The 141176-nt window shown below is 39.5% G+C and overlaps 12 protein-coding genes and 1 long non-coding RNA gene across 27 annotated transcripts; 9 read left to right on the top strand and 4 right to left on the bottom strand.

Moving 5' to 3' along the window:
• Positions 1-5824: 5824 nt before the first annotated feature.
• Positions 5825-8684, top strand: LOC116251274 (uncharacterized). Of its 2 annotated transcripts, none has more exons than XR_007572935.1 (3): positions 5825-6622; positions 6912-7096; positions 7874-8684. It is a non-coding gene; the product is annotated as an uncharacterized LOC116251274 (long non-coding RNA). The 2 variants fall into 2 exon arrangements; XR_004171647.2 differs by having other exon boundaries at positions 6802-7096.
• A 14110-nt stretch (positions 8685-22794) lies between these two features.
• LOC116250855 (putative multidrug resistance protein) lies at positions 22795-30963 on the top strand. Of its 2 annotated transcripts, none has more exons than XM_031624819.2 (7): positions 22795-23072; positions 23312-23366; positions 23601-23779; positions 25027-25484; positions 26690-27230; positions 28216-29097; positions 29341-30963. In XM_031624819.2, exons 1-7 carry the CDS (start codon positions 22821-22823, stop codon positions 30706-30708), a joined length of 3735 nt encoding a protein of 1244 aa, XP_031480679.1. In that variant the 5' UTR covers positions 22795-22820; the 3' UTR covers positions 30709-30963. The 2 variants fall into 2 exon arrangements, with proteins under 2 accessions (XP_031480679.1, XP_031480680.1); XM_031624820.2 differs by having other exon boundaries at positions 23000-23072; positions 23558-23779.
• A 7579-nt stretch (positions 30964-38542) lies between these two features.
• On the bottom strand, positions 38543-40505 carry LOC116249924 (zinc finger AN1 domain-containing stress-associated protein 12). Its single transcript, XM_031623238.2, has 2 exons — positions 40114-40505; positions 38543-39277 (listed from the first exon to the last, which is right to left on the bottom strand). Exons 1-2 carry the CDS (start codon positions 40216-40218, stop codon positions 38762-38764), a joined length of 621 nt encoding a protein of 206 aa, XP_031479098.1. The 5' UTR covers positions 40219-40505; the 3' UTR covers positions 38543-38761.
• Positions 40506-48053: 7548 nt separating this feature from the next.
• Positions 48054-50505, top strand: LOC116251500 (U-box domain-containing protein 38-like). Its single transcript, XM_031625814.2, has one exon. It carries the CDS (start codon positions 48587-48589, stop codon positions 50381-50383), a length of 1797 nt encoding a protein of 598 aa, XP_031481674.1. The 5' UTR covers positions 48054-48586; the 3' UTR covers positions 50384-50505.
• Positions 50506-51233: 728 nt separating this feature from the next.
• LOC116251645 (peroxidase 31) lies at positions 51234-69528 on the bottom strand. Of its 2 annotated transcripts, none has more exons than XM_050076782.1 (2): positions 68537-69528; positions 51234-53958 (listed from the first exon to the last, which is right to left on the bottom strand). In XM_050076782.1, exons 1-2 carry the CDS (start codon positions 68933-68935, stop codon positions 53380-53382), a joined length of 978 nt encoding a protein of 325 aa, XP_049932739.1. In that variant the 5' UTR covers positions 68936-69528; the 3' UTR covers positions 51234-53379. The 2 variants fall into 2 exon arrangements, with proteins under 2 accessions (XP_049932739.1, XP_031481886.1); XM_031626026.2 differs by lacking the exon at positions 51234-53958 and adding an exon at positions 66247-67159 and having other exon boundaries at positions 68537-69505.
• Positions 60882-63027, top strand: LOC116251674 (U-box domain-containing protein 38-like). The gene has a single exon (XM_031626066.2). It carries the CDS (start codon positions 61100-61102, stop codon positions 62894-62896), a length of 1797 nt encoding a protein of 598 aa, XP_031481926.1. The 5' UTR covers positions 60882-61099; the 3' UTR covers positions 62897-63027.
• Positions 69529-74208: 4680 nt separating the features above from the next.
• Positions 74209-85126, top strand: LOC116250116 (alpha-mannosidase I MNS5). Of its 3 annotated transcripts, XM_031623534.2 has the most exons (16): positions 74209-74482; positions 76178-76220; positions 76333-76398; positions 76501-76562; positions 77005-77104; positions 77298-77480; positions 78069-78117; positions 78202-78222; positions 78322-78381; positions 78673-78793; positions 81620-81701; positions 81788-81873; positions 82715-82815; positions 83035-83176; positions 83379-83529; positions 84434-85126. In XM_031623534.2, the coding sequence occupies exons 1-16, from the start codon at positions 74334-74336 to the stop codon at positions 84656-84658; spliced, it is 1641 nt and encodes a 546-aa protein (XP_031479394.1). In that variant the 5' UTR covers positions 74209-74333; the 3' UTR covers positions 84659-85126. The 3 variants fall into 3 exon arrangements, with proteins under 3 accessions (XP_031479394.1, XP_049932647.1, XP_031479395.1); XM_050076690.1 differs by having other exon boundaries at positions 74211-74482; positions 78202-78381; positions 84434-85125; XM_031623535.2 differs by having other exon boundaries at positions 74377-74482; positions 76178-76248; positions 78202-78381; positions 84434-85125.
• A 114-nt stretch (positions 85127-85240) lies between these two features.
• Positions 85241-89042, bottom strand: LOC116250117 (senescence-associated carboxylesterase 101-like). The gene is made up of 4 exons (XM_031623536.2): positions 88747-89042; positions 88334-88664; positions 86432-87028; positions 85241-86213 (listed from the first exon to the last, which is right to left on the bottom strand). The coding sequence occupies exons 1-4, from the start codon at positions 88776-88778 to the stop codon at positions 85440-85442; spliced, it is 1734 nt and encodes a 577-aa protein (XP_031479396.1). The 5' UTR covers positions 88779-89042; the 3' UTR covers positions 85241-85439.
• Positions 89043-95858: 6816 nt separating this feature from the next.
• Positions 95859-101340, bottom strand: LOC116250505 (sugar transporter ERD6-like 6). Of its 3 annotated transcripts, none has more exons than XM_031624156.2 (19): positions 100942-101337; positions 100214-100742; positions 100065-100127; positions 99890-99979; positions 99712-99771; positions 99563-99628; positions 99420-99485; positions 99269-99344; positions 98876-98940; positions 98442-98534; positions 98163-98243; positions 97979-98063; positions 97451-97497; positions 97270-97332; positions 97141-97200; positions 96982-97047; positions 96821-96880; positions 96311-96425; positions 95859-96215 (listed from the first exon to the last, which is right to left on the bottom strand). In XM_031624156.2, exons 2-19 carry the CDS (start codon positions 100421-100423, stop codon positions 96103-96105), a joined length of 1479 nt encoding a protein of 492 aa, XP_031480016.1. In that variant the 5' UTR covers positions 100424-100742; positions 100942-101337; the 3' UTR covers positions 95859-96102. The 3 variants fall into 3 exon arrangements, with proteins under 3 accessions (XP_031480016.1, XP_031480017.1, XP_031480021.1); XM_031624157.2 differs by having other exon boundaries at positions 101063-101337; XM_031624161.2 differs by lacking the exon at positions 96821-96880 and having other exon boundaries at positions 100942-101340.
• Positions 101341-109776: 8436 nt separating this feature from the next.
• Positions 109777-113016, top strand: LOC116251506 (transcription factor MYB1R1-like). 4 transcript variants are annotated; one of them, XR_007572991.1, is made up of 5 exons: positions 109777-110305; positions 110418-110626; positions 111210-111453; positions 111522-111663; positions 112778-113016. XR_007572991.1 is itself a non-coding variant. In XM_031625827.2 (4 exons), the coding sequence occupies exons 1-4, from the start codon at positions 110050-110052 to the stop codon at positions 111536-111538; spliced, it is 726 nt and encodes a 241-aa protein (XP_031481687.1). In that variant the 5' UTR covers positions 109777-110049; the 3' UTR covers positions 111539-112099. The 4 variants fall into 4 exon arrangements, 2 of the variants coding, with proteins under 2 accessions (XP_031481687.1, XP_031481686.1); XR_004171687.2 differs by having other exon boundaries at positions 111210-111663; XM_031625827.2 differs by lacking the exon at positions 112778-113016 and having other exon boundaries at positions 111522-112099.
• A 5312-nt stretch (positions 113017-118328) lies between these two features.
• Positions 118329-123727, top strand: LOC116250239 (pentatricopeptide repeat-containing protein At1g74850, chloroplastic). 4 transcript variants are annotated; one of them, XM_050076783.1, is made up of 5 exons: positions 118329-120025; positions 120116-120528; positions 122343-122639; positions 122981-123088; positions 123213-123727. In XM_050076783.1, exons 1-5 carry the CDS (start codon positions 118553-118555, stop codon positions 123547-123549), a joined length of 2628 nt encoding a protein of 875 aa, XP_049932740.1. In that variant the 5' UTR covers positions 118329-118552; the 3' UTR covers positions 123550-123727. The 4 variants fall into 4 exon arrangements, with proteins under 4 accessions (XP_049932740.1, XP_031479654.1, XP_031479653.1 ...); XM_031623794.2 differs by having other exon boundaries at positions 118331-120025; positions 123210-123727; XM_031623793.2 differs by having other exon boundaries at positions 118331-120025; positions 122343-122657.
• Positions 123728-123919: 192 nt separating this feature from the next.
• On the top strand, positions 123920-128268 carry LOC116250240 (pentatricopeptide repeat-containing protein At3g26782, mitochondrial-like). Its single transcript, XM_031623795.2, has one exon. It carries the CDS (start codon positions 124364-124366, stop codon positions 126665-126667), a length of 2304 nt encoding a protein of 767 aa, XP_031479655.1. The 5' UTR covers positions 123920-124363; the 3' UTR covers positions 126668-128268.
• Positions 128269-129347: 1079 nt separating this feature from the next.
• LOC116250911 (uncharacterized) lies at positions 129348-138679 on the top strand. 2 transcript variants are annotated; one of them, XM_031624899.2, is made up of 10 exons: positions 129348-129814; positions 132010-132274; positions 132358-132488; positions 132553-132619; positions 133809-133861; positions 136328-136382; positions 136463-136537; positions 137807-137924; positions 138023-138069; positions 138152-138679. In XM_031624899.2, exons 2-10 carry the CDS (start codon positions 132173-132175, stop codon positions 138254-138256), a joined length of 753 nt encoding a protein of 250 aa, XP_031480759.1. In that variant the 5' UTR covers positions 129348-129814; positions 132010-132172; the 3' UTR covers positions 138257-138679. The 2 variants fall into 2 exon arrangements, with proteins under 2 accessions (XP_031480759.1, XP_031480760.1); XM_031624900.2 differs by having other exon boundaries at positions 131974-132274.
• The last annotated feature ends 2497 nt before the right edge of the window (positions 138680-141176 follow it).

Genomic DNA, 141176 nt, shown 5'->3' with positions numbered 1-141176 from the left:
TAGATGGTTGATTGGTTGACACCAATGCATGATTAACTAGATGCATTGGTATAATGGTCAGTATTAAGAGGGTATGCGTAAGACAAGGAGAAAGTCAATGAAAAGCATGCAATACTAGACAAGTGCTACAATCTTTTCACCGATGATCACCGATGAGAGAGCCTCTAAATTTTCACCGATGAAAAATGCTACAATCTTTTCATGAAAAAGGCCATGATGTCCCTTGCTGTCATCTTGATGAATTTTATCTTGAAATATGATATAAGGTGCATGACAAAATTTTTTGGATATGATGTCCTTAAGATATGTTTGTTTCCTTGATCATGAAAGTAAGACAATATATTGGTTGAAATTAGTGGGCGATGTCCTAATTTGTAGTAAGAGGAGATTTAAATAGGGCTTTTTAGAAAAATAAATATTTACATATAGTTAAATCAAGGATCTGGGAACTACCCAACGATGTTGATGAGGCAATGTCTCGACAATGAAGCTCAAAAATGTCAATTACTTTCAATTAAAATGAGTGGCTAGCTGGTTGTCTTTGAAAAGTAGCGGATGCTGCATATGGAATCACATTCTTGACGAATAGTGATGAACAAACAAATTTGGGTTGAAATCGTTGGACATTGTTAACATTATTAAATGAGAGGTGATGCAAAAAAGTTTTTGAAAAATAGATTTGCATATAGATAAATCGAAATAGGAGGGAAGGGCTATGATGGATCCCGTTCAACAGCAGGGAAGCTGTCTCGTGATACCTGCATACTGTTTAAAGATTTTGATGATGCAATGTCCCCACTATTAAAAATGGCCATTGTTGTCATAGGCAAGTAGTGGATGCTGCATGTGGGAGGACATTCATAATGAAAAGTGATAAAAAGACGTGCTTTATTTGGGACTACTATTTATGTTTCATGATCTTGGCGAAGAGGATGACACACATAACTTCAGGAGCGTTCAAGAGAGAAAAAGACTAAAAGTAAATGTGGTGCAGATCCAATCATTGATCAGATAGGATCTCAAACAATTAACATGCACACAAACTTTAAGCAATAACCAGTTGTGCAGATCCAATCGTTGATCAGGTAGGATCTGGCAAAAAAAAAATCAAATCTGGTTCTCTGTCTTTAACGCAGATAAACACCATGATCTAAATATTCTATCCAAATTGACACAACTAGCAGTATCATAAATCCAATGATAAGATCACCACAATTAGCAAACAAGAACTCATATTAGACGTTAACTGCAACAACTAATAGAAATCCTCTAGACCTGACGTATATTTCATGAAGAAAATTTCAGATATAAAAAAAAACTGAACTAACATCGTCAACAACATGTGAGGGCTGCACTAGAGGACTTGTGAATAACTCACCCAATTTGGACTTGTTTGAAAGACTTCAGATCTTCCGTGACTTAGAAATCTTCTTTCAGCTCACCAATTGCAATCCATGATCATTGACAACAACAACTCAGAATAGAGAAGTATGCTCCCTGCTCCATAACTTTCAGCAGCAATCAGATCCCTGATCATCCACCAATGGCTACCTCCTTGCAGAAATCAGACATGTACCAAAAAAAAAAAAAAAAAGAAAGTAGAGAAGGAGGGAGAAAGAAGAAAAAGAAGTAGAAGACATGGTGGTGTCAGGCCAAGGCAGGTTTGTCAGCTCTGATACCATGTTACACAGGTCTGAAAGGGAATTGATCTTCATTCGCCCTAATCCCATATTAATGAGGATTAGGGGCAGCTAAACAGAATTATAATAAAGGTCCACAAAAGAAATGAAATAATAAGGATAACTCCTGTTTACACTCATTTGCTGATAATGAATTATGGCAAAGACTTCAACAAAGTGAATGTATGCTGGGTTCATCAATGCATTCAAATGTGGCAAATGATAGACCTGCTCAACTTCAATTAGATGATAATCCACTAGAGAGGCATGACATGCATAGTAGTTGTTTAACTAGTCATATGTTGTCGTTGAAACTGTGTAATTTTTAGGTTTTTGACTAGAGAATGGAGGTTCTTATCATCATTCATCAATAAAGCCAAACTAGGAAGGGGCAATAGCCTTATGATTTCACTAGAAAAAGCTTAGTAGGAGTAGGGTTATCTGCTGCAGGTAGTGGCAATCTATTGCTTACATCAAGAATAAACTATTTGTTTGGGAATAGGAACCTGTTAACTATAGATTAAGCTATTTTTACCTTTACTAGTAGCCTGTGGGTGTAAGTCTTCAGTTGAGTTCATGTGGAAAAATCTCAAATATCCTGTCTCCATGGTCACTGATGGTACATTTTTGCAGGTCTCACTGACAGGTACGTATGCAATAGATAGTGGCTGTGATCTTATACTTTCTCTACTTTGAATAATTTTGCAAATATTTGAGCTTTTTGTTCACTCCTTTCATATTTTATGTTGTTGCAGTAAAGCATGTTCACATTTAATAATTATTTCATTTATCAGGTGCCCTTACCATATAGTCAAAACAATGTCAAGGTTAGTTAAAGTGCATAAAGGAACAGAAAAATTACCATATAATCAACAAGATGTGAAAATTACTTAAAGTGCATAAAAGAACACGAAAAGTAATGCTTGGATGTTAACTGAAGTAAAAATGCTCATATTTAATATGTTAAGATAAAGATTTCGTTGCCATATGTAAATTAAATTTTGTTGTAAATTATAGCTGAAATATGTGACCCATTTTTTCCTAGATTGGTATTTTGTTTCCAATTTCAAGGATATAAATTGATGATGCAATAAAGTTTGCACTTCCTATAGCTTTTTTTTTTGGTTCCTTTCTGTTGACCCTTTTCCCTCTAAAATAAATACTTAGTGTTTACCTTGACCTTTATATTAAGGGTGGGCATCGGGCCGGGCCCGTGAGCCTGGCCCGGGCTCGGCCCGATAGCCCGGGTCTCGGCCCGGCCCTGGCCCCATTTGAAATTAAAAATTATTTTTTTAATTATAAAATAATTTTTTAAAATATAAAATGTATTTAATAATACTAAATATATATTTTTAAAACAAAAAAAATAAAAAAAATAAAATTTTAATGTAAGCAGGCCGGGCCGGCTGCGGCCCGGCTCGTTGCCGAGGCCTACTTTATATTTCTTGGTTTTGTCTATAGTTCTTGACAGACATAATAAGGACGTCATGTGTTCGTTCATGATTTATTTATTTGAATCCTACATGATTTTCCACAGGTTTGAACCCATATGTAATGGTGGATTTAATGGATTGTGTTCAACTTATATGTTAATTATGAAATGTACTACCACTTTGAGTGTGTCGGGGAGGTGCAACAGGTCTGCTTTTGTAGGCTGTGCTTCTTATTGTTGCTGTTGTTGTATACTGGATTGATTCATTTTCACGTCGAACTCCCATTTGAAGCTAGCTTTCTGGCTATGAGGCTAAAACTGGTTCGATTGTTTTGACTCAAATCACTGTCTATGTGTGAAGCTGAGATTTTCCCATTTTGCTATCGTTAAGCTTCCACAGGAAATCAAAGCTTGAGAGATTTTGGCAAATAGTGGCAATGTTTAAAGCCACTTTTGATGTGCTCTCTCTTCCCATCTTCCTCAGGTGATCCGGTATGCAGTAGTGTGTAAATGTGTTAACTGAATGTAAACTATTCTTTCGGATGTCATGTTTCTAATATTTCATTAATATGAAAATGTTCCAGGTAGTTCTTGCTTCTCCCCAGAGGGATAGACTGCAATCAAATGATTAGTCATTAGTGGCCTGAGTGATCAGTGACCTTCAATTCGTGTTATCTTTGAACCTGCTTCCTAGCCCTTTGTCTCATTAGGGATATTGGAAATCATGGACTGAAATAATATATCTGACCTAATAAATCTTCTAAGAAACTTGATGAACATGTAATTATTATATGTTCATGTCATAGTCACAATAAACACAAATTTTTTAATGCAATAAATAAAATAATCGTTTAAAATTGTAAAAAGTGCTTTTTTAATGTTAACATAAAAAAACACAAAAAATGTGTTTATTTGCGTTTTTTTTTCTTTTTATTCATTTGTTCATGTTTTTCTTAATGACAAACTGTTTTTTGTCATTTTCTAATTTTTATTTGCTGCAAATATACTTATTTTTTGATGTTTTTATTATTAGTTTTGTCATTTATTTTATTTTCCCTCATTTTTAGTTTTTTTTTTAAATTTTTTAAAAATTCACCATAGTTTTTCCATATTTTTCCTTTTTTCTCAAGCTCGCCGTATTATACCCAAGAAAAACCTTGTTGTTTAAAACACACCAAAGCTTTTGGTGACTATGGTTCATGTCATACAGCCTCTAACTGTATATACATGGTCTAAGTTGTACCATCATCAATTTCTTTGTCTGACCCAACATGGGTATGACTGTTTGATGTGTTGGATTCATAAATTTGTTTGGCTAGTCTACTCTTCCTTTCAATGTGTAAGATATGAATTTTGAAAGATGAGGGAATGACAGAAAAAGTTTGCAAATAGTGACATGAGAGTAGGTACTGCATGGTTACATTAGCTCTAATAGCAAATTGATGGGTCAACTGTAGTAAAAAACTGCGACTATGGATGTCAGTTTCAGTATCTTCAACATATCAATATGTACATATGCAAAGGTGCTACTGCTTGTCTCTTGCCAATGACAACAGGCCTGCTGTATTCTAGATTCTGTTCCAGTGTACCTGAATTGATTTTTAGATAATCTCGTTTATATCTGCTCTCTTGTACCTTGCAGGCAGACCTTTTAGAGTGTTGGTGCTATTCTGTTTCAACTTATAACATAAAGGCTCCCTTTTCTAGGAGCAACCAGGAATAGGTATGAGTGTTCATTCCATTTAATAGAGGAAGACATTGAAAACACAATGCAACACAGCCGGCATGGGTGATTCAATTTAAGTTGATCGGATTAAAATCCAATTCATAAAAAAAACTTTCTTGTTATTCGTTTTTTAAGAAAAATGTCCTTTCTACTGTCATTTAATTGTTAGTTGTTCATTTCGATCTAACAACTGTTGGATCTGACAATCTTAAAGAAATATATGCATTCACCGCAAAGCCAAACTTTTGGACACTCACAAGGCTCTGACTGTAATACCATTTAATGTAAAAAAAAATCATTTGAAAATAAAATACCAATTAGAGGTTAGCGTTAAACACATGAGTAGACCATCAAAAGCTGAGGTGAAAAGCTCAGTTATTGTGCTGCTTTTTTTTTTTTTATGAATTGCAAAGAAGAATGATAAATATTCCTTTTTTCACCACATTTACGAGCCTCTTGTTTCACGTTGAGATTAATAGGAACAAATTGATCCATCGGCTTCTTGTCCTCGCTACAAGAACTTCACTAGTCACTGACGTGGAAAAAGTGTCACAAAGAGCTTTACTAACGCCGCTTGTTGCAAGAAGAAAGATGAGTAGAGTGCTAGCATAAAAAAAAACTGCACGTGTCAGGGAATAGGCAGTTGCGACATAATATAATTTGATCTTACAATTTTCCCCAGGTTCTAGGAACTTGAATGTTGCTTGTATTGATTTGAGCGAAAAATTGTTTGCACTAATCCAGGTATTGCAATGATTGATAATAAGTCTTTTTAAAGTCTATCCGAAAACATGGACGTAGAACTATGTTCCTTCCTCTTTGTTACTGTTAGGTTTTAATTGGGCCACCTTTATGAGAATTACGATATATTCAAGTGGATGGTTGGAACACTGTGTTGGTGTTCTTGTTGCTAAACACCACTGAAGGGATCCTTGCATGGGCAAGGAAAAATAACTGGGGAAGCTCCTACTTGGTCTCACGGATGTTAGAAGCTGTCCCAAAGGCCCTTAACTTAATTAGCAGCATGTGAAACAGCAGTTTTCCAGAAATTATCAGCAGTGGTCTCTTGTAATCATTGATACAAAGAGTTGAGATGGTTTCAAAGAGTAAGCTTGTAACCGCATAATGAAATGATTCTCCTTTTTCATGATGAAATTTACTTTATCCAGTTCCCTCTTTATCCCTGGTTTATCTGGATAACCGGTTGCAGGAGAAGATTTACTTTATATAGGTCTGGTTGGGTTGCCTTTTATAACTCAATAGGAGAGGAAGGGAACGGACGGCGCCTTCTCCGGCTGACGGACGGCGGAATCCTGCGGAATTAATTTCCCACCTGCTGCACCGGGAAAAAGTCAGCAGTTTCTTCTGTAAGGGCTAGGGGACTATGGAACCTCTTTCTCTGGAGACAACACCAAAACCCAGTGATGTTGAAATCTTTTTTTGTTCTCCCATTCGATAGAAGGATTCGAAACAGAATTCGATCTTCAAGATTCTTAGTTCTAGGTTTCGATCTGCATGTAGTTAGATTGAGAGAGGAAAAACATGTGTGGGATTTTCGCGTACATCAACTACAATGTACCAAGGGGCAGAAGGTACATTCTTGAGACCCTTTTCAATGGACTCCGACGACAACATAGGGTTGTTATTCGTCCAGCATATCCATCGATGGCCATCCCGTCGACCCCAACTCTGAGAGCGGCTCCATATTCCCTGCAAATTATCAGGTTCCTCTAGTTTTCCGGCAAGAAGGTACCCCCAATCGTCTGGTGGAAGCCGTATACAGAGGTTTGTGATTAATGGGTATCTATAACTTTCGGTGTGTGATTGGAGTTTTCCCTTTTTCTGAACTTCGGTTTTCGAGTTGGGCTTGCTCCATTGCTTCCGTTTTACTGATCAATTTTCCCTATTCAGTTGTTATAATCGTCGGAGTGGAGATTCCTTTTACAGTTTATTTGTTGGTTCAGGAAGGATCTTGATAGACTGTCTTCTCCACACCTTTCTCTGTTGAATTGAGGGTCTTCTGCTACCGCTGACGGAATTTGATCATCTTGTTCTGTCAATTTCGTTCGCACAGAGATGGACTCTACAGGTTTGGACTTGCAGCAGGTACTACCCGGGCACGTCGAAATTGCTCACATACGTTGGGCAACTCACCGTTCGATATTGGCGATAAATAGCCATCCACAGTCATCTGGCGAAGGGCATGAATTCCTGGTCATTCACAATGGAGTCCACAATGGAGTCCCCACCAATTATCAGGTAAGCAGTACTTGCCAGAAAAGCAATTTATGAATGTTGCAAGTTTCTTGATCATTGGTTTCCTTTTATCCGCTTATATGCATTGGACTTTCTTGATGGGCATCCAAATGATTTGCATGAGGTCCACATTGTTTCGTATCCACTTATTTAAATGTATGGAGAACGTTGCAAACCACAAGCTAATAGCTGCCACGAAGGAATTGATCATTACATAAAGTATTATTTGAAAGCTAAAATGTCAGCCTGCATTCGTCGTTACTGAATAAGCACGTTTATTAGTTTCACTTGCTGACTGTGGCTATAGTTCAAGGCATTCTCATTACTGTTTTCAGAGGGCCGCTGCCAAGTGAAAATCTCCATAACAGGCTCATCAGAGCGACAAGTGCTTCGGACTTTTGGTCTTATAGAGAGCTTTAGAATTTGCTACCTTTATTGTTCTTATTGTTGTGGTTCTTCTTCGTCCTTGTCCTTTTTGCAAGAAAGAGATAAAATGCAAGATTATTGGTGACACACCGCCTATTTCAGTGAATAAGCGAGTTTCCTTCTTTTGATGCTACTGTATATTTTAATGGTTTCAGGGAATCATAATTAATCGGTCACTAGAATTTTCCTTGTATTTATAATTTTGTCATTTGGTGGCGTTTATGTCATTACTTAAGTTTGGATTGGATGTTGATATATGCGAAGCTTCTCCGAATTACGAATATGATTCATGAGCTTAAGTTCGTCGAGCCATCCATCTTAGCTTACTTGTATCTCTGCCTTGTACGTCATCAGGACCTGAAGGAGGCCTACTTCGACGTGGGTTCAAGTTGGAATCCGACACAGATACGGAAGTCATTCCAAAGTTAGCTAAGTTGGCTCGTGATACGCTGTTGGAGCATAAGGATGGAGATGGCCCAGGTGTTGCGTTTCCCTTAAAAATACTCTGCTGAGAATCCATACTACATTCGTACTGCTTTTGAAAAGTTGCTGTTCAGCATAATACTTCTTAATTGTTTAATTTGCTTGGAATGTTTAATTGTTTATTGCGTCAGCTTGCTGGCCAGTCACATTGAATTTATGGACGAACAGTCGAAGGTTTGTTGTTTTCTTTGTAATATTTTTCTTTGCATCTGCTATCATTGCTTTCTTCAGCCCAACGATAGCTTTATTCAATTCGACAGTATTAAGACCTGCTTATACCCCTCTCTAAATAATCTCATTTCTGCCTGATTAAACTTGACTAAGCCAACATTGATCAATGCAAAACCCCTTGCTTTTAACATGAAAGATCTGTTCTTCCTTTAGAGAAGCTATTCCCGATGGAGAACTGAACGGCCTTTAGCAGAAAAGAGGACATCCCGCCCCCAAGTTGGGTAGCCTTCAAAAATGTCTCTCAAGAAGAATGGCGTTGTACATGAGATGGTGCTTGTGAAGCTGGCAAAGTAGCTGATCTCCTGAGCTTCAGATGTTCAACCTTGGCTTCGTCAGATATCAAACTTAAGTAGGGCCAGGCACCTATATTTCTTGTTCACCTTGATATATCCTTACGAGATCAGAAGATAATCATACAACATTCAAACTGAAGTGCCTCGACAGATTTGGCTTCTTATTTAACCTTGTTTGGCACCAATTAATCATAATGGAGTGATTCGTTTTCTGAACAGGATGGTCTAGATTAATCCGGATCATGGCCTCATATCATTTGCCAAATCAGCCTATTGACTAATAGTCTAATACGGCCCTCTGTCAGACTCTATGTTCCTGACATAATATTTTTTTCTGTTCTTTACTCATCTTATCGCAGCCAATTCGGCAGATACAAGTTTTCAATACATGATAGAAACTAATATTTACAACATTTGAACACATCTCAGAGACGAGGGAGGCCAAAAATCGAAAGATTCTCTCATTCTGCAAATGTGAAATGTCAAGATCAATTTGAGTTTAAATGACACCTTACACATGGATATAATGTGTAGATCAATGGTGAGATGAGACCGCCTACCAGAATATTTGAAATTGGTACCGCAAGGGGATATCACAGACTCAGGAAAATTTTAGTTGGCTTGGTCAAGAGAATCGACATAAGAGCTGCAAAGCTAAATTATGTTCTGTGAAAGTTGGAAACTCAATGAATTAATGCAGGAAGTTAAAGGGAAAAGGAGATATTCGTAAGAGAAACAAGGGACAGGAGGCGGAGCCAGGGGCAGCAGCGGCCATAAAAATTTTGGTTTGGCCACCGTAAAACTTTTGGGAGAATATGGTGGCCCCTCTGAGAAATATTCAAAAATTCTATTTAGTGACGTTTTGCTTGATTTTTCCGCCCCATAAACCAAAATCCTGCCTTCGCCGCCCCTGACAAGGGAATTCATATTCTCAATCAACTGCCAGTTACAAATCAAGCTTATCTATATGCATATGAAAGTACTTGAATACAACAAAAATATTCAAGAAAAAAAAAACTTAAAATGAAACAAGATAAAATTTCGTCCAATGATATGGTGTGTGTGTCAATATACATATATATATATATATATATATATATATATATATATATATATATATATGTATTTGTTATAAAAACAATATTTTATAATTATTTTTTTTTTGTTATAACCGAGCCGACCCAAACCCGGCCCGATGCCCACCCTTGATTTCAAATAGATTGTTGGAGAAACAAAAAATCTCTTGAAGGCCGTCGGAGCGTAGGACTAAGCCTAGGCACTGCGCTGGGCCGGTGCCAGTTACCCGGTACCCAGCCCAACTCAGGCCCGGGCCCAGGGCCAGGAAAACGAGACTTGGGCTGGCCCGACTCGTTATCAGGCCGGCCCGAGTGGGCATTTTAAGCCTGAATCAAGCATGATAATGATTTTTTTAAATTTTTATTTAATATATATATATAAAATATATTATTTTATTACAATTAAATTTTTTTATGTATTATTTTATATTAAAAAATATTTTTTTTAATGTAATAGAGCTGGCCGATCACATGCAATGTGAAAGATAATATGGAAAGTCTAAAAGAAATGTGGAACGGCTGATCACATGCAAGCTCTAGCAGGCGCGGAACCTTTAGGTGTCTTTTTGTATAAGTTAAGCACATTGTACCAGCTGCGATTTACTTTTTATTTGCTGTTTCATAAGAATATTGCTTCATATCTAAGATCGAGGTGATCTTAAGATGTTAGATTTTGAAACTTTAATTCATTGTTTTCTAACAAAGATTCAAAATTCTACACTAAAAAGACACAAGAGTGACAAACCTTGAATCTTAAAATAAGATATCGATCACAAGTTAGACCTTCTCCCTCTGATTTCAGATCCATGAATTTGAGGCATAAGCTGGGTGATCTTTAATTCTTCAGTCTCATGAGCACAAGTTAGTTAGGACCATGAGCTTAATGTGGATCTCTTGTCGAATCTGAGAGCCAGATCTAATCCAACACATTAGGCCATTAATTAGAACACGTACAAAACGAAACTCTTGCGATGAATTAAATCCATATCCAAATATTCAAAATAGCCAATGGATAGTGACAACCCAACAGATTAAATTACGTAAAGTTTTAGTTACTTTATCGTGATGACTGATTGCATTCAGATGGCTCTTCAGTCCAAGTGAGAACATTGAAAATCTTCGTGGGTAGCTCTTTGTTTTGGGACAGAGATTTTTCTATCTGCGACTTAAGGTCATAAAACAAACTCCTTCTATACTGGACAAGGCCACATGTATTGAAATAAAAGGCACCCCAACTAAGAATTCTCTTACTTCATCATCAATCAAGTCATTGTTAGCAACCCGGTAAACCGCAGATTACAAACCTTGCATCTTAATAAAAATTCGAGAATCAATCCACACCGCCTTCCCTCTGATTTGAGATCCCATGAACTTGAGGCATAATGGTAACTGCAAATTTACAAATCACAACTTCACAGTTTCTTGGGACCATGAATGAAATGTGGATATCCTGTTACATCATACTCTTCGATCTATGATCAAGCCAGACCTAGTGAGACACATTGATCCATTTGGTTTAGAGTTAAAAGCATATACAACATGAAACTCTTGTTTCTTGCATTAAATTAAATCCAGATCCAATTACTCAAAATATATAGTCAATTGGCTGGAGGGGTACTCACATAGCAATACTCATAATTTTGTTTTTGGGGGTGGGGGTATGTATATACATATATAATATTTAAAAATACCAGTGTAAAAATAAATAAATTATAAGAAGCTGATGTGGGCAACTGCCCACACCAAACTACATGTAACTCTGCCACTGGTTCGAATTGTTTGCATGCATTATCTTGTTGAATAATTGCATTCTGACCATTCCGTCCTCGTGCGTCGACCATTGAAAATCTTAGTGGGTAGCTCTTAATTTTGGACAGACGAACTGGTGGAGTACTTAGGCATGCAGAATTACCAGGGGAAACGTACTTGAGCATTAAACTCAGATATAGTTTTCAACTTGAAGGTCATAAATCTAACTCCATCTGGCTACCACGCAAGCACGTGTTGAATGCAAAGGCAGAATTTTCTTGGTAGCCGCAATATCAGCTAATTTATGCAAATGACTGTAAAACATGGTAGAGTTTTCCAACGTGTTGTGCTGCCAATTAGAAACAGTCAAAATCGAGACGTTTTGGTGGAGAAACACTAGGTTTAATTTCCCTGAATTCCATTGTTCCGTGTTCCGATTTGATTTCCTTCCATATATACCTCACAAGGAGTATCTGCCTCAAGATCCCATTAGCCTTTCAGGAAAGCTTCATTGCTTTACCATGAGGAGCGAGGATCACGACCTCCATGACGAAAAAGGTCGATCACTCTTAGTGTTTGGATGCATTTGCTTGGCCTTCATCTTTCGGAGAGAATAATTGGCAAAAGGTGACTGTTTTACTTATAAATTGTTGGCAAACATGTGGAAGTTGTGAGAGAATCCAAGCATGTGTGGGGCTAACAAGCACCGGTTCTGATGAAACCTACCATCAGAAAAATTGTGATTGCAGTAGGATAATGATTCTCCTGAAACTTGAAAAAAGAAATTGATGGCGACCATTTTTGTTATAGTCCATTGAAATTCGTTACGAACCCAATTGCAATACAATTCAACAATTTCTGTGCATAGCACTCAAAATTGAGCTTCTTCATCCAGTACATATTGCATATCCGGTGGGCATCTGCCAAAAGCCAGCTTGCCCAATGAAAGGACAAAACTTTATAAAAAGATCCAAACAAAACGAACCGAAAGCCAGGTTCTTACTCCAGAAAGATGACCACGATGGCTTAAGAAAAGAAATACACGTTGAACATTAATTTCTAGAGTGCAAAATAGCGCACGATATTTGTGCAACTAGGCGGTCCAAGATCCCGGCCGAACTCAGGTATCATTTCTAGGGGATTACATATTTAATATTGCATGAGTGCAAAAAAATTAATGTTTTCATCACCATAAAGTTTAACGAATTAATTTAGGCCATTGCTTTTTAAAGAATATAGAAATACGAAAGCAGAGATTTTTGTCCCAGAGGGTTATTCTTGCCCCTTGGTTAAAAGCCAGGGTCGTCAACGAGCTTCAAATTAACTGTAGAGTCTGGAACTTTTTCCTTTTTCTGGCATCAAGAAAGCTGAGGTTAAGTAGCAGTATTGAAGAATGTTTTAATCCATGAACAACAGTGATTCATTCAAGAACTTTGGTGGCGACAAACTTGTGGGCATATATTCCTTTTGCTTTAACTCAACAAAAGACATATGATGCCAAATCATGACGGGCACATTTCAACCTACAATTTTAGTGTACATGGACGGCACACTACTATTTATGGCTGACTATGAAGGACTGGTTGATGAGCCAAATTCTATATGATCTTTTCTGATGTAGTTTCAACGATAAGCTTAGAAGGTCTATATTCAGCCAGCCATTTGATGTTGTTAGAAGCGGAAAGATCCATATTGCTAGATGCCGAATAATTGCCAGATGTTTAAAATTTAAAAATCGTTGTTAAATTACAAATAAATCGTTGCTGAAGCCACTGTAAACCATCACTAATATTAATGTAAGGAGTATTTCTTAACGACAAACTTTTGAGTTGTAGTCATCAGGCAACACACACACACACACACACATATATTCTACCATATGCTCGATGGCTAAAAAAGAAAAGTTTTATCACGAAAAAAACCATCACTTAGTATTACCAATGATTTATTATATGATAATGGTTCATGGATAGTCTTTTTAATAAAGAGATTGGTGCTTATAGTGATGAATATTTTTAACTATCTGGAAACATCCATTATATATATAGCTTTTAAGAGTCATTCTAGCCATTTAACAAGTGCTGCCCAATCCACGATGACGGACAGTTAAAAGAAAAAAAAAGGATAAAAAAGTGATGTGCATTCTTATCATTCAATTTACTTCACACATTTTTCTCATCATTTTCCTTTCAACCATTCATCTATGATGATCTAGATTAGATGACCGGTGACTCTGTTTAGGCAAAGTCATCATTCACTTCATATATATAACCACATTCATAAATATTATCCGTAAGAGAAACCAATTAACATGTAGTTGCTCGTTTAAATATAGGTCAAACGCTGAGCACCCGATTGCATGTCTTGCATGCTGTCAAACACGAGCTTGTCGAAGAGAAAAAAGAAACTACAGATGTCATTTGTCCCGACTGGAAACGTGATATAAATGACAAAGGAAGGAAAACAAGAAACGTGATCTTTCAAATTCTTATAATTCCAAGTTTCCAACGGCAGATGCCATCTCCGAGTCCAAGAGGTGGTGGATGCAGGCCTCATCACCTTCAGAGCATCTAGAAGCCCGTCGTTTCCGCCATGAAACTTGATAATTATGGAGCGCCGCCCTCGCCAAACTCTCAAGCTCTCCTGCAATCTTTCCTTTCAAAGAGGAAGGTGGTCCTCCCAAGTCCCAACCTTACCGGTCATTGTCTTTGGATCGGTATGTTTTCCTCGTGGCAATTCTCTCTCAAGGCTCTTTCTAAGCCGCCAGGTCAACGTGCAGGACCACCTTGCGCAAAGCAGCTCCGGCGGATGGCCGGCAGGTGTGCCCTCTGTTGTGTGAATCCAGGAAGATTCAGGCCACCTTTTGCTTATTTTCTTTCTTTTGGGCCCGCTGTTTTTTTTCTTTAGACAAAACACACACACGCACACACGCAATACATCTACTAAAATGAGTTCAATTACTCACTTTATGAGTGTTGCGAGCAAATGCTTCACAACAACAAAAGTACTAAATAGTAAATCAAGAGGAGAAGTGGTAGATATTATGGCACTGTTTGGTGGATACCATTTGACGTCTCTATCTACTTCTTTATATGTACATATACATAAACATATAAATACATAAAAAAATTGGAATCCTTTGACCATCTTGAGCTCTAGAGGCAGGAGGAATTTTTCTGTTTAAAACTAGACAGAAAAATCAATGAATCATAAATAAATAAAAGTTCCAAGTGATCAAAGCACTTAGCAGCTGAACACAACACAAATACGTTTCAAGTTATCAAATCACTCAGCAGCTAAGGACAAAATTTTCTGTTTTACATAAACAACAAAGAATTGCAGTCCTGCCGTTTCAACCAGAAAATCGCCTTTTCGAGTTTCTTTCGTTTTATATACATACAAACTTAATTGGATGCAGACAAATCTCTTTAATTTTCATGTTTCATTAATTTGCTTCCCACCTCCGCCGTTAATTGTGCTGATAAGTAATGATCTGTCTAGATCCCTCTCTTTCACTTCCACTGTCACGAATACTGCAGGGAAAAAAAATCAATGCACACACTCTCTTTGTCATGCATTCAGCTTCCCAACAAAAAGTTCCATTTCAATGTAAAATCATATCTTTATCTCCCTCTTTGGATCCCCACTTTCAGTTTTCATTGCTTTGCATGTTTATTAACGAAAATGAAAGGTCAATCTGTACTTTTTTTTCTTGTAAATTGGATTGATATTTGTTGTTGCTTAATTCTCTTCCAGTGAGGTATTTAAAAGTTAAAAGTAATTATGAATAGACAAGAACACTAGGAGAGAAAGAGAGAGAGAGAGATTGTGGATTATCGTTATTGATGGAGGAACAAGAAACAGAGCATGAGCATGAAGCCTAGAACAACATCCATCCTGCTGAAGGTGAGGTGCATGCAGTTAGAGGACCCAGAATTTTATGTTCTGGTAGTCTCCAATTGACCATAGTTCTTCATTGAATTCATGCTTAATTTTCTCACGAGAATTTCTATTTGCATCATAATTTCATTTTTCTTATTTTCATATATATTGTACTGATTTTTTTGTTGTTCATGGCAATGTGACGAAGAAAGAAGCTTTTGGCGAATTATATATTTACCACATCTACTCATTTGTGTTAATATAAGTACTCGGCGAATTATTTACCATATCTACTCATTTGTGTTTATAAAAGTACTAGATCCATATGCCGCATGTGTAGAACGCGTGAAAGAAAAAAAAAAACAATTTCCTAATCTTTCATGAGTTCCCACCACCAATCTGAATTTCGAGTTGTGCGAATTCCTGGCGTTACGTGAAAAAGAATCTCGGAGTCAATTAGCCATGGGAAGCACATGGTAGGGTAGCTTTGACCGAGCCTACTTTGACCGAACCCAATTTTCCGTGTCAAACTTACTGTCATTGATCCTGTTTTGAACCAACATACAACCATGCCAAACCTGACAAGATTGTGGACGTGAAAAAAAAAAAGAAAAAGAAGAAATGGTTCCAGCTAACGAGCAAGCTTTCAATCTTACTTGGGTACCTAGAAGGATCCAACAAATTTCACCAGAGAAATTGAAATACAGCATGAGCCAAACCTCACACGATGTGGTTCTGCTAGTTAAAAAAAAAAATTGCAGGGTTCAATTATAAGTGGTTGTATTTGATAGTGAAAGACTGAGGATTTAGAAAACCTTGTTTGATATCTTTTTTTTCCTCTCCCTCTCCCCTTTCATGGATTGATCTTTAGTTTTTTCCTGGTGGTTACTGCTCAACAACCATGGTGAGGATTCCCTTCAACAGTGAGTCTCTCTTTCTAGGTCAGGGGCGGAACCAGGGCAGGGCCCCCCGCAAGGGCCCTAGCCCCACATAAAAAAAATTTAAAAATTTATATGTAAATTTTAAAAATTTTCATTTGTCTTATATAAAAATTTTGAAAAATTATATTTTGGCTCATGTCAAGATTTAAAAACTTTAATTCACCCCCCTTCATAAAAAATTTCTAGCTATACCCATGTAGTAGGTCAAGGTTTGAAGTTTGAAACCCACAAGCGCATTATACCTGTGATGGTCCATCGTCAGGTCTGAAACCCTCAACAACTATCTATCTCTCTCCCTCTCTCATTACTGTAACTAGAGGACTTCTTGTCCCCAATTTTTGTATGTAGGGGACGTCTTGTCTCCCAATGTTGATATACATTTCCATTTTATCGGCTCTCTCCCTCTCTTTCTCTCCCTTTCTCTCTCTCTCTCTCTCTATATATATATATATATATATATATATGTACGTTTGGGTGGTGCTTCTTGCATCAATTTCCTCAAGAGTCACCAATCTGGGAGAGAGGGGGAGGGGTTCCGATTGCAAAGCCATGGATTTCAGAAGATTTGAAATCCCGGGGTGTGAGATCCGTTTGTTAAAACTAGATTTCGCCCAGCTTGGGATCTGAGATATTGGGCTATCAAATGCATCGTTATATGATTGTGTCACTAAAACAAATACACCCACGAGGGAAAATTGAAATCACAACAGCCAGCTGATTTCAAGTTGAAATGTTTTTTATGATAATCAAGATATATGGCTTTTTTAAAAGCTTTTAGACCACCAATTTTTCTGAAAGTTTTAGAAGATTATGAAAAGGTCATATGTGGAGTGAAGAGAGTGACTGAAATAATATTATATTTTTGGCGGACAGCCTGGTCATCGGCACTCCAAGGAAGAAGAGGGGAAAAGAAATTAAAGGTCTGTGCACGGGGGGAGTGAATATAGTCAGCATTGGCCCTCCACCATTTTCGTTGCCGGTAAAAGTCACCGACGGCCATGCACCAAAAAGGAATACTACTTTCTCTTGTGCGTCACCTCAAGACTCCGGCAGATTTAGTGATCCATTCAATCCCATTCACATGATTACCTACAATAACGATAAGATCAACCCACTGTTTCTTTGGAGTTGTTAAATTAAAGAAAAAAAAATACGTCGGTCATATCATCACTATGATCTCTCTCTCATCAGAAACGCACACATCCCAGTGGCTGAAGCAAACGTTTATTCACTTCTTGTTTTCGGTTATTTGTTATCTTTTAGTTTTGGAACTCTCTATCTTTCTCTGTAGATTTTTTTGGAACTTTAGTTTGAAAAAGTAAAAGCTGTTGATTAACAACAACTCATACCAGAACGCGGTCGAAGGCCAGGTGTTAATTCTCTTGTTATTTTTGTTCTTACGGGGAGTGTTTGCCCTTTTTTCGCCCAAGAGTATTTTGACCCTATAGTTCGATTTCATGTGATCATTGTTACTTTCGTTCTTATAGTGAGCGAAACCACTTTTTCTTGTTCAGGGGTATTTTGGTCATTTGAACACGCTCCAAGCAGTATGTTTCGATTTCATCCGACTCTTTATATCATATCTTTCCAACATGTTCTGATAGCAATTATATGCTGAAAAATTGAAAATGACCATAAGGGTAGCCCCCACAACCAGAGGGTTAGAACCAGTTAGTTATGAGGGTGGAGAGCCACAGCACTAGCTAGGAGAGGGATATCCCTTTCTCCCTAGCCACAGCTAGCACCTTCCCTTCTTTTTTTGCAGCCACTATTACCTTTGCGGGCCACCTCTCCCTGCAAAAGCAAACAATTACATCATCTGTGAAGTAGTCTGGATGCTCTGCATGTCCATGTCCATGGAGGTGCTAGCTAAGGGAAAGAAGCTTTGCCGGGGTTATAATGCACAGACATAAGCTCTTAGTCTAAAGTTGTCAGTGCCTTCATGCCTTCAACTCTATCTCTCCCTCTTTTTATCTATCTATCTTATATTTATACATAATGAGTGAATGATGGCTCTTGGCTATTCAACGTTATCCAGCTCACTCTATCAGAGTAAGGCCTACTAGTTGCATTTTTCTAGTTCAGTGGAATATAAAGCAGATAACTCACAAAAACAAAGAAAAAAAAATATGAATTAGAAAAAGCCAACACCTTTCTTCCTTGTTTTTTTCTTGACTGTTCATCATAATTGATCAGACTACCTGTATGCCATTCTTGCTTCCAAAAAAAAAAGTTCATATCAATTTTGGAATAGTGAAGATGAATCAGGAAATTGAGCGATTCTAGTTAACCAAAGTCACCATGAGATGAGATTTAGTGTGACTGTGCGTGAGTGAAAGCAAGGAGCCAAGGTGAGGTGAGTGCACGCTGTCCATTTCTTCTCCTACTAGACCTCTAGCTAGGAAGGGCCCATAGCCCGGAATCAAATGCATGAAAAGGATGGTTTCCCGCACAATGCACATCTCATGCATGCCGTGAAAGCACCAATGCTTTTTGATAAAGTGCATTTTTTTAAGTGGCAGGCCCTGATCGGGGAAACAATGAGGAGACTTTTCTTGAGATCCTGCAAAAGATAAATGGATGAAGCTGGATCTGCAGTAAGCTATGGCCTAAAGCTAGTGGAGTGCTGCATAAATAGCAGCTCTTAGCAGTACACTCTTGAATTATGCATCCCAACAAATGGAAAAAAGAAAGCCATACATGTTGTACCTCTTCCACTTCTTCATGAGAGAGTGGACGAGGGAGAGTGCACGGAATTTGGCTGTGGAATCAAGATTCCTGTGTGACTAAGACGGTTCAACGAACTCTGCGATCGATCCTGTCCCCTTCATATCTCGTCGACCAACTTCTCAATCGAGTGCGACTACTACAGTGTCATCCAACTAAGAAGCCATTCTTTGGACAAACATATGCGACCCACTTCAGATCTACCAACGGAAAAGAGCAGGCGTTACATGGCCATCGTATCCGCATCTCTTGAATGATCAGTTTTCCAAAAGGGATTGCTTCGTTTGGGTGTCATGAGAATCATTCTCTCGACTTTAGTTTTGGGCAGATGAAAATTGTTCAGAGAACCATTTCTACAGTGTTCTGCAGCATGAGTTGCACATGGAAAAGCTAGATTTTGATCGATCGATATCACATGATGGATGAACGTGATCCCTATCCTCAAGAGAATTCTCTTCCCATTTATAGTCACTAGCGAGCTTCCCTATTCGTCAAGTCATATTAAATCATAGATGAGACAGCAAACTCTTTCCTACATTATAGTACTCTCAACACAATTCTCACGCTATCATTTCTCAATAGAAAGCAGCTAAAGCCAAAAGAAGCAATAAATATACTTGTGATTCAACTTGGGTTCACGCTTTCACGAATGGCAGACATGGCACCTCACACTCCACCAATTAATCACCAGTGTGCATATACAGTAGTTCAAAGGTGAATTAAACCATGCGTAATTATGAGACTAGGAGAAGAAATGGGCATTCCTTTAGTACTTTCCTCAAACAGTTTACGAACAGGTAGCCTCGGGATATTAGCAAGAGAATGATTCGCAGCCTTGGCAAGTATAGGATCCTTGCGTGATGGTTTTGAGTTTCTTAACATGAGAGACTCTCTCTTCAGAAACTCACGAAGAAAGAAAGAAAAAGAACAATTAAGAAGCTACCCGTAAGGCTGTTGGTTATCAGATCGAGGCTGATGCTCGCTATTTCTGGTCGACCACTCACATGCCCACCACGGACCTGCGAGAGATATTTCTTCTTTTTTTTTTTTATTCTTTTTAAAAGGTATTTGTGTCGTTTTTCAATCAATTTTTTGCTTTTCCAATTTTATTCTTAAAAGGAGACTTTTTGAGCTTCTCTTTTTTCCAGTTTAGGGGCATTCAAGTCATTTGTCCACGAGCATTAACTTCAATGTGCGAGTGGCTGTTATTGAGAAATCGGTCACAAGGTTAGGCTCACAGTGGACAAATTTTAAAAAATTTTACTTATTATATATAAATTTTTTAAAAAATGATATTTAAGCCTTAATTAAAATTTAAAGACTTTAATTTGATAATCTTGGTAAACAATTTCTATCTCTGCCCCTGATTTTAAGGTACCGTTTCCATTAACACGCTTACAAAAACTGGTTTTATTGGTTTAGTGAAGACTAGTTTTTTTTTTTTTTTGTGGTTTCTTAATCAGTCTTAAAAAGCTGGCTTATGTGTTTGAGTAATAGGATTAAAATGTATTTTTTTGCAACTTATTTGGGGGTAACAGCTTCTTTCGCTCTCTTTTGGAAAAAATAAATTTTGGCAAAACTCATTTGTTTTATCATCCAAACCTTGTTAAAATCACATTTTAAAAGCAAAACCATTTTTTACCTTCAAAAATTGGCTTTGGGATGTCATCCAAATATGTTTGCCATAACTTTGGAATTTTAGACGGCAAGACTTAAACTAGCGTCGCCATAGTAGTTTATCTGTTTTTATTACAGAATCTCTCGTTTGCCTAGCCTAGATAGTAGATACCTGATCATGCCCTCATGTCCTCGCATCTGCTGTAAATATAGAAGATTAATCTAGAATACAAGACGCAAAATTACATCTCTTTTGGGAGTGTCACGTTTTTCTTTTGACACATACCTCCTGTCCTTTTAAGCAGTGGAAGAACCAGATATACATCAGGGAGCAATATGCTCACTCAACTTACTTAAATTCCTTATGTAACGTACAAAATTTATAGACCAGTTTCCAATATTCCAAAACTCTCCAACCTTTTTAAAGTACATGCATCTGTGCATATGGAACCCAACTCAAGTCCGACCAGGACCCATGTTGCACCTATTGGGACAAATCACAGGACTCATTTTATTGGGTACTCATCTGACCCACCGAATCGAGCCTCGTGGGTCCGAAAATGATTTCTGGGGACTGAACTTGATGCCTGCCCAGAAAAACTTTTAAGAAAGAAAAAGAAAACAAAAGAAAGAGACGATTTACACTCAGATCAGATTAAGCTGGACCCATAATTTAGTTATTCTTGAAGAACTGTTGTTTAGAAATATAGCTTTTGTTTTATTATTTTTTTTTTGAAAAGAGCCGGTTTGGCCAAGAGAGTTTGGTCAAAAAACTGGGGCGCTTGACTAAGTTTGGATGAGCAAGATGGATGATCATGAACGAAAGACGACACCAAATATTAATTAGTGACAATTTTAGTTTAAAATTGTCTTCAACCGCTTCTCAATAGAAAAATATATCATGGACTGCACGTATAAAATGGCACACCAAAAAAGTTTCCAAAACAGATGAATATGATTGCTCACACATACTCAAAATAAATTTATCATTAACTGGAAACATTTCAAGGCAGCAACAAATCTTTCCACGCCTGAACTTCTGAAACACATAAAATATGAGGTCAGGTAGGTTATTTCTTGCGCACGCACTCACGCACATACGAAAGATTAAATGTAATTTTTTGAAATTTCTAGCTGGACCACGAGCATTTTCAAGAGCTTAAACAAGTCAACAACTTAAAAAATTCGAATGCATGGGAAACCAGATCATATACGTTATATGCATGTTACATCTGAAGACAAAGATCGTAGGTATGAGCCCACGAAGCCGATCTTGCGGAACATATCCTACACAGTCGTTGTCACATATAGTTTATCCGCATAATCTTTTATGGTTCAACACGTAGACCTCATGGCAGCAGGTTTTACTGTGTCATCGATTGCGGTAGCTTTCGTATGCTCATAAAATTCAGGTGAAGTGACACGAGACATGCTATATATTGCACAATGCTTCTCAAATCAAACATTCTTTTTATGTTTGTCGAAATAAAAAAATATCAGTTAAAACAAAAGGGCAGTGCCAACATCTCCATAGTTCTTTGTGGCAATTTGAGCCTTCACATCAAGTTTGTCCTAGAGAGAGAGAGAGAGAGAGAGAATGAGGAAGTCACTGTACAAGGAAAAACTTTAGTGGGTATGTTTGATAGTTTGGGATATGAAATCTAAAAGCAAAAGACTCTATGGCTATGTTTTGATACCTTCGTTTTGAAATCCAAGGCTACCACAGATATCTTAAAACTGCGCATCTATAGCTCAATCTCTTCCAATTATAAACATTTGGCGTTATTTTCAATATGATTCGGATTTTAAGTTCGAAGTTGTGAAATCCATGTTTGTTTCAATGGTAGACTTGGTATTTATATCGAACAGAGATTTGAGATATGACTATGAGGCTAGCAAACATAAATTATAAGCCTCAAACACAGAAGCTGTGCATTTCCAATCCACATAAAAATAAAATCTGTGCATCGAATAGTTTCCAAACAGAGAATGCGTTTGTGAAATTTGTTTTGCAAAAAAAAAAAAAGAAACTCTGTGAACGAAATATTCTGCTGTCATTTATACAGGGAGAAAGAGAGAGCCGGAGAGAGAAACGCTTTTTTGACTTTATTGGCGTTTGCCATTTGCGACGCGTGTGAAGGCCTCTAAGCAAGTTGGTTTCCAAGAATTCGCTGACGTAAGGTATTCATTCAAGGGACACCCACCTTCTGGTTCTCTCTCCCTCCCCTTAAAATCTCTATATATAATACAGGCGGTGCTGGTTCTATGTACAGCAGGAGCTGAAGAGCTGTTACAAAAATCTATGGAGAGAAGCGTAAAGGGAGACGAAGAGGCCTCCAAAGGGAAGGGCAGTAGCAAAGGCATCATCTCCATATGGACCCTTTTCATGCACGCGGACGGTGCAGATATGTTTCTCATGGCCCTCGGCTTCATCGGTGCCGTGGGAGACGGCATCACCCTCCCTGTGATGCTGTTGATCATGAGCAAGTTCATGAACAACCTGGGCGATGGCCCTTCCAATGATTCCTCAGTCTTCGTCAGCAGAATCAACCAGGTACCCTTCACCGAACCCTCAGTTTCGCCTCATGGTTCCCTTCATTTCCTTGATCGTCCATGGCCGTTGGTTTTTTCTGCATCAATGGCTCCTGCATGTAACAGAAATCTAGTGCTACCCAATATCTATTACTTTTCGTTTTTTCCCCTTTTGGGTACTGCTATTAACCATTTCTTTGGATTCTGGGAAGGAGAAAAGTTCTGACGTCTATTCAATGATTTGTTTATTTTTCCATGTAGAATTGCCTGATGCTCCTGTACATGGCGTGCGGTTCTTGGGTCGCTTCTTTCCTCGGTAAGATACACAAAAAGTAATGCATTTGATGAAACCTATGCTGATGCCGCCAGTAAACAAGTATACCCACAGAGACTGCTTTTACGTTAGAGTTCTTTCATTTCATCGTCAATATTAAAACACAACAGCAATTTAGAGTTTTCTGGGTTTTGTTTATTCACGTCAATATTAAAAGAGAAAAGCATTTTTAGGGATTTGTTACTGAGATGCATAAGTTTTTGGTGATCATTAAAGAGGGCTTCTGCTGGACAAGAACCGGAGAGAGACAAGCGTCCAGAATGAGGGTCAGGTATCTGAAAGCAGTGCTAAGGCAAGACGTCGGATATTTTGATCTCAAGGTGTCGAGCTCATCGGAAGTTGTGAACAATGTTTCTAATGACAGTTTGGTGATCCAAGATGTCCTCAGGGAGAAGGTAATCTTCATTAACTTCTGGATTTGAAATCACATCACTGCTTATGTATACTGTTATTGACCATAATTTACAAGAACATATAAGTTTTTTTTTTTTTTAGAACACGGCAAATGTATGGTAGGTCCTACAAGAATACCTACATTTGGTTAAAGGGACTCCAGCCTGAAAAGGAGAAGGATATCGAAGTACAAAAATCAAGAAATTCGCCCCCCCCCCCCGTGAAGAAAGTAAAATGATCATGAAGTGGATTCCGTAAGAACCTAAATAAGAATGTGATCGAATGGTTTGTTTAAATGGTTAGAAGAAAGTGAAAAAGTTCATATCTTTCCTTTTCTGAACGATTTTTTTTTTTTTGGCAAACAAAAGAAGATCGTGTTTTTCGTTTTGGCACCGAAAACATTTTCTGAAACAGATCATATCCTAATTATGAGTGATCATTGAGATCTTATAATTGGCTTCCACGATTAACGATGGAGATGAGATAGATGGGGTTTTGTGGAGGAACTGGTCAATTCTGGGGCCATCAGCTCGATGGACCCATGTATGTGTAACCATTCCTCAATGCCCAAGAGGGGCCTACATATTCTGTAAAGAAAACGCAAACCTTAAAAAGCAACCAATCCCGCATCATGAACTTCCATGGCGAACAGAGAGGATCAGCAAATACACACATGCAGTAGATAAAGATCATATCTTTTAATGCAATCATAAAGTATTAGCTAATATTTTTCTTTTTTCTTCTTTGTTTGTGCTTCAATAGATTAGGCGCATTACTTTCTGTCTAGACTGCCTTTCCTGTGGAGAACTCATGGAAGAAAGCAAACTGAGAGAGACTCACAATTTTTTCTTCTTTTCCTTTTCCTTTTCCTTTTTGGTTAGTCCCCAAGATCAGTAAAAGTTAAAAGAAAAAGCAATGTCCACAAGCACAGTAGCAGGCTTTCAGTTGGTAAATCTCATGAATTTTTTTCTACTTTTAAAAGGAGTCCATCTTTTCTCTACCGGAGAGATGCCCTTGTGGATTCTGAATTTTGTGGTGTCCTGTCCACTGGGTGACATTACAAAAGGTACTTGCAGGTGGACCTGCAACATGAGCTTTAGACATACACGTCTGGCAGTGATGCACTGGAAGTGTGGGCTTTTTTGGTCAATGGCATACATTTCGTCCGGCGCCACCAATCTAGGGAGCACGCCTTCCTTCTTTTTTTCTTGTGTTACATTCTAATTTTTTGTCTTCCTGCAATGAACAGGTACCAAATCTGATAATGAATGTATCAACATTTATTGGGAGTTACATAACAGCATTTGTATTGCTATGGAGGTTGGCTTTGGTGGCGTTTCCTTCTGTGGTCGTCCTAATAATACCAGGATTGATGTATGGGAGGATCCTCATAGGGCTAGCAAGAAAAATGTTGGAGGAGTACAACAAGGCAGCAGTTATAGCAGAGCAAGCAATATCATCAATAAGGACCGTGTATTCCTTTGTGGGGGAGAGCAGAACCATGGCTGAGTTCTCTAAAGCACTGGACGGTTCGGTGAAGCTGGGGATTAGGCAGGGTTTCGCTAAGGGTCTCGCCATTGGAAGCAATGGCATAACATTCGCTATATGGTCTTTCATGGTTTGGTATGGCAGCAGATTAATCATGTATCATGGTGCTAATGGAGGGACGGTCTTTGCAGTTGGTGCCTCCATTGCGGTTGGTGGCCTGTAAGTCCTCTCCCTCTCTCTCTCCCCTTCCTTTTGCTATGTATATGTATATATATACTTAACTTCCAAAATTTGGTGCAATATTCTGAGCCATTAGTTCTTCCCATGTCTAAAAAAACACATACACATTATTGAAAATATCTGATGCGACAAGTTGATAGGCCAATTACAAATGTCCCAAAAAGACAGCCAATGTTAAGAGTGTAAATAATGAGTTTTTCTTCTGAAATCCATGTTGCTGCATGAGAAGAAAATGAAAAAAATGTACTTGATTTTCTAAAAGGGACCATTCTTATCTAGTGAATTCTGAGCGATATAGTACTGGTCATGTATCCTCCACCCACTCAGGGGTGGGCATCGGGCCGGGCAGGCCCCAGTAAGAACCGGGTTGGGCCGGTCTTGGGCCCGATACCTGAAACCCATTTCCAGGCTCAGCCCAACCCAGCCTGGTTTTTTGTAAGTGTAATCGGACTGAATTGGGCCCCTATCGAGTCGATCCGAGCCCGCCCATCGGGCCTGGGCCCGTACCAGGCTGGGTACCGAGCCCCCACCGGCGGCTCGGCCCGGTACCCGCCCCTACCTCCACCACTTGAAAAGTAGCAGGAACAATTGTTGGGACAACAACACACACATATATATAAACAATTGTTGGGAGAATTCAATTTTTTCCGTGTTTAGCTGAAAAAATAGTTCTTGGCATAAGATGTATGCCAAGAAAATGTTCTTGTATATCTTATGTGCAAGTGTATTTTTTTCAGTGTGGGCTTGTTTAATGACAGTAAACACACACATATATATATATATAATAAGATAATGAAAGCTGCTTTAGAGCACAAGTTGTTGCATATACAGCTGTATTTCCGTGCATGGAATGAGATCGGGGAAATAGCAAAAATACTTGGAATACATAATTGTTTAAAAAAACACGATTTGTTTGGGAAAAAAAAAGTAACGATCGTACTTAGAAAAATAAAAAATATTTTGTTGGCTTATACATTCTAAAACGGCAAAAGAAAAGAAAAAATCTCTTCACTAAGCACTAGCTTTAGCACCTAGTGATACCTAGATGCTAGTTTTAGTGTAAGATAGCCTTGCAACGTCTTTAGAGTACATAAGGTATCATCTCTGTGCCTTTTCCTTTCAACCTTTTGTTGTTCTTCCTTAATCTTGTGTTTATTTTTTTTCTTTTCTCTTTGTTGGCACAGGACCCTTGGCACAGCTCTTTCAAATATGAAGTACATCACCGAGGCATGTTCAGCAGGGGAAAGAATCATGGAGGTGATCAGCAGAATCCCAGAGATCGACTCAGACAACATGGGAGGAGAGGTTCTAGAGGATGTGAGGGGTGAGATTGAGTTCAAGAACGTGGAGTTTGCCTACCCATCAAGGCCAGGAACAACCATATTTGAGGATTTTTCCCTTAAGGTTCCGGCAGGCGAGACTCTTGCGCTAGTTGGCGGCAGTGGATCCGGCAAGTCCACCGTGATTTCGTTGCTCGAAAGGTTCTATGACCCACTGGGTGGGGATATCTTCCTCGATGGGGTGAGCATCAAGAAGCTGCAGCTCAAGTGGCTCAGATTACAGATGGCCTTGGTGAGCCAAGAACCAGCTCTGTTTGCGACCTCAATAAAAGAGAACATCCGGTTTGGCAAGGAAGACGCTACGGAAGAGGAAGTTGACGCCGCAGCCAGAGCTGCCAACGCCCACATTTTCATTTCTCAGTTGCCACAAGGATACGATACACAGGTAACAACCTTATCGACAATAATATATTTTTGCCCTATGCTCAAAGAAGAAAAACGAAGAATCATGTTCATGGGAAAACCTCCCCGAGATAAAATCTTGGAGTTCCTGGATTTTTTTCCTTTTTCCTTTTTAGTTGGGTGAAAACCGCGTTAGGCATAAAATTCTAATGGCCATCCCCTTATGCATCTAAGGTGTTGACTTGTTTCAACCTTTAGGTGGACCCAACCTTTATCTCAAAGATTATGCTTGCCACCAATTTCAGCTTAAAGAAATAATGAACTAGAGCATGATAACAACCACGAGATTTGAACTTCAAATTACTTATGTATGAATCACTTTTTACATGCAATGTTCAAACTTCGTGAGCTTTGTCATGCAATGGTGCCTTACTCTTTTGAATTGCGAATGATGGCAAGTGTGACACTAGAATTTAATGGTGTATTGTAGATATTCTTTTCAAACCTTGAAGCAAGCCACAATATTAGAGGAATAAGAGCATGATTTTGAAGTTTTACAAGAAGGTGGTTTTCCATAAATAAGCATTTATTTTTTTAAACTTCTAAACAAAACATTAGCAAAAGCAAACATTAATGGTATAGCAAAACTGATTTTGCTTCATAAGAAGATCTTTTCCAAATGTTATTATCTTAAAGTGCCATCCTTGTTTTTTTGGCATGAAATGGGATTCCATAGTCAAGTTGTCTGACAAATGCTACATCCAATAAAGTACATCGGGTAGGCGTGGACTATAATCGCCATTATGGTTGCACCCATTGTGGTCTGTCTTACGTACTTATTTTAAGATCCAACTGAGATAGATGAATATATGTTTGGGTCCCATTTGGACAGGTAGTGGACTAATCAATATATATTGTCATCATCTCTCTCTCGCTCTCATATGCACACACACACACATGCATGTATATCTCCAGACTTGTTGTAGTTATAGATAATAAAGAAAACTAATTGGCACATTATTGAATAGGTTGGGGAGAGGGGCATCCAAATGTCTGGTGGCCAGAAGCAGAGGATTGCCATCGCTAGAGCCATAATCAAGTCGCCAAAGATCCTTCTCCTAGATGAGGCAACCAGCGCATTAGACTCAGAATCAGAAAGGGTGGTTCAAGAGGCCCTGGATCAGGCAAGAGTAGGCCGGACGACCATCATCGTTGCTCATCGTCTTTCGACGATCCGTAATGCAGATACAATAGCAGTCGTTCAAGGAGGGCAAGTGATGGAAGTTGGATCACACGAATCGTTGATCCAGGATGAGAAAGGGCTGTATTCTTCACTAGTGAGATTGCAAAAGACAAAGGACAAGGAGGAAGGACAGAACTCGTTGGCTCAAGAGAACCTGATAGGTGCAACAAGTAGGAGTATGAGCGGTAGAATCCAAAGGTTGAGCAGGTCAAGCTCCATGGATTCAGCCGCATCGACGCAAACAGATATGGTTGTGAGCCCATCTGAGCCTGTTTCTGTGCCTTCATTCAAGAGGTTGTTGCTTATCAACAGATCAGAGTGGAAAGAGGCCCTCACCGGCTGCATTGCAGCCACTGCCTTTGGAGCCATACAGCCTACCTATGCCTTGGCGATGGGCAGCATGATATCGGTCTTCTTCCTCCCCAGCCACAGCGAGATCGAGAACAAAGTCCGAATTTATGCACTTATTTTTGTTTTCTTGGCCGTCTTCTCCTTCCTAGTCAATATAATTGAACACTACAATTTTGCTGCCATGGGCGAGGCTCTAACAAAACGAATTCGGGAGAGAATGCTCTCGAAGATTCTCACCTTCGAGGTTGGCTGGTTCGATGAGGACGAGAACTCTAGTGGAGTCATATGCTCTAGACTTGCCAAAGATGCCAATGTGGTACGCTCCAATTTTTCTATGTTTCACTTTCCAAAACAATGAAAAAAAGTGCGCGGAGTTCATGAACTTGGTCAAGGGTTCATGATATATAACATCATACTTCACGTACTAATTAATGAAGGCTTAAAAAAAAAAAATTCAACTCATGCACCTGCAAAGACTATGGATGAACAGATTCTATGAGAGTGCACTATAAGTTTGGCCTTTTTGCTCATAATTTTCGTTGGCCTTGAATTTTTGTAGGTGAGGTCCTTAGTCGGTGACAGAATCTCTCTCCTGGTTCAAACCGCCTCTGCCGTGGTCATAGCTTGTACCATGGGTCTGGTCATCGCGTGGAGGCTCGCCATCGTCATGATCGCAGTGCAGCCCATAATTATAATTTGCTACTATGCAAGGAGAGTTCTGCTGCAGAACATGTCGAAGAAGGCGATTCGATCACAAGACGAGAGCTGCAAGTTGGCTGCAGAGGCAGTGTCAAATCTTCGAACGGTGACAGCCTTCTCCTCACAAGCCAGGATTCTAAACATGTTCGAACTTGCACAAGAGGCACCTAACAGAGAAAGTGCAAGACAATCTTGGCACGCCGGGGTTGGCCTGGGCACATCCCAGAGTTTAATGGCTTGCACTTGGGCTCTTGACTTCTGGTATGGAGGCCGGCTCATTTCTGATGGCTACATCGGCGCCAAGCAGCTTCTTCAGACATTCTTTGTTCTAATAAGCACCGGTAGAGTCATAGCCGACGCCGGCAGCATGACCTCAGACCTAGCCAAGGGTGCAGACGCAGTGAGCACGGTGTTCTCGATCCTTGACAGGTACACCAAGATCGAACCCGATGATCCGGAGGGGTACAAGCCCGAAGCACTCAAAGGACAAATAGAGCTCAAGGATGTCGACTTTGCGTATCCATCCAGGCCAGACATTATGATATTCAAATCATTCTCTCTAAAGCTAGAAGTTGGCAAATCAACCGCATTGGTAGGACAAAGTGGGTCAGGGAAGTCGACGATCATCTGTTTGATAGAGAGATTCTACGACCCGATCAAAGGCGTGATAAGGATCGATGGCAGGGACATAAGATCATACAATCTGAGATCATTAAGGAAACACATAGCACTGGTTGGCCAAGAGCCGACCCTGTTTGCAGGGACAATAAGGGAGAACATAACGTATGGTAAGGAGAACGCGACGGAAGCAGAGATCGTGGACGCAGCCCGGGCAGCTAATGCTCACGAGTTTATTGGCTCGCTTAAGGATGGATACGAGACATGGTGCGGAGACAGAGGGGTTCAATTATCAGGGGGTCAAAAACAGAGAATAGCCATCGCAAGGGCCATCCTGAAGAACCCGGCCATCTTGCTTTTAGACGAAGCTACGAGTGCACTAGATAGCCAGTCAGAGAAGGCTGTACAAGAAGCACTGGACAGAGTCATGGTGGGTAGAACCAGCGTGGTGGTAGCGCATAGACTTGCCACCATCCAAAACTGTGACACCATTGCTGTATTGGAGAATGGAAGGGTGGTGGAGAAAGGCAGCCATGGTGCACTGTTAGCCAGGGGAGGGTCCTACTTTTCCCTCGTCAAACTGCAGAATAGAAGCAAAGGCAGCAAGTAGGTTCGGCCAGGCCAAAAGAGGAAGCCTGATTTGATAAACAGAGATGTCGTTGTCTTGGTTCATAGTGCCGGTACGGGATCCACTAAGAGTTTCTCTTCTCATTTTTCCTTTTTCCTTCAAAGGTGACACTGTCGGAGATGAATGAGGAGAGCACCATGGGAAGGGATGGGCGACCTATCTTTTCTACATGTTTTGATGTTTGTGATATGTATCTATTTAATTATTTGACATAATGAATCTCTCTCTCTTTTTCTCTCTCTCTCTTTTATCTCCAATGATGAATGAATTGTAGATGTGTAGCGCAACTAGTCGGGTTGGATAACTATAAGAACATGTCCTCTGTTTCAGGTTTGGAGTGTAGTATTTAATTATGTGTAGCGCAACCAGTCGGGTTTGGTGCATGGTATTTTGATGGTGTCGATGAATGTTGATGTGAAATCATGAATATCATTGTGAAGGCCAAGTGAACCGATTATTGTCTGCTGTGGGGATTTATGTCCAAGACTCAAAAGCAGCAACCGTAGATAGTCTCGTGAGGCACATGCCATCCACAATTGAGCAAGTTCACGATGATGTCGACTTCGTGGCAGGGGACAGACGTTGTTAAAGTTTGAACAGATGATATCCATTCAAGTTAGTGACACTCACGACACGTCCCTATCGGACGAGAGGGTAGCGTTTGTGGGCACTGCTGGTGTACATGTTTTCAACAGTGAAGGTCACGGCCGAATTCTCGGACAAAAGCAACTAAGGTTCTGAATGCCCTCTTCCCGTCAAGCCACTATTGTCCTGTTGCACCAAAATATTCTGATCTTCATAATTCAAGATCACAAAAGGTTGGTGCTGCGCATGCACCACTCCTCCATATATGCACCTTGACCCTTTGAACAAGGCCGCACGCTCATGAGGATCGCATCTGTTCAATAAAATAACTAAAACCTCCGACTCCAATCGTATCTGTTCTTGGTTAGTGCGAGAGAAAATCTCAGTTGGGTAATCTCAAATATTCCTTGACAAGCAGAACTCAACGCTAACGTGAATGGTTGGTGTCATGATCAATCGAGTATGCGATGATGAATTGAGTCACTGTCTGCGTGTAAGTCATGTTATATTACAACAGTGTTAACCAGTTAGTATAATCTCTCTCTCTCTCTCTCTCTCTCTCTCTCTCTCTCTCTATATATATATATATATATATATATATATATATATATATTTCATATTTTAGCTGTGTGCATTTGAACGGAATTGAATGCAATGGAATACCTATAAGCCTACCATGCACACAAAAAAGTAAAAATTAAAATAATTTTTAGATGACGTTTATGATATACGCACATCTGTGCATGGTCAAGTAGATTTTTATCATGGATTACTTTTAACAAAGTGATGGTAGTACTGGTTGAGGAAGCAACAAATCAATGAGAATCGTGGCTCGAATGTTGGTCTGATTCGAATTTCAAGTTTATGATGTCGAACGCTTCACCATGCTTAAGTATTCCATGCATCATGACGATAGGTTGGACATACATATCTGGTTTAATATTTACATATTATCCATCAAATATCTTTAAGCATTTCAAAATTTCCAGAAAAGGCGGCCGCTTTTGAAATGGAAAACATACCTGTAAAGTGCGTATAAGATGTATCCCATTAGAATAAATTGTTAAAATTAATGCAGTTTTTTCCTGATAAATTAGACATCGTCGTAGATTTTCAGAATCAGTAAGGCCACACACATTACAGTAAATTAACCACAAGTGTCATAGTCAACGTCTAATCATGCATTTTGATTCCTGCATCTTTTATAAAGATCACATCTGAATTGCCAAAATATGGTTTCTTAGTGTAGAATCCCCTAACCCATGCTTAAGTAGTAGGCGGTGGCTGTGTATCGACGTGTATGAAATGGGGCCTGTTGATTTTCAAGTTGGTTGTTTGGTTCAATGTGGAAGTTAATATTTAATTTTCTAATATTCCATCCTGCAACAATTTCATCAGAATATTTAAAGATCAAAATGCGAAATGGGAATAACTGCTTTATTTTATTGGCCCTGCTTAATTCAACGAGCATTAAGAAAAATTAAGTGTAGAATAACACATCAAGCGCATGTCATCAGATATGCTGTGGAACCAAATACTTTTCGTTTCTTAATGAAATTTCCATATTTGGTAAATCAGATATACTGAGGCCTACTCAGTGTTAAATGTCTAGAGTGGCTATGAATTTAGTCTCGTTTCCTTTTAGAACCTAATGATAAGAAGTAAAGAAGGAAAAGATGTAAGATTCCTACAAGTTGCGCCTTCTTTTTTAAAGCTCTTTCATGTCTTCATGTTTCTGGTTCCAGATTAATTCACAGATATTACCACTTTTTCCAATTTCCCTTTTCAATAGAGCAGGCGCAATTGCAGAGCTCTCTCATATTATATCAACATAGAGACCAACTAGATATCCAACTTTCGGTCTTTTCCAACTTGAAAATAATATGTTCATGTTCATGGTATTCATCACCACCTTTTCTTTTTCGAACAATGAGGAATCTGCAGAAAAGTGACTGGCAGTGATGGACTCTCTCTCTCTCTGAACATCGATCAAAGAAGTCATTTCGAAGATGCGCTTCCACAACTTACCATTATCTGTTTGGATCATGCCCATGGGTAAGCGGGACCGGTTATTCCCGTCAGTCAATAAAAGGCACTTTTGACAATGGTAGTGCTAAGAGCTTTCCCGCGTAAGGTGCTTCTTTGAAATCAATACCATTAATCTCTTTCAAGCAAATGGATTATGAAATGAGAGTCTAGGTGCCTAAAAACCTCCCTTTTACTCCTAGTTTCACTCTCTCTCTCTCTCTCTCTCTCTCTCTCTCTCTCTCTCTCTATATATATATATATATATATATATATATATATATATGGAAATTCACATGGAATGATGAGGATTACTTCTGAAATGTGAGGCAATCATAACAGCTACATAATATAAGATCACCTTTTTATTGAAACTATCATGAGCGACTTGCCTGTTCCATGTCCACGAACATAATAGTGCAAAGATATGCTTACTGTCAAAGGTGACAGCGGTGCCCAGAAGAATTTGAAATAGCAGCATCAAACCATGAGTAATTTTTTATTTGGTTATCCGATCGACCTTTCATTTAGAGCATATATATGGATATAAAGAGCACTTTCTTGATTAAAAACTCTCTCGCTTTCTCTCGATGTTGACTAAAAGCAAATCTCATGTATTAGCAAAACATGAACGTGTCACATGCACGCAGCACAGTGCAAGGAGATGATGTCCTTGAGTTCTAGAAGTAGGCCAAATATGAGGATCCATTAAGCACATTCTTTACTGAATTAAGAGAAAGACAGCCGATCGTATCAAATACAGATCTTCGTCTTCACGTAACTAAAATATGGTTGCCGAAAAATTTGCAGAAAATCAAATGAGAAGGCCGAAAAGATGCCCTCAAGTGCTCCATAATGGATTCAGTCTGATAGGTACAGGGATCTTCCAACAGGGCAAAAGGAACCAAGATTTGGATGCCTTGAGAAAGCGAGAGCGATTTATGTCATCAGCTCTACTTTTTCCCTTAATTTGTTGCAAATGAATTCATGTAAAAGTTGTAAGAGCTCGAAAAATAATATCATACAGAATCCTTTAAAGCGAGGCATAGGATCATGGCGCATCTTTAGATGCCTGTAAGTGGAGTTTGGCACTCAGCAAAGCTTAGAGAGATCTACGAGGAGGGAGAAACGGTGGCCCTCACCTTTTCATCTCAATTGGTATCAACAATAAGGTGCGCTTTGTGAATTTAATAGCAAGAACCGAAATGTCATCATACCCCAAATTGCTAATTCCAACACTTTGCACCGCCAATCACATGGAAGGATCTCTTGTTGGGGCCTAAGATCCCCGCAAAATACTTCCATGTGATTTGGTGGGGGTGGATGAAAGCAGTTGGGATCACCGTAAGAAGGTGACAGAAAAGCAGATGCCCTCAGAGCTTGCTTATCTCATAAAGATGTTGAAGTTGCTTGCATACGATATATACAGATATATACATATACATATATACATATATATATATATATATATACATATATATATATATATATATACACTAATTTAATGTAACTCATGTTTTAATTCAAGTTATTTTTGTAAAACAATTGATTTTTCTACTACCAAAATTTGGATTTGATAAATAGTTGTTCAATTTTTCATTATTAAAAGAAACATTGTTAATGTAGAAAAAATGAATAACTTAATATATGTTTCCCACTACATTACTCTTAAGATCACATCTATAAGGTTAGATTGCCAAAAAAAAAAAGAAAAAGAAAAGCTTTGGTCTAGTTTTTGTTTCTTACATAATTGGTCTGGTGTATATGTATATATTACCAAACCCACATTATCTTATATGGTAGGATCTTATATGCCATCAATTTTGAGGAGATCAGACAATGAAAATTAAATTGTCAATATTGAAGTCAAGTTGTTTTTGAAAAGTATTTAATACCCTTTAAATGAGTTACACAAAGTATTTCATTTAAGAAAACTCATTTGTTTCCTTTTTTGTCTCTCTTTCTCTTTTTCTCTCTTCTCCTTAAAAAATGGTTTTGGACTTTTGAAATAACAGCTTGACTTCTATATCTACAACTTAATCTCTATCATCAAATCTCTTTGAAATTGATGACCTATGTTATTCCCATCAAAATTTGGTTCATGAGGGTTTGGTAGCTACCTGTTTTCTTCTCTTTATATATATATATATATATATATATATAAACCATAATCGGACATGCAAAATGTGAATCCACAATTAGTCAAAAATTCCAGCTACAAGCTATTGATACTTTTTAAATGTTTGAGCACCACATTTGCTCTTAAATTAAATTACATTGTCCAGAAACACACACACACACACACACACACACTACAGTTATAAGTTAAAAGGAAAAAACCATTTCATTTATGAAAGATACACTTTTCGTAAGTATGTGTAGGTGGACAACTGAGATTAATATCCTGTGATCACACATACATATAATTTTAAAAATATTAACTAGTTAATTGGATTACTTAAGGTTGTTTCTGTTGAATCCAACCACAGTACACCAACCAAAAAGATGTGCTAGGATATGAAAACGATCAATTTGAAATGAAAAAAATTGCAGGAAGCTAATGGTTATATCATATTTTGAAAAATAAGTATATCTAACGGGTTTAAATTAACTTATCAGTTAGTAAAAAGAAAACAACATACTACACTTTTTATGTTGCTTCATTTACCAAAAATTACATTTCGACTCTTGTTAAAATTTTAAAGCTATAATTCAACCAAAAATTCTTAACTCCGCCCCTGTAGATACATATATGAGCAAAACTAATCATAGTACAAGTACAACAGGAATATAACCCGTTTTAGAACATTCAAATCATTTTTTTCCCCTCAAATTGCACAGAACGATGAGTACACCTAATGCAACATTCGTGATATACGATATGCGTTACCAATCATCTACCGCTATTTCTCCATCCTGGTGCTGCTCGGATGCCTACCTGTTATCTTTGCAACATCTATCCTGTAAGAACTTTTGGGGAAAAAACATATGTTTGCATCTTTATGTTACCTCGAGCCAAAAAAAAAAATCTTTTCTTTACCTGAACTAAAACAAGGTCCTCAAAGACCTACGGTTACATCTCTAAGTTGCCAAGCAGCCTTGCCCTGGTTGCTGCCATCACTCATTCATTCTCTATTATACATGAATATCGAACATAAGTAGAAATACAGCAGGCCCAAAGTCTCAAGAATATCAAAGGCAAAAATATATATATACGTGTAATTTAACAACTAGTTGTATTTAGAGTTGGCCACCGTTAGTATAAGGTTTCGTTGGAAGCATAAGCATCAAGAAATTATGGTTCCCTCTCGAACTCCTATAGTGGACAACAGAAATTGTTGAGAAAATGGGACACCCAGAAGATGCAATAACATTAAAAATCTAGAACATGTAGAAACTGTTCAGCATTTGGATGAGAAAAAGAATTCCAAGCAGCAAAAATTTGGAAGAGTGATCTATCTTGAGGAATGTCACGAAGTAACACCCAGAAGTAGTAGTCCACACCTATTACAGCACAGAAAAGGGAAGAATTGACTCCAAAGAAGAGAAACAAAATAAATGTTTCCACCTCACAGAGGGAAGATATTTTCAAGACTATAGAAGCTAGGCTTGGGGAAGGGAACCCGCTTTCCGCATATATCTTTACAGTGGTTCTCGAGATGTTCATTAGGAAAATGAAGGCGCAGCAGGAACTTACATCCACTTACATCACCCATCTATGAGGTGTGGATCTCTCATCCCCCAGTTTACAGATGATCTTGTCATATTATTATTTGTTGTAAGACTAGGCGGAAAGCTGTAGAAAAGATCTGCTGCATTTTGAAGCCATTCAAGCATGAGGTAGACATGTTAGTGAATCCAACGAAGTCCATTATTACTCCTTTTATCGGCACATTGTTACTCCTTTTATCCAACCTCTGCTTCCAAGTACTTAGATCTTCTCCTTTTTGTTGGCAATTTGGAGTTCTATGCCCGACTTTTGAACAAGGTTTTGAAAAAATTCAGAGGTTGGAAATCAGTCTGCCCGTCTTACGCAAGCCGTTTATGCCTCATAAAGCATGTCGCAACTGATCTTGTTGACTACTAGTCCAAGTCCTTGAGAGGCTGTTTCGCATTGTAAACATCTTGTGAGTGTTTTTAAGTTTGCCTTTAAAAAGTTTAATGAATCAAATAAAAAATTTTGAAGCATATTCATGGAACACTCACACTATATTCCTAATACCAAAATATTCCTAATACCAAATGGAGCTAACCAACATGATGATAGTTAACTTACTATAGAACCACCATGGAGGTTTTGTTGCTCGCGCTCAGCAGGAAAGATCGATGTTTCCTCTTTCCAGAGGGAGGGGCGAATATAATGGCAGTGATTCAAGGAAGCCAAGTCATGGATGGATCGCATGAGTCACTGATCAAGGATAAGATCAAGGATTTCCTCGCAATTCTTTTGTACATTCCAGTTTTTGTCATAAATATTTCTTTCTGACAAAAGTCGGAGGACATTCTATGCAAGGTTGTTGCAGAAAGCATGGTGATAGGCTATAAGATCTTTATAGATATTCACCCAGATGTCCACATTTTCTAGATGACAAAAAAAATAAGTGTCCTGTCGTAAGAATTTCCATTTTCCCAACTAGATAATTCTTTGCTAACTAGATGGAGTTAGAAGAAGTTTTTTCAAGCATATGAGGAACCAAAAAAAAATAAAAAACCATTATAATCAAGATTCGAAGTAGACAGAGTTCAATAACTATGACTTATAAATGTAAACAGAAACGCGAACTTCGCCTTTCGTGCTTGGCAAATGCAACTCACGTAAAAACAGGAGGTAGGCAGAAACATGCCGTGCTTCTTGCATTCTTTGCCTCTGACTCCCACGCCAGGGATATGAATCAAACATGCCAGTTGAATATTAGGTCGTGCTAAGAGGACGCAGACAGCTTTATACTTCTGCCCAATCACTGAAAACTGATGAGCCTAGAAGAAAATGCACATGAGAATTTTGATATTCGACTTCTGCAATTACAGTCTTAGATACTACTTTTCTAATGGGAAGTTACGTTCCATGCATCGCTTTGTGTTAGAGAGAAAGATTTCATGATAGTCGACTTCCGCAATTACATTCTTAGATACTATTTTTCAAATGGGAAGTTATGTCCCCATGCATCGGTTTGTGTTAAGAGAGAGAGAGAGAGAGAGGGGTAGGTAGAACCAAGTAAAAGATTCCTTCGGAACTATATAGTCTGTATTACAAGCAAAATCGATCCTTAATCGGCAATTGTAGCATCCACAAGCAACGCTGAATCTTGAACGACAAACAAAACAATAAAATCAGGCCAAGGCTAGATTATGGTTCAAGAGATGACCTTCAACTTGGCAATTTGACCAGAGCTTTTGCGGGTTAACAGACCACTCATCTATTATTCTATTTCACTTTTACAGAAGAAGAAGATGATGATGAAGAGGCAGAAGCTCTAGCACTAGAATGTTTATTGCTCTCAATCCCACATTCCTTTCCCGCCTTTGAAAAAAATGATGGCATCACAAGCTTGGATCTTGTAACATTCACACGTTTTCCTGATGTGCAACCATGGTCTGCAGGAAACCTATGCTTCAGACACGTCTTCTTCTCACATGTCCTACAAGTGATTGCATTAGAGAAGGTCAATATCTCCTTGCACCCTTTTATTGGACACCTGGGCTTCTGCTTCAGGCGAGGATCACACCTGCCCGAAGCCTTGTGTTTCTCCATCACCATCTTCAACAGTACTTCCATCTCTTGATTGCCATTACTTTGTCCACTAGCAGCAATGGTTTTCTTGTTCTCTTCCGTTATTTCAATGGATGTCGAACACACGTCACATATCACCACCTCTCTGCTCCTGCGCTCTGCTTTTGGGCAATTGTGGGATCCATAGGTCCTGTGCTCCAAACAGAAAACCTGTTGTACCAAATAGCATAATTATACCGTCACTTAGTGAACCAAATTCAGTGGCATAAGTTGTCAGATTCTCAAGAAATTCTTCATCAATTTGAGCCTTGGATGAATATTTAGGTACCTTCTCTTCCGTCATATAAAGAAATATGGGTTCAAGGGATAAATAGATCTTCTAAATGACTCAAGAATGAACTATAACATGGCCATGTTACTAAAAGGGCAAAACATACTTTGACTTATCACGGATGTGAAGTTCACAAACATTAATTTACATATAGCAATAAGAGGCCGCATTAGAACAGTGGCGATATAAGTTTGCAAGCTAGCCTTTCTAAAGCTTACGAACCAAAAACAGGGCCTGCAGTTCTGGGTGAAAAGATTTCCGAATTTGTCCAATTGAAGAAAACGAAAACCTCTGAAAGTTCCTCTGAGTAACAAAAAAGCAGGATATTGGTTTTCCCATGTAAGATATCTAAATTCATTCCACATCACATGATTGACTTTCATTTTTCTTGGCTAAGGCAAAAAATATATACACGAGTTCAAACAGTAACAGACCTCCAATCCGCAAAATGCTAAAGAGTGGATCCTTTTCAATCACCATGAAAGAATACACCCAAATTTAACTTTAAGGCCCACCATCCATCTACGACATGACAACCATGGGCCCATGCAAACTTGGTAAAAGGCCTCGCCCCCAAGCAATATGGGCGGGATTGGTTTGCAGAGACAGATTGCCTTTCATGCTAAGACCAACAAAAAACATCAAAACATAGACGGGTTTCTATGGCATCAGCCAACATGGAGAAGAATGATACCCAAAAGCAGGAAGCGCTTACCTTCTTGCATCCATCACATTTGAAAGGGAGGAAATCAAGTTGATGGCATTCATCGAACTGGCAGTGCCTGCCCAAATCAAGAAGATCGCTTCCTCTCTCCCCCATCTTCTGGTTTTCTCAATCTGTTCGGGAACAATCTCCAATCTTGATGAAAGAAGAAATATGGGATGAATTGATGCGTGGGGATGGTATTTATGCGTTGAAAAGAGGGAGCTTATTCTTGGGGAACAAGTCAATTGAGCCTTGAGTTTGCTTCTGCGACGCGGCTTTCTTCGAAATCTTACCCACGGGGCCGACCCGCTCGGGAAATTTCTAGAAAATGGCTGGTGTAAACGTGTTTGCCGCGGGGGAGGTTGGTAAGAGGAAAACGACGGCTCGACCAATTTCAGAAAACCGCACGGTTTGGTGGTGCTTTTCTGGAAGCGCGCCTCATTGGGGCTTAACCATCCATCCGGACACCTCTTACCCCATTAAAAAGAAACCTTCATCACACGAAGGCGATCTTCAACGTCGTATGGTCGTCGGAAAACAATTTGGCTGACGGCATCTTGCATAAGAGGAAAACAGATCTCTAGCAAAAGAATGATAGAATTTTTGCGACTTGAAGAACTCTTTTAATGAGAAAATTTAAGACAATGTTTAAGTATTTTGAATTTTTATATCTTTGATCTCCCCGACTGGTCTAAACGCGGGTGGTAATTAAGCAATGCTAATGATATTTTTTTTTTCATTAATACTTGCCAGTGTTCTTACTTTTGTTTTCCATGGATCTGAGATCCTGATATTATTTTACGGTATGGCTTTATCATGCATAGGTGAACTAGTTATATGTAGATCATATTTATGACTTTAGAATTTAAAATAATGAAACACTTTTCAAGTGTCACATGAATATCTCAGGCTTCACTCTCTACTTTTGCTACGTAATGGTCAAGTGCTCGTTGAGGCGCACTTGCGAGAGTCTGATCTTTTAGGGTGCGTCTGACAACTTTTGGATCTCAAATCCAAGGCTGATTTGAAATCCTTTGTAGATGGAGTCTACAAAATAGACAAACACTGGATTTCAGATCAGTGGAAAAATAAGGATTTGAGATTTAGAATTGACGTCCGATGGAAGAGGGCCTGACCTCAAACCTTCCAATCCAAGATCCTCGATGGTCTCAAATCAAGTAGATGTGAGAGCAAGGTTATCAAACTCAAAGGCTGTGAACTGAAGCTGTTAGGTTACTTTGGGTCCGGTCCCCTCCATGTGGAGGACCCTCTTCTCCATGGTAAATGTCAACAACCCTATTTATTGTTTGTTACTCTGGCTCCACCCCAACTAACTGAAAAAAAAAAAAAATTACATTACAAAAATTGAAAATTTTAGTTGCGTAATGTATTTTTTAGATTCGAGTTTAGTTTGACCATACCCATATAAATCTTTAGACCGTTTGGCCGGGCTCTAAAAAAAATCAAGGGCAAGGGAAAGGGGGCCCTCCTAGCTGGCCAACTTCTCTGCGCTCCCCAGAAAAGACATTAACCCTTGCATCCATTTTCTGAGTAAAGGCAAAAGGAAAACGAAGAAGAAAGAAAAGGAGTAGGTCCCCTTTAGAGAGAGATGCCTCCTCCACTATTGCAATCATCTGAACCTAAGAAAAAGAAAGTCACAGAGTGAAAAAAGTTTAATTTTTACTTGGGTTATATTATATGTGATCTTCATCAGCTCCTCAATGTCTCTTTGTTTTACAAAAAAAAAAAGGGAGAGAACTAACGAGTGATTTTGATTTTAAAATTGTCATTTCTGCATGATTAGATGATATTCTTCCAGTTTTTACGTTCTTATTTATTTGTTATTTCTCTCCCGTAGTGTTTTTGAGTTTGAATTGAAGAGTAAAAATTTTGTGTGCTCTTGTGTGATAAATCATTATTTTGTATGGAGCAGATTCAGATTCTGTGAGACTCTTTTCTATAGTTTTTACTTTTTTCATTTTAAAAAGAGTTTTACATAAGTTAAAAATAGAATGCGTCTCTGTCGCTCGTTTGGTTCTTTGTGTTTGTCGAGTTTTTTTTTTTTTTTTTCCTCTTGTGCATTTGAAGATGCAAATTTTGTGGAATTGAAAGGTTGCAGAAAAGTGTTCTTTTATAGAGTTTTTTTGTCATTGTCGTCATCAGCAAAATGTCAAATGCAAGGCAAAAGTATTCTTCTATATAATCTTTTTAGTCATTGTCGTCATCAGCAAAATGTCAACGTTCGATTTCTGTGGCGTTTCCCAGCAATTTACTTGCTGGCAAACTGCTATGATGCATATAAAATAGAAGAAAAAAAACTTCAGAGATTTGGTATTGGAAAACATATTGGTTTTCAGAAAAGATGAAAAAAGAAAAGAAACTGAAAGCGTCAAGAGAATGCAGTCAGTAAGCTTCTTAAAAGTCTGTGGACCTTGTTTTAGTGGCAACCGTGGCTTTCTCATACGATAAGGAAGAAACATTTCTTTGAAGTTCAATTGGGCTGTGGAGATTGTTTTGCTGGAGATCCATCTTAAACCAAACTGAGGCATTCTTAACAGTTACCGATCCTTCGTGAGTACAATAGAGAGGGATCCCAAGGAGGAGAGTTTTGCAATGTAAGTTGGGATCTCCAGAGACTCTTGCAGAAGTCTTTAAGCAAAGTGAATAAGATCATCTTCTCGCCTGTTTTTTTTTCTTTTTCTGCTTCCGTGCACTACTGCAGTTCTGATCCAAAACTTAAACTTCTTTTCTGGTAACAAAACATGTCCTACGATTAATACAGGTCAAGGTTTGTCGACGTTTCTGACAAAGGTTTTGTCCTTCTGATGCTTGGCCCTTCTGTCTGGCATGATGGGGACAAAAGCATGGGGAAGTTTCTGGCAGCCATTGACCTGTTAAACAAACTCGAGCGATGCTCAGCAGCATCGTTTTCTCCTTTTTCGAGATCACCGCCCAAAAGATTCCCCAACCTTGGGATAGAAAACGATAGACCCATTAGATCAGTTTCCATTTGTTTTCTGTAAATGATCATTCTCTAGCAATGTTATATATTGTTGTCGAGTTAGCTGACTTCGTTATGCTTGGCAGCTTAGCTAGAAGCCAGGGATTGCTTGGCAGCTTAGCTATAAGAGGTTCTAAGTTCGAATCTCATTGTCATTGTCACGTTTCTATCTTGAGAGTGTTCATCTTCTTGCATATGAAAATGCAAAACTTCAGGGAAAAGGGTCAGTAAAAGAAAATTATCATGTAATTTAATCCTATGCTATCATACCCAATTATATATATCGTCAGGTCGAAACTCCATTTCAAAAAATCCAATCCTAATTTGAATTGAAAGCCAGATCCGATTAGACCTGCACCCAGATGGTTGACATCCCTTGGTAAGACCAGATTGTAAAAGTCCCTTTAGTTGCAACACAATAAACGATCTAATATGTTAATGAGAGTGTAAACCCATTTAGCTTGAAAAAAAAAAAAAAACTAATAATCAAAGAACATTAGGGCTTGTTTGATATAACTAGAACGTAAGTTTAGAACCAATGCACATTTTTTAACAAATTGGAGATATTAAACAAAAGGGGTATTTTGTTTCAGGAATTAAGAAACTAAACCTGGAATTTTGATTTCATCTAGTTTGAAGAAGAAGAATTAGGTTCTAAAAGTTTCATTCTTGAATCAAAATTTCAAACTATGAACCCCCCTTAAGTGTTGTAACTCTTATTCTTGAAAACCGATGTGCAAGTTGAAACATTGTAGAAAATGTCTCCAGAATATACCAAATGCGGCTCTCATAAGTCTATTACTCGATATGAAAAACATTCTCTTGTTTTGTTCACTAATTAATTAAAGTACTCTACGCTCTACTATTCGAAAGTTAATAAAATTTGCACGAACTCGTATTCAACTGCCCGTTCTTTAACAAATGCTTATTTTTATTGTTAAGGTCGTGCTGTTAGCGTCCAGCGGACACCACCGTGCCAACGAAAACAAATTCTTCTCGGCCTTTCTAACTTCAAAGCAAGTCTAACTCGCCTTTGCCAAAAGCGACATAGCTGCTCTTTTTGAACGCTAATAAACAGCTTTTAGCCTATTGAAAAAAAAAACAAAAACATTTGGCAAGATGAAAATATATACCAAAATTTGTGGAATCTGAACAAGAGTTAAGAAAAAAGTGGGTTTGATCCTCCTATTTGTTCAGTCAAGAGATCCATGCATCAAGATCCTCAATGGTCCAATGAGAGCAAGAAATTTCAGAGCATCCAAAAGAACCATTTTCAAATATCATTTGATCAATTATGTGTAAATCAATATTGGATAAAGATGTTCAAGGAGGTTGGTATGACAGATCGGTAGGTGACCAGTCTTTATTTCGAGCTCGAGCTCTTATAACATCAATTGTCTGTCTTTGTTTCGAGCTCTTGTAATATCAATTGTCTATACTATAAAAAGAAAACAACAATATATATATGCAAGTTAAAATATAATAGAGAAGTCACCATGAGACATCAAAAGAAAGATGGGATGAGAAGTAAGGGACTTTGCCCTCATCGGGAAGCAACATTGGACAAAGTTTATCTATAAATAAGATCAATTTGTCTAGTCTTTAAGTTCGGCTTTGAGCGACATAAGAATGCCATTGGGAACTGTCATTTCTTAGTGAAGCTTGATCATTAAGCATAAATTATGACTCATCGGGAACGTTGTTGGCCCCAATAGAACTCATTAATTATAAATTGCATGCTGTCGGGGACAGCCAGGAATTCAAGTGAAGGGGAAAAAAGTATATAAATTTTTCATCCTCACGTGTAAATATCCACATTAAAGAAGTTAGCTGGGTGCTCCTCATGGCGTACACTCCAAGTTGGTATTATACTTGTTGAAGTTACTTATTTTTCAAGAATGTCTTCTCAAGAGTTCTCAGCCGTTAAATAATAATCATACTTATTATCAACTATGACAAAAGGGAACAACTTGTTTTATTTTATTTTTTAGACTACCGTATGTTTATGGGTGAAATAAATAAAATATGATGTGAATGATGCTTTCTGCGTCGAGCAATTAAATGGGAGCATCTTCCGATACAGAACGATTGGATGTAATAAGTTGGCAGTATTTGGTAATGGAGGAAACGCTTTCTTGTGTATTTTTACTTCCAAAAAGCTGAAGGCAAAAGGGTAATAATCATTCATTTCACAGGCGGGGTCAAGCAAGGTCCACCACGGTAGCTCCGCCGGATATCGTATATCCTAAGGCATCTTTGGATACTACATCAAGAAGTAAGACGTGTGAGATATCTATCTGAATCGTTCCAAAAAAGTTAGACATGAAAAACTTGTTTATGGCCGATCAAAAATCAGATCGGATTTAGATTTTAGAAAGAACGATTCGGATATACATAAATATCTGATTGAATTTGGATTCATATTTACATCGGATTTGATTTTAAATAAATGTTTTGTATCTAATGCTCTTGTATTTTGAAAATTGGCCACATTCTACTCAAATTTTGGATTTATATTTGAATGCTGAAATCAGATGAAATTCAGATTGTGAAATCAAATTTTGAATTTAGTTCGGCTATTAAATTCAGATCGCTTGTGCAAGAAGCAACGTGTGAGCGAGACGTTTGGTAGAGCTGTGGTTTGTGAATACGGCATGGTCCCGCCAGTTGCCTGTCATCGTCCAACTAATCTTTCGTACTCACCTCGCCTTTCATCGTCTTATACAACTGGTGAGGTGAGCCTTTGGATACTTTTGCTTGACCTTAGTAAAACCGATGAAGTTAGAGAAATTAAAATCTTTGGGGACCTTCATTTAAATATCACATAGCATGTTTCTAAAGAAATTTCTCAACATCGGGGAAAATAACTTGAAGTTGGAGAAATTAAAATCTTTGGGACCTTTCTTTGAATAACATATAACTTGTTTCTGAAGAAATTTCTCAATAACCAGGTAAAGTAACTTAGAAGCTTTTTCAAGCAAGAGATAATTAGAACAGTGCACATTTTACACAGTGTTTCATAAATCTATCTCAAAATATTAAAATAGATTAAAAAACACTTTGATATTCTAGATGGATTCATAGGACACTGACATGATGTTTCTCATGGTAGGTTGTCCCTTAAGAGGTCGTTTGAATGCATTGAAATGTCACGGAACAGAACGGACACGTTTTGTTTAGGCGAAATCGACGCAAGCATCAGACAGAGATCGAACGATCAGGACACGCAAGACAGAGAAGAATGGGTATAAAAGGCTGGTGCGTTCCAATATGAAACAGTGCTTAGAAGACGCAATTTAATATTCTACTTCAAGCAAAAACAAAACCTTAGATTTCTAGTGTCACTCAAACAAAGGCTTTGAGGGCTGAGACTGACCCACTTTTGGATCCTTAACTCTTAAGTCTCTGACTGCCTCATATAAAAATCATAAACAAAGAAGGACACAGAATAAGAAGGCCGCCAAAAGAAAAGAAAGAGCTGCTTTCTTCTTGCCACCCATGTTATTGGCCCCATGAAATATATAACGAAGAGGCAAAAGTTAAAGTTGGCTTTCGAATGTTGATAAACAAAGAGAATCAAGGAATTTCACAAGTTCTGTGGGTCAATAATTCCTGATCAAAGGTGGATGGCAACTGGAGCTGCTTTTTCCTTTATATCTGCATGCATCCAATCATGGGGCCCAACCTCCCCCCTCTTTGAAGTTCAGTCAATTTTACTATCATTGTCATAGTAAAACCCCAATTAATCAAACAAAAGCCTCATCTTTTTCATGTTTCTTGCGTATATGTGCAGTCTCATCTGTGTCTGTGAGCATTATGTGGAGCACAAGGATCCACGTCTATGATTCCAAGACACTGCTTCTATGCAGTCCGCCATAGCTACGAGACAAGCAGTCACAGTCCGACTGTCTTAAGCATCATTTATTGCAGAAGACAAAGAGTTGTTCTTACGCATGTGTTGGTTGCAAAACATATTTAAGGTGCAAAAGTTCCAAGAGTTTTTCTTTTCGTCTCCGTTTTCAAAAAGATATACACCTGTCTCCTCGCCTCACCTCTGTTTGGTGGTAGAAACACTTTGTGGGTGAGTGTTTTATAAATTTGATTTAAAAATTAAGGTAGATTCATAGAACACGTGTTTTAGTGCTACATGAATATGTCTCTAATCTTTGAGACAGATTTATAAAACATTCACATCGTGTTGTTATCAAATAACTACTCAAGTGCCATTAATCAGCCAGACAGACCAACAATTTCTATCATGTTTCAGAATAACTAACTCAATTTTTAGGATTGATTCACGGAACACTTTGAGTGTTCCAATTGCCAAACGGACCCTCAATTGACTGCTAAGAGTTGCGAGAATCAAATGCAAACACATAACATGACAGCCAGGATTTTTGTCTTGGGACCCAGCCAATATATTTTTTAAAAAAATTCTTACAAGGATTTGAACATGTTTTTTAAAAATATGAGGCCGGTCTTACTTGGCTCCATCCGTGAGAGAAAGGTACGTAGATTCCGATGGAGGAGCTGGATTTGACCCAGTCCAGAAGCTGATGTGAGTCAAGATAATGCATGGGCCCAAATGAATCGTCAAACTTTTTCTTCCAAGACTTGGAACATTGAACATTGTTCTTGCGGGGAAACCTGCAATTCCTGATTACAAAAAAAAGGAGGTAGTAAGGGTACAAGGCATTGATTGATATCAATTATGATGTCTTCTCCTCTGTAAACTCACGTCATCCTCTTCTTTAAAGCGCATGACATCATCTCCACGAAATTAAAGTGGGAAAATTTAAATCAGGATAATAAATACCCTTTCTATTCAGAAAAGAAAAAGAACAGTATTTTCTCTGCTGTAATAATCCGAACGTTGTTCCATGATAAATTCATCATCATGGTAAAGAGAACCCGAGCTTCAATCAAGCCATTGTCTGCATAAAAAAAAAAGAAGGAAAAATTGTAAAGAAAATCAGCTGAGACATTGACTGAATAAGAAAAAAGAAGGAAAAATTGTAAAGAAAATCAGTTGAGAATTTAAAATTCAGTAGAGTTGTATTTTGAAAGCGAAATCGGAATCATCCAATGTGCTGAAAAACTGCGTTTAATGAGTCAAAAGTTTTTTATTTGATTTCAGCAAGTGTTAATTTTTTTTTTTAAATTTCTGCGGTGAGAGAATGAAAGGAATGACAATCCCGAAATATCCTAATAAACAATTGGTGGAAGTGAAACACATTCATGTGCAGGACATCTAAAAGATCGATTTGGCGTTTGGAAAGTGGCCCCGTCTTCTCTCTCCCTATCTCTCTGTAGTCGCTTGACTCGCTTCTTCTCTGGCCGAAGGCTTCTTCTGATGTCTCCTCCCACCTAAGACAGAGAGAGAGAGAGAGAGAGAGAGAGAGAGAGAGAGAGACCACAGGCCCATTCTGGTTCATTCGATCGCTGGATATCTTGTCCACAGTGAGGGAGAGGAGGAAGGAAATGGGCAGCGGCAAAAACCGGTGGAGGATATCCTTCCACTTCCGTCAGCAACGCCAGAAAGCACCACCGCTCGAGTTCCTCTGCCCCATCTCCAACGCTCCCATGGCAGACCCCGTCATCGTTCCCTCCGGCCAGACCTTCGAGCGCCGATGCATCGAGGCCCTCCTTGCCTTACCTCCCAACCACCACCAACAACAACTCTTCCCGTCAACAGCCACCACCACCACCTCCACCCCAACTCTAATCCCCAATATCGCCCTCAAGACGGCCATCGCCAACTGGTGCCGCGACTCCGGCTTACCGCTGCCAGACCCGCCGGACCCCGAGACGGCCGCTGCTCTCGCGCACAATTTTGTAGAAACATCCCCAACGACGGAGGACGCTTCCCGCGTCCCGGACCCCTCCGCCGATCTCTGCTCCACCTCAGAAATGGAGTCCCGAATGGACTGCTCCGAGTCGGGGTCGAAATCGTACAGAAGCAGCGGCGATGCCTCTCTCACCGCCTCCGAAAGTGATCTGCACCTCGTCCCCATCGATTCACCGGACTCGATTTCCCGAAGTAATCTGACGCCCGACGACTCCATTGTAGGTCTATCCGACTCGGAACAGATCCTCAACCGAGTCCAGAGCGACCCGGCCGTGGAATTCTCCTACGCAGCAACGGAGGTGAACCGCCGGTTCGATCGATTCGACTCGTCAGACTCGGGCTTCACCTCATCGGCCCGTCCGCTCGAACTGGCCACGAGGCCTGCATGCCTGTCGGAGTCATTCGGCTCGGTTTCAATCTCGTGCGGTACTTCTGGTGAGTCGGATGGGCTGATCGCGAAGATGAGGTCCGGAATCGTCTCAGACCAGGAGGAGGCCGCCGTCGAGCTTCGAAACCTGACACGCGAGGACCGCGACGCGCGTCTGAGGATGTGCACGCGCGAGCTGCTCGCTTGCCTGGCGGCGTTAATGGCGTCGCGGTACGCCGGACTTCAAGTCAACGCCGTGGCCGCCTTCGTCAACCTGTCTCTGGAAAAGGTCAACAAGGTCAAGATCGTACGCTCGGGAACCGTCCCGGCATTGATCGACGTGCTCAAAGGAGGACACGTGGAGGCACAAGAGCACGCCGCCGGAGCCATCTTCAGCCTGGCTCTGGAGGACGAGAACAGGACGGCGCTGGGCGTGCTGGGCGCGGTCCAGCCGCTGCTCCACCTGCTCAGCTCCACCCTGGACGGCCGCGCCAGGCTGGACGCTGCAATGGCGCTTTACCACCTGTCGTTCGCGAGGGGCAACCGCACCAAGCTGATGCGCGCAGGCGCGCTGCCGAAGCTCATGGCGCTCGCTCGCGGCGACGAACCGAGCCTGGCGACTCGAGCCGTGCTCATCCTCTGCAACTTGGCAGCCGGCACGGAAGGCCGGGCCGCAATGCTTGACGCCAACGCGGTCGCAGCGCTCGTAGCCTTAATCGCCGAGAGCTGGCAAGGGACGGGGGACGAGAGGCACTTGGCAGCGATTCGGGAGCACAGCGTCGCGGCGCTCTGCCTGCTGGCGCGAGATACCTGGCGCTTCAAGGGCTTGGCACGGGAGGCCGGCGCGCTGGAGGTGCTGACGGTGGTGGCCGAGCGAGGGAGCGACCGGGCAAGAGAACGGGCGGGGAAGTTGCTGCTGCTGATGAAAGGCGCGGCGGCATCATCGGCTAGCAGAGATGCCGACGCCGCCGAGGATGACGGCTTCGACCTCACGGAGCAAGCTGCTCAAGCTCGTGCGCGCCACAAGCGTCTCATACTTGGGCCCAACTCCACAGAGTTTTGAGCCTTTATTCCTCCATCTTGCTATACATAAAAGCGTGTTCGTTTCTTTTTTTTTTTGTTTAATTCGGCAAATTGGGTACATGCTGTTATATAATATATGGCTGTCTTTATAATTTGCTTTTAGCAAGTTGAGTTGTGCCTTTTCCGCTTTACATTTTTGGGGAATCTAATATTAATGGTCTTTACACGAAAGCAAGCTTTGTGTTCCAAAAAAAAGAGTGCGGTCTGCATTTTCTGACCAACCTTGAAGGTAAGAGTATCATTTCTTCATTCACAGAATCACAATGGCCTTATATTTAATCAGCAAATGCGATTCCCTGGTTGTCTTGTGCACGTCGCCTTGTGTTTTAGACGTGATGTCCTTACCTGTCTTTCTCTTCACTTTTTTGTCACATTGCGAAAGAGTGAATGAATTGAAAAGAAGAGCTTAATTTTGCTCTGTACGCACCAACAAAGATTGAGGCTTGTGATTTCTTTGTTCTTCATTGTCAGCAGTAAGTTAATAGAAATGCATGTATAACGAGCCGAAAGCTCGACTCGGTAAAGCTCATGTCATTTGATTTATAATATTTTTCTTTCTTTTTTGCTTTTCAACAGTAACTTTGCAGTTTAAATTGCTTCAAGAAAATTATTCGCAAAATCATCATAGAATGAAATATTTTCCTCTGCTGACACAAACACCGTTTGCGTTTTTTAGTGGATGACGTCAGTTTGCGGAGATTTGAAACCTGTTAAGGGATGGCTTAGGTTTTGCTAGTCTAGGTACTTGGGTCCGTTTTGAGAAGAGTTGACATAGTTGGTATCAGCAAAAGGTGAAAGATCAGAGAAGAGAGTAATACAATAAGTAATAATGAAGCACATAGAAAAAAAAAATGCACATTCCAATTCATGTTAGCTACAGTAATGAATTTGAGTATCATGGGATCTATCAAGCCCAATGATAGCAGCCTTATCGCTTCATGGAAGGCCATCTTCATCAATCCATGGAAAGCAATGCAGATTGCTGGATTATCAATCAGTGCAAACAGAAACGACCTCACTCCCTTGTAGGTGCATATTCTCAACTGAAATCTTTCTCAGGGTTGGCAACTAAGAACCAAAGCGTTTTCCTTCTGTAGGTATGCCATGCCCTGTGGCCATTTTCAGACATTACCTTCTTTGACAGTTCTCCAGCACTTAGCCCCCCGTCACTCGTCCTGCACAAGAAAAGCAAACACCGAGGGAACTCAGCGCCTACTAAGAAAGGGTTCAGTTCTTTCACATGTTGCCTTCTGCAACAGGGAATTCGGCTTAGATATCATAACTATTTCCATTGCACAAAACTTCACACTCTCCAAACGATTATCCTGAACCATCTCATCCACAATATCCATCCTTTAGCTCGAGGGTTCACTTCCTCGACCACTCCGTGATCCTCATCCCTTTCTTCCTGAACTCCCTACAAAGAATTGGTTACCATCCCTCGGCCCTTGAACTCCTCTAAAGGCATCACTTTGTGGAATGATCTGATTGGGAGCTTCACCATCTTGACTTCTCTCCACCTGTCAGCAGAGAATTGATGGGCCGGTGAAGTTCGGTTGTCAGTTCAATTTCGTAGGTGCTAATCTTCTGAATTGTAAACTTGACACTGTAGCTGACAGGTGTAAGGTTTCTGAATTGTTCACATTGACCCTCTGTAACAAGGATGAGTTTGTAGGTTTCAAATGAAGTGGAGTTTCAACTGCAAGCCTAGAGTTTCTCGTTCCTTCATGAGCGTTTCCGAAAGGATTGACACCCACTAAAGAACCAAACCAGCCGCCACACTCGAGAAAACATCTTGATTCCGCAGCTCCACAAGGAGGTCCGGAAACTGAATCCAGACAAGAACCCTATGGGAATTGACAAGCCTTAATGGTATTCCTGGCTTCCATCTGTTGGCTATTAGGGTTCTTCCCATTACTTCAGGGGTTCTCCAAACCACGGACTGCGACGCCCCTTCGACAGGGTTACGATTAAGAAATAAACCAATCTAGCAACCGTAAACAGCAGAGAAAACATCGATGACTATAAAGAACGAAGTTGTAGATCATGCTTGAACAGCCATAACCTCTGGTGAAACATGCAACTTTCGTCCATTGTAATGTCACCAGCGTCATCTTCAAGCTCGATACCAGAATATGAATTCGGTGCTTTTCACCATCCAGTGAAACCATGATCCCTAATTCCACCACTGAATCTTCCACAGGACGACAGGTGACATCCCCAATAGACCCACCCATGATACTGCATTCTCCCAAACCTTTGGTTAAATCTGACATGCCGCATGCAGAGGCAAATTCATGGGGACTTTGAGCCTTTGAGGAATGGTGACGAAAACAAGGTAGGTTACGACAAGAAGGCAAAATAGGTACAGTGAAAAAGGAAAAGTGCTACTACAGCCAGATAAGAAACAAAAGACCTTCTGGCTGATAACATGCGAGGAGGCGTGAACGGGTTTCACATAAGCAAGAAGCATCACAAAGTACTCAATGCAGGCACCGCCACCGACACTCTTAATAGAAGCCACAGCAGCTGAATTGAAAGGAAGAGAAAGAGAAAGAGAAAGAGAGAGATGGGAGCCACCAGAAACAGAACCAACAGAATTTGAAGTAACAGATCAGAAGCAGCAATGTGTGAACCGCCATGCTTTTATTACATATTTGAGCCCCGATCTAAACCATCAAAGTTCTTAAATATAACACTAAGGACCCAGGAAACACCCATCAAGAACATATAGTAGATGAATCGAATGAGCAGCTAGCAGAACCAAAAATGACTTCGGAAAAGAATGGAGAGGCAACAATGGCAGGGTATATGTCACTCTATCACAGGCTTACGCCACCACTGATGGCCATTAGGTGGAGAGAAGAAGGCAATCCATACAGAAACAGATCTACTAACTAAATCTTCCTTTGAAAAAGTTAGTACCATCGCAAGCCAGCGTCCATATCTCCTGTTTTCGTCATGCCCATAGCATGTTCATGAATTGAATTCATCGCATCTTCTTCGGATTTCTCCCTGCCTCCCAACCTTTACTTCCACCATGCTCAGTTTATCAATTGCTTTAACAAAGGCATCGAAGAACGCGGTTTGATTTGAAGCGAATAAACGCACGAATCCTCTGGTTCGAGGGTCCGAGTAGAGCGCCTGATCAGAAGCCAGCAAGCCGAGGCCCTTAGGAAGGTTTTGGTAGAACTCATTGTCGAACTTGTTGGGGGTCATTATATCGTTAAACGCAGATATAGTAGGATTCTTGATGTAATTTGCGCATGCCTTCTGTAGTCCTTGGGCATACTGTGGGTTCATTGAGGGATCAACAGTTGAGCCATGGCTGAAGTTGTACAACCTCTTAACAAATTCTTTGCAATGGGAAAAGCCAATGGTGTGGGCACCAACAAGCGCTGTCATTTCTCCAATGGAAAATCCCTTCGACGAAAAGAGAGACGCCAGCTCTGTAACCGGCATTGTTGGAAGAGGCAGATTGCCAGGTACCCGAGAAGCTTGAGAAATAAGGCCATCCTTCCTGCCTAGCTTTACCGTGTAGTAAGGCCCTCCAACCTGCAACACGAGTACCATGAGGAAGAGAAGGACAACAAGCGGAAAACCTTTCCAGTAGGAATAAAAAAGGATCACCTGACATTTACAATTTCAAAGAACAGATAAGAACGCAAATTTTAAATTTGAGATGCTGTTTAGGAACTAGACACGAGGCAGAGATGCAGAAAATGGGGAATTGATGTTGGAATTCCCGAAAATTCAATTCCTCGGGCTTCCAGCATTAGAGGATGCAGTAAGGATGAGAAGGAGAAAATATTTGCCACTATCTCCCCGTTTCAGTTATACTCGTGAGAATATAGTCGACATCTTCATCCTCCAATTTTTCACCTCCATTTTCAACTTCAACCCCCCCGTTTCAGTTGTGCTCGTCAGAATATAGTCGACACCTTCATCCTCCCATTTTTCACCTCCTTTTGATATTCAACCCCATCAATGCCTAATCTCGAGCTCCCGAGTAAAACCCAACAGGAAAATATTTGTATGGTTGTGTACAATGTGATATTGCATGAAAACAAGAACTTTTCTTTTTTCAAAAATCAAACGGCAGAGCAATGGAAAAAGATTCGAGCATTCCTTTTATTTTCCAGCTGACAGAATTCGCGATCCTTTGAAGCCCGTCGCGTAGAATACTTGACATACAATTTCAACTCCCTCATTTCAAAAATTGAGAGCTCAAACCAGAAAGCGGTTTCTCGAAACTACGGTCCAACAAACCAGCATATCAAATCACAATTATCTGCATTATCTAACAGTTCTTTTTCATTTAGGAATAGGACTTCCGATAAAGTTGCAGAATGGTCACCTAAAGTGCCACGCACGAAGAAGAACAAAAGCCTCATTTTCATAAACATCAAACTTTGACGAAGTTGAAAAGCAAAACGTGGGTTCCTCATGTTCCCCCATCTCAAAACGAACCTTTTTTTTTTTATCTAAACACGATTAAAGATCTACATGCATCCTCGTTTTCTCTTTTGCTTGTTCTGAAGTGAAGTTGAGCATATGCCAATAAAAAAATCTCATAATTATCATACTCTAAGAATCAACAGTAGAAAATCTAAAATGTGGAAAATTTGTCCCACTTGCAACAGATGGTAGCCTACCAACCGTCAGATTCCATATCTGGTTATGGTAACAAGAGTATCTTTCCTTCCTCTGTTCGTGATCTGTAACCTGGGGCAAGATAGAGGCTTGCGGATTATGCCAACAGGCAGAAAAATTGGGGAACTGAGGAAAGACATAATGCATCTAACTATTCCGAAAATGCATGGGCTGCTATTTAACCAAGTGCTCGCGACGAGGGAAAAGGGAATAGTCTAGCTCATGATCTCACTCAGCTACTGCTATGGTACTAGGGAATCCGTTTCATTACTAGTCTGACGAGATCGCGGGTGGCAATGGTGAGAATGTCAGCGCAAGAGACGACGCCGGGGCAGGTAAGCTCCAGCTCCATCTTGGACCGGACGATGGCGTCGAAGCCATCTCCTATCTTCATTCCTAGGATTCCTAATTATCGAAAAACACTTGAAATTATAAGGAACCATAGTGCTGTCAATAGGTGCATCAAAAGATTTGTAAAACGCCTTCTCTTGTTTTCTCATATGTACAGCATGGTTTATTAACTGAATTCAAAGAGGTGGGAACTTTATGAACATATCAAACAATGGACAGGTCACTCTTTTGGAAAAGGGCTGGTTGAACAGCGTATATATGGAAGTAAGTTTTCCATTCACCCTATGAAGCACTTGGGCCGTCAGAACTCAATGCACATTGAAGACTGTGAATTGCACTTGTAAATTCATGAAGCTGTTAGGGTACTTTGGGTCTGGTCTCCTCCATGTGCAGGACCTATACTTCATGGTAGATGTCAACCACCCTATTTATTGTTAAATGTAGAAACACAGTCCTTCACCTCGAGACTATAGTATAACTGGTTGGGTTGGCGGCACAAAAATGATGTGTTACAAGTTCGATTCCCATAGTTGTTATACTCGTTGGCTATATGTGTTGAAGTATGATACCAAGTTGATGGTACATTATGTCCATCCAGACCCGGCACAGTCCCGAGGGCAAGGAAAAGGGTGCCCTTCTGGGTGGCTCTCGCACTCATTCAGAAAAGGTACAAACCCTTGCATCCATTTTCTGAGTAAAGGCAACAAGAAAAGCAGAGAAGAAAGACACGGTATAGGGCCCCTTTAGAGAGAGATGCCTCTTAACCTGAGAAAGAAAGTCACGGAGTGAAAAAGGTTTAATTTTTAATTGGGTTGTATGTGTTCTTGGTTTACCAAAAAAAAAAAAAAAAAGAACTAACGAGTGCTTTTGTTTTTAAAATTGTCATTTCTTTTCATTAGATTATATTCTTCCATTTTTACTTTCTTATTTATTTGTTATTTCTCTCCCATAGTGTTTTTGAGTTTGAATTGAAGAGTAAAAATTTTGTGTGCTCTCGTGTGATCATTCATTATTTTGTATGGAGCAGATTTTGTGAGGCTGTTTTCTATAGTTTTTACTTCTTTATTTTTAAAAAGAGTTTTACATAAGTTAAAAATTGGATGCCTCTCTGTCGCTCGTTTGGTTCTTTATGTTTATCGAGCTTTTTTTTCTCTTGTGCATGCAAATTTTGTGGAATTGAATGGTTGATAAGGGTTTACGTATATATATATATATATATATATATATATATATATGAGGCAGAAAAGTGTTCTTTTATAGGGTTTTTAGTCATTGTCGTCATCAGCAAAATGTCAAATGCAAGGCACAAGTATATAATCTTTTGTCATTGTCGTCATCAGCAAAATGTCAACATTCGATTTCTGTGGGTTGTCCCAGTAATTTACTTGCTGGCAAACTGCGATGATGCATATAAAATAGAAGAAAAAAACTTCAGAGGTTTGATGTCGGAGAACACATTGGTTTACAGAAAAGATGAAAAAGAAAAGAAACTGAAAGCGTCAAGAGAATACAGTCAGTCAGCTTCTTAAAAGTCTGTGGACCTTGTTTTAGTGGCAACCGTGGCTTTATCATACGATAAGAAAGAAACATTTCTTTGAAGTTCAATTGGGCTGTGGAGATTGTTTGCTGGAGATCTTTTTTAAACCAAATTGAGGCATTCTTAACAGTTACCGATCCTTCGTGAGTACAATAGAGAGGGATCCTGAGGAGGAGAGTTTTGCAATGTAAGTTGGGATCTCCAAGACTCTTGCACAAGTCTTTAAGCAAAGTGAATAAGATCATCTTCTCGCCTGTTTTTTTTTTCTTTTCCTGCTTCCGTGCGTTACTGCATTTCTGATCCAAAACGTAAACTTCTTATCTGCTAACAAAATATGTCCTACGATTAATACAGGTCAAGGTTTGTCGACGTTTCTGACAAACGTTTTGTCCTTCTGATGCTTGGCCCTTCTGTCTGGCATGATGGGGACAAAAGCATGGGGAAGTTTCTGGCAGCCCTTGACCTTTTAAACAAACTCGAGCGATGCTCAGCAAGCATCGTTTCCTCCTTTTTCGAGATCACTGCCCAAAAGATTCCCCAACCTTGGGATAGAAAACGATAGACCCATTAGATAGTTTCCTATTTGTTTTCTGTAAATGATCATTCATATATTGTTGTCGAGTTAGCTGACTTCGTTATACTGGGCAGCTTAGCTATAAGCCAATGATTGCTTACCAGAAAACAAGGCAACTCTTTAGAAGAGTTTTACACAAAAAAGCAGTTTCTCTTAGTAAACATTAAAAAAAAAGTTCATATCAACCATTAAAATTGTTTGGTGCTCATAAAAGAAGCGTTCAAGATCATGAAACAACGAAAGAGGTTAAAGAACTTCCACAAAAATAAGTTATATGACAGGTCAAAAACAAAGCTACTGCTGCCATTGCTTCTTTCTTCTTTCCAACATTGATAAGCCTTTGAAAGAGAAGAAGGCCCATCAACTGTAGTACTCCTCCTTAATTTTTAAAAACACTGTGCATTTGGCCGGCGCACAGTACGTCGCTTCTGTGATTCACCGACAAATTAATTTGGTACAGTCGGAGAAGATGAGATATGAACAACTACTCTGTCACATCCACCTTGTAAGTGTACAGTGAACAAGTAAATAAGTTAAGACCAACCCTAAGGCGGCTTTCGATGACCAGATAAAATATTTAGGGTGTATTGGACCAGTGAAATCACACCCACCCCCACATCCCCAAATCAAAACGTAAAGTTTAAGCTGAGAGTTTTCACTTTCTTGCATATGAAAAAGCAAAATTTTCAGGGAAAAGGGTCAGTAAAAGAAAATTATCATGTAATTTAATCATATGCTAACATACCCAATGATATATCTAGTCGGGTCAAAACTCGATTTCAAAAAATCCAATCCTAATATGAATTCAAAGCCAGATCCGATTAGACCTGTTCCGAGATGGTTGACATCCCTTGGTAAGACCACATTGTAAAAAGTCCTTTTAGTTTCAACACAATAAAGGATCTAATATGTTATATGCACGATTAATGAGAGTGTAAACCCATTTAGCTTAAAAGAAAGGGAAAAAGAAAACGATAATCAAAGAACATCAGGGCTCGGTTGATATAACTAGAATAATGTAATTTTAGAATCAAAATGCTCATTTAAAAAAAAAATGGATATATTAAACGAAAGGGGTATTTTGTTTCAGGAATTAGGAAAGTGAACCTAGAATTTTGATTTTATCTAGTTTGAGGAAGAATTACGGTTCTAAAAGTTTCATTTTTGAATCAAAATTCCAAACCATTAATCGCCTCTTAAGTGTTGTAATTCTTGTTCTTTATAGTTGAATACCGATGTGCAAGTTGAAACATTATAGGAAAAGTCTCTTGAATGTACCAAATGCGTGTCTGGTATATCTGTTAGGCAGTATGAAGAAATACTCTTGTTTTGTTCACTAATGAAGTATTGTATGCTCTAAACTCACAAAAAATGAAACGGGTTTGTGGAATACTTGTTACAATGTGTTATGAATTTGTCTCATTTTTTGGGGTAGGATCATGGGACAGTAACAAATATTACTGTTACTAAACACACCCCTCTTGGTTGTTGGGTAAACTTGAGAAAGTATGAATGAGAGCCCCAAAGCACCCATGCTGCATATGCATTATGTTATTCGATCCATACGTGCAGCATGAAATTCATTTTAACCAGTAAAAACGATCATCCCGCTGTGCGAGTTCTTCATTTGATTTTCAGCACACTTTTCATCAATACATCAGCAGTTGAGGCAATATTTAAGAATGAGTGAAAATTCATGTTGTAGAGCTATTCAGTCAGAGAGTGAACACATCTCATTTACTAACTTTGGGTGACAACTTGAGATTGAAAAAACATAAAGAAATAGTTTTAGTGCTGCGCCCCATAGGCTTCTGAACTCATTCCAAAATCAAACACTATTTTGTCACCTACGATAGCTTTATTTATTCAGTAAGCTCAACTTCTGAATACCATCAAGTTCATATGAGAAATTTCTTGATACTAAGCTTCAACTAGAGAATCTTAAAGTTTTTAGATGCACTGCTTATCCATTAGTAAGTCTTCAAAATAAATCAAAACTTGCTCCAAAGTCTCATGAGTGTGTTTTTCTTGAATTCCCAAAATGTTTTAAAGGCTACATGTGTTACAATCCCTTGAACGAGCATGTCACTATTTCAAGACATGTTATATTTGGTGAAAATACCTTTTTATACTCTAGAACACTACCACCCAATACTGCTCAAGAGACCATCAGTTGGTTAGCAAACGATCCCTCCCAACCCACCACCGTTTTAGTCTCCTCTCCCTCTTGCATAAGAATTCCCATGGCTGTCAGTCCCATGAGCAATCATGACAACCGTTTTTGTTTCTTGAGAAATATCAAGAGGAGGTGAAAGAATTTGCCAACGATTTTCTTGAGAAATGAGTATGTCAAAAATTTCAGGAAAACCTGGTAGTCTTGAATGTAGTTACCGTAGTGATGAAGACCTTATATTTAGTGGATAGTCCATTAAAAGTACATAAAACCAAATCAGTGTCAGAGACCTTATGATTAACAGCAACTAAAAAGTCATAAGAATTTGACATGATTTAAATAATCAGCCATCATCATATCTCCTTTCTTTACGTTTTATAAATTTCTTTAACTGAATGATTTGCAATTTAGATTGAAAAACATTATTGTTGTTCTAGAACACACCAAGTCTCATGTGCAGTTGAATATGAAATTAATTGTGGCAGAATATGTTCGAATACTGTAACCTTAGTCCAGCTTAAAGCTAACTGATCTGTTTGTTTCCATACTTCAAAATAGAGATTTACTATTGTTTGATATGCGTCAAGATACTAGGAGCAATAGTAAGGGTGCTGTTGACATACCTAAGTGGCCCTTGACTCTTCCTAACATTGGTAATTTGAGAACGCTATAACAAATAATTTGTTTGATCTAACTTACATTGGTAATTTGAGAACGCTATAACAAATAATTTGTTTGATCTAACTTGATGGATACTAACCTGAAAAACCCATTCCAAGTGGAGGAGAGCTAAGACTAACTGTTGTTGAATATGAGGAGTTTGGTGTTGCCATTGAACAAGGAATGGAGAATGAAATAACTGAACACTGTTTGTTGCTGTTGAGCAATCGTTCCAAAAAAAAGAAAAAAATCGATCGCTCCTTGTTGGGAGGTCCAAAAAAAAATATGAAAATGCGTTCTGGAAATTCTTGGATGTCCTAGATTCTAGTGCTCAACAGCCCAAACCACCGGGAAAACAACGCCGGTGGATAAGATCACCATGTTCTGTAGTTGGCTCCTTTGTTCTTCAGTGAGAGAAAGAAGAGGAAGCAAAAATTTAACGTGGTTAGACTTATAGTTTTGATCATCATCCACGGGGTCGATCTTTCTGATCCGTTTTTATCTCCTTCTCAACAGAAGCATCTCTAAAAGATCGAAAATAGTGATTGGCGTTTGGAAAGTGGCCCCGTCTCCTCTCTCTCTCTCTCTCTCTCTCTCTCTCTCTCTGTGGTCGCTTTTCTCTGGTGGAAGACTTCTCCTGATGTTTCCTCCCGCCTAAGAGAGAGAGAGAGAGAGAGAGACCACAGGGCCGTTCTCGTTCTATCGATCGCTGGAGATCTTGTCCACAGTGAGGGAGAGGAGGAGGGAAATGGGCAGCGGAAAAAACCGGTGGAGGATATCCTTCCACTTCCGTCAGCAACGCCAGAAAGCGCCACCGCTCGAGTTCCTGTGCCCCATCTCCAACGCTCCCATGGCAGACCCCGTCATCGTTCCCTCCGGCCAGACCTTCGAGCGCCGATGCATCGAGGCCCTCCTTGCCTTACCTCCCAACCACCACCAACAACAACTCTTCCCGTCAACAGCCACCACCACCACCTCCACCCCAACTCTAATCCCCAATATCGCCCTCAAGACGGCCATCGCCAACTGGTGCCGCGACTCCGGCTTACCGCTGCCAGACCCGCCGGACCCCGAGACGGCCGCTGCTCTCGCGCACAAGTTCGTAGAAACGTCCCCAACGACGGAGGACGCTTCCCGCGTCGCGGACCCCTCCGCCGATCTCTGTTCCACCTCAGAAATGGAGTGCCGAATGGACTGCTCCGACTCGGGGTCGAAATCGTACAGGAGCATCGACGGTGCCTCTCTCACCGCCTCCGAAAGTGACCTGCAACTCGTTCCCATCGATTCACCGGACTCGATTTCCCGAAGTAATCTGACGCCCGACGACTCCATTTTAGGTCTATCCGGCTCGGAACAGATCCTCAGCCGAGTCCAGAGCGACCCGGCCGTGGAATTCTCCTACGCAGCAACGGAGGTGAACCGCCGGTTCGATCGATTCGACTCGTCAGACTCGGGCTTCACCTCATCGGCCCGTCCGCTCGAACTGGCCACGAGGCCTGCATGCCTGTCGGAGTCATTCGGCTCTGTTTCAATCTCGTGCGGTACTTCTGGCGAGTCGGATGAGCTGATCGCGAAGATGAGGTCCGGAATCGTCTCAGACCAGGAGGAGGCCGCCGTCGAGCTTCGAAACCTGACACGCGAGGACCGGGACGCGCGTCTGAGAATGTGCACGCGCGAGCTGCTCGCTTGCCTGGCGGCGTTAATGGCGTCGCGGTACGCCGGACTTCAAGTCAACGCCGTGGCCGCCTTCGTCAACCTGTCTCTGGAGAAGGTCAACAAGGTCAAGATCGTACGCTCGGGAACCGTCCCGCCATTGATCGACGTGCTCAAAGGAGGACACGTGGAAGCACAGGGGCACGCCGTCGGAGCCATCTTCAGCCTGGCTCTGGAGGACGAGAACAGGACGGCGCTGGGCGTGCTGGGCGCGGTCCAGCCGCTGCTCCACCTGCTCAGCTCCACCCTGGACGGCCGCGCCAGGCTGGACGCTGCAATGGCGCTGTACCACCTGTCGTTCGCGAGGGGCAACCGCGCCAAGCTGATGCGCGCAGGCGCGCTGCCGAAGCTCATGGCGCTCGCTCGCGGCGACGAACCGAGCCTGGCGACTCGAGCCGTGCTCATCCTCTGCAACTTGGCAGCCGGCACGGAAGGCCGGGCCGCAATGCTTGACGCCAACGCAGTCGCAGCGCTCGTAGCCTTAATCGCCGAGAGCTGGCAAGGGACGGAGGACGAGAGGCACTTGGCAGCGATTCGGGAGCACAGCGTCGCGGCGCTCTGCCTGCTGGCGCGAGATACCTGGCGCTTCAAGGGCTTGGCACGGGAGGCCGGCGCGCTGGAGGTGCTGACGGTGGTGGCCGAGCGAGGGAGCGACCGGGCAAGAGAACGGGCGGGGAAGTTGCTGCTGCTGATGAAAGGCGCGGCGGCATCATCGGCTAGCAGAGATGCCGACGCCGCCGAGGATGACGGCTTCGACCTCACGGAGCAAGCTGCTCAAGCTCGTGCGCGCCACAAGCGTCTCATACTCGGGCCCAACTCCACGGAGTTTTGAGCTTTTTTTGACTTCCGACTTTCTTCCTCTCTCTTGCTATACATAAAAGGGTGTTCGTTTCTTCTTCTTTTTTGTTTGTTTAATTTGGCAAATTGGGTACATGCTGTTATAATATATGGCTGTCTTTATAATTTGCTTTTTAACAAGTTGAGATGTGCCTTTTCCGCTTTACAATTTTGGGGATCTAATCTTTAATGGCCCAAAAAGAATAGAGCGGTTTGCATTTTCTGACCAACCTTGGAGGTACGAGTATCATTTCTTCATTCACAAAATGGCGTTATGTTCAATCAGCAACTGTGGTTCCCTGGTTTTCTTGTGCACGTCGCCTTGTGTTTTAGACGTGATGTCCTTACCTGTCTTTCTCTTCACTTGGGTATTTAAGAAAGGAGAGGAACTCTGCTCCTACAGGACTTTTGGTTCGAGGTGTAAAAGTGAGTCTTGTGCGACATTCATCAGCATGACAGAGCTCTTTTTTGTCACATTGCGAAAGAGTGAATGAATTGAAAAGAAGAGCTTAATTTTGCTCTGTACGCACCAACAAAGATTGAGGCTTGTGATTTCTTTTTTCTTCATTGTCAGCAGTGAGTTAATAGAAATGCATGTATAAAGAGCCGAAAGCTCGACTCAGTAAAGCTCATATCATTTGATTTACAATATTTTTCTTTCTTTTTTGCTTTTCAACAGTAACTTTGCAGTAAATTGCTTCAAGAAAATTATTCACAAAATCATCATAGCATCAAAGTTTTTCTTCTGCTGACACAAACACCGTTTGCGTTTTTTAGTGGCTAATGTCAGTTTACGGAAATTTGAAACCTGTTGAACAGGCACCATGAAACGAATCAGAAAGATCCAAACAACAAAATTGCTTGCCAAAGACATAAAAAGTTTAGTTGAATAGGTAGCATACGCATTTTGTGATCAGAGTACACAAAAAAAAAGGAGTATAAAGCCCCACAGGGATGCCGAAGAAGTCATCCCTTCAACGAAAACAATATGAAAACCCCTAACTGATTAGAGAAAGCAAAACATACGCACCCAAGAACTCGATTCAATAGATAAAAATGAAGAACAATCCTACAAAAGTCAATCCATCTCGAAAGGATCACAAGTTGCTCACTTCGTAGTTGTCTTTCAATCAAATCTAGTCCAGGATCTCCCAGTTTGATGCAATATTAAACAACATCTTTCACAGACGACCTCACTCCCTTGTAGGTGCATGTTCTCAACTGAAATCTTTCTCAGGGTTGGCAACTAAGAACCAAAGCATCTTCCTTCCGTAGGTAGGCCATGCCCTGTGGCCATTTTCAGACATTACCTTCTTTGACAGCACTCCCCCGCCCCACTTAGCCCCCCGCCACTCATCCTGCACAAGAAAAGCAAACCCCGATGGAACTCAGGGCCTACTAAGAAAGGGTTCAGTTCTTTCACATGTTGTCTCCTCCAACAGGGAATTCGGCTTAGATATCATAACTATTTCCATTGCACAAAACATCACACTCTCCAAACGATTATCCTGAACCATCTCATCTACAATATCCTTCCTTTAGCTTGAGGGTTCACTTCCTCGGCCACTCCGTGATCCTCATCCCTTTCTTCCTGAACTCCCGACACAAAGAATTGGTTACCATCCCTGGGCCCTTGAAGTCCTCTAAAGGCATCAGTTTGTGGAATGATCTGAATTGGGAGCTTCACCATCTTGACTTCTCTCCACCTGCCAGCAGAGGCATTGCGCTCTCAAATTGATGGGCTGGTGAAAGTCTGGTTACCAGTTTGATTCCATAGGTGCTAATTTTCTAAATTACAAACAGTAAATGTGTGACATTTTAGTTGACCGGTATTAAGTTCTTTACTCAAGTTCCGAAGCAGCACTAGAATCTACTTGCACAATTCCCTTGATAGAAAATTGTGCATCATTCACGTTAACCCTCTCTAACAAGGATGAGTTTGTAACATCCATGACTATAAAGAACGAAGTTGTAGATCATATTTGAACAGCCATAACCTCTGGTGAAACATGCAACTTTCGTCCATTGTAATGTCACCAGCATCATCTTGTAGCTCGATACCAGAATATGAATTCGGCGCTTCTCACCATCCAGTGAAGCCATGATCCCTAAGTCCTCCACTGAATCTCCCAGAGGACGACAGGTGACTTCCCCAATAGACCCACCCATGATACTGCATTCTCCCAAACCTTTGGTTAAATCTGACATCCCCCATCCAGAGGCAAGATCTCGAGAAGATCCTCATTGAAGCTTCCCAACACAGTCCATACCCTTGCAGACTTCATACTGCGACAGACTTGAAGTGAGTTACTACTGCCTGTGCAGTAACAGTCATTCCATGAACTTGATGAAGCTCCCCACTAAACTCAAGCTTAAAGTAGAAGCAACAAAGTTGGGTTACTGTATTAATTATGTTGATGGCCCTGGTTCAAGCATAAGCTTCAAGCAAATCATGGGGTCCATTCTCATTGCAGTCCCTTGTACTGCAAAAGTCCCGCCAACTTTACCTGGCTAAAAATGGTAGACATTAATCGAACCTTAATCTCAAATTCTTCTACATTGTCATAAATATCATTTTCTGATTTTTTTTATTAGCAATGTTTTTCGAGCTCTTAGTCTAGAAGTTTGCTTTTCTTAAAAATCATCAGAGTTTAAAAACATATGAGTTTCCAACTATTTTTCTCTAAAGACTGACAAAAATTTGAAACAGCTATTAGAATGTCAGAACCTGAATAAATGGTTTTGCATGTAAAAGTTACTCCACATGGTGGATTTGTTTTCCTGCAAAATTATACTCAACCAGTTAAGTTGGCTGCGGCAGATCCACAGCTCAGGAAAAAAGACGAGGATCTTGGTAGGTGAATAATTCAATTTCCAGCCCATTCTGAATACAAACAAAAACCATGGTTTCACGGGGAACTCCTTCGCTGACTTATAGTTTCTCTGTCTCGAAGAGAAGAGGTACCGCGAAACAGGTCGACTGCCGCAAATTCATGGGGAGTTTGAGCCTTTGAGGAATGGTGACGAAAAAAAGTGGGTTACGACAAGAAGGCAAAACAGGTACAGTGAAAAAGGAAAAGTGCTACTACAGCGAGATAAGAAACAAAAGACCTTGTGGCTGATAACATGCGAGATAAGAAACAAAAGACCTTCTGGCTGATAACATGCGAGGAGACGTGAACGGGTTTCACATAAGCAAGAAGCATCACAAAGTACTCACTGCAGCACCGCCACCGACACTCTTAATAGAAGCCACAGCAGCTGAATTGAAAGGGAGAGAGAGAGAGGGAAGCCACCAGAAACAGAACCAACAGAATTTGAAGTAACAGATCAGAAGCAGCAATGTGTGAATCGCCATGCTTTTATTACATATTTGAGCCCCGATCTACACCATCAAAGTTCTTAAATATAACACTAAGGACCCAGAAAACACCCATCAAGAACATACAGTAGATGAATCGAATGAGCAGCTAACAGAACCCAAAATGACTTCAGAAAAGAATGGAGAGGCAACAATGCACTCTATCACAGGCTTAAGCCACCACTGATGGCCATTAGATGGAGAGAAGAAGGCAATCCATACAGAAACAGATCTACTAACTAAGTCTTCCTTTGAAAAAGTTAGTACCATCGCAAGCCAGCGTCCATATCTCCTGTTTTCGTCATGCCCATAGCATGTTCATGAATTGAATTCATCGCATCTTCTTCGGATTTCTCCCTGCCTCCCAACCTTTACCTCCACCATGCTCAGTTTATCAATTGCTTTAACAAAGGCATCGAAGAACGCGGTTTGATTTGAAGCGAATAAACGCACGAAGCCTCTGGTTCGAGGGTCCGAGTAGAGCGCCTGATCAGAAGCCAGCAAGCCGAGGCCCTTAGGAAGGTTTTGGTAGAACTCATTGTCGAACTTGTTGGGGGTCATTATATCGTTAAACGCAGATATAGTAGGATTCTTGATGTAATTTGCGCATGCCTTCTGTAGTCCTTGGGCATACTGTGGGTTCATTGAGGGATCAACAGTTGAGCCATGGCTGAAGTTGTACAACCTCTTGGCAAATTCTTTGCAATGGGAAAAGCCAATGGTGTGGGCACCAACAAGCGCTGTCATTTCTCCAATGGAAAATCCCTTCGACGAAAAGAGAGACGCCAGCTCTGTAACCGGCATTGTTGGAAGAGGCAGATTGCCAGGTACCCGAGAAGCTTGAGAAATAAGGCCATCCTTCCTGCCTAGCTTTACCGTGTAGTAAGGCCCTCCAACCTGCAACACGAGTACCATGAGGAAGAGAATGACAACAAGCGGAAAACCTTTCCAGTAGGAATTAAAAAGGATCACCTGACATTTACAATTTCAAAGAACAGATAATAACACAATTTTTAAATTTGAGATGCCGTTTAGGAACTAGACATGAGGCAGAGATGCAGAAAATGGGGAATTAGATGTTGGAATTCCCGAAAATTCAATTCCTCGGGCTTCCAGCATTAGAGGATGCAGTAAGGATGAGGAGAAAATATAAGCCACTATCTCCCCGTTTCAGTTATACTCGTCAGAATATAGTCGACACCTTCATCCTCCCATTTTTCACCTCCATTTTCATCTTCAAACCACCGCCCCCACCCCCCCGGTTTCAGTTATACTCGTGAGAAGTCGACACCTTCATCCTCCCATTTTTCACCTCCATTTTCATCTTCAACCCCATCAATGCCTAATCTCGAGCTCCTGAGTAAAACCTAACAGGAAAATATTTGTATGGTTGTGTACAATGTGATCTTGCATGAAAACAAGAACTTTTCTTTTTTCAAAAATCAAACGGCAGAGCAATGGAAAAAGATTCGACCATTCCTTTTATTTTCCACTGACAGAATTCGCTATCCTTTGAAGCCCGTCGCGTAGAATACTTGACATACAATTTCAACTCCCTCATTTCAAAAATTGAGAGCTCACACCAGAAAGCGGTTTCTCGAAACTACGGTCCAACAAACCAGCATATCAAATCACAAGTATCTGCATTATCTAACAGTTCTTTTTCATTTAGGAAAAGGACTTCCGATAAAGTTGCAGGATGGTCACCTAAAGTGCCACGCACGAAGAAGAACAAAAGCCTCATTTTCATAAACATCAAACTTTGACGAAGTTGAAAAGCAAAACGTGGGTTCCTCATGTTCCCCCATCTCAAAACGAACCTTTTTTTTTTTAATCTAAACACGATTAAAGATCTACATGCATCCTCGTTTTCTCTTTTGCTTGTTCTGAAGTGAAGTTGAGCAGATGCCAATAAAAAAATCTCATAATTATCATACTCTAAGAATCAACAGTAGAAAATCTAAAATGTGGAAAATTTGTCCCACTTACAACAGATGGTAGCCTACCAACCGTCAGATTCCGTATCTGGTTATGGTAACAAGAGTATCTTTTCTTCCTCTGTTGTGATCTGTAACCTGGGGCTAGATAGAGGCTTGCAGATTCTGCCAACAGGCAGAAAAATGGGGGAACTGAAGAAAGACATCATGCATCTAACTATTCCGAAAATGCATGGGCTGCTATTTAACCAAGTGCTCGCAACGAGGGAAAAGAGAATAGTCTAGCTCATGATCTCACTCAGCTACTGCTATGGTACTAGGGAATCCGTTTCATTACCAATCTGACAAGATCGCGGGTGGCAATGGTGAGAATATCAGCGCAAGAGACGACGCCGGGGCAAGTAAGCTCCAGCTCCATCTTGGACCGGACGATGGCGTCGAAGCCATCTCCGGGGAGAGAGAGGTTGATGTCCGCGTCGCGCTCGGCCTTGTTGAAAGGGGTGGATGTGATGAGGATGGACGCGTCGCAGCCCTGGACGAAGCAATCGTGGAAGAAGAGGCGAAGGGTGCCTCCGGCGGTGGTGGGATTGGTGATCTGCTTCTGAATGACAACATTCCGGATGATCTCCTCTACGCGTGGGCAGCTCTTCTGGTAGTAGTTGCTTGTGAGCATGCCGTCAGCAGAGAGGGAGGAGAGTGAGAGGAGGAAGAGCAGGAGGAGGGAGGGCACATCCATGGCCTCTTTTTTCTTTTTCTTCTTCTTCTTCTCTTCTTGAGAGGGAAGAGAGCCAACTTTTTCCCTCTCTTTTTGGGTTCTCAGTTGTAGTCCTGCTAGCCTACTGCCAGTGGAGCCTCTCTCTCTCTCCCCTTCGTACAAGAGACGCGAATGTAGTAGAAACACAATGCAGTAGAAAGAGAAACTGCAGTACTACTAGAAGAGAGAGAATGAGAGAGAGAGACCTCTATAAAAAATGGTCGAGAGAGAAACACAGTTGGGAGGGAAGAAAGAAAGTACTCTCTCTTAGATAGATGTGAAACTGGTAAAAATAGAGAAAAGGAACCTTAGAGAGAGACGAGTCAGACGACACTATCTTCAGAAGGACGTGTAAGAAAATGGTGAAAGAGAGCGAGGAAACAGAGCAGGGAGGAAGACAGAAAGGCCCAATGGGGTTTCTAGAGAGAGAAAGGAAAAAGAAAAGGTGAGAGGATCGTAGGATTTGGTCCGTGAAACGCTCCAGGTCGACTGCTACCAAGCTGAGAGTGTTTTCTTCTCGAGTACTTTCCCCATCCCAATTGTGGTGGGGCACATGGCTTGTGCCCTTGCCATCCTACAGCCCTCGCTTGTTCTCATCTTTGCCTTTGTCTCTGTCTTAAAACCCTCTTTCATTCAAATCTTTATTTAAATCTTATTTTCGATTCTTCATTTGGCTTGCGCTAAGATTGCTCACGATGCTGCCAACTGAGGCCAGGGTCCCGCGCGTGCCCTCCTTTTCCCCATGTTCTGTAATTAATGGATTGCTGGAACTCATCAATGGCTGCCTCCCCTGGCCCACTAGTCTCATCTTCACACCATCAACACTTTGTTTAATCTTTAGATTTAGGGTTTAAGAGTGCCCATCTCATCATCGAGGGGGGTTTAGGCCCTGGTTCTACGCAAGTCCACTATTTCACAAATCATTCATCTGATAATATTGAAAAGTGTGTTTAACGTCATATTATGAAGCTCTCACTTGTCTCTGTTAAAGATTTTTTAGTTTAGTTTGCATCGCTTTCAACCAACAATATCTGATGTCTAAGCAGCAATATTCACAGTTTCTGACTTGATAGCAAAAATACATGCACGAAATGTTCAATTCTTAAGACTTTATTCTTTTGAAACTTGGAGGCACAAGTTTGCTCAGCCAAGCAGATTCCACTTAATGGTCGCTCCAATTACCTTTCTTAAGCCAAAAAGTTTAAAAACAGAACCTAAAAGTTCCACCAACGATGGGCCCATTATTGTTTCTATGAAAATTTCAAAAGAGATGCATGGAGGTTTTTCTTAAAGTTTCTAAGGAGATGGTTTTTATTTCAAAAACTTCAGCAGGACAACATATGATATGAGGCCGGAGAAAGCGGGTCTCCTTTGCTTACGACGTTTCCTGCCGAGGGCTTCACAGCCATTAGATGCCAAAGAGGAAGCAGTAAAAAATTTGGGACTGGTTCGAACTACATTGGTGTAAGATTCCGAGATGAAAGTGAAGCCCTTGAATTCGCTTCCTATACTTTGTCTATATGTTATTCATTAATGGCTTCATGGTTGGATCTTGTCACACACTTCCACAAGTTTCCTAATGTTCATTTTCTGCTTCTGTTTTTTTCCTTGATAATGAAACGGAGAAATTCAATCCCAAACCCTCATGGGCAGCCATTAAATCTCGTAACTCTAACTTGGTCTTACAGAAGAAGAAATGCCCAAAAATTTGAATCGTGACCGCTCAATATCCCCTTCTTACCGCACCAATCCTTTGGCCTTCCTGCCAATTTCTCTCATTCTTCCAATGAACAAAAAGTTAAAAAAAAAAAAAAAAAAGGTACAAAAACTCCATTGCTACAGAAATGGCAACGATGGCAGGGCACGGTCATTAATTAAACTGTTGCAGCTTGGACGATTTACAGAAAACCAAAAGAAAAAACAGAAACAAAAACTTGAAGCAGGTAAGCTTTCTCAGATATGAACTCATCTTACCAATGAAGAAAGAGAGAGAGAGGTGTAGATAACGCGGAGTTGCAGAGCAGCTGGAGTTAAACGCGTCCAAAATTCACGGTGGCATCATGTGTCGACAGTGTACTTTGGTTTCCAGCCACGCTGAGAAACAAACTTCGAAGCATATAACTGTTCAGATTCTCTTCAGTGATCAGTGACGCATGACAGATTGAATTGTAAAAGAAAATGCATTTCTTTTCTGCTTCTGTTGTCTGCTAGAGAGATCCGACGGTCTACACTGAACTGCGCAACACCGGGGGACCGATAATCACATGCTCACGGTGGGATCTGTGATTCGTTTACCAACTGTTGATCGGTTCGCGTGCTCATGGTGGGATCTTTTAAGTTTGGTATTAATTTCTTATTGTCTAAGTTAAATTAAGTTCCTCAGAAGAATCCTATGATTGCATGATTGGCAAGAGAAAGCACTAAAAATGATGAATCGTAAATTCTTCCCGTAACGTGTGAATCTTTCAAACAAAATATTCAAGTCCTCTGATAAAATCAGTAGACTCGTTTCTCTTGAAATTTGAAAGCTTACGATCCTAATAAACTTTATATCGAAGATACCAACATGCAAATTGCAACACGACTTCATTGATATTTATGGCATGGAAAAGCAACACATTAAAATTTAAAATAAACAGTCTTTTTTTATTCTTTGGGTGTATCAGAAAATGTTTAATTGGAGTTCCAAATCCGAACGTGAACAGAAGACAGGAAAATGTAAAAGCATATTAGAACACAATTAAATCAGCAAAATTTCCTTTGCAAACAGAAACAACGCCCGATTTTCAATATGCTGTCACGCTTTAAATTAAACAGCATTTCCAAATAACTAATAACATAAATTCCAATATTTTGTCCGATGTACATGGCCTCAAACATTTCATGGCAACTTTGTTTCAATGGCTTTTCTTGGTTGCCTTCCTTGCCTTGAATCATGCGTCGTTTCCTCTGCATCATTTGGTTGCTTCATGGGTTTTGATTAATGGCTTGTCTTGTTCATCTAACTACCATCCAAATTTATGTCATCCACCCACTGAGAAAGGACGCAGGAAGCTCAAAGACATTAACTTTTAAAGAAAACTCTCTTAATAATTCAACCACCGTCTTGATTACTAATTCAGTGATAACACAAAATTAAACCTTAGATCTAGTGTGAGCTGGAGATAGATTAGTATCTACTCCATTTTCTGAATATCAACCACTTGTCAACTTTCTTTTTTCAGTTTTTATCTAACCTCTTATTGGAGCATTGTTTGATCCTTCAAACTTCTTGAAACAACTTAATTACATCTCACATATCTTTGTCCTTGGGGCAATGGCACAGCTGGTGAGGTAAAACTGAGGTGCAATAATTGCTGGTTGAACTTACATATCCTGTGCTTGGTGACCATATAGTGTGGAATGAAAGAAAAAATATGATGATCTCCAGATGGTTATTATAACTGATGGGAAAGGTATGGTAAGTTATCAGTCCTGTTTTAAGCTCTTGTAAAAAGAAAAAAATACATCAATATCACTTTAAGGCACTCAATGTAAGCATAGTATCCTAATTTCCGGCTATTAGATTCCAGGCTGATCCATGCATCTTGTAGAAGCTTCCTCTTTGACGTTGCTAGGCCTGTGAATAGGCGCGGCCGTCAGTTCGGGCTTAGTTCGGTTTCACCTGTTTAAAATAAAAAAAATTAATTTTAAAATATAAAATAAAAAATTTTAATATATTTTTTAATAATAAAATATATTTCATTAAAAAACTACTTACGCTGCATGTGGTTTCTTCAAGTAAACTAGGTTCGATTCGGGTGGGTTTTTTGGGTCAGAATCTGGACATGATAAATACCAAGTACTCGACCCGATACCCAACCCTACTGCCACAACCTCTCCCGAGTGAGATAAGCAGGAGAGGTTGGACGCCCCACCCTTGGACCTGAAATTCACCGATTTCAAATGTAGGGTTCGTTAATGCGGTGGATCTTTCAACAAGTCCTTGGTTAGATCTGATATTTATGGTCATCAAACCCAACCAAATTTTAAGTGCATGTTTGATGGTTGGGTTAAATTTTACGGGGAGGGTGAAATCTGTACGGACGTGTAAAATTTTACCTGCCCGTCTCACGACGTATCAAACAGGGTAAAATTTCAATCGTTTTACGTTAAAGCAAGTGGGTGAAATTTCACCCGCTCGACCCTTTCTTCTCTTGCTCTCCGCTCGGTCTTGAGAGCAATGCATGAAAAGGTGAAACCTTGGAAAACTTCAATTGGATGAAATACTTCTGGTTTCACTCTTAAAAAAAGAAAACAGTGTTTTAAGGGTATTTACTTTACAGTAATTGAGGGTGTTGCTAGGGTAAATAACGAGACTAGTTAAAGATTGGCTCATGAAGTCGAGTCATTTGCTTAACGAATCGAGTCAACTCGTTCAAATAATCCAATTTTAAGTCGAGGTGAGCTCAATCTCAAAGTTTCATTAGTCGAGCCCACCTCTAGGCTCTTTATTATTATTATTTATTACTATTTATGCATCTCGCTCCCGTTTCCCGTCCCCTTACAAGGTTGAGCGGACGTCCCATTAATGCAGTTTATTTCTTTCCAGGGAAGCAAAAAAGCGGCAATAAATTTGATGATTATTTACGGAAAGATTAAAAAAATATTTTCTTTGGTGTCAGATTTCATGCTTACGGCGTTTGATGACTGAACATCTACAATCCTTTTTATTGTTTACAACAGCAAAATGCTGATCCGGTGCTTTTTTTTTCCTATCTTTAATGAAAGTTACAGTAGTAACCAAATGAAAACACATTGAATAAATTTTATAGAAAATACCAATCACCACTCAACTTTTTTAAAGATTAACAAATAATTAGCACTCAATTTTATATAAAAGTTTTAAGACAACCATTAAATTGGATAGACAATTTACGAAATCATTCTTATTAATAAAAAAATTATGTGGACCGCTTTCCATGTTATGTTCTCGAGGAAGAGGATGCATTCTCGCACTTTTACAGATTTAGATTTTAGACAGATCCTTGATCCAAGATGGATCTGTTGGCCTTCTACAAGTTGCGGATCATGATACAAAGTGAGATCCATTCAAGTTCCGAAGCGGAGAGTTACTTCTCCTGTTCTCCATCGTCGGGTCCAATCACTGGAGGATGCTGACCGGGGCACTGGACATGTCCAAGCACCGGGCAGGGGCCAATGAACACACTCGTCCGAATCGATATCTGAAAATCTGACACGAATCGGAAAAAGCCAATCGAACTTGGATCCAAATTTCAGACGATTAAGAATGACAGCGCGACTTTCTTTCTTCCTTATCTGCTTCATACACATCTCCGAGACGAGCGCAATGAGAATTCTTTGCTAGCGTGATTCGGAAATGTCATCACCACCATTTTCTTGTAGATTCAGAAGATGGGTCGTCGTTTGGCTTGTGATCCTGGCCTCGCTTGCTGGGGCATCCGTCGCCCAAGCCAGCCGCCATGGTCTTGCCAAGAAGATGCGATTGAGGGAGGAGGTCAGACAGATGTGAGTTTTTTCTTTTTTTTAGATTTTTTTCTGTTGACGAGTCAATTTACAGGGTTTCTTGTATTTTTCTTATGGCGGTAGCTTGTACCTTTATCTGTTGGTATATGATTTTGTGATCCTTTCTATTTTTTTGACCTCTTGTGCCCTGTTGGACTCTTAACGATCTGTAGTTCTCAGATCAGCATGTTCGGTTAATTTAATGATTATCAGTATCCCGTGCTTCTTTTCTAAGGAATTACTCGTTTGAGTTTCTGCCATGTTGCTTCATGAATTTAAAACTTCTATTTGTGAAGATTTCGTTCCCCTTATTTCTGAATCCTGCCTTTTATATTAAGCATGAGCCGGATTGATGTGCCTTACGGTACAAAATGGCTTAAGATATTCGAGTATGAATCAATTGGAAGAAGAGAAGGAAAGTTATCTAGTCCTCTGATGACACCATTCAAAGCGAGTAAGGCGTTCTTAGTGTAGGTGACGATTAGGAGAAGCAATTAAGATGGCAAAGCTTTGGCATGCAGTAGACCTACCTACTTGAGCTTCAACCAGACTTTGGTCATAGGCGCATTCCTCCGCTTTTAGATAGTGGTCCTTGGCTTCCTCGAGTTCTAGCTTTTGGTTTGTCTTGCTCACACAACTCAACATTGATCACGTATTGTGAGGTCATTATGAAGGAGCATTTATGGCTCCATACTTGGTCAAATTAAAGGTCTTATTATCGGGATTCTAGACTTTCTAGCAAATGTCTTGCCATTTTATGTGATTCCAATTTCCTTCTGTGCATTCAGCTGTCCTGTATAATGAGAATGAAGAAGAATAAACTGATCCATATTTTGCTTGAGTTCATTTCCAAATGCACGAGGAACACTGAACGTTTCTTCCTGGTGAATATAATCTACAGTAATGTCCATCTGGTCTATGCTTCAACTCTGAAGGAATGACTGACCTTTGTCAGGGCGTCCAGCTTTCAAGCTTGGGAATAATGTATTGGATTTAGCTGCATTTTGGCTAGCCTTTCTTTTGATGTCTACATCTCAACTTGCTAGTTAATTACATTTCTAAATCAAGGTTATCTTTAGGAAATTTTTATAACATGGATATTGATGACCTTGTTTTTGGTTCAAAATAAAATTTCCTCACTTACCATAAGAATCTTATGGTAGCAGTATGAGTTTATTTACTTTAAGATAATAGTCATTTTCTGACTTCCAACATATGTCGATGATTTGCCAAGCTACTATAGGGCTGTTTTTTATTAAAATGTCTCAGCACGTTTTATCAAACTGTTGTGGAGTCATGGCTTTTGGTTCATGTATTTATGAAAATGAATTTGTAGGTTATTAGAAGTTGTTAGTCTTTAGATTAAGATCATATCTGTGCCTCCAGTTATACTCTCCACCACAACTACTCTATGTTGAAGAAAGCATGCAAATGTCTATTTGTTGACTATGTTTAATATTGGTTAAAAAAATCTTAGACATGAAGAAATTAGTATGCTAAATATTCACATTTGATAGTCGCAGTTATTGTTGAGAATTGAACAGCTTTCTTGTGAATCTGGATCTAACTGGGAAATGAAAACATACCATATATTTATGAGTTCCTGTAGCTCACAGCTATCGAGAGTTACTTGGATTTGTTCTCATTGTTTCTGAAATTGAAATGTGGTCTATCATCTAACATGATTCTTACTTGCAGGTTTTATCATGCGTATGACAATTATTTGATTCATGCATTTCCGGTTAGTTTATATTTCCTCATATATTATAGTAAGTGCTTCCTTGAATGACTTTATTTTTGTGCTTTAATTTTTGCATGGTATTCTGTATAATTTGTTGCTTATTGTTCTATAGCATGATGAATTGAAGCCTCTCACGAAAAGCTTTACAGACTCTCTTAGTGAGCTTGGAAATTTGAAGGTTTAACTGCTTTCCTCAAAAGTATTTTAATTTCATTAATTAAAAACTGCAGAGGAAAAGCATTGCTTCTCATGATGGTTAAATTATTTTTTTTGTCATTAGCTTGAGCATCTGCCTGAGAATTATGGTGGATCAGCATTGACTCTTATAGAGTCATTATCGAGGTATGCATACTGCTTAATCTTGTTGCTCATATTCATATCTGGATAATTAAGCGATCAGTTGAGGCCCGGAGGTTTCTTTTGCCACTCCTTTTTCATTTCTTGTTTCTGCTGCTCAAGATGGTTTAGATTGACCTTTTCCAGTTAATTGAACATTTAAATTGCTTCTCTGTTAAGTGTTCATTGTTGGGAATGAACTTTTTTAATATTCAACTTTGGACACTGACATACTTTTTGTGTCAAAAAGCTTGGGACGTCTCTGTATTTGACATTGTAGGAAAACACTATCATTTGGTTTTGATGATTCTGAGTAGCTGAATCAGTATTTAAGTTACTTTGAGCAGTCTTAATGTCCACGAAGAACTGCTTGTGGTTTTTCCAATTGGATTTGGAAGAGCATAATCATGAATGTTTATTCTGTTTTGCTCTCTGAATGCTGGTGCAGTCTTGTTGTATTGGGCAATTACACAGAATTTGAGAGAGCTATTCTATGGCTTGGCAAGCACATTGATTTTGATGTTGATGCTCGCATAAGTTTATTTGAGGTGTGTATACTGGTTCTCTTCTTGCTATGTTGTAATCAAATCTAGATAGATGTGAGAGATTAAGGCAGTTATTATCTCCATGCTCTTGTATAGTAGTTGGTGACATATGTGCTGATTCAATGTAAATAGGTACTTCACTGAGATTACTTTTTATTGATGATGAAATTTATCTTACCCAATGAGATTTCTGCAGTGCAACATACGAGTTCTTGGTGGACTTGTCTCTGCCCACATTCTTGCAACTGATTACATGGATAAGTTGGTCCAAAGAAATTACAATAACCAATTGTTACATCTGGCTGTTGATTTAGGGGAGCGTTTGCTGCCGGCATTCGATACTCCTACTGGGCTTCCATATGCATGGATTAATCTGAAGGTATGTGATATAATTGCATTGGCTTTCCACTTTGAATGGCTTTACTTGTGCATGTAACTTAAAGTTTGAATTCATGAGGGAGAAAAAAGTATTAATTGAGTATGATCGATGTGTTTTATGTTTCTTAACCAAAGAGGCCATTGATTAACAATTACATGAGATACCATGAAAAAATTTTGTATGTGAGGAATTGCCTGTGCTTTGTGCACATTCTCAACTTTGATCAATGATCATCAGCTCCAGAATCCAAAATTTTTGAACACGAAATATATATTCTTCTGCATCATATGTATACCGTTTTTATGATCTCTTTAGACTGCTTCATTTTCAATTTCTGTTACAATTGGTTAGTTCTGGACCTTCTGGTACATTATATACTTAGAAAAAAATTTTACTCTTTCTCTTGCATCAGGTAAGCCCTTTGTTAGACTTGTGCTGGCTCTTTAACTGTATACTTTGATTTAAATTATTATATTGTTTGCTTCTAGATACATAACAATAATTTTCCTATATAGTTTGAATTTTTGTCCACATTACTGTGAGCCACTGCTAGTGCTTTTAGCTGATCTGCAGTTCTCCTATTGGCAGCATGGAGTTATGGAGAATGAAACAACAGAAACAAGTACCTCTGGCTGTGGTGAGAAGCAAATTCCATCTTGTTACAACTTGAGAAGCATTTATTCATCTTACTCTTTTTTTTTGCTTAATTTGGACATTTTAGGATCTCTCATCCTTGAAATGGGTACGTTGTCAAGATTAACGGGTGACTCTAGATATGGGGCAGCTGCATTACGTGCTCTTCGTAAATTGTGGAGCATGAGGAGCTCTTTGAATCTTGTAGGAACTACATTAGATGTACTGACTGGAGAATGGATTGAATATTCAACTGGAATTGGGGCTGGTACAAGTATCTGCTGACTTCTCCTTTTCTTTTAATTCTTGGTTCATGGTTGACTTCATTATTCTTTTATGCCAATAACCACACAAACTTGTTTCATTTGGTAGCTTGTTTCATTCTGAAACTTCATCCTTTTAACCCATTGCCAAATTTCTACTCATATTCAGTGCCTTGTACTATTTCTTCTGAAAATTTTGCAGGTTGATTATTTTTCATCTATTGCCATAATACCTTCCATGGCTAAAATAGTTTAGCATTCTTCTTACTTTCTTAAGCATTAACAATATTTTGCAGGTGTTGATTCTTTCTATGAGTATCTTCTTAAAGCTCACATTCTTTTCGGGAGAGAGGAGCTCTGGGACATGTTCCTTTCTGCTTATGTTGCTGCTCAGAAGTACTTCCGTCATGGACCTTGGTGAAGTTCTGTCTGACAATTTGTTCCTATAGAGTGATAACTTTCGTTTTTGTTCCCTTATTTCCTTTTTATGGTTTGCTTTTCTGTTTTCCATGCATGGAATTCATGTTGTTATGTTACAAGAATTACTTACCTGTCTCTACATGACACTGGAACATGACTCCTAAAATTAGCAATTAAAAATTTAAAACCTTTAGACAACAATCTAAGTCATACGAACTCTTTAAAACAGCTGTCACACCTGAGGCAGCACGACTTAGGTGCAGGTGTTGTTGGAGTGTGGAGCCTGATCCATACTTGATATACTTCCCCAATTTATGCGGATCCATGTTTCCACTTTGTGGGTTTTGTCCTAATCCATGTTTATGAGGGGCAATTTCCTCTTGTATTCTGTATTCTTCTGTGTGGCAGCCATGCACGTCGGAGAACATTGTCTCCAAACCACGTAAATCTTTGTCTTCTTCCCCTTTCTCTTCTTCTGTTTGTCTCTTCTCTTGGTGCGTTAAGAGAGAGTGCGAGAGAGTCACGTTCCTAACAGGTGTGGCAACTGACAATTTGCTTTCTTGCCTGTTGAATCATCCACAAAATCATAGCTTGTTAGTTATTAATTTTGTTCTTTATGGAAAATTTTTGTATCCCATACACACACACACACATACACACACATCTGCTCTAAAGCAAATATAAGCACAAGTCAACCAACTCTCTTAACTCCCTCATTAAATGCTCAACAAAGAACACTTATGAGAGAGAGAGTGTTAGACATCAGACCTGACTCAGTTACATCCCAGGTCTTCTTACTTACATGTTCTGTTTTCTAATACTCATACCTGCTTACTGTTAATGTTGGGTGAACACAGCCAGGTAGGGTAGATTAGTCTTAACTCATAAGTTTGTATAAACCCTATCCATTCGGTATACTTTATTTTATATATATATATATATATATATATATATATATATAATTGGGGATTAAACCCTAATGAGAATGAGAATATACAGTTTTCTCTGGAAGCTGGGCTTCCCTAATTTGCTCAGAGTGCAGACAGTGAGAAATTAAGCTTATTAGCTGGAGGCTTACAGATAGACAGGGTTGTTTTAGTTGTCCAAAACAGTAATTGTCAGAATCCAATTCCCTAGGCCTATTTATCTACACACACACACACACACACACACACACACACACACACACACACACACACATATATATATATATATATATATATATATTTATATTTATATTGAAGATACCACAATTTTTATTGCCAGAACAATATAACCCATTTTTTTAAGAGAAAACCATGATGCTTTCGAAATATAACATGAAACAACTTTGCTGAGGCAAAAAGTAACTTTTTCTGATAAATACCCACAAAGCCTTATGTTACAATCTGAGACTATTTTTACTATATATAGATACACACACATCCCACAGCAGCACCTGAAACCCCACACACATATATAGACTGATATCCCACTCAAGTAATAATCAGTCAAAAGCATTAATAGCACCATTCCTATTGAAGCCTAACTGTCGTTAGTTGGTGTACTTGAGACAAAAAAGGAAAGGGTTAAAAAATTAACTTAAAGAGTATCATTTTCTCAAAATACTTATTGTGTTCATAAAATCACATGATTAGAGCAAGCATGCTTTCTGCACTACATAAGGAGTCTGGATGCCCCTGGTGCTGTTTCCATCTTCATAATCTTGTGCATAAGGAGCCTTGGAGGCCTAAGCATATATACAGGGCTAACATATTGTTGAATAGCCTGGAGAAAGTGCTGGTGCACCCTCTCATCTTGATTCTGTTCTTATGCATGAGGACCTCAAGCTGAGAACATTTTTTGTTGATTTTTTTTTTCTTTTTAGTCATCTATGTCTTTAGTATCCAATCTGGTTCCTTTTTTCTTTTTTGATGCATGCGGTTAAGGTTTCTTAAAAAGTAAAGAGTATGAGGATAAACAAGGCTGTTGTTTAAAATATGTATACAATGTACTAATCTTACTCTTGAGGTTTCTAATATGAGGCCAAGTGCATCTATCAACATATAAAATTATTGTCTCTTTAGGTTTGACTTCTCTTCAATTAGTTCCATTTTCCACAAGTTTGACTATGATCAGTAATCTGGGCTTTGATGTTTGTCACAATGTGTTCATCTATTACAACATCATGATAAAGGTGTTGTCACTGTAAATCAGGCCCAAGGTAGGCAAATACTTCAAGAATATCACTCTTGAATCTCTCACTAACTCAACAAGGCAATACACAAGAATCCTCTAACAAGAGGATAAGGAAAATATATTGATCTTCAGCCAAACAAGGCAAAATACTACAAGATGTGGCTTAACAAGCCATAACCTAAAAGGGACAACAGTCCCTTATTTATAATACAAGGGAAGAAGAGAGGAGGAGGGGAAATGGCTGTTGGGCCATTTCCAACGGCTAGAATTCTAGCCGTTGGAGAGAGGCCCAACAGCTAGTTCCCCTCTTAAATAATAATAAAGGTGTAAAAAGAAATAGAAAAATACATAAAAGTGTTAGAATAGTGTGTATTGGGAACCGGGTCTGGATATGGACCCGGTCCAGTTTGAGTTTCCTGATATATCCACTATTATGTTCTGTTTAAAACATAACTAAAGTGTTATATAAAGTCTGTTGTTTAGAAATCTTATGATAAATTTCTGGGATCGGTGTGTATCTGCTGGTAGTTGATAGTTGGTACGGGCTACTCATATTATTTCTGCTTCTCGTTGAGTGGTTTTTTCACCCTTTTCCATCTGTGAAACATCCACTTCCGCATATTAAACTATGGCACTTGTGTTCAGGTATCATGAAGCTGATATGAGGACAGGAAAGGCAACTTATTGGCAACTGACAAGCCTTCAAGCTTTTTGGCCTGGCGTTCAGGCTAGTAAAATGAACTTGATCTGTTTGATTAGTAATTTGCTGACTGAAGCCTCACTCATGACCTTCTTCTGCTTTATCGTAAACAGGTTCTTATTGGCGATGTTGCAGCTGCAAATTCGACACATCGTGAGTTTTTTCATGTGTGGGAGAAGTTTGGGGTACTCCCAGAAAGGTACACAAAAACTCAGGTTCTTAATTGTGCTTTAAGAAGACAGAGATATATTAGGATAGGTGCTGTTATAATATTTCAGTGCACTGTAATTTGGACATTTTAGGAATTTGTGATATTGCTGGGTTGTGTTTCGAATGGAGGAAGCATTATTCTGTTGCATATATATGGACATGGAGGCTCCAATATCAGGCACAAATGAAGCCATTTTATGAAAGCGTGCACGTGCACGTGCATGGACACATGGACGTCCTAATGCGAAGAATCCTGCGACTGGGATTATGTTTGAAATGGAGAATTGCTTTTTTCTAGCATACTGATACACACATTGGGCTCAAATACAACGACAATGAGGCAATTGTGTGTGCATGCATGTGCAGGTGTCCGTGGCTGCATCCGTTGTGCTTGTGTGTCTGTGCATGCCATGTGTATCTTTCTATCTGTTTCAACCTTCTGGCTGTGCATGACTGCATGTGTGCATATGTGAAATTTCATGAGGAATGCAGTTTGGCCATGTCAAATATTCTTATGTATGCAAGAATTGAGCTTGATAGGACTAATGAGAACATGTACAACAAAGGGTGAGGCATTTTTTCTATTAATTTCTGAAGGGGTCTTACTCTTGCTATATTCGAAAGCATGTACTTTAGATTAATGCCGGGAAATAAACTGTAGCATATTCAATGGCTGAGTTCTCTAATAGGAGTTTTAATTTGTGTCTCATAAAAATAAAATACAAATACGCATTTGTAGTGGATAGTTTACTTATTTCTTGTTTGGAAACCACCAATCTGTAGTCTCCAAGGGCACATCCATCTTTTTCTTAAGAATTGGTTACTTACAGGTACCTGCTGGACCGGGACATGTTGCATCCTACGGAGAAATACTACCCCCTGCGCCCAGAGCTGGCAGAGTCCACATTTTACCTTTACCAAGCTACCAAAGGTCTGTTCTTGGCTTCCATTCTCAAGAGTTTCTTTCCATGGTTGGTTTGCATTATTGTAACTTAACTCATTGATGGTACGACTGTACAACTTCTGAGTTCATTATCAGTGTTTAGAATTCTTATTACTGGCTTCTCGTTGAGCCACAGTTTATACTTTGTCTGCTTCAGAGACATCTCATGAAGACCCACAATCTTCTGTGTTCTTTCACTATGAGCAGATCCATGGTATATAGAAGTTGGCGAAACAATGCTTAGATCGCTTAATAGTTACACAAAAGTTGATGGAGGATATGCAAGTGTTAAGGATGTGACTTCTATGCAACTGGAAGATCATCAGCATAGCTTTTTCCTTGCTGAAATGTAAGCTAATAACATCAGCATGCAACATGTTTCTCCTTTTTTCTTCTTTTCCCAATGCCATGATTTTAAGAGTGCATCCTCCATGGTGTTGACAGCTGTCTCCTCTGCATCACTGTGCATACCCGTTCTCCCTGGTTTCCATGCTACAGGTTTTCCATTTGACATACAAAGTTACAGATTAATGAACTCCTCTCTTTTCTAGGTGCAAATACCTGTATCTTCTTTTCGATGACTCGTTCTTGACTGACCGAAATTACATATTTACTACTGAGGGTCACCCTCTACCTGTACGAAGTGCTTGGCATGAGTGGCTTCCTGAGATTTACTTGCCAACTGAGCTGGCTCCTCCTAAGGTGAAGTATCTTTCTAAAATTGCAGTTTGCTTCATGCATGATATATCTATTAATTTTAGTAATTTTTTAGTGGTTGACTTGTTAACAAAAATCTCATAAATTTATAGTTTGTACTATTGCCTGAAATTCTACTCGAGGAATTAGCTTGTTGATTAGTTTGAACAGGTGGTGTTCTGTCTAGCATGTTTTTTCTTACTTTTAATATGGATTTATTGTGAGATATTTGGTGCAATTCTTTCTTTTCAACTTTCTGTCTTCATGGACAATTGGCACCCATGACAAACAATGGCATGGGATCAAATTCTACCAAGACTAAAAACCCTGAGTTTGAACTAGGCAAGATCAGCCCATTTACCACCGCATTGCTTTGTCCTTTGCACAAGCAAGCATGATAAATTTTTTATTCTTAGACAAGCTTTTTCTCTGTTTATAAATATAAGTAGCTTTGAGTTGACCTCTTAAAACAGAGCTCTGAACTAGTCGATAGAGCTCTGAACTAGTCGATGTGTTGGCAACTTGGCAGAGTTTCCCAATATATAATGTATACGCTCCCTGCCATTATGTAGCTAGTGGAGAGTCATGTTATTCAAAAGACTTTTACATACAAGTGTCTTTAGGATCTTAGATGGTTTGAATCCTTGAAAAGCTGTTCTTTCTTAACCTCTTACAGACATGGCAACCATTTCGTGGTCAAAATATGCACATCTTTAATATGGTTTTTGTCAAAAAACAACGGATTCACGATCCATTTCTGAAGTCAGAGGCAACGTGTTACACAGCTTGCAGTGTTTATTAGTAGCTCTTTCTACTAGTAGTAACAGCAGTAGTGTCTGACAGTTTTCCAGGTGGAATAGCATAAAAGGAAATACCTTTCGATTTTAATCTTAGTTGCTTTCTGCTGTAGTGTACGAATCAAGGAGCATGTTTGAGTGCAATGTCACAGAAGCTTTGTCCAACAAATCTGGTTTCGCCAGGGAAGAATGAGGTGCCAGTGGAGAGTGTTTGCCATGTTCTTGACTTTCGACATGACCACAGGTGCGAAAGCAACAATGATTGTGGTATTGATTCCATTACCTGCAGAAAGAGAACCTGTAGCTCTGCAGGCTATTGTGGCTTATGGTTGCTATAAATTTAAAAGTTATGGCGATTCTTTCTCTATCACAAGCGTAGAAATCGGGTAAAGGAATGAACCTGGCATTCAGCTTAGCTCTGCAGGCTATTGTGGCTTATGGTTGCTATAAATTTAAAAGTTATGGCGATTCTTTCTCTATCACAAGCGTAGAAATCGGGTAAAGGAATGAACCTGGCATTCAGCTTTGATGCACTGATGGAAAATCAGTTCAGCTTATTTTCACTGTTGTGCAGAATGCTGGAACCATGGCATAGCTTCCGCGAAGTCTAACCTGTACAACTATGATGTTTTTTTTTCATTCACGGAGGAAGAGCCCACAACTGAGTTGCTTCATACGGAGAACTGTGTTCTTTGCTTCGTAGTGTCATATGAGGTCCTTCAGAACATAATATCTTGTGTATCAAATTCAATCCATGCATGAAATGCATTGACCAAATCTTTTTCTACGAAAAGCTTCTCTCTCTCTCTCTCTCTCTCTCTAGTCTGCCACCAAAAAGCTTATCAGAATAATTTGGAATTGGAAAAGACCATATCATATCACAACGAAAAGATGGTAATAACATTCTTGACAATTCTGAATAGGTGGAAGACTCAAACTGAATTTCTTTACTCAATAACTTGAGAACAGAAGCCTTGCTCAGAAAAGGAAAAACAAGAGCGTAGGATTCATACTACATTGAAAGTACAGGTCAGTGAAAAGAAACAAGTAGATATCAAACCCCCCTCACGTTGTGTGTGCATGCCCGCACATTATTTCAGCCAAGTTTTTGCTCGGTTCTCATTTGTAGCAGCGATAGTCCCCACTCTTCATGTAACTAGTGAATTCTGAGCTATGCTGCAGCTCGCTCTCGTACTGTTTCCACCATTTCATGAAAGTGCTGCGTTCGAAGAAGACTGTAGTGGACAACGCATGGTTGCCGATCAACTTCCAGACATAGCCTTCGAAGTTTTTCAGCTTATTCCTGAGACCATCCAGTTCCATATCACCTTGTTCTCGCCTCCCCTTCAACTCCTTCACCGTCAACGCAGCCTCCTCCACATGTGCCCAGAAGCACGAGTCCTCTGTCATGATCTTAGCTTTCTTCTCCTTCGGCTCTTCCTTCTTCGATTTCACTGAAGCCTCGTGCCATCTCTCCAGCGTTTCGTAGTGGGGAGCCCTTTTCTTGTTCACGTAGTCCCTGTTCCTGGGCTTCCTGTAGTAATCAGCAATGTCGAGCGGCTCGACCATGCGCCTGTACGTCGTGCCTGAGAAGAGAAACCTGTCTCGGAGCGGGACGTCGCTAGTTTGCGGGTTGTTTTCGGCCTCCTCTACCGTCTCCTTCCAGTACCTGTTGAGGACGTTCTTGAAATTGATGACATCATAGTCCCTCTCTGCGTTTCTCTCTTTGAAGCAGTCATAGTAGTCCATTTCCCCTTCCTCACACCTCTTCATGTACCACTCCAGCAATGCCATCTGCTTCTTCGCGTCATTGAACTTCTTGGAGGGATTTTGAGCACCTTTTCTTCTAATATCCACAACCCTCTCTCTGCATTCCATTTCAATCAGCAAATCCTGTTTCACATTAGAACACCTGTCATTGGAGGACCAAGCTTTACATCAAAACGATCTCCGTAAAACATATGAAATATGGGTTCTACATTACAAATTACTGGCGGCAAATAGGTCGACGGTCAATATGTTGGTTCGCTTCTCAACCATCAGCTAAGCTGAGCAAACTACTCAATCTCTTTAATCCATTATATAACTCAAAAATTTTAAGTTTTGGGTACCTTGTGCTGATGAGCCATTATTCCAAGTGCTTCTAGCTGCAGAGATAATCCTATTTGGATTGAGGAGTTGCCTCGCGGTTGAGCACTGCTTTTGTTCCTGATCTTCTCCTTGAGTTGCTGAAGCACGGCACCATAGTCATACGCCTGGACATGCAGGTCTGCAGGGTCCACATCCCTGATTTGCAGCAGATCAAGAACTGAATCGGGATGATCCACGCATGTGCAACCGACTTTGGAGCAGAGAAAATAGGTGCCAAAAGGCTTGAACTCTGCAGGTGCATCTGGAACCACCTGAGATGCTAGCCTTGGGACGACGAATGCACGGGCGACAATGTCGTCGTTTCCAACGACGTGCCAGAAGTGGGACTTCAGTTTCTCAACCTTGCTGATGGCTCTCTGCAGCCCGGCGTCTCCAATGAAAGGGGATCCATAAGTAATGCATATAGGGGTTATGAGGGCATCTTTGCTTTCACTCCGCTTCTTGAGGAGCCATAGAGCGAACAAGGCGGCAACTGAGCCCCCTAGGGAGCGACCCACCAGTATGAGCTGGGTTTGTTTCTTCTGGTCACCTGGTTTCTTGAGCTGTAGTTCCTTGAGCTGCAACAGATTTGAGCATTAGATGCCCTACCAGAAGCAAATGAATTTGGCTGGATAGATCGGGACATCTGAATTTTGTTGTGTTCATATAGTTCTTGAATATAACCGCATCAAGAAAGAGTTAAAGATTTGATTATACGTTTAGTAGGAAGGCTTGGTAATAACCTCGAGGAACTATTTGTTGGATCCAAACTTCAACAGCAACTCGATGCATCTTGAGGGGGCAATTCCACCACTATCGAAATTGGCATTGTTCGGTAAGACTTTAAGAAGGCATTTGATAAGAAGAAGATTGCATTCTTGAAACATATGCTTATAATATGCATGCATTGTGATTATATATGTTAATTTTTAGATCTATAACACTATGTTCCCTCTCCACTTAAAAGATTGCTTGTTCAAGCATCTCAGATCCTTCATTGGGTACGTTTATATATATATAATGTCAACTTGCCAAGCGCAGAATCTTGATGTCCTTCTGAAAGGTCCATCACCTACCGCAAGATTCTTTTCTAACCAGGAGGCGCAGCCCAATAAAGCATAAGAGGCTTTGAATAAAGGAGAGGGTTAGTAAAGAAACGAAAGGGAAAAGGATAGCTTCACTATGAAGGCGCGCCTGGAAAAAATTAACAGCTACCAGAGAACAAATCCTTTGGCATCCACGGACTAAAATTTTCAATTATTCTAATAAAACGAAGGGTTCTTGGAAATTTCCAACGTTTATATTCCCGCGTGCGGTTACAAATTTCATATACAAAGTCTTCAGATCTTTCTGAGTAGATTTAAAAAGCGACTTCTGGGATTTTATGTTCCAAATTATCTCCTATAAATATCTCTATAAAACATATCACTTACCTATTCTTCACAGTAACCGCATTACCGTTGCATTGAAAACGAAAAAGTGAATACATGAGCGGTAAATTTATTGGCGATTGAAATGATCAAGGTACAACAATTCCAAATCCCTGCATCGCAACTTTTTCATTAAAATTCTTACTAATCCTTTCGTATTGATGAAATTGGTAAGGACGAGCGACAATCTGATCGTATTAAACATTTATGGTGATCAAACAAACAAGCGTCGAGGATGAAACCCATATCAGAAAAACGAAAATGATAAAATAAAACTGGGGAACCGAAAACCGAAAGAAGAAATTGCGATCAATCCCCGTACTAATGTGCATAATTTTCCAATTCCATGTTCGTTCCCCTCACTCTTTCAAACTCCAGAAATGAAGGTAAATGCACGAAACGGGGAAGAGGAGGAGCAAGACAAAGAAGAATTGAAAGGGGTGAAGGATGAACCTGATCCGTGAGAGCGGGGTTGAGGAGGAGGTGGAGGAAGGCAGAGTGGGATGGGCGGTGGATGGAGATCCTGGTGTTGTCCTTGGTGGCGAGGAAGGCCAGCGGACTGCTGCTGCTCTTATCCAGCAGCTCGAGAGAGGGATCCAGCCAGCCTTGCGCCTCGTCCATAGTGGGGGCGGCGCTGCTGCTGAAGGCGACGATAGTGAACCTGCGGAAGGGTTTGACGGAGAAGGGCTGCCGCTGCTGCTGCAGCTCCGTCACGCAGCTCCACCCCTTCTGCAAAACGCCGGTCGACAGAATCAAGTTGGCCATTTCGTTTCCGCCACTGAACCTGCAGTTGTATGTAATGATATTAACACCCAGATACAGAAATTCGCATCAAAGAGAGAAAGAGGCAGAGAGAGAGAGGTTACAGCTGGGGAGCGGAAGAATTTGTTGCAGTCATGTCGGGAGAGACAGAGGAGAAAGCCTTGTGGTGGAGTCGAAAAACTTGAGAGAGGAACAGGGAGAGAGCTAAGGGACGTTAATTCTTCTGGTGGGGTTAGGAAGATTGAGGCAGGGGAGTCGCCATTACCCAACGTTGACTACAGGGAATGTGATGCTTCTTCCTCCCGAGTTCCTGAAAAGTTACAAGCTCTCCGTCACTTTCCCGTTTACTGCTTGGACTTTCATCGCCTTCATCAGTTACCACTGCATCAACAGTGCTCAAGGTCAATCTACTCGACAAAAACAGATGGTTAATTAGGATTTATTGTGTTCCATTTTTCCAAGATCAAACAGGATGCAGTCCTACATCTTAATGCCAAAGGAAATTGCATTCAAAGATGTGATTTAGATTAAACAAATACAAAAACAGATGGTCAATTAAGATGTATTCTGTTCCATTTTTCCAAGATCAAACAGGATGCTGTCCTTCATCTTAATGCCAAAGGTCATTGCATTCAATGATGTGATTTAGATTAAACAAATACAAGAACAGATGGTTAATTAAGATTTATTCTGTTCCATTTTTCCAAGATCAAACAGGATGCCGTCCTTAGTCTTAATGCCAAAGGCAATTGCATTCAATGATGTGATTTAGATTAAACAAATGCTCCAAAGTTTAGATTCGCTTCCCATTTGGTTGAACGGTGAAGGCAAAACTAAAATAAAAGGTCAGCTGCCGACTAGCTTGGCTGGACCAAAAGCAACTTCTGGGAGCCTTCACAATCCTCATACCGCGTCACGTAAAGATCCAAAGGAGCAAGCTGATAAAGATCCCAGCGTTCATATCTCATAATATCTATATGAAACTGGATCTAGATATGCATACGTTGACCTTGTAATATTTCGAGTGAATGAGAGACTAATGTCACTGTTTTGAGTGTAGGTAAAAGTCTTCTGCGTTCCCCGATTTAAGGCTGCTTTCAACGACTCGAGATGATGTCTTGGTTATGCTTTAATTTGTATTATATTAAGCTTGTCTTTTTTACTAAGTAAAATAAATTCTTATAATTATTTAAAAACAAATATCATGTCCATCTGTCAAACTCTTCAAAATATATTGTTATTTAAGAAGGTTAAAGAAAATCTGTACACGTATTTTAAAAATAAACTTTTTAAGACTTTGAGTTGTGAGGTGTGCTCGTGAACTGAGATTGGGCACAGGTTTATTTATTATGCGTTGTGAAGTTAACGTCAGCAGAACTAGAACTGCAATTGTAGGCCATGTTTGACAGAGTCAGATCGGATCTACATCTGCGATTGAGAGATTAATTCACCATTCAAACAAAACAGGAGATTTCAGATTCACCGTTTGTGTTGTAAAACCGTGAAGATGCTTCGTATCCCCGCTTCTTCGGATATTCTCAAATCTCCTGGATCGGATGTAAAGATGGCCATAAAATCAAGAAAGCCGTTTAGCTTACGATCTGCTACGAGAGTCAACACTAGATGAGAAACTTCGATGATCTGATCTCACTAATATTATTCCTTTCCATATGCTACATTTGGAATAACAGAATATGCAGGAATTCGTCTGTGTATTGTTGAATCAAAGCTTATCTACAAGTCTATTTGTTGGAAGTATTTATATCTAAACTTTTTAAGTTGTTCGACCAAATTGACCAAATTAGTCACTGGTTCAAATCCTAATTTTGTCTAAAACCAACAATGGAACGGCCTTGAAGGGGTGTAAGCCAATAGGCAGCTTGGCGCTGGTTCAAAAAGTAGTGATGTCTGAAGCCAATAGCGGCGCAAGCCAATAGGCAGCTGGTCACTGGTTCAAATCCTAATGATGACTAAAGCGAAATGGCCTAGTCTCTCCATTCGAGCTAGTTTTCTTCACTGTATTTATTTAAAAAAAAAAAAAAAAAAAAAACCTGACGCAAAAAAATATCACATTATCGGGCTTGAAGCTAAGACTCCAACGGATAAAATTGAGCTGCCCAAGCTCCGATCATGTTCAGCTCTATCCACAACGAACCAGCATTGGATAAATATTTCAGAGAGATAGAGAGAAGGAAGGACAACCTCTCACTGGCAGTGAAATTACGGAGTTACTAGACGAGCAATCTTATTGTTTATCTGGATCAATATAAGTCTGCTAATCCGTAAGAGCCGAATAAGGAAACCTTGATCTCAAGATAAAGATAAAAGTAGTAAAGCAATCTGACTTATCCTTTTCTCTCTGATTAGTATTTAAACTCTTCAGGTGCTGTCTTCTTCTTCACCGCACTGCGCCAAGAACTACAGCATCTGGCAGGAACTTCATCATGGTACCTCACCTCCCTCCCTCTCTTCAATCATACATGCGAAATGTTTCGTTGCTTTTGGCTGTTTTCTTTGCATTACGTTCTTGGTTAGCCTGGTGGTAACCACTTTTCTGGAAGCCGTTCTTAAAAACTAAGCAGGTGCCTGTTGAGGAGAAATTTTAGATTTGATGTTCTTCAATCGAGTTTTTTGCATTAACAAGATCTAGAAAACATGGTTATTAGGAGATTTTTTTTAAGCTCTTAATGGCAGATACATTCAGTGTTTACGCTTTGCCAAAACTTCTTCATATTTGCTGGTGTTTTCTAACTGTCTCTTACTTCCTAAACTCAGCCATCAAGAACGCATTAATAGATCTGCATGGGGAAGGAGAGGGATTTGGTTACAGATGACTTAAATAAAGTTCTGCAAAAGTACCGTGGTATAAATGAATATTCCAGTTTTCTTGTTTGTAAGAGCAGCTTAATTTGGTCGAAGGAGTTAGTTAGTTGCTCAGGGTATATTTTTTGTAGAAAAAAATTGATTCAGGGTGATAAGAATCTGAAAATAATTTATCACGGGAAATTCATGTGTCTGTTGTTTGATTACTTAGAATACAACATCCTGATTCCTAAGGTTTTTTTTTTATGATATTATTCAGAATGTTGTTACTTTATTGTTTTGGTAAGTTTGGAGTTCTTTTACGTCACAAGAAAACGGAATCGTAGCTCAATGTCACAATGTTGTGGCTAGAGAATCAGCGCATATATATAGCGGGAGCATTCTATCAAACAAAATGTAACGTAAATTTCTCAGTATGTTTATAGACTTTCAACAGACATTCTATTACTATGCATGCATTCAAGCTGGTCTTTTCCCAAAATGAATTCCTATATTATATTTTCAAAGCCAATATAGGATCCATGTGTCAAAAATTGGAAAGATACAGTGTTTAGGCAAATAAAAACTTATTCACAATTCTATTTGTGGGTACCCTTATAGACCAAAATTGACGACGTACGTATCATTCATATGGTTCGTTTCATAAAAATTAGAACTTGAAATATTAATGTTACGTCTACGTTTAAGTAAAAACTGTTTCCTTAAATTTAACTATATTAACTTATTATGTTTACATGAAATGTTGAAACATGAAAACTTTGCTGTTATATTTATTTTTTTCTACATAGAGTATGCACTTGATTATAAAAGTCATCAGTTTCAAACACCCCCCTTCCTTTTAAGTGATCTTTTGAAAAAATAATTGTGTGGAGATATCCATGCATAAGAAAAATATAGATTGACAATCAAATCATGTTTCTTGGGCATTTAAGATGAGTTTTTGAAACAAAAACACTCAGATCTAGGATTTCAAAACTTTAAAATACTTATGTGCACATTTAAAATTATCATTGTTTTCATAAATTCATAATATTTTGAAGGCTTCACGAAGATGGCATGCTTAAGTAGACTTTATAAAAGCGACTGAATACATTTCTCATGTATAGATTTTACTTATGCCAATGTCACATAAATCTGTCTTTCTCTGTGCTCATGTAAATGTCACGTAAAATTTTGGCATTGAACCTAGGCAGATGAATCAATAGAAGGACACCCTGATTTTTATGACAATCTGTAATGACCCAATAAGGAAAGCTTGATCTCCTGCTTTGAAGTTTCTTGGATTAATTGTCAGAAAACTAAAAGACAAAGTTTAGGAAAATAATCACTACACCATGACCTTCTCCTTGCTATCTAACGCAAGAACTCCATGTTGCTAGGTCACCTCTCTCCCCGTCTCTCTCTCTCTCTCTCTCTCTCTCTCTCTCTCTCTCTCTCTCTCTCCTCACCCCCTCCCTCAATGTTTCTTTTTTGCACTGTGGCAACTGGCAATACTTTTGCTTCATGCATGAGTTTCGTTATCATTGCCTCGTTCCTTTCTCGCAAAACTTTTACTTCATGCATGCGTTTCGTTGCCATTAGCTGTTTCCTTTACATTACTTTCTTGTGTTGCTGTTCAGAGCATGGGGAATATGAAGGTTGCAGAGAAGATGATCAACATTTTAGCAGATGGGTTTGATCGTCCAGCAGTTAACAACGGCACTTCCTTCGTGTCAAGAGGATGGTGGGCTAAGAGGCAGCACATGCCTGATCTGATCTTGGACGAGGAAGACCCTCAGCTTCACGATATCTACTACAGTAGAAGAGCAGTCGTTGGGGAATCGCTTGGCAGGCTGCATCTCATGGCGGTCATCGACAGATTGATTATGGCCCATAAGGCAGAGCTGCGTAGTTTCACCCTACGCTTATCCATAGAGGTAGGGAAATACAATGGGCTTGTCAAGACATGGCTTCGTCATGTTTGTCAAGTTAAAAAAGCCAGGAAGATTCACCTTGACCTGCAGCCGATTGAACCTTATGAAGATCGTGGCTCTCACCGTTTCCTTCGGTTGTCTCCTTACAGGCTGCAGTTTCGGCCTTCTGATTGCTCATATCTGGAGGTGATGGAATTGAAGGGTTGTTACTTTGAGTCTCTGCCGCAAGATGGAGAAGGCCTCTGCTGTTCCATGAGAAGTCTGAACCTCGGGCACATGGTACTGCCAGGGGTTCTCGTTTCTAGCATGGTTGGGGCTTGCCCAATGCTTGAGAGCTTGACTTTGGAGAACTGCTACGCGATAATGGAGCTCAAGATCTCTGCACCAAGACTTATCAAGTTGACCATTAAAGACTGTTACGATATAGCAGGGTTGGAGATCGAAGCACCAAATTTACAGCTCTTGGAGTTCCCTTGCTGTCGATTTCAGAAAGAAATAGATCCGTGCAAACTATTCCGAAGTTGTCCTTCCATAAGCTCCCTCCAAGCTTGTCCCTGCATCTTTACAGTATGTTCCATTGTCCATTTGCTTTCCCTCCATTGTTGTTCATGGTTGCAACGTCAACTTCTCATGTTCTAGCTAGCTAGTTGATTCTTTCAAGTGTTCTCAACTGACTACTTTCATTTTCGTGTAAAGGATTTAGGTAGTTGGAACGGCAAGTTTTACAAATTGGGGAAGCTTAAGCTTCAGACGTCGATAAAGAAAGAACACCAGCTAGATGTTGCTACTCTGCTGGATCGTTGCCCTCTACTCCGGAGCCTCATAATTGACAACAGTAAGTTTCCGAAAAGCTTCCAAATTTTTCTAATTTTAACAGCATAAATGGTGCACCAGATACACTCACGTCCTTGATCATTTCCCACTTTCAGGCGAGCAATTCTGCTCCTTCATCGTTGGTAATCAGAGCAACACCAAGGACGAATTAAAGCTTCCCCACCTTCAAAGAGTTAAGATCTCTCCATTCTTTGGCGCAACATGCGAATTAGAGTTGCTCGAATGTCTTCTTCGCAGAGCACCTCTACTAAGTTCCGTACGTGTTTCCATTGGACGAGGAAACAAAAACACAGTGGACTTCTACATGAAGATGGCATTATTTCTGCAACAAAAGTACTCACTACGCAAGACTGTGATACATGAAAATCTGGATTCCTGTTGGTTGGAGCTTCTTTAATCTGAAAGAGGGGTCTGACCAATGACATAGACTAGTACTGTAAGATATACGACGATTCTTTCAGCAGCGCAAGGTTTTTGTTAAGCGGATTTACCTAGATGGACACTGTTTTTAAGTGATTCATGTTGACTTGAATACGAGTTCGAGTAACTTAACTTCTAATATTTGTATATATTCAGGTCCGCGTTGATGTCATATTTCAGATTGAGTTTGGACATGGTTCAATGTTCTGATATTAGATGCCTACAAAATCGAATTACTTTTAAGTACTTGGATCATATGCTGTTTTTTTCACCGAAACAAAGTAACTGGATTCAGCTTCGAGTCAATGATTGGATAAATCTTAATAAAGTGATCCTAGCTACTTGCGTGTGCATTGAATTGAAGAAGGCCATGTGTTAAAAATTTGATAAAGTTCAGCTTCACTGGGAGTTGCCTAGAAAAAATCAGCATCAACAGGCTAGATGGACCAGCATCAAATGCCAATTTACAAATGGTCCGGCATTGAAGGAGTTTTCAGCTTTCAAAAAACACGTTGATTTGATTCCCGTATTTTGTTTGGTTCTGTTTCCAAGAGAATATAGTTTGAAGTCCCACAAATTTTATTCCCCATTTCCAGCAAATATACACAAATTTTGTCTAGACTTGCCTGAACTTAGGTCCATCTTACTGGGAGGAGAAAAACAGTGCCAAGGTGAATCTGCACAATGGCTTCTCACAGTCTGGTACTTTAAAGTTTAAATAGGTTTGCACCTGGTTCCAACTGACCAACGACACGAGAAATTAACCATTAAGGGATCCAACAAAGAATACATAACCAGATCAAACAATGCAGTCTACATAATTCTATAATGAAATTTTGTGTCACTCAATTGGAATTCAGCGCTTGAGCATTGAAATTTTATGAACGATGTCCACATCTATCCAATGTCTGACCTTATAGATCTGACCAAATTCCAGCTGGATCTCCTTCTTAACCTTTTATACGGATACTGAAAACATTGACGTACCACCAAATAAGGACATGGTTCGAGAAAGCGCACAAGCTGTGGACTCATTTGCATAGATTACAGCAGAGAGCTCACAACAAACAGAAAGCAAAGATTACAAAAAGCAAACACAGACCAGTACGTTACTGAATTTGTACGACAAATGCATGCAGATTCTAGATACTCTGCATCACTTCCCAGAGTAAAACACCTTTGGTAAGGATGCTGATAACATTGATATACCATGAAATAATGACACATAATGAGAAAATACACAAGCTGTGGATCTATTTGCACAGATTACAGCAGTGTTCACAATAAAGTGAATAAACAGAAACCAAGAAGATTATTGAAAAAGCTCATAAAAGAGGAAATGGCATGGATTGATTTCAAAGATGAAGATAAAGCCACAAATACGGATTGAAGCTGGCAGCTTCAATTATGTGGAAACTGAAAAAATAGGTAAGCCATCCAAAAGAAAATAATATTCCTCCAATCACACTGTTATCTGAATGAAGACTCTATTTCTTCCAGACTTCGTCCCTTTGTCTCCGGCACCAAAAATATCACAAACAGAACATTCAAGGCACTGATAACCATGTAAGCAGTAAAGGTCACTGCAGTGAGCAAATACAGTTCAGGTTAGGAATAAGTAAAAGCACTTCTGATGTATGTGTGTGTGTGTGTGTGTGAGAGAGAGAGAGAGAGAGACCTCCAGCATTCCAACTTAGGAGTAGGTCTGCAGTCATTGTAACTATCCATGCCATAAGCCAGTTGGCCATTGTTGCAATGCTTCCAGCAAGTCCCCTAATATTGATTGGCATAATCTGAAGACAAACAGACAAAGAAATGAAAGACATGCGGAATTGGAGAGGCAACCAGAAATACAATCTTATGTCTGACATAATCGCAACATTCTGAACACAATCAGAAATACAATGATATGTCTGAAATGTGAATAATTCATGAAAGTAATCAGTTTTTGTTGAAGTTTTAATTCATTGAGTTGATGGTTTATCTGGGTTCATGAAGTGATCCTTGCTTAGCATGGAACATCCCCCTCCTTGGGCACCATATGTTTAATATCCATCTGTTCTATGTGCCTTTGGCACTCATCTCTTCTTCCCATTTTCAATAAAACAAGATCTCTTTGGACAAAGATAAAGGTTTTTTACATAGCACACTAAAATTACTTGAAGCCAAACGTTTGATAAAGTGGTACCTCAGACATTATTAACCATGGAATTGGCCCCATGGCAAGGCAGAAGAAAACAACAAATGCCTGAAAAAATGAAATATACAAAATGACACCCCCATCATTCAAGTGAAAAATAAGAAGATCAGAAAAGACCACCTGTTAAAATATAAAAGCTGAACACTCACCATGAGACCAACCAAAGACAGAATGCTCATTGCACTATAATATCTTGAACTTTCTGCAATATATCCCTAGTTCAAAAAAATAAAAGGAAAACAGCAACCTTTATTCTAAGATATAAGATAATGCAAAATTGCATTTTATTAAATCAAATGCATGCAGACCTTCACATAAAATGCAACTGACACAAGTAGCAGGCTTCCTGTCATCCCGACAGTAGATATCTATACAAGAAACATGTGTTAGAATGTTAGGCAGAAGACTAGTTGTGAATAAGTTCATAAAGAACTCACTATTAGCAGCACTCTGCGGCCTGTTCTGTCCACTAACCACAATACGACAACCGCCATAATGACCTAGAGAAAGAAACTAAAAGAATTATCATAGACGAGACAAAAAGATCTTAACTGCAGATTACCTCAAACTTTTACTTTCAAATCAACTGAGGTTCTCAACAATGCTAGAAAATTTAACCTGGATAGCTCCAACTCCAATAGTTGCAACACTGCTAGATGAAATTCCTACAGAAAACGATTACAATTACTCAGTAGCCTATGCAATCACATTAATTATGCATTCTCAAGATACATGCACATAGCAAGTTTGTAACTAGCCATTTACATGTTAGTAGGATTTGAGTTTTTGAAAAGATACTTACATAGACAAGAACTCAATTACAAGAGCTTGTGTGTATGAGTCCTCTTCTATGCACGTAAAATAAATTTTACAGAAGGTAAGGCACAAATCGCAAGAATTGGGTCCTTTTTTGTATCACCTTATGCCCAACAAGCATTAAGATGTGCAACACAATCATTATGCATAATTTGTGCATCCCCAACCACAAGCACATTTGCTCGCATACAAGTATTGCAATTACAACAGAGGTGGAGAAGCAAAAGTCTCACTATTTGGAAAATTTTATCCAAAAGATGTCTACAAGCTCAGAGGACAAGGAACGTGTCTTTTCCAGCTAGGGTAAAAGGTTCATATATTACAGCTCACCAGCAGTTTCAAATATGCTTGTGGAGTAGAAAAGGATGCCATTTATTCCACATAACTGTTGTAACATCAACAATCCAGTACCAATCTGCAATTTCATAACTAGATGAGAATCATCTAGAACACAATCATGTCTCAGAAATGGAGGAGAAAATGGATATTGTGATATGTTATATAAGGTAACTACCATCAGTGGCTTAGAATATTTTCTCCGCCTGAGTTCAGCAAATCTAATAGTGGCTGTTCTGCTTGATGTACCTACAGTTCTCTGCTCAAAGTAATAAAGTGAAAAATACTAACATTTAAGAATAAAAATAAATCGCAACAGATTAGCCTGTATGCGGACCCATAAAAAGTTAAAAACAAAGATCTAGTATCCAAGAAGTTAACAAATCAAATTCTGCGTTTAACAAGGATGGAAAAATCAAGAAAAAAGTTGGATTGCATTGCTAGACTATCAGAGCACCTTTATATCATTAACTTCCATGGAAATATCAGTCTCAAATCCACGCAAAACTTGCAAGGAAAGCTCAAAATCTTCCATGAAGCCCTTTTTTGCCTGGGAATATAAACGAAAATGCATCAGAATCTATGTAAAAGCATGGGTTATTTTGAACTACCTTCATACAAAAAAGGCCTCTTCTCATATGAAAGGAGTCATTCTTTCTTACAGATGCTGGAAAAAATTCAGCACTGTAGGAACGTGTTTGAGGGCTTAAACATAATTAATGTTGATCCCCATTTTCATATGAAACAGTTACAACTCCTGTACCAAAGGGCACCAACAAAATGACATTCCTACATGGTCCTGGTTTGAAAGGAATCCCGCTTCCTGCAGGGCAGCAGGTCAATAACCGGTAGAAAGAAAACATTGACAATTGAGTGAAGACGTAAACTCACCAACCATCTAGGAGATTCGGGGATGAAGAATAAACCAGGAATCAATAATGTACAGGGCAAGATTCCTGTCAACCATCTCACACGTTCAGGTTGCTGAAGTGTTTCGGCAGTCTTGATAGTCATGAGAGGGCAGACAAAGATATAATAGAAATTTAAAATGATACATTTGATACTTCAAAGAATAATTTCACGAGAAGATTCCAGTTTCAAAAGCTGCTCGTCTTACTGCGTTTTTATTGTTTTGGAAGTCAATATTTTATATCACAAACTTTTTCCAATTAGTCTGGAACAAAAGTTTGCAAGAGAAACAATGGAGCTCAACATCAACTAAAAGAAATATTTCGTTGTTCAATGGGAAAAGACACTCAGGAATCAAGAACCTGGAAACCTCACCTAGCACTGCAAGTGTTCTCCACCGTAAAAACAAACCCAGAAGATAAGCGATCAGGATGCCGCTAGTGATACCTAACTGCACAACAATGCTCAAACCCATAAGTTTAAAATATTGGCCTCCAACAATTCAAAATTTTAATAGCAATATTACCTGATAGACAGATCCAAGGGCACCCCGCATATCCTGTGGAGATATCTCAGCTACGTATACAGGTACCTGCGTGGAGTATAGAAACAAGCATGACAACATAATTTTGATTATGCATCTTAAGAAAGAGGCTGAAAAGTTCATACAGAGTATGATATGACTCCTACTCCAAATCCCTCCAGCAGTCTACCCATATACAAGAATGACGAATCCTGCAGATGTATCGGGGAAGCATCATCAAATGGATTTGACATGGAGAATAATCCATCATTGAATCCAATTGATAGAGACTAACAGTGGCAAAGGATATGACCAGCCATCCAATTATGTTAGGAACTGAGGCGATCATGAGCGACTATGAAGAGACAGGAAAAAAAGTAAGCATCAGATACAAACTACCAAAACATGAACACAATCAGCACAAACTCCTGGCAGCAATCATAACGCGTAAAACAAGACCGACAATCTCTTACCCCTTTACGCCCAACATACTCTGCAATTTGACCACTTGTCATAGCCCCAATCATGGCACCAACGTTCGAAAGCGAGCCAAACAAGGAGAACTACCTTCCAACAGTCAAGTGAGATATTTCACTTCAAAATGGAAAATGTAAACCATAGATGGAAGAATGGAGTTCCTCCTTTTACCTCCGAGGTTGTCAAGCCAAGATCTTTAACGATTGCAGATTCAGTAGGCGACGTGAATCCCGACTGAATACAGAAGAAAAAATGATCCTTATTACAGATGAAAGGTTGCCGGTATAGATGAAAAAGGTTTTCTATTGATTGGCACCCACCGTTAAGCCATATTGAATTGGGCCCAAGGCCACAATCATTGTGCACAGGATGACGGAAATGGATCGATCCCTGAAGATGGCAGAGGAGCTAAGGCCTTCCGTCATGTTGAACCGCGTAGAGCTCAATCTATACCAGCTCCCAGTATGTAGGAATGGCTTCTTTAGATCACTGCTACTCCCACCATCCTCAACACCATTCCTAGAGCTCATGATGTTGTTGACTGATGATGGCAGTGACTGATGCAAGAACTAAGGTGCTTGTTTACAGCTTTGACGCTATAACCCAAGAACGAGGAATCAGTAATTAGGATAGGGAGCTAAACCACCCTATAAGCCACATCCAAAGGAGTAATGGAATTCCCCTCCAACTAATTTTAGCTCTTTCTTAAATACTAATATCCTTTAACCGCTTCCCCATCACAATGATCTGTAAGTACTTCCGCAAAGCCAAAAAGGAAAGAAGTACTACAACCAAATCATCTGCTGATAATCAATGGTCTTAACGAACCGCTCGCATCAGTACACTTTTCTGTAAGCATGAAGCGATAAATTAGAGAAATAGAGTCAGAACCACGCAGGCGGACACCGAGAAATCTTAAGCAACAAAACAAAATATAGAAGTATCTCCAAAGGAAAAATGACAACTGAACGAGGTTGCGGGAGCTAGGAACGGCCAATTACGAAGAGAAAGCAGAACAGGAGGAGCAATCCAGGAAAACCTAGTCTACCTGACTGATTCTTTCTTTTTCATTTCATAGCAGTTCTCCTTCAAGATAGAATTCTGGATCTGCACTCTTTTGTTCACTCCACATAGAGAGAGAGAGAGAGAGAGAGAGAGAGTACACCCACCAATTACCACATTAAATTCAGGAAGAGTATGGCTGCTGATCAGTGAGATTCTGTCACATCCGTCACGACCGCCCTTCAAATTTTACTTGAATGGTCGAATGTGGGTGCCATCCTACTAATCTATCTAGTTTTGAATAACTTGCTTGTCGCGTTACAATCGTAAACAAAAAATTTCCTCATCCAAATTCGCCAACTTAAGTCGAATTTAAAACACTGAAAACCCAAACATCCGTAAATAGAAGAACGAAACGATTAAAAATGACGGTTCAACTTGTGTTCAGACAACAAACAAAAATGGGGGAAAAAATAAGAGGCAAGCAAATAGATTGAAGAGACTCGCCTTCTCCATTGGCCCACATAGGAAGCAAACAAGCAGCACCTACGAGTCCCAAACAACTCGGCTTCCTGCTTTTCTTACCAAAAACGAGAAAAAAGGTATTCAAATAATAATTTAAAAAAGTAGCCTCCCCCGACAAGTTCTTATTTACTTTTGCCTTTAATTTTGCAAATACTTTTATTTAAGTTAGATCTTGAATATGAAGATCTTATATCTTAAAATTTTGAATTTTTTTTGTTTCGATCAAGAACCCCAAAATCTTTCCTTTGAGAAACACAAGAATCAGATCGTAATATACATCTCCAAATCCACAAAACTATGGTTGCGCATAGGGATGTCAATGGATAAATTTAAATTGGGTTTATAATTTACCACATTCGATTCATGGAACGTTTATATATTCAAATTCGCATAAGCAAAAAGAAAATTTTTTACCTGATCTTCAAATCCACAATCTGAATGCCATCCACATCCGACTTTTAGACTTCACAAGTGGCTTCAACTTTTAAATGCACATCCAAATCCAAACCGCATCATGATTAAGAATAAACTTCCTGCATGTATAGATGTTGAATAAGATATTTATTCAGAACTGATTCTGAATCCAATCGGACATTCCTTTGAGACGTAAGTTAAATTTGAGTCACATGTCCATTTCTTAAATATGAATTCAACTAGATTTCTTAATTGGATATCAAATCTTTTTCCACATGTGGTTTTTTTTTTTTTTAAAGCAATTTGATTGGATATTCCATCGACTGACATCCTAATGTCATCAACTCTTACGCCTAATGTTGCTAAAATTAAAAATTTTGATAAATAAAAGTATAGAGAGGAATCACAAAAAACCAAAAAATTATGTTTTTATTAATATTTACTTGAGGACAACTGCCTTTAGCGTAAAACCTCCAAAGTCACATCGTAATACTTCCAAGATTCTATCATATCATCATGCTTTTTAATAGACAGTGGTTGTTACTTGAAATTGTCACCTACCCCACCTCCTTATCATCATGCGTCATGCATGCGGTGTACCTATTTAAAAGCATTTATATTTGGAGAGGAGTTTATATTTGTTAAAAGTAAATATGAAATTTGTCAATGTAAAAATTTTTTAAAAAATTAAAAAGCTGGTGTGGTCAGTTGCCCACACCAGTCCACATGTAGCTACACCACTAGTGCCATGTATATCTTCCTCTTTAAATAATTATCTTCCAAATGATCAATCGCATTTGGTATGGTATTAACATAATTTTATCATTACATCTTTTTAAATTTTGATAAATTTATTTTAAGCAAGCTTAATTCAGCTTAGTCGGGAGATTAAAAGCCAATTAAGGCAGCGGACGAGCCAAAATTCATAAAGCGAGAGATACTAAACTAAAACAATTTTATATTTTTGAGGTCGTTTGGCAATATAAATAGTTCATTATTGTTTTATAAATTTAGTATGACACCGACAAACTGTTATAGTGTTTGAATGTATTTTAATTAAAATACCAAATATTCACACATGCCTAATTTATGGAAAACAAAACTTTTAGCTACAAATTAAATATCTGGCATTTTAATGTTAGGCATTTAAATACACATTAAATGTATACAAAATTAATATCTAAAATTATAAAATTTTGTCGGCTGGTATGGGCATTTGTGGCTCCACTAGTGGGTCAAAGAATGGGTTCGACGATAAATTTAACTAAATCGATTATATTTATTACGTATTAATGTTATGCGATAGAGTGATAAAGAGGTCAATCCATCATAATGAGCTTGAGGGTTTTTTATTTTTCTTGTCAATTTCACCTTAACTAAACAACTTAAACTTAAACCAAAAGTTAAGTGTATTATGTTTAACTTTTAATTTTCCTCTGGAAATTCAATTAAGAAAATCAGCCGTCGTTGTTTCTTAATTAGTTTTCGAAATATAATCTTCAAGTTAAACATATGACCATAGGGATTAAAAGGCAAATTTGTCATAAAATTTAATTTAAGTATCAAGCCGTTCGCTATTTTTTTTGTTGCTCAATATTTTTCATCTAAGGAAAATTTGTCCTTTGGTATCCAGAAAATTTAATTTAAGTATCAAACAGTTCGCCATAAACCATGGTTAATGCTAAAGTAGCGATGGTTTCTTTTAGCTACAGTTTTTTTAGTTTAAAAAATCTTACAACATCAGACATCTCAGATAAGATTGAATCATGCTATGTATATATACACAAATAAATGTGGGTATCGGGCTCCGCCGGGCAGGCCTGGCCTGGTAAGGTCGGCCCGATCGGGCCGATCAGCCCGCCCGATAGCCCGGGTTTCGGTTAGGGCCCCGCTCGACCCATTTAAAAATAAAAAATAATTTTTTAATTATAAAATAAATTTTTAAATATAAAATATATTTGTTAATAATAAATATATATTATTAAAACAAAAAAAATTTAAAAATATCTTTTAACCGAGCCGAGCGGACCCAGGCCGGCCTAACAGGCACGGGCCGGGCCGAACCAGGTTTTTTCGGCATGGACCCGGGCCGGCCTGACACCCAGGCCTATACACAAACAAATATTGTTGAATGTTACAGAATGGTTAAATATTTAAAATCCGTCATTAAAAATCTTAAGTTATGGAACATTAGCAACAATTTGTGATGTTTTTGATGATAACTTTAAATATTGAACCATCTAATAACTTATTAATTTATATATATATATATATATATATATATATATATATATATATATATATATATATAGAGAGAGAGAGAGAGAGAGAGAGAGAGAGAGAGAGAGAGAGAGAGATGGACCACAGACATGACAAGGGTTTTGACGACTACCATCCAGAGAGTTCATATTGACAAAGTGAACATTCTAGATTCGAGCAAGCCTGCATGATCTTTTACTATTGAAGCGCCTACTTCTTTGGACCTTTTCTGCTTCCCAGCTGGGCGGACCAAATCCAGAATCGTCTTCTCAATTTCACTTTACTTACGCCAACCAACCTCCACCGCTGACTGACTGTCCATCATTTTAGAATCATCCAAAAGGTTCCCTTTTAATATATTTATATATATATATATAAGGCCCCAAGTACCTAAATTAGATCTTCATGCTTAATTTTCTGTTAATCATCAACTTTACATTTTGATTAGTTCAGAAACATCCAATTTCATGAAAGTTCATGGACATTGGGAAGTTTCAGTTTAATTTCTGGATTTCTAGATATTCAAGAAATGCATGACATTTTTTCTATTCTTCCACACACTTAGGCCCATAAACTTTCAGTGGCGGAGTCAGAAATTTGGTTTAAGTTTTCAAGAGACAAAAAAGGGTTCATCTTCCATGCATTACCATGGGCATTTTGGCGGCTCCGCCACTGTCGTAAGCATCTGTTTGGCACTCTGCCGCCATCATAAACTACTAGCACGCCTGATTAATCCAACTTTGATTAGTCGATAACTAATTAACTTAAGTAATCCGACTCTAGGTTTCCATTGCTTTCCATCTTTTCAAATCTTTCAACATCATATACTTGCAGTTCACTCTTTTCACCACCACCAATCACCTGTACCCAAAGAATTTAGAACATTTCTAGGCCTCTCCTTTTTAACTGAAAAATATTCAGTAAGATACATAAGTTAGTAACGAAGATATATACGATCTCCAGTTACATCGCCGATAAGCACTGGCCGGATTGTATTTGTGGGGATGATCCGGTCGAAGAATAATTCCTTCCAACATGAATATCTTCGTTTTTAATTAGGTAACATTAATTGAAAAACGGAGCATATCTATATCATCATCCGCACATCTTTTTTTTTTTTTTTTGATGGAAAGGAAAAAAAAAAAAGACTATCTTCGACGGCACGTTTGCAGCCGACGGTTGGCAACACTTTCTCATGCAAGTGAATCTTTTTTATATTAATAAAAAAACGATAAATCATTGAAGTGGCTTTGACCTAATGGAGAAGTCCTTAGATTATTTGTCAACTTCAAAATCACATATGGCATAAAAGAATCAACATATATGTTCCTTCATTTTTATTCCTTCCCCACAGATGTAAATGGCACATGTAGTTGCAATAGATCATATATAAGGAATATTTAATTACTCATTTTTTCTTTCTCTCTCTTGCTCTCTTCTTAGAAAACAGTAGCTATTAGACCCTCCTTTTGCAATTTTAATAGTAAAAAAAAAAAAAGAAACAGTTCTTATAACATCAAAATTTTAGTTGTATAAAGATGAGACTTCTTACAAAAATGACTTGAATGATTTATATTAAATTAGTATGTATGAACACATTAAAAGGTTCATAAAACACATTTAAACAAGAATTTAAGAGGTCTGGTATATATATAATATAAACTTGAATAAAAGGGAAGAGAAAAGATCCGGCGTCATGGTGGGCGGCTAGTGATGCCATTCACTTACAAAAGGCATTTTATCTGCTCAAATCAAGCTTTCACTTTTGTGGACAATGAAATGACATGGGAAAGATGATTCAGAAAAAAAGATATATTCTCGTGCAGTCTCATTCATATCTGCAGGGCCGTCTACGTGAGCCCGCCCAGCCTTTCTTGTAGATTTCACGTGGAAAAACGGCAGCTGTTGATGTTCATAACATGAGGCGCCATGCGCTGGCCACGGCTTTTGATGGGGATCCGTGTATTTTCGTTCCTGGATTTTTTTTCGCCGTACAAAAAATGGGAGACAAATATTATGCTCTACATTATCCGGGGATTCCTCTTTTTTGTCCAAAAGAATCTCTCATAACTGAAGCAAGCCACTTCATCTTCCTATGAATACAGTACACATTTCTTCAACTTGAGTATTTGTCATTTAAGTAAATAGTACTCATTAAATCAAATTATAGATGGATTGTCTATGGAATCGTCAAGTTGACCAGCTATGCTACGCTCAATGTGATCGATTATGAGCCCAATGCGAATGGTTCACGACTGACCAACTTTTCTCCGACCGGAAAAGGTTGTGCCAAAGTTCAGTCATTCCGGCGATGAACAGGAACACGTTATAGGGTTGCCTTTGTTTCTACTTGCAACAAAGCAACTTTTGGTCGTCAATGAAATGAGACAGCAGCATCTTACGCACCAGCCTGCCTGTAACTATAGGCTTCCGTTCAGTTTCCTCGTCGGATTAGGCTTTGCAGGCCCACTGCGCACTCCGGCCGCCGGCTTCTAGACCATAGTTGCCACCAAGTAGTCCAAAACTACTGGTTTGATGATTTTTTCAATTCGTAGTGTGTTGAATCCGAGTCCGACCCGGCCTCTGATGCATTTTGTTATGCAAGATCTGAGTAACTCTACGCGTCCATTTGACAAACGGAACAGTGCCATGAATACAACCCGAAAGATTGATTTTATGAATCGTAGAACAGTTACAAGCCCTTCTATTTGCCAAAAACTCGAAACAATATGAGAAATGGGCTTGAGAAGCAGTTTGATCAGACCTGGATCTTATCTATAGTATAAAATTATAAATAAACACTAGATTTTACGGTTGTGTGAAAAAGAAGATTTGAGATCCTTGGAATTAAGGTCCAATCGGAGGGGGGACTGACTTTGAATTTTGCGGATCTGAGATTCTCAATGATCTCAAATCGCTTTGGATCTTAAATCCGAGGCCATCAAATGCCCCTTAAATTATTCAACAACATCAAGGAAATGAATGATAACATGCATGGTGAATAATTCTATGTAAGATGTGACAAAGCAACTCATGGAAAAGCCGGCAAATTGCTATGAACAACTAAAACTTGCAGAAAAACAAGAGCCACTCAATGTCAAAAGAGATTGAACTGGAATGTTAATTTCAAGTAAGTGATCACACCTTGTGGTAAAACCAAACGGGCCTTTAATTGAGGAACAAGGGAACCCATAAGAGCCAGAGGGTGTTTCACAAGAAGAATAATTGTGTTCTTGAACACGTTATTATACGTCCCAAGAACAGCAAATTCTTTTGTTCAAGGAAGATGATGTGATCATTCCAGTATTTGGTTGTTGGATTTAGAGACTACAGAAGAATAAATTGATGGTACTTATTGTTTCTATTACATCTAACATTATGAAGATATGATGCATCGCCATATTGCAACGTTCTTTTATATGGAAAGAACACTTTTGTCTCCTTTTCCACTACTATTTTCAGTATTATGACATACATATTATCAGGAGTAATTATTCTTCTTATTTTTATAATTCAGATTTCAAACATGAATCCGACTTACTAATCGAGCCGTGATCCGAGTTTTTTGTTTCGGGGGGCACCCAAATCCAGCAGGCACAAACCAATTCAGGAATTCAACTTTGGACCAGGTCCAAGATCTAGATCCAACTTAAGTAAACAAGCTAGGTCAATTGAGACAAAGGTAGAAAGAGGAAAAAACTAGAAAGAAGTATGTATATATTTATATATATATATATAGTCTTAATGGCATATGTGTTTTAGTAAAGATCTCACAAGAATCATGTAGATCCTCTTGAGGATTATCCTTTGCACTTTTATTTGCTCAAGGGCTTCAAGCAGAGGCACTTTAAGTTGCCTCCATGGGATTTATTTATATAAATGGAACAAGGCTGCACATGCAGCCAATTGCATCAAAGTGTGCTTTGAAAGAGAAGACAGTGAGCACACCAGATTCCCTTTTTCTAATAGCAAATTGTGGCACTTGCTCTGTGGATCCCTTGGTGAAGCTGTCAAAACCTAATAAAGAAAGCAGTAAAGAGAAGAAAAAAAATGTTTAATATATTCATAAGATGCACAATGTTGTCATAGTGCACATGCACAATGTACTGTCTGCTAGAGAACTCATAGTTGCCCACCTACCTACCAAAGAGTGGTCTGCCTTGAATTTCTGTTGGGTTGTGGAAGAGAACTTTTAGGGTTGGACTGGACTCAGTGGGTGCTTGATTCTGTGCCTGATATCATAGTCACAAATATCATCATATTCTTTGGAAAGAGAAATGAACATTTTTAAGATTTTTTTTTTTTTTTTTGCACATTTTTTGCTAAATAGAAGAGTTGTTAGATGTATTTCTATATGTTGATGTTCATGTTTCTACACATCACTTGTACCTTTTCCCTCATTTTTTTTTTGAGAAATGTGTCCGACTTGCTTAGATGTGGGTTGGTTCTTGCAAATAATAGTATAAGTAGTGTCTACAGGAGCCAGAAAAATTTGCTAGAGGGGCACTTGTTTAGAAATACTCAAATTTGATAGGGCATATATATATATATATATAAAAGAATAAATATTTAAGATTTTCATTTAAAAATAAAAAACTTTTAAGAGACAGCAACGTGGGTACGCCACCGTCTACAAGGAATCAAGTTAAATAAAAAACAAATGAAAGAGTGCATTTACAAGCTACTGATGAAAGAAATTAAAGAAAAGAACAGCTTGAACTTTTTGGGGTTGTTTGGCACCCATGAATTTGCCCGCAAAAATGGGACAGGTTCATGAAACACTGTAATAATCGTTCCATGAATCTGTTCCATTTCATGGGATAGATTCATAGTGTGTTACTGTCCTCAAATTCATCTATGGCATGATTGAGAAGCTTAGTTCAAAAGCAAATTAACCTACCTTGAGATGGCAAGTTTTTGGTTCAAGCCAGTGGTAATAAAACCAGAGATTGAATCGGATCGGCGAGGCTGCATGCAGATTAAGCTGAGTCGGTTATAATGAGTAACCAAAAACTACCATTGTATTTCTTCTTCTAAAAATATAAGGAGAAAAAATATGAAAAGTAATTAAAAATAAAACAACTTTTTATTAAAAATGATGAAAAATAGATGGTTTATAGGACTGAACAAAAGGGTTTACAACCAAACAGTGCCATGGTCGAGCTGACAACGGAAATTCTTTCAATTTTTGGTGTTTGTTCAAAGCAGTGTTGTAAATAACATTTTCTAGAAAAATAGATGAAAAATTATATAAAAATAATTAAAAGCTTAAATACTTAAAAAAAATTGTCGCTGGTTCAAAATTTAAGTCACTTATTAAGAAACTTCCAAGTACTTTCCGTTGGAAGTCTTTAAGTTGTGGTACATCCACATGCACATATGCTTCCTTCTGTACATGAAGGGAAATTCTTAAAATAAAATGTAAGAACTGATAAAAGTAAGAAGGAGGAAGAAAAAGCGCATAAACATAATGTGGGCATGCCATTAAGTAAGGCAATAAAAGGATCATCGCCACACATTGATTGGCAGCTTTCGTTATCCAACCATCAACCACCCACATAAGAAGAATGGGACTAAAATGAAAAAAGTTGGAAAAGAAAAAAAATCCAACATAAAAACAAAGAGATCCACTGAGATAAATTGCAGGGAAATTGAACAAGTTCACCAATATGCTCAAAAGAAAATACAACAGTAATACAAACCGAATATGCGAAGCCGACGGTGGAGGTCGACTCCTTCCTCCACCATTCCTTTTCCCTCATGCTCATAATATAGCCTTTCCGATCCCTGCAGCCAACTTGGGGAAAAGAAAAGGCAGGACAAAAGGAAGAAGCAGAGGAAGGAGCCACTCCCTCCCTCCCTCCCACCATCGTCATAAAAAGCTCTAGACCTCTCCCTCATTGTCTCTGCATTGTTTGCGTTGTGGCGGCTGCTGCTTCTACCACCACCGCCACCAATGTCTTCTCATAGTTGTTCGCAGTCTGGGAACGACGGGCACAACTCCCGAACATGCACCGAAAATGGGTTCATGCTCTTCGGGGTGCGCGTGGTGACCGACGGCTCTTTCCGCAAAAGTGTCAGCATGAGCAACCTATCGCAGTACGAGCACGCGGATCAGCCGCAGCAGCAGCAGAACGCGGACGCCACGGCCTCCGGCTACACATCCGATGATGTCGTCAACGCCTCCAACAGATCGCGGGAAAGAAAGAGAGGTAGAGATTCATCATGGCGTCTCTTTTTTCTCCTTTTCTGTGTCTAGATATATGTGGATGTTAATGGCATGAAACCGGACCGGTGTTTCGTGGGTATGATTTCGTATTGTAGGTGTACCTTGGACAGAAGAAGAGCACAGGCTCTTTCTTCTTGGGCTGCAGAGGGTTGGGAAGGGCGATTGGAGAGGAATTTCAAGGAACTTCGTCAAGACCAGAACCCCTACTCAGGTTGCTAGCCACGCACAGAAGTATTTCCTTCGCCGCAATAATCTTAGTCGGAGAAGACGGCGGTCTAGCCTTTTTGACATTACCACAGATACGGTGAGGACCTGCCGATGATCCCAATCATTTCTAACGTTTGCATTGTTCAAAAGTAGGTGAAAATCTGTTGGCTTGAATCTTAAACAAGGTGCTAAGAAAACCCACAATTTGCTTCTGGAAGAAAATGACTTCTGGGGTGAGCAAGGTTTTTCTCGTCAATGATTTGGTAGTTGATCGGATATTTTCGTTTAGTCTCCAAAATGACCTAGATTTGCGAGGACTATCTTAGAATAGCAAAGAGCATGCTTTTTTTTTTTTTTTCTTTTGGGATTAAAGTTTTGATGGAAAAACTAGAGATTCACCTTCATTTTGGTGATCCTGAGCTTTTAGCATGACAAAGACCATCTGATTATTACTGTTCCTGATTCCTGATGAGTTCCTGAAAATAGGCAGCCGAACCATAAAGCAATCCGGATATTGTTTATAATTATGGCCTTTGCAGATTGCAAGTTCCTTGTCTCTTTGAAGTTTGGTTGGTTAATTATGATGCAAATGTTGAATCCAGTACATACGACTTATTGTTCCCCAGTTTCACTTGTTAATTACTCCAAGGATGGTTGATGTCACATAACTTGTTTTGCAGTTTCTCTGTTCTCCTGTGGAAGAGGAAACTTGTGCTGAAAACACACCTAGTCAAAATCCAGCATCAAGTAGCTTGGATCTCTCCTTGGAGGCCTTACCAGTTTCTCCAGCCCCCATGGCGCTGGATGAAGAAGCTGGAAACACATCCAGCAAAGCGCCGGAAACCCTGGAAGCAAAGATTGTGAAGCCTGTCCCTGTGCTGGCAAGCGCACCGTTAGGAGCAGTCGATTCGGATCGTGGGCTCGGTATGTTACCATCACCATTGTCGGCGAAACTATCTGAGCAACATAATGCCAGACATTCTGCTTTTCAGGCAATGGCAAGCCTTAGGAGTGGAGATCTGGATAACAAAGGCAGTGTCATTACTGTGGCCTGAGAGGGATTACCCAAGGATGGAAGAGAGGAAAACAGAGGTCGCACTCTCCTTGTCTCCACAAGGTTCACTAGTAAATGGGGTATGCATTGCATTGTCTAGTTATTAATTCTTAAGTGTATCTCAATATTTATTTGTTGTTGTAAAAGATGTATGTAAATATCTCTGTATTGTGTGGCTTTGACTCTATGATATGCTCAAAGATAATAACATAGATTTTCAGATATTGCTCCTTTCATGCCAAGTTTTACTACATGGGAAGAATATTTGAGATCAGGGACCTACCTGTACTGGTTCTCTTATTAGTGCTTGTATGGCTGGGAAAGGAGAGGAGTAGCTTGTGGTTCTGGTTGTTTCTGTTTGTGTGTGTTCAACAGCTAGGGAAGCATGATTGTAACATGAACAGTGTATGTTTAACACTGCTTGGTTCACAAGGCCTAGCATGGTTAACATCCACTTTGGGTCGCAAATTTCATGTTCTAGTGCTAATGAATAAGAGTTAATATTTTAGAAGATGATTTATTTGGCGCATAAATTTCTTGTTCTAAGTGCTGAACAATGGCATTTTATATCTTGAGTCGTAAGTGTTTGGTTTTGCATAGGAAAAGTACGATTTTTATTTGTTTTATAATTGAGCCAACCTGAGATTTCGCTGAACACAGAAAACGTAGTTATTCATGTAAAGAAGCCAGATCATCAGAAAGGGTGAGGCTCAGACTGCCACGAACAAACAAAGCTTGAACACATTCTATTCTGCAAGTTCAGCTCATCTACTTTCCCATTTTTTGTTCTCATGCAAGCTGGGACTAGGCAGATTCCTACCAGATTATACCGAGTGATAAACCTAGATTTCCAACTTTTGACTTCCTCAACTTGAAGGTCTTAAATCGACCTTTTACCCAGATAAATGGAGTTCTTCAGTCGAGAGAGAGAGAGAGAGAGAGAGAGAGATTTTGCATGTACTGGTGGACCACATGATACATGACAGATTGTCTGAATGCAAGGAACCAAAAATAAACCATGTCCCATTGCAGGAGTACCCTGACTCCATTAAAGTTGATTGTGGACCAATTCTCCTTCTTCTGTGGTGCAAGATTTTCAGGCTCACTTTTGCCCTCTCCCTTAAAAGAAAATTGGCTGCATCTGCAGTTAACATACGTCCAAGTCATGATCAATGACCTTCTGCCCTTTTGCAGAATCTGCAGGCATCTTTGGTACGTCAACTCATGAGCCACAATATGGAATCCAATCACCTAATCCACATCCAATCGCCCAGAACAAGTTGCAGAAGCATTATATGTAACTCACACATGTGAGTCTGTCTGGCAAGATATGTTTATGCCAGCAACCCGTGAAATCTTTCTTGAATAATGTACAGATCATTACAGGATCATGTGCACTTGCTCCTAAATCAGATTTATTCTCTGTCATCTCATATCAAGCTGATTCCAAACCTTGGCATTGCTTGAAGTGCTATTATCAATAATTGCAGACAATTTGTCAAGACGTCGACAAAACGTTATCTCATCCTTACCCATCGTTTTCTTGTGAAAAGTTACTAGTACGGCTTCCCCCATAGGGCAATCTAAGAGCAGCTCATCAGTATCACCAAGTCGAAGGAGCATCGACAAGTTCAAATCCAACTACCGTGCATTATTTGCCGCAACAATACAGAAGCTGGCTATGCCTTCATCTAATGGGCAGCAATGCCTCAAAGTTTTGCAGCAGAAGATGAAAATGGGTTCTCCGTTTTTTCCAAGAACTTTTAGCCAAGTTTAATCTCAGACATTTGAAAGCTATTCTTCCCACAACTTTTCATGTTACTTATTTCTTTTCTATTTGGGTTCTCTTTCTTCTCTCCGCCTTCCCCTTCCCAAGGCAACTTTGCATTTCAAGCACATGGGGTTTGGAAGATCTGAAAATACTTTAAATGATAAAAGTACGATGTCATCGTCGACATTAACCAAGGAGAAAAAAAAAAATCAATGGTGACGTACCAAGTTGAGTATTCTAATAGAAATATGTAGTGCAGTTGAAAAAAATCTGAAACTGATCTCATGTTGGATCTTTACAACAAGAATCAGAAGTAAATTTCTTTCCTAGAGTCAGCTGCATTGTATTATGGCTTAGATGAAGTTTACAAGCGGACAAAATCCAAGGGGATGTCATTTCCACCAAATTGGATCGGATACGGTTCAAACATGACCAGCTTCTCCGGTTCAAATTTGAATCCATAATGAAATGGGTAGTGCCACTCTCCACTTGCCATTTTAAGTGCAAATACAAACATTGGGCCTTTTTTCCTTAGACTAACCTTGTTCTTAAATTTATCAAAATAAACTCTTCTTCAAACCGCAAAATGACCTATATAAGTGCCTTTGAGAGAAAGAACCGGTACCGATTAATTAAATTGAACATATAAGGATTAATCTGCAAACAATAAGTACATCTCGTGTTGGATTTTATAAATGTTAATAGTTGCCTAGTTGTCACAGTGAAGAGTCATTTAAAGATTGGGAGTTTTAATCTTTATTTCCATATCTTTAAGGAACTATGTCACATAGGTACGGATACGGATATGGAGAAGCAATATATAGGCACGGTATTTTTGCCAATCTTGTACATCGGTACGATGATAATTATATATTTTTAATTCAAAAAAATAAGAAAAATGATGTCATCACATAAAACAGCATATAACAACAACAATGGCAAGCTACATTACTTATAAGTTATAATCAAACTAATGAACATGTCCGAAACTCGACAAGGGCATCCGCAAAAAAAAATTAAAGAGATGACTCCTAATTGGGACAAAACAACATAATGAAACAAGGCAACAAACATGTGGATTGGAACCCTAAAAATCAAAACAAAACAAACAAAGAACCTAACAAACGAATCTAGTTCAACCGTAATAACACGAGAGTACTCAAAAAACAAACTGACGCTCGACAAAATTCATCCTCTCGTGCTGCTAATCAAAATCAACCAAAAAAAAAAAAAAGGAACCATTGAACACATCGAACAAGTCGAAGACAAAACAAAACAACACTCAATTGATTTGTCCAAGCTGTCAAACCCCACCCCAAAAAATTGGGGCAACCCTAAAAACAGCCAAATGAAAAAACTTGTCACCGCTGACTCGCTGCCGGTCGCCGTCCGTCGCCAGTCACTGCCCAAGCTCCCGCCGGACGTCCAGCTGAGCTGCCCAAGCTGTCAAAACCCTAACAATTGCAGCAACCCTAAAAACTGCCAAATGAAGAAACCTGACATCGCCGACGCGCTGTCCATTGCTAGTCGCCACCCATTGCCAGTGGCTGACCGAGCACTCGCCGGACATCCTTCGCCAGCTGCCCAAGCACCTGCCGGAAGACCAAAGAAGATCGAGAGGGAGAAGACAAGTCGAGCGTCACGGGTTACATTTTTACATTCTATTATAGTTTGAATCTGGTTCTGACCTGAAACCAGACCCAAACATACCACAACGTACCCATGTCCTTGTTTTGGCATACCAACATACCGGTATGGATACGCGGGTCATATGCACGTACCATGGTGACATAGTTAAGGAAGACATTGACTAAGACAAATTTGCAGGATGTAGCAACCACCATTGCTATTAGCTCACTAGATTTCCTCTGACAGGAGGGAAATTTTCTCTTGTTGACTTGTGATTGCTTGGATTGCCTGCCCGATTGACATTAGAATACCATAAGTTGCTTAGCTTCATCCACTTCCTCATGCGGCTTCCTTTGCTTTAGTTACCCGAAGGTCCTATGGCAGCTTCGAGGTGTGGAAGCCTTCGTTTATGCAGTTTACTGCATGCATGACGTCTGATCTGGTTACGTTATGAGGTAGATTAGTCCTTAAGGAAACTCACAAGATTAGTTCCACGTTGCTGGTGCATCTGCCTTTCATGGCAATCCTGCCACCACTTTGAGGCCTTTCAGACCTCCATTGTTAGATTTTATGATGTGTTCACTCAGTTATAATTGCTGTTTTGTATATAATTGTGTGAACAATGCCGCACACAGTTATGTATATGAGTAAGTGTCTACATCAAAGAGAGAAAATAATTGCTGGACTGAGAAAATTAAAGGGCCCGTGCTCAAATGATGCCACTTCCTATGTGCTGTAGTTTGTTGTTCAAAATCAACGCATTTATACCCCTTCGTTTACATTAGAATATCTCAAAAAGACGCATTTAGTTGTCCATTTAATTCCAACTTGTTCTTGTATTTTTCCTGAAGGAGAAGAAACGTTTACAGCCAAAAACTACAATAGAAATGTATATAGACCTTCTTTTGTTAATTTTTGTTAACGAAATTTTATCATCGAGATTGAAGCTGGGTGACTAATTAATCAGTCATGTCATTTAACAATGCAACGACGTTAGCGGTAGAGCAAAACAACTTAGGATCATTCATATGAAACATTATGGCTCAGGTAATATTTAATTAGTGTTTATTTTTCTGTCTACTATGCCCCATTTTGGTGTGGGGTTGTAACAACATATTCTAAGGCTTCATTATAAACTCTCTGTTGTTGTCGAACCATCACGATTGTATTTTGAAACCAAACGGAATTAAACCATTTGATGAAAAGTTTTCGAAGGCATGTGCAACTTCGTCTTTTTTTAGCATGTAAATCTTAGTGGTTTTTGATTTATTATCAATAAATGACAGAAAATATTTAAATCCAGCCTGAGACTCTATTGGGGCTAGCCCCAACGTTTGAGTGATTTAAGTCGTAAACTCCTGAACCTTTGACTTTCAGAATTTGGAAATGGTGTCTTCTACATACACGTAGCTAACCCACAAGCATCACATAAAACAAAAGAAGTAATATGAAACAAAAATCTGGTTCAAAGGATGGACTTATCTCAAGTCCTGTAATTTACTTTTTGTGAATATTTTCATTTTTTTGATCAATGCCATTCACATAATACAGTCCTCTTGATTTGTATAAACTATCAGTCATTCAGTTACTCTCGGGGTATACTTCTGAAACAAAACATAGAAACCAAAACGGGGCAATACAATCATGATCTTTCACAGATCTGCTTACTGAAAACAGGTCAGCAGGAAACTTGGGAACGCATAGCACTTCAGATATTTCAGAATTATTTAGAAATGAAAAGCACCACCTCTACTGACAGAAATGAAGGGTCTTATCAGCTATAACCGCTGCTTAAGGCTATCTTTCAAGGTCGAGGGCGTGCTGGTTGATCAGTGATGTGGTCAGTGGCGCCTGTATCGACCACCCACTTATGATTTTCAGCTTTAGATGCGAGGGCAGTGAGATTACCTGTTGCATTTAGCATCTTTGCTTGTCGCTGGATTGACATGGGTGGGTGAGTTGTCGCAGCAGCAGAGACATGTTCTGATTCGTCATTTACGAGTACTGATTTTTTTTCCTTTGGGAGTTTTGTTGTGTAGGTTCCGATGTTCACCTTTAGGTCGCTGGTTTTTTTCAGCTAGAGCATCTTAATCTCACCCTCATCTTGGAGCTTCCTGGTTCAGCGCCTCCCTTGATGTCCTTTGTGATGTCACCTATGAAAGCAGATTTTCCTGTGGTTTCTCTTACTTAGACGTTGTGTTAGATACATATGGGCCCTTCGTTCGAGCTTCCTCTCGTCGGATGATGGAGCAAACACGGTTAACGCTCAGAAGGGGAATGCCTATTAATTAAGATTTGTATACTTAACCTATCGAGTCATCCCCTAATCCAGTGAGAGTTCTAATGATTTTGTCCTCCTCATTACATTGCTTGGTAACTTCAGTCTAATGTTATATATATATATATATATATATCCTGTTGCAGTTGACAAAGAAGAGCCAGGTTCTGGTAAAGCAGGAGTATGTTATCATACCGTGCAAAAGACAGCAAAAACTCACTCCCAGTCCTTTTGTCTTCATAGAATACAAGATTTGCTTTGGTGCTTCAGAATGCCGTTTACATCGTGCTTCAATTTGAGTTTTGATGCGCTCCTTTGCCAGCATAAGAAAGTTAACGCAATGGGCATTCAAAACTTTTTACCATGAACTTTGTTAAGTGAATCTCATACATCTTAGGAGAGGTACACAGGTATAAGGTTAGGTTTCATAAATAGAAATTCAAGGAGGTCGGGATTGAGGTTGGCATACGCAATGGTCAATAAGGTAAAGGATAGAGAGCCCAGTGAGACTTAGCAATAAGTGGCCATGAAATAGCGATTCCTTCTTGGTTCATGCAACTAGGGATAAACAATTATTTGAGTAGCACAAGCTTGATTGAGCTCTCTACTCGTATAAGCTCGAGATATTCGAGCCGATCAACTCATTTATTAAACAATTTGAGTTCGGGCCGATAGGCTGAAGTCGTTGAGTTAAACTAGTTGAAATCAGTTTAGGTTGATTAGATTCACATTAGCTTTGTTCAAACTCGTTAACTGCACGTATATATTATCTTGTTTTACTTTTCAGTACACGAGTTGTCTTTGGTTTAATGAGGCGCTTTTGTCAGCCATGACAGCATGTATCATCTTTAATAACTGTTGCTTCTTCCTTGTTCTCTGCTGATCTCAAATTGGCCAGACTCGAGCATGTCTAGTCGCACCAGTTGATCACAAACTTAAACGATCAATCCCAATTGGTTGACGCATTCCCATTAGCTGATCCAATTTGTGTATGAATCTAAATCCAAGTCCTAGTTAGCTGGATCCAGTTAAGTTGGATTCTGCAATGCCAAATATTATCCGATCCGACACGTTCACTTCTCATCCACCGCGCGCCTGACACAGCGGAGCGAGTTCTTCTTCAAACGTCCAAATCTATCTCCTAGCAGAGGCACCAATCTGAAACAACAGTCTTTCTTCGCATTCTCTTCAGTTTGGTTCATCTGAATCCATTGTTCTTCTCGTTTCCATCGGCAAATGAACTCGAAGAAGTTAATTTCTCTTCTCTCGTCAACGCAAGGTTGAGATAGAAATGGCTCTCACCTCCATCTACAGCTTCATTCCTCAAGGTACACTCATAAAACCCTCCTTATCCCCCAATTCCTCACTTGGGTCTTCCTTTTTCCCAGCTTTTAGCAGAAACAAGAAATACCCATCTGAAAACTCTCCCTCTGAATGGGGTTTCTCAACCTCCAGAAGCCACGGTAGAAGTGGGTTATTTTCTCCTTTCATGGCCAGAGCAAGACCCAAGGAAGTGATATTGGGCAATCCTTCCGTTACTGTTGAAAAAGGAAAATATAGTTATGATGTGGAGACTTTGATAAATAAACTCAGCAGCCTGCCCCCTCGTGGTAGTATTGCTAGATGCCTTGATATTTTCAAAAACAAGCTCTCGTTGAACGATTTTGCATTGGTTTTTAAGGAGTTCGCACAAAGGGGTGACTGGCAAAGGTCCCTTAGATTGTTCAAGTACATGCAGAGGCAAATTTGGTGCAAGCCGAATGAGCACATCTATACCATAATGATAGGAATTCTGGGGAGGGAAGGGTTGCTAGAGAAGTGCTCTGAAGTTTTCGAAGAAATGCCCAACCATGGTGTTAGTTGGAGTGTTTTCTCTTTCACTGCGCTGATTAATGCTTACGGTCGCAACGGGCAGTACGAGACTTCGCTGCAGCTGCTGGCTCGAATGAAGAGGGAAAAAATTGCCCCTAGTTTGTTGACGTATAACACAGTGATCAATTCGTGCGCGAGGGGAGGCCTGGATTGGGAAGGATTGTTGGGATTGTTTGCACAGATGAGGCATGAGGGAATCCAGCCTGATCTTGTTACTTATAATACCCTGTTAAATGCTTGTGGTAGAAGAGGTCTTGGAGATGAGGCTGAGATGGTTTTCAGGACTATGAATGAGGCCGGAATCGTGCCGGATGTAACTACGCATACTTACCTTGTTGAGGCTTTTGGAAAATTGAACAAACTGGAGAAGGTTTCCGAGCTTCTCAGGGAAATGGAGTTGGCAGGAAATCTGCCTGATGTTTCTTCTTACAACGTATTGTTAGAAGCACATTCCCAATCGGGTTCTATCAATGAGGCCATGGGTGTCTTCAGACAGATGCAGAAGGTGGGCTGTGCTCCTAATGCATCGACGTATAGCATTTTGTTGAACTTGTATGGGAGGTATGGCCGGTATGATGAAGTTCGGGACCTGTTTCTTGAAATGAAGGTTAGCAGCACTGAGCCAGATGCTGCAACTTATAACATTCTGATAGATGTTTTTGGCGAAGGCGGTTACTTTAATGAGGTTGTTACATTGTTCCACGACATGGTGGAGGAGAAGGTAGACCCAAATATGGAGACATATGAAGGGCTAATTTTTGCTTGTGGAAAGGGTGGTCTTTATGAAGACGCAAGGAAAATCCTTTTGCATATGCAAAGCAATGGTATAGTACCTAGTGCGGGGGTTTATAATGGAGTAATAGAGGCATATGGGCAGGCAGCACTCTATGAGGTAATGAAGTTTTTCTTATTCATTTTTCTTTTCCCCTTCTTGTGTATCATTTGTTAAACGCTGGAGCTAACTCGTAGGAAATTTTATTAGGAAGCACTTGTTGCATTCAACACAATGCAAGAGGTTGGGAGTTTGCCAACCATCGAGACCTACAACTCCCTTATAGCAATGTTTGGTAGGGGAGGGCTTTACAGAGAAGCTCAAGCTATTGTTTCACATATGAACGAGTCAGAAATTCAGAGAAATGAAGACTCCTTCAATGGTCTTATAGAGAGTTTTACACAGAATGGGAAATATGAAAATGCTCTCACCACATATATGGAGATGCAGAGGGCTAGATGCACTCCAAATGAGCGATCTCTGGAGGCTATTTTGAATGTATACTGCTCAGCAGGTTTAGTGGAGGAAAGCAAAGAACAGTTCCTGGCGATAAAAGAGTCTGGAGTTATGCCTAGTGTCATCTCCTATTGTCAATTGGTATCAGTCTATGCAAAAAATGAAAGGTTAGGATTACTAACTATTTTCTTTTCCCACTCATTTTGATCAATATTTAGTTCAGACTTCAGAGTGCACAGCAAATATCTAAAAGTTATGTTGAGGGATGAAAATTTGTTATTAATTTGTTCCTAAGTTGAATGATATCCCTACAAACTATTCTCTTTGCGGAAGTTCTCTGACCTGACCCTGCTTCCACAGTTGCACCTTGCACATAGCCAGGCTACTTTTGACAGCTTTCTGCACCTGCACCATGTCCATCCTATTTCGTCACTTGGATACTGACACAAGTATTGCTACTTGATTGAGTGTTGCACGAAAAGGTAGACACTTTCACATGCACACAGACACACATATATATGAGAAATGTACACACACATAGTTTCCCCTAAGCTACTTTTTCAAATAGGTAGATGACAACTAGCATTCTATTTTTAAAAATGTAATTTTTCATGTTGCACATTGTGAGATGTCAAGTTTATTTGCACAACTCATAATCAATGCACGTAGTCTTGATATTTACTTGGTCCACATATTCCATGATCTGCATATGTATGCATTCTCCTCTTCTCATTTAACAAGAAAGCAGGAAACTAATTTTTTTGCCAAATAAAGAAAAAAAAGTCAGTCATTGTGAAGAGTCGAAGTGCTGCTGTCAATATCTAAAAGTGTTGGATACGGACTTTTCATCCTTAGAGAAGTGTCCATACAACATAGCTGCACCCTTGCACATATGAACATGTCACATAGCTGAGAGTAGATGGATTGAGAAGAATAACAAGAAAATAAAAAAATTTCACCGACACTACAATTTGAAGATATTGATCTTCACAATATAGTTGGTCTATCTGTGACAATAGTTTAGTGTGTGTTTACACCATACAAGAAGCGAAGAAGAAGTAAAATGCAAAGCAATAGACTTGTCATTAATCAACATAAGCGCTCATGATTAAATAGAATGATTTGTAGCGTTTTTAGTTTATTGAAGAGAATAGCTGAGGCAAAAGAGACAGACCACCATGTAGGTCTTGAGTTAAGTCGCTTCCTGTTGATTGTGATGGAAGATCACGACCAGATATGAGGACCCTAGCTTCAATCCTTTCTATATGATTGAAACTAGTTTCTTTACTAGTATATGAAGGTAAATTCTGTTGTTGGGAATTGGCATGTATCTTTTTCATGTGCATGATAAAACTGAAGGCCTCCTATTTAAGTATATATATTAAAAATATAATTCTCATGAGAAGTTTCTAGATTGTCATTTGTCATTTTTCAACCTCAAGTTGATGCTCGATTTTCTGTTTGTGAAATGAAAATGCCCATCGGTGACTAGAAGTATCGCTCACAACCTTATGGTGGTGGTCGTTATAACTTTTCATTTGCAAACGAAAGGTCCTTCCATTATTTCTGTCAGTGTCGCACTTGTTTCAACAAAGGTTGTGAACAGTATAAAGAACAGGAATATTTTGAAAAGTGCATATACAGCCACAATTTTGTTCCACATGTTTCTCCAAGGCAAGATTTTTAGCTGTTTTTTTAGTGAATATTTGTTGCTAGATATGGCTTCAGTTTCCTTATTGGTTGCAGCCTCCTTTTTCTTAGTTAATTGATGCGTTAACATCTGCAAGAAATTTCAACTGTTCCATTGAGCAGAACAGGTTGTATGCAAACTTAGCTATTCATTATCAGTGCAAAAAGGGGAAATCTCCTTGCTTTTACAGCATTTAGTATAATAGCACGTGACTGATGTACATTCTTTCATGATCGACTAAACCTTAAAACTGTCTCATTTTCTGTTGCATGTTTCATCTGAAAATTGTAGATGGACCGAAGCTTATGAAGTACTAGATGAAATGCGAACGTCGAGAGTGTCCAATGCTCATCAAGTAATTGGGACAATGATCAAGGGGGAATATGACGATGAATCTAATTGGCAGATGGTGGAGTATGTCTTTGCCAAAGTTAAATGTGAAGGCTGTGCTTACGGATTGAGATTTTATAATGCCCTTTTGGATGCATTGTGGTGGTTGGGTCAGAAAGCAAGGGCTGCAAGGGTTCTTCAGGAGGCAATTAAGCATGGGCTATACCCGGAGCTATTCCGTTGTACCAAGCTCCTTTGGTCGGTGGACGTCCACAGGTTTAGTTTATGTTTCGAGTATAATTATCTTGCTCGTGCCTTGTTTCTACTGTTGTATAAATGATCAGCTCTCCTAAAAATAGTTGGATATCTTGATAATATAACTTGGTTGTTGACTATATATATATATATATATATATATATATATTCAATAGGTTGTATCAGTAGATCAAACTTTACACGCACATGTCAATGTTCAACAAAAAACAGTCACAAAAATACATGCTGGTTACAACTTACATGTTAGAAATTCAATCCTTGGTGACTGGTTTGCCTTCGATTCTCTTTGACTGGTCTCTCAATGGTGTTGTTTCCTTGGTCAGGATGTCTATTGGTGGTTCGCTTACTGCAGTATCAGTGTGGTCGAATGACATATGCAACATGATGGTAAACGCAGAGGAGCTTCCTGAACTGGCGACTGTTGTGGTTGTGTAAGTTTCGGATGTTTGATTTTCCTCTATTGTTCCATAACATGAGTTGTGATTGATCTACCAGGCAATGAAATTTTGCTTTTTCTGTTTCTCCTTCATTCCTTTTCTCTTTTAATGACAGAAGAGGTGACATGGAGAAAACAGCCGACTCAAGAGTATTCCCTGTAGCCAATGCTGTGTATACCTACCTCAGAAATCAAACTTCATCGTGCTTCAGTTTTGCCCCATGGAGCAACGGCCGCATAGTCAGTCAGCAGTCTCAGTTTAAAAAGTTACTCTCATTATCCAAAAGACCAGAGGACCGAAGTACGAAAAAGGTCCTTATTCCACTGATTGACATTGATTTCCCTCGTCCGGGCACAAAAGCAATTGTTAGAGATTCAAAGAATGATTTGAAGTACCGGCAGAAACGTGATGCGGATGATAGAACTGAAACAGAGCTACTGGCTGCAGCCGCTTGAATGCTCATATTAGAGCACCACTGGTTGCCACTGTCAGTGATTTTTTGTCGCACCGATTTAGCATCCTTGTCATGCAATATTTGTAGAAGTGGGAGAGAAAATTGATGTAGGTCTTGAAGGTTGAAGAGCGCCTTCTGTGATTTGTTGGTGCAACAGATCGGTGGTCTTCTGATAGCAATACCAACGGTTGGATACATATAACAAATGGCAATACATGGTTATGTTGTTGCATTCTAAGGCTATTACATGCTTCACTCATATACAGAGGGAGACAGAGGGAGAGGGAGGGAGAGTTTAATTTGCCAATAGGAAACAAGAAATGTGCGGAATTTTCGATGGCCTTTTATCAAATGAAACATTCATGAACTTGATTACAGTAATCCCAAAAAAGATAAGATTTTACGAGTATTTGCACATAATCTTACATTGGATGGCATCACCTGATTGACCCCCCATATAGGGGTCAGTGGACTAGATCCAAGACCTAGACACAATTAAGTCAGAGTTAATTGCTCTTCAGGTCTTGGGTTTGGCCTGAATCATCTAGTGATAATCCTTGTCCTACGAACCAAGGATCCAATGCTAACACGTTTCAAGACCCAACCTGGATTCTGGTTCAAGCCTGATCCGGATCAAAATTAGTTGAGTCGAATTTAAGTCCAAATGAAGCTCCAATTAGATACAAGCCTCTGCGCATGATGGCGTCGGCTACCTGGTGGATACGCGCGGACGCACGAAACGGGTGGCTTGATTTTTAGCCGGATCACTTTTTTACCCTGTATTCTGTTCTTTCCGGAGCCCCAATTCTGCAAAAATGACAAAATGGTCCCCATACGTTACGAGAGGAAAGGCTGCCAAGATAACCGCCGTTTTCTGCCGGCTTTTTAGCTCAAAGGCAGCCAACTGCCCTCCATCTTCTTCCCGTACCAAAGATCAAAAGCACCAAGGAAAAAATGCGTTTCAATGGCACACCATCATCCGCAACAGTGCCATTAATGGCTCCCCACCTCAAGAAACCATTGCTCTTTTCCAGCAGATGTTCAGAGAAGGCGTCCTTCCTAATGCTTCCATATTGCCGCTCCTTCTCAAGGCCTGCGCTGCCCTTTCTGATCCGTATATTGGACAGCAAATCCATGGCTTCATTGCGCAGCTTGGGTTTGAGTCTGATACATTTGTTGTGACGGCATTGATGGACATGTATGGCAAATGCAGCCGTCTGGATGACGCGCAAGAAGTGCTCGATGGAATGCCCAGAAGAGATTTGGTTGCGTGGACGACCCTTATTTCTGCCTTCTCTCATAATGGTTGTCTTGCTGGTGCGTTCGCTATGTTTTCTCGGATGCAAATGGAAGGCATCCAGGCTGACCTCGTGACAGTTGCCAGCCTTCTTACTGCTTGCAGATCGTTGGATCATTTGCCCCAAGGTGCTTCAGTTCATTGTTTGAGTATTAAAGTTGGATTTGGAGGAGACATTTACATCAAAGTTACACTGGTAGACATGTACTCGAAATGTGGAAATCTAGAGGATGCCGTGAATGTTTTTAACCGGATCGACGAAAAGGATGTGGTTTCGTGGAATGCATTAATCGCAGGCTTCTCACGGAATGGAGAAGTGAAACAGGCTTTGGCTATGTTTGAGGCGATGAAGTCTGTCAAAACAGTGTTCCCTAACCGCATCACTCTGCTTATAGTTATACCATGCTGTGGAAATCTGGGTAGCTGTGAGACGGCAAAATGTGTGCATGGTTATGTGGTTAAGCAGAATTTCTCAAATGGAACCTATTTGGATGATGTGGCACTTGCCACTGCATTGGTAGATATGCATTCTAAGTGTGGCAATTTGGAGCTTGCTCATGCGGTATTCAACAGAATCAAGAGAAAAAATGTGGTCTCTTGGAGTGCTATGATCGGTGGTTATGAGCAGGCTTTGATGCCTGAGAAAGCTTTGCAGCTATTTCATGAGATGTTGGCAGTGGAAGGTGCAATAAGACCCAATGAGATCACCATGATGGGTGTTCTTTCAGCATGTTCACAGTTGGGGGCTTCACGTAAGGCAAAACTGTTGCATGGCTATGTAACAGAGATTGGTTTGGGATCAAATTCTCAGGTACAATCAGCGGTTATTGATATGTATGCCAAATGTGGTAACATAGAAATAGCTAGAGAAATTTTCTCCGAAATGATGGAGAAAAGTGTGGTCTCATGGAGTGCAATGATAGGGGCGGAGGGAATGCATGGAGGGGGAAGAAGAGCTCTTGAACTGTTCAAAGAAATGGTGCAACATGGTTTGCAGCCAAATGAAGTGACCTTTATTTCCTTGCTATCTGCTTGCAGCCATTCTGGTCTAGTGAACGAAGGATACAAAATTTTCCGTCAAATGGAGAAGGATTATGGCATTAAACCAGCATTAAAACACTATGGTTGCATGGTTGATATCCTTGGTCGTGCTGGCAGACTAGATGAAGCTTATCAACTTATCAAGAGCATGCCGATGGCAGCAGATGCTGGTGTATGGGGAAGCCTGCTTGGCGCTTGCCGTCTTTATGGAAATTGCAAGCTTGGCGAGCTTGTTGAAAAACAAATTCTGTTGTTAAATCCATACAGCATAGGCCATCGTGTGTTGCTAGCAAACATGTATGCTGCAGCAGGAAGATGGGATGATGTTGTGAGGACGAGAGTATCTCTGAAAGACCAAGGATTAAAAAAGGTAGCAGGCTGTAGTTTCATTGAGATTAAAAACAAAATTCATAAGTTCACTGTGGAAGATCGGACACATCCTGATGCAGAGAAGATTTTTAGGCAACTAACGACCTTGGACCTTTTACTAAAAGATGCCGGTTACGTGCCAAATACAGCAGTTGTAGCATACAATATAGATGAGAAACTAAAAGAACACATAATCATGTACCACAGTGAGAAACTGGCTATTGCTTTTGGGATTCTTAATACCAGAAGAGGAGAGAAGATTAGGATCTCAAAGAATCTGAGGATCTGTGACGATTGTCATACATATTCAAAGCTGATTTCAAAGGTTATGAAGCGTGAGCTTGTTATTAGAGATGCATACCGATTTCATCATTTCAAGGAAGGGTCTTGTTCTTGCAGAGACTACTGGTGACTTCTTACACTTGATATGGTCATCCTAATTCGGGATGTAGACTTGAATTTTCTGTGAAGTTTAAGATGCTGGGTCTTGGGCACTTTGAACGTAGGCCCTTCATGAAGTAAAATAGCTTCAGCGTACTGGACGGCACATTGTGGATGGACCTAACTTCCTGAAGGTGGTGCTCTAGAACTCAGACTGGAGATGTAACTGCCCATGCACTTGACCATTTCCATTGAGCAATGGCCTCTTGCCTGGATGCAGAATGCAAGTAAACGTGATGCTGTAGATGTCATCAGCGCCCAGTCCAAATATCAATCTTTATGGCTTTGTGACCAATTATATATCTGAAAGCTTCATGAAAATACTTTCGGGGATTCGGTATATGAAGATCCCAAGGAAGTGTGGCCTGGGATTTGACATGAGCAACTAGTTTCGTGTCCTGGATTTGGAACGCTGGATTACAGGCGCCAACGAGAGCCTGTTGATTCCTCTACATCGCCCTGCAGGTAATGCCTTTCTATGCGAGATAGATTAAAACAGGTTGGCAATCCGCTTGCCAATAGATTCTATGTTTGCCATTAGGAGGAGGAGAAACAACTTTCACAACCTTATAGGATGCAAAGTAGCCAAATGCGTGTGGGAATAGATTGAGAGAGTTTGGAGGAAGTAGAGTCCCATGGCAATCTCTTTACAAAGAATTTCAGATTTGGTGCTGGTGAAGCTCCAGCCAAAGGGGCTGCGAAGCTGCTGGTTTTCCACCTTCCACATTGTAGTATGGAAGCTGTGGTAGGCTAGATATCAGGTGGCGCATGGGCATAGAAATTCCATTTCAAGCATGCAGACCAGGAAAAGAATTTGGAGGACATGTCAGGATATGATCCAAGGTCTCTGAGTGGATGAAAGAGGTAGGAAGCTACTTGAGATTTAGAAAGCAACGGGCGCCATGTAATAACAGTTTAGAGCAGGTTTCCAGGGTGGAGGAAGAAGTGCAAATTGTTAACTAGTTGAGAACCGGAGACAGAATTGTAGGTGCAGTCTGGTGGGAGAGTAGCACAGATCAGTATAAGTTGGAACGTCTAACTAAGAGCATGGGGTGGGCGAGATGAAGTAGAATTGGGCTTATTGGGAAGGTGGCTGCAATTGAGAAACTGGAGTGAAGGGGCTGCAGGTGTCTCCTCTAATAACACAAACTGGTTCTAGAGGCATAATGGAAGAAAGAAGGCCGCTTCCAGCTAAATGGAGGCGCTCAGACTAATTATGCACAGAATTCAGGTCGGAAATATGCTACCATCAGTGAAAGCAGGAGAAGCCAAATGGGAGGGGATGATGGTGGCTGATCTGGAGTACTCCTAGTGCAATGAATTAGCAGTCTTCTTGTATTATTGATCTTCGCAGTGTTCTTTGGGGCAGTTAATGTGCAATGTTATCAGCCAATGTTACACATGTTATCAACCAATGTTAACATGCATGAACTTTGTACATGCGAAATTTAAAAACTCATTATCCACAACTATTCAGCATACGTTATGTCACCTAACGTACATAGTTCATATTGTTGATGATGGTCTATTGTAGGTTGTGATTGACTGTATGTTAGGTCTCATAATGTACTAGCCCTTAGACATCTGATTCGCTTATTGAATAGCTTATTTAATTTGCCATTAGTGACTGGCCATGCTTAGCAGGTCCTCTTTTGTAGTTATACCTTTTAAGAATACAATGTTCCTGTTTCAAGAATTGAAAACTCAAACAGTGGACCTAACTACACTGTTTTCCAAAAGAAAACATAAGTGCATGCCGTTGTCACGTCTCAGTGAACTCTTCCTTTGAACTGTATTAGGTTTCAAAGCAAGGTCTATGAACCTTGGAGATAGTGGGCATGGAGAAGGCCAGTAGCAAAGCGGTGGAAAAAGCTACTCACTGTTAATTAAAATTTTTAAAAAAGAACAAAATGTTAATGAGGAATAAGACATGAATGGACTGAATATTTAACGGATATCTGAAAAGGCACAAACTTTGTCTTGGCTATATTTTAAAATCTATTTATGAAAATTTCTTTTATTTTTATTTAGCTCATTCTTAAAAATAATTCAAAAAGAAAGATGATTTTATTTGTAGTAATGAAAAAAATCCAGTACCGTTTGAAAATATAGAGTAAGCATTTATTTCACTTTGGTTGGATGCTTTCAATAAGTTCCACCTTGAAACTATAATAGAGTGCAATTGAACATTTATTTTGAAGCTACCTTTTTATTTAAAAAAGCTGTTATTTTGGAATTATCTTTCTTTATAATCTAAAAAATGTTAAAAAGCTTTTTTGTCTCCAGATAAAACATAAGTTTTACATAAAAATAAGGGTTTCAAGTGGCACCTGTTATTGTTGTAGTCCTTCCTTTTTTCTGTTTCTCCAAGTAAACCACTTGGTCGAAGAAATCTCTTTAAAAGTCGCCCCCTTTAAAGATGGCTTTTGTTAAAAAAAAAAAAAGTTATATGAGACGATTTTTTAAGATTGTGAGCAAAATATGAACCTGAAAAAGGACAATTTCCTACACTTTAATTTATGAAAAAGTAAAAACTTAGGCAAAACTGGGTCGACAAACTTAAGGCCATGAAAAAGCACTGTAGCAAAAGAAAAAAAATTCAAATACCGGAAAATTTTTCCGGTTTATCAAACGCGAAAAAAAATAATTTACCCGTTGGTGCACGCTCGCATCGCAAGCAGGCCTCCCTCCTGCCGCTGCCGCCTCCCCTCATCGTCTCTCTCGCCCTCTCACTCTCCCTGCTCCCCTCGTCGCCTCTCAAGCCCTCTCACTCTCGCTCCCCTCGTCGTATATCCCTCCCTTTCACTCTCCTGCTCCCCTCGTCGTCCATCTCGCCCTCTCACTCTCTTCCTCCCCTCGTCGTCCGTCTCGTCCTCTCACTCTCTTCCTCCCCTCGTCGTCTCTCTCGCAAGAAACTCAAGAACAAGTCTTCGGTCTCTTCCTCTCTCGGTCGTGCAGCAAATCCGTGTGGGGAAACACGGATTTCGGCAATTTAAACCGATTCTGAAAGTATCTTGTGGCTCGCCCTGTTACCGCAGGTCAGGAAAGAGAAAAGGAAACAGAAAGAGAGAGGACGACGATCCCGGAGGGAAGGAAAATTGCGTGGCTTTCTCTGCAGGTGAGGGAAATTTTGAATTTTTTTTTCCCTGTTCGTCTTTGATTTTCCCTGTTGTGAATAATCTGGATTCATTTCCCTTTCCAAGCGAAAACCATTACTTGCTTTCCCAAAGTTTCCACTTCTGCTTCTATTACCTTAGTGTTTCGTTATCTGCAGTAGCGGAACGATTGCTTGTTTCTGAGCATCTTCTTAGTCGATTTGAACTAACCGACAAGAAATTTAGGGATAGGTTCGACGTTCTCTTGATCTTCTTGTCTTTCTGTCGATGATCTGCTTATCGTTTAGTCGTTTGCGCTTTTTTTCACACTTTGTCATTCTCTGGAGCTTTCTTTGAAAGGTTCACAAGAAAATTTCGATGGCTGCGAGAGATGGTCCATGTCCTCGAGCTCTTTCTGGAGTTCTCTGTTGCATACATCTGTTAGTTGCCTTGTAATTGTGATTTCTGTGTGTCTTTTTGCACAAAACGTCTGGAAGTACTTCTAATAGCTTAGTGCTCTTGTAGAGAGTTTAGAATCAGGTGTTTATGTAGTAACTGATGCTCGTTTCGGGGTTAGGATGATGGGTTATGCGGAGTATTTGGTGAAAGACAACCGGAATGTAGTAGAAGTAAGGAAAAGGTAACGATGCTTGGTTCCCTGTTATGATGACAGTGTATGTGGAGAATTTGGTAAGTAGACTACGTAATAGCAGCTCGATTGGCGGAGAGAGTGGGGAAAAGACAAACTCTGTTCCGGTCGTTATCTTGTACTTAGAAGCATCTGTATTGTGTTTTTTGTTGGCTGCGTTTATCCTCAACAATGTGATTGTATGATCTTCTCTATGTGATAGAAACTGGGTCTTTATTCAGTTCTTTTTAGGTTTGTACCTGTTCCTGATCTTTTAATACTCCCTCATAGATGTAATACTCCCTCATAGATGTACATTCTTTCCAGCAGAAAGAGTATTAAATGTAGCCTGATAAACAATCCAGTTGTTCATTGGTTGAGAGTTTAAAAAAGAAAAACATATATCTGCAATCTTCATTTCCAATAGCCCAAAAAGTTAGAAGCCCAAAAAGTTAGAACATTAGAAGCCCAAAAAGTTATACCTTTCACTGTTGGTTTCTAGAACTTTATAAAATCCTAGATGTAGAAATGAAAAATTATATTTTTGGTTATAATTTTCACGTACGTTCAAGGAATTGTGTTTTGCAAAAGGCAGATTTGATGATGACATCCGTGAGAATGAGTTACATCGTAAGTAGATACTGGTATATGATCTTTATTTTGTCTCTTTAGTCCATATTTCTAACAAAAGCAAACATGATATGTAGTTCCACTAGCTGTTAAAACAATTTCAATCTTCCTTTTTAGAGGAACGGGGCATTATGGAAAAAAATGACAGCAAAAATAATATGTCCATTTAGTTTATGCAAAAAGGATAACATGATATATTATCCATTTAGTAATTGCAAAATTAGCAACTAATTCTTATGTTTCTGCTAATATCATTGGATTTTTCTGTCGTCAATGTCATTAGTTACTGATTTCTACTTCAGCAATTGCTATGCCCTTATGCTTGTTGATAGGAAAATCTGCGTCAAAGTGGATATGGGCCAGTCACAAGATTATTATTGAGGGTTAACTGTGACTGGTGCACATTCTGGAAACAGCGATTCACATTAATTTGCCTGCATGGAAGATTAGGGTAGACTGCTTTGCTCTTTCTGTTGGGATGGGAAGGCTTAGGTGGGAGACTGAGAATGCTTTGATGTGCTCTTTGGTCTTCTTTCATTCATTTCTTGTAATCTTCATGAAATATTCTCCCTTGTCATCTTCCTATTGAACTAATTAATGACATAGTGGCCATGCTTTTGTGTTGCCTTCGTATGTCTGTTCCTGCACTCTTCCTCTTCAGCCTTCTCTTCATCAGCTTTTTTTCCTGCTTTACTTCTTTGCAATTATTGGTTCTATTATATTCTCAGCAACTATGTATTTCATGGAAATAAAAAGAAGGTTTGAAGCTTTTCATGTTCTGCAATTTTTTCTTCATTATGTAAATCTGGAAATATATTTCTTTTTCATCAAACTAAAAAATATATTTCTGAAAATATATTTCTCAATTATCACACACACATCAAAATGGAAATCAAAAAGATTTTTCTCATTCCTTTTTTCCAGGAAATAATATTTCCAGAAATATATTTCCAATTCCAGATTTCCAGGCCATCAAACGACCCCTAAAGCAATAGGAAAATATGCTATAAATTCTCTGGCTGAAGGAGTCGGAGCCCCATTCGTGCTGAGGACGGAGCAAGTTTTTGGGATTTTTGCATCCACCCGCGGGGACAGAGATAGAGAGATCAGGCACGCAATCACCATGTCGAAGAGAGACAGAGGGACGAGGCATACCATGACGTCCAACAACAACCTGAAACCGGAAAACCAGATGGACTCCGATCAGAGTTCTTCATCTGAAGAGGTTGGTTCCCTTTGTGTGATTGACCCAATGCTTTGCGTTGCTATAGCTTTCATGGTTTTTTCCTTTATTGTCGCTTGTTTCAGGAAGAGGTAGAGAGAGAGCTCGCGGATTTTAGCTTCGAGGAGCTTCACAGGGCTCGATCCAGCGGGTTCGTCTCCGTGAACTTGAAGAAGGATTCAACCCAAAATAAGCACGCAAGAGCGAACAAAAACAGGTATCTCTCTCTCTCTCTCTCTCTCTCTCTCTCTCACTCACTCACATTGGTAATCTGGAACTAGGCCGATGGAGGCTAGCAGCAAGAAGCCTGCGAAGAGGCTCAGACAAGTGATTGAGGTGCCCAAAAAGGTGCGTGTTCTCAAATGTTTTTTCGTGGGTACGTGTTTGTTTGGGCACAAGCTTACTTTATCTCTTCAACATTTTACCCTTAGACGGACCTACCACTTCAAATATGTGACTTGGTAGGATTTAGTGTGAGTGATGCTATAACATAGAGAAAAAACACCTTGATATTGGGAGGGGGATGTCATTGTGGAGACAGTGGCTTCTGGGTTGTGGACTCGTGACCCAAGCCTGATTAGTTACCATGAACTCCTAGGTATACGTGGACCTTATTCTGCAGAACAAATGATGTAAAATTGTTGATGGATGCATAATAACATGGTTAATTTTGGATATGGAAGTAGTTGGACAATCCAAGTTGGCCTTGGTGTTGCAGCCTTGCATGTTTCAAGCTCAAGTTAATCTACTTTGTTCTAGACAACTAGAACTTAATGGAGAGACACATTAGTCGGTGCTGCAACTTGCCCTTAGGAAAGTCAAAACTACTTCCAATTGATAATAAACACCCCTCTTGCAGTTAAACCATATTATCTGTCTTTTCCTATTCTCCATGTTGGCTTTTATTGTTGAGAAAGAATGAATATGTGAACTATGATGATTGAATATGTGCTTCATGTTGCCCTCTACTGCTAAGAAGAAATGAATGCATGAAATTTTATTATGAGGAATACATGCTCAAAGATCTCATTCTTGAAATTTTTATCCAAAAAGTAGTCACGGATCTGATGTTATAAGATACAGGTAGAAATGGAGATGGCTACTGTCAGCAGCCACAACAGCACATGGATAAGTATAGGATGCATTTTTACCTTTTCCTCGGTTGAGGGTTACCGCTACAAAGTGAAGTTGAGAATATATCATAATCTGAAAAGAGAATAATTTGGTGGAATAATTAAGCTATGGTCTGAGATACAACGTCTTGATTTAACCATTCCTCTTTGTGCCTACTAAAAATGATATATGAGCCAAAAAGGTTGTGAATATGTGTTGCTGAAGTGTTTCCCCCAGTAACATATTTCTTTGGGTACTGACTTATCTTTTGCTTATCTTATTATTTGTGGTAAAATAGTGAATTAGGCTTTTCATATAGCATGCTTGTATATTTTAACTTCATCCTTTGGGATTCTATAATGCTCCATATATCTTTCTAGATCTTTTTTCAGTGATATCAGGTTCTATATATTTTTTTTAACAGGAAGTGCGGGACCCACGGTTTGAATCTTTGTGTGGAGACCTTGATGTTGATGGGTATGCTCTAATACATTTTCCTTTTTACTTGTTCGAAACTGAAGCTATTCTGATCTTCTTATAGTTGCCAATAATGTCTGCTGACTGACGAAAATTAATGATGGAAAAAGGACCTTTAGGCTCACCAGGGTCTCAGGTCCCTTGGGCATGGTATTGGGTTGTCTCTATTTATTTATATGGCTGTCCAATTTGATTGCCTGTTCTTCTTTGCTTCTTGTAATGTTCTGAGCAAGAAGCTGTATCAACTGCACCTTGTGGCCAACAACCTTTTTTAGATTTATGATTGGCTTTAGCTGAGCGATGCTTAACTTGTTCTGATACTTTTTCTAGATGAATTTGACTTTGGTTGACTGTTGTAGTTGGAAAAAGGTTAAGAACTAGGAAATACCTTTCCTTTTTTTTTTTTTTACAAATAGACAAAAAAAACCTATTCAATGGTTCTATCATATTTTCTCAAGGTTGTTATTTCAAATTTACTGTGGTGCTATCACTTTCAAAAGTCCTTTTGGTACATGTTGTCTGTTCTGGTGATAAAGTTGAATTCCTGCTTCATGAATTCAAATTTTTGATCAAAAAATTGAAAGTTAATTGTGACGGTCTTTTCTGAAATGATGAAAATGGTCTTAGTTGCCAAACTAGGGAGTCAGAAGCGGGAACTGGTATACAGAACATAAATGAGAAATGAAGCACTAAAACCTTTTAAGAAAAAAGGTGCAAAAAAACTTCTTCAAAGTCAATTAAGTCTAGGGGGATCAAAAAGGAATTAAGTGGGGAGCTAAATGAAAACTGAATGGGGTGCAAACACAAAGTGAGTAGAAATTGAATCAGAAAATGTGTTAATGTTAAGTGGACGTGTTTGATTAAAATCATCGAAAAGATTATAATCTTAAAATTTCATCTATGGACTTAAACAACTGATTTTAAGCATCTACCAATCTGTGATGCATTGTATGGTAATAGCAACCTGGAAGTACAGTAGGATCTATTTTATTGCTATTTTAACTAATAGTGAATAACATATGAAGAAGCTCATAAAGTGTCAAATTTTGCATTCCACCTATGTCACATGGGTACGGGTACGGGTGCCGGTACGGGTACGGGGTACGGACCGTTTTTAAAAAACTTGGGTACGGGGGTACGGCCGTACACACATATATGTCAAAAAATTTCAAACATAATAACATATTCGCACATATATATATCAAAAATTACAAACAGAATAACATATTATCATATTCATAAATCATAAACCAATAGAAACAGGGATCATTCCAAATAGACAAATCCTCTCATGAAATGATATATCACAGCAATAATTAGGGAAGACGCAAATTTGAAAAATCTGCAATAGGAGACTCAAACATGTCTCATTGCCGAACACATTTATCAAGCCATATGTTTAGCTTGCAAGATGTCTTGCAAGATGTCCTGGAGGTTGGAACACAAAACGGCCCCTGGTATAGACACTATAATCAATTTGACTATTGTATTACCGAGCGGAGCAGCTGAAGCACAATCTCATTCTCTTACTGCAGATTAGAGCTTATCAGCTATAACATGGAAAGCAATAGGATTATAGGACAGTAAATGAGGTCAAATCTAAATATTCAGATTCTCTCATATAGTATTGAAATATAACGTGATTAAAAGAAATCTAGGCTGCCTTAGACAGTCTGCATCTACTTGGGCATGGAAAAAAGCAGAGAGAACCATCAGTACAGCAAGCAACAATTTTACGAATACAAAGAAAAGGAAAAAGAAGAAATGGTATAGAGAGAACCATTGGTCGACAACACTAGCAAATAGAACAGGGGTGGCCGTCGTCGTCGGTTGCCGCCGGCGGCAAAGGCAGGGGTGGAGCCGATGAAAATGAAAAGAAAAATGAAAAAAGCGAAAAAATACCGTGACAGTCGCTCCTGTCGTCGCCTCCTACCGTCTGCCGTCGCCGTTCCGCCCCTGCGTTCGCCGCCCCTGCCTTCACTGGCGCTTCCTTCGTCTCCGGACGTTGGTCGGTGAGAGGTAAGAGAGAAACCGAAACCCTTAACTTTCGTTTTAAGTTTTAAGGGTTTATGTGAGAGAAATGACTTAGGGGTGGCATGAAGAAGCTCAAGAAGAAATAGGGAGGAAAAATATTTGGATGCAATTGGATGGCATGGTGAAATTATAGTGTGAGAAAGTGTGATTGTTGTCATGTTTTGGGATCCAACTTCTGACCTAAGAACTGGGGAAATATGTATGAGTTCCTGTAGCAATGCTTCTAAAAACCTTGTATATATGTTTGCCTCTTAAATGTTCAAGTGATTTGCATTTAATATTGATGTAGTTGGAGTTACACTGTTATTATCTCTTGTATTTACCTTCATCCTGGGGTGACTCCTTGTCACCTTTACTTGTTTAACAAATATTAAATTCTGCATGGCAAGCCAATATTCTCATTTAAGTTCTCAACTTCTGGTGGTTGAACAGGTTCAGAAAACGTTATGGCTTCCTGTTTGAGGAGGAACTACCTAAGGAACGAGAGGTAGGTCATCTTAAGCATAGAAAAATATTTAAATTGCATTAGTATTTACGGGTATTGCTTACGAGTATGGTTATCCTCAGAAATTGCAAAAGATGCTGAAGAAGTCAAGGGACCCAAAGTCCGTTGAAGAATTGAAAGGACACATCTCGTGGATAGTAAGTATTAGGCTATCTGTAAAAGTCTTATCTAGTTTGTTAACGTAGCCAGAGGAAGGATTTGATAGTAACATCTCTCTGATGGCATCAGTTTTTTTATGCTTACAATGGTGCTATTTTTTTTCTTCTGATCCTGGTTTGTCTGACAGATTTGTTATCTTCCATTTGAATTGGACTATGCAAGTAAACATCACCTTGTACTTGAATGACTAAGTTATTTCTAGTAAGACTCTAAGATTGTCGTTAAATTCATATAAATGGGTCGGTTACTAGCTGTTGGGGCACCATCTGAATTGGTGCTTCTTTTAATCATGATGTCAAGTATCATAGAGAAATTATCGTTTTGTGAAGCAGAACCAAAAGAAAGAAAACAAATTCTTGGTTCTTCATGAGGGAACAGGAAAGGAAAGCTTGATATCAAATTGAATCAGGTATTCCTGAATGGATCTTGCACATGCTTTCCCATGATCGTTGGTCTGTGAGCTTATGCTCCTTTTCCAAATTTGGGTGCTTGGTGCTTCATAATCTACTATTTAGAGGCCATTTGCTCTTGTGTAGAATTGGACGTTGTTAACACAGCAACTGAATTAGTGCTGAAGTGGGTTAGTCATTAGTCATTACTCCAGTCTGACCAACTAGTAAGGAAAACACAGTTAATATTCCTGGACGTGTAAAGCAGCAAATGGCATTGTGAATATGAATTGAAATGTAAGATGGTGCAAAATCTAATACATATATTTTCTTATAGATTTTCGGCTAATACTGTACCCCTTCCTGAAAAGGGGCACCTGGTTGAATGCTTTTGTATATTTTGTCAACTCTTGCATGTATGAGCAACAGTTTTATCAGAGGATCTTCCTGCAAGGGATATCATATTCGAATGAATAGTGAATGTGAGACTGAGTTCTGTAAAACAAGTATTCTGGGGATACCTAATTTTGAGATTTTTTTTTTTTTTGCATGCTGTTATGATCATTGTCATATTTGCTTTTAAATCATAGCCGTAATAGTATACCTAATGGGAACATGGAATCAAACTAAATGCTAAAATGAGAACCTATCCACTTGTATACTATTTGCAATGGAAAAAGTGGCGCAACCCATGTCCTTAAGAGATGGATCTCCACCTGCGCACTGACCTTGAGAAATTCATTGTTTCTTGTCCTGTTCCTGCATGTGGTCTCAGGTTACTATCTTGTCGAAGTTATGGGCTTGGCTAAGTGTTTCTGCTCTGAAATTTCTCATGGTTTTGCATTCTGACTGCTTCAGGACAAGCAACTAAAAACTGGATCTGCAAAGAAACTTGATTCTAGAATACTAGCAGAACACAAGAAAAAGGAAAGGGAAGCTGTAAAACATGGAAAGCGTCCGTTTTACCTGAAAAAATGTCAGATCTCTCTTTCTCTCTCTCACACGCACACAACCATGTATGCACATGCACGCTTTTTTCACAATTTTGTTTTCTTAACGAACTTGACTCTGCAGCACAAGTGCGGGAGCAACGGCTGATAGAGAAATATAATGAACTCAAGGTATGTGGTTTCCCAACGTGCACAAAGTACAAATTCTCACTGTTGCTCTTTTTAATTGCCCTTTTCCTCTTCTGTTCTGCAGGCAAAGGGAAAGCTTGAGGCTTTCATGGCAAAGCGGCGGAGGAGAAATGCTTCCAAAGGACATCGGAATATGCCATATCGCCGGCTTGGTGATGGCGAACAGTAGCAGTCTGTTGAATAAAAGCATAGAGAGCTAGTGCTGTGCATGAAATTAAGGGATGTTGGAATTTGGAAGCTGCTGAGTGGCTGAAATGCTTTCTTTTGCTCTTATCGAGCTTAGGAGGGTGGCAGTTACCTATTGAAGTAAATTAAGACCACAGAAAAGTGATCATTCTGGCTGCCGGGAATTTGAGGAAGTTGAGAAGGGATGTGAGAAATTCCTGAAAAAGGTTGGAAAGGGGAGTAATCTATTTTGCAGGGAATACAGGATGTTACTCTTGGGCATGTTTTACCTGTAATTTGTTTCCTCCAAGGCTTTGGTGCCTTACAGGGGATCCCTGACTTTTCACGAATTAAACAGAATCATTAATTTCATCCTTGTCCAATGACTGAATGATGTTGAGTTAGATCAGTTGAAGGATTTTTGCAATTTTCTTGTGGGATTATATAATTATCCTCCAAAAATAAAGAAACAAAGGAGCTAATAGTGATAATCGAAGTAATTCCTGTTGATGACATAAATCTATTTTGTTAATCACATAATTGTTGCAGGCATGGGAACCATGTTGGATCGATCCATTACATGATTATGGTATTCATGAATTTTTGTTTGAGAAGAAACAGATGTCGGGGGTGAAGTTGTCAAATCAAAAGGTAGATAGATCTAGATGAAGGCGCTGATTGCATACAAAGAGAAAAAAGTTGTAAAAGAAGATGAAAGGGGTGCTTGCTGACAGTTCGTGTCCCCAGTGTATCTGAGCTTGTTTCTTCTCTCAACCAAAGGTGCATAAATCTGTTTACTGTTGCTCGCTCCTCATGTCTTTCTAGAATGATTTTTCTCTGGAATGTAGAAAAACGAACAGGAAGATTCAGCTTTTAAGTAACTCCAAGGACAGACTTGAGGGGACACCTGGTTCTGCTCTTCCAAGAGCAGCAAATCAAGCAATTTTTATCTTTTTTAATTTTAACATGGATGTTTGAACAAGAAAAAAATTTCTCTGAACTACCTCAATTTGTTTTGACTTTTACACGAAATACTACAATCTTTGCACAAGAAGAAAATTTTCTAATCAGATTCAACCCAATCTTGGATTTCCACTTTGATGGAGAGATCGACATTCTTGAAAGTAGGTTCCGTCCAGGAATGACTAATGTGAAACCCTACTCTATTCCCCATCTGTATCTTCACATGCACCCATACTTTCTTCCCTGTTACGACCTGTCTTTGGAGCTGTGCACTACCAGTTAGGACCAGAGCTTGGGACCAACTCGTAGTGACTTGAAGTCAATATCTAAAATCTGAACACCAAACTCGACCATATCAGAGCCTGACTCGGGCTAAGGATTCAGATTCGTTTTACGACTTCAACCTGATTCACCAAAACATGACTAAAATAAACTTATTAAACAAAAATATAATATGGCAATCATATTAGCAAATAACAATTATCAGATGCTGGGCCGATCAAGCTGGGCTGGCAATCATAATTCCAATTCTTGATTTTGATTTGATTCAACAAATTGTTGAATCATTTGGCTTTCTGATTACATTTAGAAAACAATTTCCGTAACATCAGTTCAAGTCACCTGATGTGTGTTACGTCAACCACAGCCAAACATGGAACTCTATTCATATATATCATGCAGCCATGGTTTTAAGTTGCCTCGAGCAATAAGACGTCAAGAAAATGCCACTTCCTACATATATAATGCTTCAAGGCCTTCGGATAAGGCATTTGCTCGCGATTTATGAATTTTATATTCTGGTACTTGAATCAGGCAGAAGATTTTTGTGAAAACGAAAATTCATTTTAATCGAAACAAAGAAAAATTGTAGAGAGCATATTTGCTGGCTGAAACCAATTTGAGACTAATTATAACAAAATATGGGAGATCCTGAAGCCAAATGACAGCCACCTGGACCGGTGCTTCACCGGCCTATCGACGTCTATGTGAAAGCCATTAGCCTTAGCAAAAATTCATTGAAAAAAACAGCATTCTATCCCATTGCTTTGATATACATGATGCTAGTGGTTACCTAATGAGGTGGTGCATTAGAATACACTCTCCAGCAGTGTCTTCGGATTACTAAGCTGTTGTATCTGGCATCATGCTTCTAAGGCCAAAACAAATGGAATTGGAAATCATCCAAGTAATCTCATTCCTATAATGTTGAATAGTACAGTCAAGCAACTTGCATGGAATACCAAGTTAGGTGCCAATTGCCAATAAATACCGATGTGAACACATCATACATCAAGGAAGTGATTTGTTCATTCACCAGGCATATTTTCTGAAAGCCAGTTTACAAGCTTATTCAATTAGAGAAGTGTGTATGCTTTTGCATTACTTTTCCACACAGACCTCGAAAATCACAAAGAAGACCAAATAGTCAAATTACCATACAAACAGATACTCCAAGGTGTGAATGTGAAATTGTTTCACATGAAAAAAGAAAAGACGAGACAAGAAACTGTCTCCTTGTGTAAGTCAAAGATGCCTATTTAAGATATAAAGTGTACCCAGTGGAGATGTACGAATACACGTTTTCCTAGGGACACAACAAAAAAAAACTGGTCCCAGATCTCTCATTCTTTTATGAACATCTTCTTTGAAATTCTGGGAGAAAAGCAAAGACGAAAACTTAAATAGCTTACACAAAAATTGAATCAATATCTGAACTCAGAACAGCGCCTTTAGAGAGGTTATGGGCATCCAACATGCTTCTTTATTGTCTTCCATTTTGGGAAGCATCCTTCTCAGTTTTCTGTGACAAACAGAGGATACAAGGAAAAGTATTTTTATTTTGAGTCCGTGGAAGGCCAAACTTAGCTTAATCCAAGAGATATTTATCTACCTCTGCATTATAGTAAGAATGAACTTTCCAAGCAGCAAAAAGCATAAGAAGCAAATCTTTAAATACACTG

This window comes from Nymphaea colorata, chromosome 3, assembly GCF_008831285.2.
Source record: "Nymphaea colorata isolate Beijing-Zhang1983 chromosome 3, ASM883128v2, whole genome shotgun sequence".
In the NCBI taxonomy this organism is placed as follows: Eukaryota; Viridiplantae; Streptophyta; class Magnoliopsida; order Nymphaeales; family Nymphaeaceae; genus Nymphaea; species Nymphaea colorata.
Note: the sequence above shows the minus strand (reverse complement) of the source record. Positions and strands in the feature narration are given on the sequence as shown.

Coding starts and splice junctions, on each gene's coding strand:
- LOC116250116 (XM_050076690.1), top strand. CDS start 74,334: ATGTCATCACCACCATTTTCTTGTAGATTCAGAAGATGGGTCGTCGTT. Junction 83,177..83,378: donor AGCTTTTTCCTTGCTGAAAT/GTAAGCTAATAA, acceptor TCTCTTTTCTAG/GTGCAAATACCTGTATCTTC. Junction 83,530..84,433: donor CTGAGCTGGCTCCTCCTAAG/GTGAAGTATCTT, acceptor TTTCTGCTGTAG/TGTACGAATCAAGGAGCATG.
- LOC116250911 (XM_031624899.2), top strand. CDS start 132,173: ATGTCGAAGAGAGACAGAGGGACGAGGCATACCATGACGTCCAACAAC. Junction 136,383..136,462: donor AACTACCTAAGGAACGAGAG/GTAGGTCATCTT, acceptor GGTTATCCTCAG/AAATTGCAAAAGATGCTGAA. Junction 136,538..137,806: donor AAGGACACATCTCGTGGATA/GTAAGTATTAGG, acceptor TGACTGCTTCAG/GACAAGCAACTAAAAACTGG.
- LOC116250855 (XM_031624819.2), top strand. CDS start 22,821: ATGGAGAGAAGCGTAAAGGGAGACGAAGAGGCCTCCAAAGGGAAGGGC. Junction 23,073..23,311: donor TCGTCAGCAGAATCAACCAG/GTACCCTTCACC, acceptor TTTTCCATGTAG/AATTGCCTGATGCTCCTGTA. Junction 27,231..28,215: donor CACAAGGATACGATACACAG/GTAACAACCTTA, acceptor ATTATTGAATAG/GTTGGGGAGAGGGGCATCCA.
- LOC116251645 (XM_050076782.1), bottom strand. CDS start 68,935: ATGGATGTGCCCTCCCTCCTCCTGCTCTTCCTCCTCTCACTCTCCTCC. Junction 53,959..68,536: donor CCCGCGATCTTGTCAGATTG/GTAATGAAACGG, acceptor CTCGTGTTGCAG/GTTGGAGGGCCTTACTACAC.
- LOC116251500 (XM_031625814.2), top strand. CDS start 48,587: ATGGGCAGCGGCAAAAACCGGTGGAGGATATCCTTCCACTTCCGTCAG.
- LOC116251674 (XM_031626066.2), top strand. CDS start 61,100: ATGGGCAGCGGAAAAAACCGGTGGAGGATATCCTTCCACTTCCGTCAG.
- LOC116250505 (XM_031624156.2), bottom strand. CDS start 100,423: ATGAGCTCTAGGAATGGTGTTGAGGATGGTGGGAGTAGCAGTGATCTA. Junction 97,498..97,978: donor AAGCATATTTGAAACTGCTG/GTGAGCTGTAAT, acceptor CGTTTTCTGTAG/GAATTTCATCTAGCAGTGTT. Junction 96,881..96,981: donor TGTCTTTGGTTGGTCTCATG/GTGAGTGTTCAG, acceptor TCATTTTTTCAG/GCATTTGTTGTTTTCTTCTG.
- LOC116250240 (XM_031623795.2), top strand. CDS start 124,364: ATGACAAAATGGTCCCCATACGTTACGAGAGGAAAGGCTGCCAAGATA.
- LOC116250239 (XM_031623792.2), top strand. CDS start 118,553: ATGGCTCTCACCTCCATCTACAGCTTCATTCCTCAAGGTACACTCATA. Junction 120,026..120,115: donor GGCAGGCAGCACTCTATGAG/GTAATGAAGTTT, acceptor AAATTTTATTAG/GAAGCACTTGTTGCATTCAA. Junction 122,658..122,980: donor TGGTCGGTGGACGTCCACAG/GTTTAGTTTATG, acceptor TTCCTTGGTCAG/GATGTCTATTGGTGGTTCGC.
- LOC116250117 (XM_031623536.2), bottom strand. CDS start 88,778: ATGACTGCAACAAATTCTTCCGCTCCCCAGCT. Junction 88,665..88,746: donor AATTCTTCCGCTCCCCAGCT/GTAACCTCTCTC, acceptor ATACAACTGCAG/GTTCAGTGGCGGAAACGAAA. Junction 86,214..86,431: donor TAATGGCTCATCAGCACAAG/GTACCCAAAACT, acceptor AATGTGAAACAG/GATTTGCTGATTGAAATGGA.
- LOC116249924 (XM_031623238.2), bottom strand. CDS start 40,218: ATGGGGGAGAGAGGAAGCGATCTTCTTGATTTGGGCAGGCACTGCCAG. Junction 39,278..40,113: donor AATGTGATGGATGCAAGAAG/GTAAGCGCTTCC, acceptor TTGGTACAACAG/GTTTTCTGTTTGGAGCACAG.
- LOC116251506 (XM_031625826.2), top strand. CDS start 110,050: ATGTCTTCTCATAGTTGTTCGCAGTCTGGGAACGACGGGCACAACTCC. Junction 110,306..110,417: donor ATCGCGGGAAAGAAAGAGAG/GTAGAGATTCAT, acceptor TTCGTATTGTAG/GTGTACCTTGGACAGAAGAA. Junction 110,627..111,209: donor TTGACATTACCACAGATACG/GTGAGGACCTGC, acceptor CTTGTTTTGCAG/TTTCTCTGTTCTCCTGTGGA.